General features: G+C 42.8%; 1 protein-coding gene and 1 long non-coding RNA gene across 4 annotated transcripts; one reads left to right on the forward strand and one right to left on the reverse strand.

Moving 5' to 3' along the window:
• Positions 1-48,511: 48,511 nt before the first annotated feature.
• LOC123744185 (uncharacterized) lies at positions 48,512-76,912 on the reverse strand. The gene is made up of 2 exons (XR_006770764.1): positions 76,441-76,912; positions 48,512-51,031 (listed from the first exon to the last, which is right to left on the reverse strand). It is a non-coding gene; the product is annotated as an uncharacterized lncRNA (long non-coding RNA).
• Positions 48,611-120,322, forward strand: LOC106609978 (RING finger protein 24). Of its 3 annotated transcripts, XM_045722648.1 has the most exons (7): positions 48,611-48,729; positions 57,457-57,537; positions 95,340-95,489; positions 102,913-102,955; positions 103,610-103,651; positions 112,516-112,595; positions 114,931-120,322. In XM_045722648.1, the coding sequence occupies exons 3-7, from the start codon at positions 95,347-95,349 to the stop codon at positions 115,073-115,075; spliced, it is 453 nt and encodes a 150-aa protein (XP_045578604.1). In that variant the 5' UTR covers positions 48,611-48,729; positions 57,457-57,537; positions 95,340-95,346; the 3' UTR covers positions 115,076-120,322. The 3 variants fall into 3 exon arrangements, with proteins under 3 accessions (XP_045578604.1, XP_014064536.1, XP_014064537.1); XM_014209061.2 differs by lacking the exons at positions 48,611-48,729; positions 57,457-57,537 and adding an exon at positions 60,666-61,131; XM_014209062.2 differs by lacking the exons at positions 48,611-48,729; positions 57,457-57,537 and adding an exon at positions 77,031-77,195.
• Positions 120,323-124,949: the final 4,627 nt, after the last annotated feature.

Raw genomic sequence — 124,949 nt, forward strand, 5'->3', positions numbered from 1 at the left:
AAATGAAAGCACTTCATGTATCTAGTCCCCCCATTTGAAGAAATTATTATTTCCAGAAGTATTTGGACAAATTCACTTGTATTAAAGTAGTAAAAAAGGTTTTGGGGTCCCATACTCGTGGTACGCAATGATTCCATCAAGTTTATGACTGCAGTGGGGGAAAAAAGTATTTGATCCCCTGCTGATTTTGTACGTTTGCCCACTTACAAAGAAATGATCAGTCTATAATTTTAATAGTAGGTTTATTTGAACTGTGAGAGACAGAATAACAACAAAAAAATCCAGAAAAATGCATGTCAAAAATGTTATAAAATGATTTGCATTTTAATGAGGGAAATAAGTATTTGACCCCTCTGCAAAACATGACTTAGTACTTGGTGGCAACACCCTTGTTGGCAATCACAGAGGTCAGAAGTTTCTTGTAGTTGGCCACCAGGTTTGCACACATCTCAGGAGGGATTTTGTCCCACTCCGCTTTGCAGATCTTCTCCAAGTCATTAAGGTTTCGAGGCTGACGTTTGGCAACTCAAACCTTCAGCTCCCTCCACAGATTTTTTATGGGATTAAGGTCTAGAGACTGGCTAGGCCACTCCAGGACCTTAATGTGCTTCTTCTTGAGCCACTCCTTTGTTTCCTTGGCCATGTGTTTTGGGTCATTGTCATGCTGGAATACCCATCCACGACCCATTTTCAATGCCCTGGCTGCGGGAAGGAGGTTCTCACCCAAGATTTGACGGTACATGGCCCCGTCCATCGTCCCTTTGATGCGGTGAAGTTGTCCTGTCCCCTTAGCAGAAAAACACCCCCAAAGCATAATGTTTCCACCTCCATGTTTGACGGTGGAGATGGTGTTCTTGGGGTCAAAGGCAGCATTCCTCCTCCTCCAAATCAAATCAAATCAAATGTATTTATATAGCCCTTCTAACATCAGCTGATATCTCAAAGTGCTGTACAGAAACCCAGCCTAAAACCCCAAACAGCAAGCAATGCAGGTGTAGAAGATTTGAGTTGATGTCAAAGAGCTCCATTTTGGTCTCATCTGACCACAACACTTTCATCAGTTGTCCTCTGAGTCATTCAGATGTTCATTGGCAAACTTCAGACGGGCATGTATATGTATTCTTGAGCAGGGGGACCTTGCGGGCGCTGTAGGATTTCAGTCCTTCACGGCGTAGTGTTACCAATTGTTTTCTTGGTGACTATGGTCCCAGCTGCCTTGAGATCATTGACAAGATCCTCCCGTGTAGTTCTGGGCTGATTCCTCACTGTTCTCATGATCATTGCAACTCCATGAGGTGAAATCTTGCATGGAGCCCCAGGCCGAGGGATATTGACAGTTCTTTTGTGTTTCTTCTATTTGCGAATAATCACACCAAATGTCGTCACCTTCTCACCAAGCTGCTTGGCGATGGTCTTGTAGCCCATTCCAGCCTTGTGTAGGTCTACAATCTTGTCCCTGACATCCTTGGAGAGCTCTTTGGTCTTGGCCATGGTGGAGAGTTTGGAATCTGATTGATTGATTGCTTCTGTGGGCGGGTATCTTTTTTACAGGTAACAAGCTGCGGTTAGGAGCACTCCCTTTAAGAGTGTGCTCCTAATCTCAGCTCGTTACCTGTATAAAAGACACCTGGGAGCCAGAAATCTTTCTGATTGAGAGGGGGTCAAATACTTATTTCCCTCATTAAAATGCAAATCAATTTATAACATTTTTGACATGCGTTTTTCTGGATTTTTGTTGTTGTTATTCTTTCAAATAAACCTACCATTTCAAATAAACCTACCATTAAAATTATAGACTGATCCTTTCTTTATCAGTGGGCCAACGTATAAAATCAGCAGGGGATCAAATACTTTTTTCCCCCACTGTATATGATGCATTTGCAGTTTGTTTTGGTTGTGATTATGGTTCAGATTATGTTTTGCCCAGTAGTAACTGAACGGTGAATGATGTATTGTGTCATTTTGGAGTCACTTTTATTGTAAATAAGAATAGATTATGTTTCTGAACACTTCTACATTAATGTGGATGCTACCATGATTATGGATAATCATGAATTAATCCTGAATAAGGATGAGTGAGAAAGCTACAGAGGAACAAAGATCATACCACCCAAAAAATCCTAAACTCCCCTGTTATTGGTAATGTTGAGAGGTTAGCATGTCCTGCGGCTATGATCTTTGACCCTCTGTAACTTTCTCACTCATCATTATTCACGATTCATTCATGAATATACTGTATGTAATCATGGTAGCATCCACGTTAACGTAAAAGTGTTCAGAAACATATTCTATTCTTATTTACAATAAAAGTGACTCCAAAATACTTATGACACCTTATGACACCTTCTACTGACTAGATACAGTACATACAGTGCTTTCATTTCTAAACGGTAAAACAGATATGTATGAAAATACTCTCAAATAAAGGGTACCCTCAAATACCCTCAAAAAGAGGTGACATTCTGTATTGTCGCCTCATATAAATAATTTTCTCTCAAATCCAAAATGCTTGAGTATAGGCTAGGGACAAATTAAGTTTTAGCTTCACTGTCCAAATAAATACAGTACATAGGGGAGGGTACATCTCTGTTAGTTTTTTTAGCGCTCCAACACCTGTTTAAAATGAGGGGCCTTTGTGTTACAGGGTCTTCTACATGAGCATCACTGGAAACCAGTCCTTTTGTGTTCACAACTTTCCACGGAAACCCCTCAGGCAGTAGGGGAGTTGTTTGTTTTGCTGTGCCCTGTGCATACTGACCCTTTAACAACTTGTTTCCTCTGTAGGTTCCTGGAAACAGCCCTTAGCTGTGGTATATTGGCCGTATACCACAAACCCTCAAGGTGCCTTATTGCTATATAAAATGGATTACCAACATATTAAACCAATGAATTACATATTTTGATTTCAATATAGTCAATTCAGGCGGAAACCTGACATTCCTATTCCACTGTTTTCTTATAGAGAAGCATTGTAGAAAATGTGGAATTAGATTTTCTGATTACTTCTTGAATTTACTTAATTAAAAAGGAATTGTCCTCAACCCTGATCCCTGATAATAATAACCCAATGAAGAAGAAGATTTCCTAAAATGACAACTATTGTAGCAGTGTACTGTTGAAATACTGTATGTGTTCTCAATTTGTTCAGCATTCATCATGGCCAAAAAAGAGTTGATTTGTGGTAAATAGGTGTATGTGTGTGTGTGTGTGTGTGTGTGTGTGTGTGTGTGTGTGTGTGTGTGTGTGTGTGTGTGTGTGTGTGTGTGTGTGTGTGTGTGTGTGTGGACATGTTTAGCTATACTTTTACCAACTAAGGGGACCTTTTGTTAGTCCCAACAAGGTCAAATGCTATTTCTAGGTTGTGTAGGGTTAAGGTAGAATTAGGGTTAGGTTTGGGGTTAAGGTTAGGGTTATGTTTAGGGTTAGGGTGTGTGTGTGCGTGCGTGCGTGCGTACATGTGTCTGAGAATGAGAAGAAAACTCCCCTTTGGGGCCTTCAGGCAGTAGGGGATGTGCCCTGTGCTAATAGACCCTTAAATATTTCTAAAGGCCCCTTCTTCCAATTGTTTGGTCTGCAGGTCTTAGCGCATAAATCAACAGGGAGACTTGGGGGGAAACTCAAATCAGAGGGTGAACTTCCATGGAGACGTCATCAGCATTTGTCTGAGAATTAGCCAATAATCAGTGGGTTTCATCCAACAGGTCCCTCAGGTCGACTCCCATCCTGCCCTGGTTTTGTCCCTTTGTTCAGAGTTTATCATAGAATGGAGACATTTTTATTTAAAGGGGTAGTATTCAGCACAGGTATGACAATTGAGTTCCTTTGTGTTCGTATTGAAAAGAAGCACATGCAGATAGGCTGACTGTGAGCAGAGAATGTTTTTTATTTTATTTTGGAAAGCAGATTTTGAACATTGAAAACTATAACGGGACTTGGGAAGTGTCAGTCATTCACGTGCTATATCACTCTCTTTTCCTGTTTCTTCCTTTCTTTTCGTCTTTCTTCCTCTTCTTCAATCTGTTTCCCTCTCTGTTGATTTCTCTCTCATCATGGCCTCTGATTATGGAGAAGGTTCAGCCTCAGAGCAGAAGCTAACTACACTTCTCCTACAGATTTTTGTCTTGTTACTTGTGATCTATTGTCAAACTGGGCAAACTGCAGAGATCAGAACGTAGGCGTTGAAACAGTCCACCATCACCCACAGAAATAGCTCATAGGAGCCAAAAAAGCAGATCTAGGAGCTGCATATGCAATTATGTTCAATAAAGTGAATTTGTGCAGCTTGTAACAAACAACGATCACTATTAGACAAGAAAATTGAAATGTCTGGGATGAAAATGAATGACTTGAACCTGTTTTGTTCTTCTCGGATGACATTCGTCAGAACACTGGATGCATTCAGAGGGACAATTTAATTTCAAAAGGGTACAATCTGTGAGAATTGAATACTTCTTCAAATGTAATGTGACAGCCAAGTGTGCTATTATCAAACGAGACGATTGGTTTCTTAAGAAAATCATTTATGCCATTTTTTAACAAAGGCTTCAATAAAAAATCATATTATTGAAAATTGTCTCGGTACAGGTTGGCAGATGACATTTTTATTTCTATGGATTTTTTTCGCAAGGGGCTGAAGGTGGACTGTACTATCCCCTTGTCCGTGTACCAATAAACCAAAAGAAACTAACCAGAAATAACATTCACACAATGTGGTCCGAAATGACAGATGCCGTTTCTTGAACAAAATCTGCACAAACGCCCTGTGTCGGAACACTTATCCCCATGTATGGCTCCATTTGAGTGGTTGGCCACGGAGTTTTCTTAAAAGAGTGTGTACATGCACTGGGTTTTGTAAAGGTCAAGTGTGTTTCATGGGGTAGTATAGGAGGAAAGGGAACAACATGATGACCACATGACAAGTCTCCTGAAGATCTGGAAGAAGAAAGGGGTAGTGGGCAGTGGTGACAGGGGGCACAGATTGTCAAACAAGGCTGACAGAGGAGAGTCCAAAAAGGTGTGGTTTTTAACACACACACACACACACACACACACACACACACACACACACACACACACACACACACACACACACACACACACACACACACACACACACACACACACACACACACACACACACACACACACACACCAGCAAAATCTAAACTCTAAATGAATCCTTTGGTTTATTCAGAGTCATGTGATGAAAGCAGACTCTCTGGTCAGGCTTTAGAAGGAAAAAAAAGATTTGCTTGTACATTCCAGACATTCAGACTTTCACACAGCTTTCATTTTCATGCCTGTACTTATGCCACAAACATAGCCGAGTATAATCATAGCTCAAGTGTCCTATTTATAGCCATAAACCATGCCAGATTTAAAATACCCTTGTTTCACATCAGCAAAACTTGAATGATTTCTATATCATTACCCACCCTTGTGCTATAATGCTGCTAAAATGTGTTGTTAGGAACTTAACCACACTTAAGTTGTCATTCCTTTAACCAGTATAATTGACTTCAATGCCATTTTTGGAGACAAAGATATGCTGAAATTAGTGTTTCCCCCATTCCACTGAAATTATCAAAATTATCACAGCATCTAAATAAAAATATAATACATGCCATTTATCAGAAGCTTTTATCCAACGCAAACTACAGTCATGTGTGCATACATTTTACGTATGGGCAAAACACTACCCTGGTGTTACAAGAGCCATGCTCTACCAACTGACCTACAAAGGACCGTTGAAACTCTTCCATTTTCTGTGGTAAAACTTTCTGTTAAAGAGACAGTATGCGATTGCAAGTACATTTTGGACTTTTTATATTAATGTTACAGTATATAACCAGTGACACCAAGTCCAGGAAAAAACATATGGAGCTGTTGCTAATCTCTTGAAGATACAGTACTTGTAGATTATGGCAGAATAGGAAGATAGGAGGATAACGACATGCGAGTAACTAGGACATCATGTTCCTGCATTCAAATAGTGAAGCTACAGGGAAGGAAAATGTAGCTGCTCCATCCCGCCACATCAGCAGGATGTGAGCACATTATCATATCTACATTTTTCCATGGTCTGTTTAAAGGAAAACGTCATCACTTTTTAACCTCATTACCTCTAGCACCAAACCAGTGGCTACCTATTTATATACAGTCTATAGTTAAAGTTTTATGTGTCACATGCACAAAGACAGTGAAATGCTTAACTTGCAAGTCCTACCCAACAGTGCAGTATTCAACATCAAAAAAGTATAATTAATAAGAATAAATAAATTGTAAGCTACAGTATATACAGGGTCAGTGCCAGTACCAAATGTACAATGTGCAGGGATACTGGAGTATGTATATATGTACATGTAGGCATAGATTAGGAGAAAGTGACTGGTAGCAGGATAAACAATAATAATAACAACAATAACAATAATAGTAAATAGTATGGCAGCAGCATAAGTGGTGGGTGGGTGGGTGTGTGTGTGTGTGCGTAGTGGTGAGTGGGTATATGTAAGTGTATGTGTGTGTGTGTGTGTGTGTGTGTATGTGTGTGTTAAATCAAAACAAAAGTTATTTGTCACATACACGTGTTTAGCAGATGTCATTGCGGGTGTAGCGAAATGCATGCTTCTAGCTCCAACAGTGCAGTAATATCTAACAAGCAATATCTAACAATTTCACAACAATACACACCACACAATACACACAAATCTAAAGTAAAGGAATGGCATTAAGTAAATATAAATTTTGGACGAGCAATGTCAGAGCAGCATAGACTAAGATACAGTAGAATAGGATATAATACAGTATATACATATGAGATGAGTAATGCAAAATATGTAAACATTAAAAAAGCGACTTGCGTTCCATTATTAAAGTGGACAGTGATTTCAAGTCTATGTATATAGGACAGAAGCCTCTAATGTGCTAGTGATGGCTATTTAACAGTCTGATGGGCCTTGAGATAGAAGCTAGTGTGAGTGTGAGTGTGTGTGCAAGAGTGTCAGTGTAGGTGTGATAGGCAGATATGCATGTAAACAGGCCTGAAATGTGACTGGAGGCAGGAATATATATATACTTGGAGGTCATTAGTGTTGAACTCTGAGCTGTAGTCGATGAACAGCAACCTTACATAGGTATTCCTCTTTTCTAGGTGGGAGAGGGCAGTGTTGTCGTCTGTGGATCTAATGGGGCGGTATGCAAATCGGAGTGGGTCCAGGGTGTCTGGGATTATGGAGTTGATGTGTGCCATGACCTGCCTCTCAAAGCACTTCATTAATGCAGATGTGAGTCCTACAGAGAGGTAGTCATTGTATCAGGATGACTTAGAGATTTGGGGAACAGGAGTCATGGTAGTCAGACTGAAACGTGGGGATTACAGACTGGGACAAGAAGAGGTTGAAATGTCTGTGAAGAAGCCTGCCAGCTCATCTGCATGTGCCCTGAGGACACGCCCTGGAATATCATCTGGCCCTGCGGCCTTAAGAGTGTTGACCCATTTAAAAACGTACTCACATAAGCCCCGGAGAGAGAGCTGAACCGGTCTTACCTGGCAAAATAAGGGTTAAATAAATTAATATCGGAGGTCATCCATTTTACTACAAGTGACCAATAGAATGGAGGGAAGTGGTAGCCGGTTCTTCACCCAAAACCACTAATTCCTATAATTAACAGTGTTAAATAACACTAATATATGAGAACAATATTTTTTTGTGAAGACATTTTTCATTTTGTAATTATAATAAGGTTACTAGCAACATGTGAAAATCGTTGGGGAAATCTGTTGCAGCTCAAGTAGACTACAAAACTCACAATGCAATGTTCTCTCTATGGGCTGGCTAACTAGCTAGCTAGGTAGCTAGCTAGCTAGCAAACGTAGCTCCACACAATAATACCAAAGTGAATATCAGCATGTGTGTTGGCTGTAAAATCACCAAAACAAACTGCACTATCAATTTAGGAGACTACAATATTACCATGTTCAACCTGTAGATCAATGTGGAGTCTGACATTCGTAACGGCCATGCAATGACACCATGCAATGCACCCTGGACTGAAGAGGCAGACAATAAGAGAAATGTGGTGGACCCTCTGTTAAATTACACATTTCTTGAGGTAGGAATATTACAAAAATATGATCAATAGCTCATTCGAGAGAAGAAAACTAGTATTGAAATCTGACATGTATGATAGACATTTTCACGATCTAAAAGTTGTATTCCTATTAACCTCAAGTCTAGTGAGAGCTTTATCGAAATGCTACGTCATACCGGCCACATTTCTGCCTGCTTGAAGGGCAATAGCTCAGATACACATGAAAACAATATAACATAAAAAATTGTTAATCTTTCCTTTAAGGTCTGCACAGACTGTACGATTTTAGCCGTCTTATGCCATGATTTTTCCGTCCCAGACAAAATTTCGACGTCGTGGGCAAATTCTTAGCTCGTAAATGATTGTTGGTCGTCTTGGTTCGTTCAGTGTGACAAGGTCTGCTGATTAAGTTCCACCACGTGCAGTTGTAGGGTCCAACAAAGTTCTGTCAGTTTCAGAAATCTGGAGCCTTTATAGTGTGGTGTGGCTGGTGTTACAAGACGATTGTGGTGAGTGACCAATATGCACATGCACAAAATGAAGTCAGATTAATATAATAGTTTGATTTAAACGTTTACATGCTTTGCAAGAACCTTGATTTCCCAAACAATCTTGTTTACATGACATCTGAAATCCGGATACCTGATGGGATTTTGATAAATGCACAAAATGGGCAATCAAAATAAACGTTCTCCCACAACGACAGATTTGATTTATGAGTTCAGACATATTATCAGACCTCAGGATAAGACCCAGATGCAGACAGTTCGAAATAACAAATGTTTATTTACTAAACAGGGGCAGGTAAACGACAGGTCAAGGGTAGGCAGAGGCCAGTAATCCAGGGCAGAGTCAAGAGGTATAGAATGGCAGGCAGGCAGAATGGTCAAAACCGGGAGAACTAGAAAGCAAGAACTAACAAGAAACAGGAGTACGGGGAAAAAACGGTGGTAGCCTTGACGAGACAAGACAAATTTGCAACAGACAAACAGAGAACATGTATAAATGTACTGGGGATAATGAGGAAAATGGGAGACACCTGGAGGGGGGTGGAGACAAGCACAAAGACAGGTGAAACAGATCAGGGTGTGACACATATAAAGTTTGTATGTGAAAACTATTTCTATAGCAAAATTTCAGTTTTTCCTAAGTCACTTGGGAGGCTTGCGCTGCTGGTGAATGCACATGCAAAGATCAAATACAAAGCTGCAGTTGGCGTAGGCTACGTCGGCTTATGTAGCCTTGCAAGCCAATCACAGAATGTGTTGGCAGAACTGAAGCAAATTGTACAATCTGGCCAGGTTGATATCCAGATGTTAATTTGGTAGCGTTGCACAGTGTGGGAAGGACTTCAGTCTCACTAGGACACCTGCTCTCCGGCCTTTTTTCGCCAGCATTTCCTCTTGGGTATCCTGAAGATTTGGTTGGAGGTAGACAAAGAACCCACGGTAGATCAAATTAAATCAAATGTTATTTGTCAGATGCGCCAAATACAAACTTACCGTGAAATGCTTACTTACAAGCCCTTAACCATCAAGGCAGTTTTAAGAAAATAGAGTTAAGAGGTGAGGGGGGTTCAATGCAAATAGTCCGGGTGGCTATTTGATTAATTGTTCAGCAGTCTTACGGCATGGGAGTAGAAGCTGTTTCTTCGGCATCCAGGGCAGTGTTCGGAAGTTCGGATGACTGACGTGCCCAAAGTAAACGGCCTGTTACTCAGGCCCAGAAGCTAGGATATGCATATAATTGGTAGCATTGGATAAACAACACTCTGACGTTTCTGAAACTGTTAAAATAATGTATGTGAGTATAACAGAACTGATATGGCAGGCAAAAACCAGAGGAAAATCCATCCGGAATTATTTTTTTTTTAGGTCACAGGCCATTTCAATGCTAGCCTATGGGATATACAAATAGATAGGACCCAGAATGCAGTTCCTATGGCTTCCACTAGATGTCAACAGTCTTTAGACAGGGTTTTGGGCTAGTTTCTTGAAAAATGAACAAGTAGTTGTAGTTTTTCCAAGGTGTTGCTCATTAGAAAAGTAGTATTGTGGCGCGCGTGAATGAGGTGCGCGCTCTTCATTTTTTATCTTCCCTAATGAACATACTATTCTCCGTCTTAAATATTATTGTTTATTTAGATATTAGAGTACCTGAGGATTAATTAGAAACATTGTTTGACTTGTTTGGACGAACTTTAGCGTTAACTTTTAGGATTCGTTTGTATGCTATGTTGAACGAGTGGATTACTGAGATCATTGGCGCCAACTAAACTGACTTTTTTGGATATAAAGAAGGACTTTATCGAACAAAACGACGATTCATTGTGTAGCTGGGACCCTTGGGATTGCAAACAGAGGAAGATCTTCAAAGGTAAGTGATTTATTTAATCGTTATTTGTGATTTTGTGACACCTGTGCTGGTTGAAAAGTATTTTAATGTGGGGCGCTGTCCTCAGATAATTGCATGGTAGGCTTTCGCCATTAAACCTTTTTGAAATCCGACAACGCAGTTGGATTAACGAGAAGTTAAGCTTTTAAGTGATGTAAGACACTTGTATTTCCCTGAATGTTTAATATTACGATTTTTGTATTTTGAATTTCGCGCTCTGCAATTTCACCGGATGTTGTCGTAGGTGTCCCGCTAGCGGTTCATGCGCCCTAAGATAAGGAGCCTTTTGGAACTAGACTTGACGCTCCAGTACCACTTGCCGTGTGGTAGCAGAGACAACAGTCTATGACTTGGGTGACTGGAGTCTTTGACCATTTTTTGGGCCTTCCTCTGACACCGCCTAGTATATAGGTCCTGGATGGCAAGGAGCTTGGCTCCAGTGATGTTCTGGGCCGTACGCATTATCATCTGTAGCAACTTATGGTTGGATGCTGAGCAGTTGCCATACCAGGCGGTGATGCAACAGGTCAGGATGCTCTCAATGGTGCAGCTGTAGAACTTTTTGAGAATCTGGGGACCCATGCCAAATCTTTTCAGTCTCCTGAGGGGGAAAATGTGTTGTCGTGCCCTCTTCATGACTTTCTTGACGTGTTTGGACCATGATAGTTTGTTGGAGATCTGGACGCCAAGGAACTTGAAACTCCACTACATTCGATGTGAATGGGGGCGTGTTCGGCCCTCCTTTTCCTGTAGTCCACAATTGTCTACGTTGTTTTATTCACATTGAGGGAAAGGTTGTTGTCCTGGCACCACACTGCCAGGTCTCTGACCTCCCCCCTATAGGATGTCTCATCATTGTCTGTGATCAGGCCTACCACCGTTGTGTTGTCGGCAAACTTAATGATGGTGTTGGAGTCGTGCTTGGCCACACAGTCGTGGGTGAACATAGAGTATAGGAGGGAACTAAGCACAGGCCTCTGAGGGGACCCATGTTAAGGATCAGCATGGCAGAGGTGTTGTTGCCTACCCTTACCTTCTGGGGGCGGCCCGTCAGGAAGTCCAGGATCCAGTTGCAGAGGGAGGTGTTCAGTCCCAGGGTCCTTAGCTTAGTGATGAGCTTTGTGGGCACTATGGTGTTGAACGCTGAGCTGTAGTAAATTAACAGCATTCTCACATAGGTGTTCTTTTTGTCCAGGTAGGAAAGGCAGTGTGGAGTGCGATTGAGTTTGCGTCATCTGTGGATCTGTTTGGGAGGTAAAAGAATGGGAGTGGGTCTAGGGTTTGTGGGATGATGGTGTTGATGTGAGCCATGATCAGCCTTTCAAAGCACTTCATGGCTACCGACATGAGTGGTAGCGGTGGTAGTCATTTTGGCAGGTTACCGTCACTTTCTTTGGCATAGGGACTATGGTGTTCTACTTGAAACATGTAGGTATTACAGACTCGGTCAAGGAGAGGGTGAAAATGTTAGTGAAGACACTTGCCAGTTGGTCAGCGCATGCTCCGAGTACATGTGTCCCGGTAATCCGTGTGAATGTTGACCTGTTTAAAGGTCTTGCTCACATCGGCTAAGGAGAGCGTGGTCACACAGTCGTTCGGAACAGCTGGATCTCTTATGCATGCTTCAGTGTTTCTTGTCTCGAAGCGAGTATAAAAGCCATTTGCCCGTCTGGTAGGCTCGCATCACTGGGCAGCTCGCGGCTGGGATTCCCTTTGTAGTCCGTAATAGTTTCCAAACCCTGCCACATCCTATGAGCGTCAGAGTCTGTGTAGTAGGATTCAATCTTAGTCCTGTAATGACGCTTTGCGTATTAGATAACCCGCTATGTCCTCATACGATCTTTCTTATAAGAGTTGGGATTATTGTCCCGCTCGTTGAAAGCGGCAGCTCTAGCCTTAGCTCAGTGTGGAAGTTGCCTGTAATCCATGGCTTCTGGTTGGGATATGTACGTACGGTCACTGTGGGGAAGACGTCGTTGATGCACTTATTGATGGAGCCAGTGACTGATGTGGTATACTCCTCAATGACATTGGATGAATTCCGGAGTATATTCCAGCCTGTGCTAGGACAACATCTGATCATCTGACCACTTCCGTATTGAACGAGTCACTGGTACTTCCTGCTTTAGTTTTAGCTTGTAAGCAGGAATCAGGAGGATATAATTATAGTCAGATTTTCCAAACGGAGGCAAGGGAAAGCTTTGTACGCGTCTCTGTGTGTGGAGTAAAGGTGGTCTTGAGTTTCTTTCCCTCTGGTTGCACATGTGACATGTTGTTAGACATTAGGTAAAACAGATTTAAGTTTGCCTGCATTATAGTCCCCGGCCACTAGGAGCGCTGCTTCTGGATGAGCATTTTCTTGTTTGCTTATGGCTTTATACAGCTCCACAGATGAGTCGAAGTCAAAGTTGAAGCCTGAATTGAGGTTAGTAAGTGCTGATCTGATGTTAAAAAGATTTTGTTGATCATAGGAAATGATAGAGGATACATTTCGTGCACTTAAGACGGCGGCCATACAGTATGGCGACAACTTATTAAAATAACCTATATACACTCTATGGGTTCTACATATGGGAAAACAGCATTCTACATTCAGCTTTCTACATTACCCCCAAAGAGTATTTAAGTTTAAGATGGTTGGAAAAATATGTTAATTACTTACTCAGGCTGAATCTAAATAATTTTACCTCATGGCTTAGTCTGAAATTGCATTGGAATTCCAAGGAGATAATTATAGTGAAACATCATGCCTACAACAGTATACTGTAGAATGATTGAAAGATAAGGTTTTTATGAAGGCTCTATCACGTTATAATACTGTGCTCTGTAGTACACTGTCGTAATGAGTGTTACAACTATTCGATTGATGAGGTGGACTGACTGTCCTACACTTGATCCATCATATAATGACATGGTGTGTGGATGATCTTTGTTAGATATGTAAGCTTGAAGCCTGTCTTCTAACTGTTTGGACAACCATTTGCGTGACTGACACAACCTTTGAGTTAATCAAAGGGGCCTAAGGGCAGGATGTAATACACAGTAATACAGTGGTAGAGAATCACTGTTAATGTAATCAGCAGTTTGAGATGGAGCCTGGGTATCCTAGTCTCATTTAAGATCAGCTAAAATAGTAAGGGACCCAGTGCAGAGCCTTGGGGGATTCCCAGCTAAAATAGTAAAGGACTACGTATAGAGCTTTGGAGTATTCCCACAGCAATATTCAAACCATTAGAAACAACCTGTGCCCATTATTTTATTGAAGCAGTTACGCAATTAACTGGCGACACATCTCCTTCGTCTTTTCTCTTTCCTATTTCCTTCCTCTTGCACCAAATGCTTCCTTGCTGTCTTCATTATTGTACACAGGATGCATGTCCGGTCCGTGGAAGTGGGGCTAGCCGGTGTTACGTGATTGGCACGTGAATTTGCATGCGTTCACTGAATAAATAGGAACAGAGAGAGAGGATTGCTGGCTTGGGATTGGTCGAGCCGTTGATTCAGTATAATGGCCTCTCAGTTTGTGTCTCCAGTGGGGTATATAGACGACGCATTGTGAGTCGAGCCCGGTTTGGATACACACTGTATTCTCTCCATCCCTCCCTCCCTCCCCCCCTTTTCAAATGCTCACGCAACACACAAAAGAGTGAAAGAAAGTGCCTTTTCATGGGTGGGGTGGAGGGAGGGGGGGTTGGTTGGACCACGCACAGGAACTTGGTGGAAGACGAGTTAGTCAGCCAGCTACAACTGGATTTTACACGTCCCATCGAGCGATTCTCCAGCACCAACCGATGTGAATCCTGGGCATTTTTCCAACTCCATCAGGGCATGGGCGCATGGAAGGATGGAAATGGACCAGACGGAGAGCCAGTGTTTGATGGCTGTTTGTTATTGTGTAATCAGCATTGGTTGACAGGCAGGAAGGGCCTTTTTAGAGTGTGATCCCCGTACCAGGGAACCTCAGTGTACGTCCCAAATGGCACTCTATTCACTCTATGGTGCACTACTTTTGACCAATGGCCATATAGGGTCCTTTATACTGCAGAATTACGTTTTGCAGTATAAAGGACTTGCATTATGGTTTATCATTGATGAACAGATTAATATCAACAAGACCATGTATGATGTGTAACTATTTGTCATTATAAAGTGTTTTTCATGGTTGCAAAGGTGAGGGACACAAGAGTCATCACAATTCAAAAATGATTCCGACACTTGTGAGGGCAGAGTTATCATTGACTATTCTGTAGGCTTTGATGACAAGCCGTCAAAAGGCAGTACAATACAGTAAGAACAACAAAAGTAGGTCAAAAATAATGACAGATAATAACAGAGGAACAAAGACTTACTTTAGATCTGCTTGTGTAATACAATTTGTTGCGCAAATCTCCCATTGACGATGAACAGGCTGGCATATATCAAAATTCGCACTGGAGTAGAAAAGCACAAACCAAAGCTATTCTATTTCAGTCTAAAATTCAATTGTCTCTTATATGCAGTGAGCAACGCTGGTTGAAATGACATTACAACCAGTTGTATAACCAGTTGTAATCTGGTTATAATAATGTAATTTCAACCTGTTCTGCCCACTGGAATTGTTCTAACAAACATGAGGAGGTTTGAACATTCTAATATTTCCCTTTTAGGAAGAAAAATGTCTTATTAAGTTTGTGTTACGTTATGTTATGAGGAAGAGGATACAGTTAGTATTCTCCATTCTCTCTTACAACAACTTGGATATAAGATTTTATTCACTAGAACTCTAAGCCATCATTTGTTGAAGTTGGCTGAGTTCCTGTCAGGTTCGTCGTAAGAATGGGACCAAAACGCAGCGGGGATATGAATACTCATCTTCTTTATTTCGAAGGAAACCAAACAAACCACTTAAACAAAAACAACTACGAAAAACAGTCCTGTAAGGTGCTCTGTCTATAAATGGAACAACTACCCACAAAACCCATGGAAAAAACACCCCCTTCAATTAGAGGCAACGAGGAACAGCTGCCTCCAATTGAAGGTCAACCCAATAAACTAAACATAGAAATAGAAGACCTAGAAAGAACATAGAACATAACTTAAAAAAAAACGAAACACACAAAACAAACACACCCCTGCCACGTCCTGACCAACTACAATAACAAATTGACCCCTTTACTGGTCAGGACGTGACAGTTCCGAAATGCAACGGCCACAAATTGACACTGCCAATAGTGCACTTCTTTTTCTTTTGACCAGGACTATTCCCCATGTAGTGCACTGTGTGTGTGTGACTCATAACATAGGACAAAACTGAACAAAATGTGTTCCTCACAATGAAATGACAGATCTTAATAAATATTGTTTTTCAAATAATTTTTTTAAATGATTGTTTTATTATTATGAATTTTCAAATGTTAAATTAATTACAAAAATGTCATCATATAACAGAGGACAAAACAGAAAAAACCCAGCCAAGTTTACATTTCTATTGTGGTAAGATGTGGTAAATTCCCACCTCCCACTTGGTTATGAACAAACCATAACATCGCTAACCATCTACTGTACAGCCCTAACCATCCACTGTATGTGTGTGTGTGTGTGTGTGTGTTTGCGTGCGTGCGGGTGGGCGGGCATACGTGTGTGTGGATGGCTTTAACTTGGATTAAAACGAGAACAAATAAAGGAAGCCCAGCCAATTCAGGCACAGCTGTAACACACACAGCTGTGCCAAGCTGCTACAGATTGGCGAGGCAAGAGACAATCACTTCAAACAGCCCTACAGTAGCTCAGCAGTAAGGGACTGTACATTATTGATAATGAGGGATACCTGGAGAAAATCAGACCTCTCTGAAATGAAAATGCATGGGCCTCCCTTCAGTAAAACATACAGGACCAGTCAAAAGTTTGGACACACCTACTAATTCAAGGGTTTTTCTTTATTTTTTACTATTTTCTACATTGTAGAATAACTATTTTCTATATAGTGAAGACATCAAAACTATGAAATAACACATATGGAATCATCCGGTAACCAAGAAAGTGTTAAACAAATCTAAATATATTCTATATTTGAGATTCTTCAAAGTAGCCATCCTTTACCTTGAGTGCTTTGCACACTCTTGGCATTCTCTCAACCAGAAGGAGAGAATGCGGTAGTCACCTGGAATGCATTTCCTTGTTAAAAGTTAATTTTGTGGAATGTACTTCCTTCCTAATGCATTTGAGCCAATTAATTGTGTTGTGACAAGGTAGGGGTGGTATACAGAAGATAGCCCTATTTGGTAAAAGACCAAGTCCATATTATGGCAAGAACAGCTCAAATGAGCAAAGAGAAACAACAGTCCATCATTACTTTAAGACATGAAGGTCGGTCAATCTGAAAAATTTCAAGAACTTTGAAAGTTTCTTCAAGTGCAGTAGCAAAAACCATCAAGCGCTAGGATGAGACTGGCTCTCATGAGGACCGCCAAAAGAAAAGGAAGACCCAGAGTTACCTTTGCTGCAGAGGATAAGTTCATTAGAGTTAACGGCACCTCAGATTGCAGCCCAAATAAATGCTTCCCCGAGTTCAAGTAAAAGACACATCTCAACATCAATGGTTCAGATGAGACTGCGTGAATCAGGCCTTCATGGTCGAATTTCTGCTAAGAAATCACTACTAAAGGACACCAATAGTAAGAAGAGACTTGCTCGAGCCAAGAAACACGAGCAATGGACATTAGACTGGTGGAAATATGTCCTTTGGTCTGATGAGTCCAAATTTGAGATTTTTGGTTCCAACCGCCGTGTCTTTGTGAGACGCAGAGTAGGTGAATGGATAATCTCTTTATGTCTGGTTCCCACAGTGAAGCATGGAGGAGGAGGTGTGTTGGTGTGGGGGTGCTTTGCTGGTGACACTTTCAGTGATGTATTTCGAATTCAAGGCACACTTAACCAGCATGGCTACCACAGCATTCTGCAGCGATATGCCATCCCATCTGGTATGTGCTTAGTGGGACTATCATTTGTTTTTCAAAATTACAATTACCCAAAACACGCCTTCAGGCTGTGTAAGGGCTAGTGGACCAAGGAGAATGATGGAGTGGTACATCAGATGACCTGGCCTCCACAACCCCCCGACCTCAACCTAATTGAGATGGTTTGGGATGAGTTGGACCACAGAGTGAAGGAAAGCAGCCAACAAGTGCTCAGCATATGTGGGAACTCCTTCAAGACTGTTGGAAAAGCATTCCTTATGAAGCTGGTTGGAAGAATGCAAAGTTGTCATCAAGGTAAAGGGTGGCTGCTCTAAAGAATCTTTATTTAAAACCTCTTACATCTAGACGTTCCGCTAGCGGAACACCTGCTCCAATATCCAATGATGGGCGTGGCGCGAAATACAAAGTCCTCGAAAATCCGAAAACTTCCATTTTTCAAACATATTACTATTTTACACCATTTTAAAGACAAGACTCTCCTTTATCTAACCACACTGTCCGATTTCAAAAAGGCTTTACAGCGAAAGCAAAACATTAGATTATGTCAGCAGAGTACCCAGCCAGAAATAATCAGACACCCATTTTTCAAGCTAGCATATAATGTCACAAAAAACAAAACCACAGCTAAATGCAGCACTAACCTTTGATGATCTTCATCAGATGACACTCCTAGGACATTATGTTATACAATACATGCATGTTTTGTTCAATCAAGTTCATATTTATATCAAAAAACAGCATTTTACATTAGCATGTGACGTTCAGAACTAGCATTCCCACCGAACACTTCCGGTGAATTGACTAAATTACTCACGATAAACGTTCACAAAAAACATAACAATTATTTTAAGAATTATAGATACAGAACTCCTCTATGCAATCGCTATGTCCGATTTTAAAATAGCTTTTCGGTGAAAGCACATTTTGCAATATTCTGAGTAGATAGCTCGCCATCACGGGCTAGCTATTTTGACACCCACCAAGTTTGGCCCTCACCAAACTCAGATTTACTATAAGAAAAATTGGATTACCTTTGCTGTTCTTCGTCAGAATGCACTCCCAGGACTTCTACTTCAATAACAAATGTTGGTTTGGTTCCAAATAATCCATAGTTATATCCAAATAGCGGCGTTTTGTTCGTGCGTTCAAGACACTATCCGAAGGGTAAAGAAGGGTGACGCGCCCGGCGCGTTTCGTGACATAAAATTTCAAAATATTCCATTACCGTACTTCGAAGCATGTCAAACGCTGTTTAAAATAAATTTTTATGCGATTTTTCTCGTAAAAAAGCGATAATATTCCGACCGGGAAACCCTGTTTTCGTTCAAAGATGAAAAAATAAAAACATGGAGTCGTCTCGTGCACGCGCCCCAGTCTCATTGTTCTCAGATCGACCACTATCCAAATGCGCTACTGTTTTTCAGCCATGGCCTGCAAAGTCATCATTCAACGTTCTGGCGCCTTCTGAGAGCCTATGGGAGCGTTAGAAAATGTCACGTTACAGCGAAGATCCCCTGTTTTGGATAGAGATGATCAAGAAGGCCAAGAAATAGTCAGAGAGGGCGCTTCCTGTTTGGAATCTTCTCAGGTTTTGGCCTGCCAAATGAGTTCTGAAAATACTGCCCCCGATCCATAAAAAGTGAACACTTTTTTGGTTACTACATTATTCCATGTGTGTTATTTTATAGTGTTGATGTCTTCACTATTATTGTACAATATAGAAAATAGTTAAAAGAAAGAAAAACCCTTGAATGAGTAGGTGTGTATAAACTTTTGACTGGTACTGTATATATATATATATATATATTTTTTTTTTTTTATTTTTTTTTTAAATTTTCACCTCCTTTTTGTGATTATGATCTTGTCTCATCGCTGCAAGTCCCCAATGGCCTCAGGAGAGGCGAAGGTAGTGTCATGCGTCCTCCGCTCGCTTAACCCGGATGCCAGCAACACGCATGTGTCAGAGAAAACACCGTTCAACTGATGACCGAAGTCAGTCTGTAGGCACCCGGCCCACCACAAGAAGTCGCGATGAGCCAAGTAAAGCCCCCCCCGGCCAAACCCTCCCCTAACCCAGACGACGCTGGGCCAATTGTGCACCGTCCTATGAGACTCCCGGTCATGGCCAGTAATGACACATCGAACTCCAGGCTGTAGTGATGCCGCAACACTGCAATGCAGTGCCTTAGACCGCGGCGCCACTCGGGAGGCAATAAACTATATTTTTAACCGAACCTCCATGAACACTTGGGAAAAAAACAAGTGACCCTCTCCTATACCCCAAATAATAGTTAAAACATAAAAGTGGATGTAGTGGTCTGGGTGTAGCTGGTGCAGAGGAGTCAGGCGCAGGACAGCAGAGATGAGTAACACAAGTAACTTTACTCAAATATTCCAATAACATGTAATACCGAGCCCACAATAACGGACCGAACATACAAAAATAATCACGCACAAAAACCATGGGGTAAACAGAGGGTTAAATAATGAACATGTAATTGGGGAATTGAAACCAGGTGTATAAAACAAAGACAAAACAAATGGAAAATGAAAAGTGGATTGCGATGGCTAGAAAGCTGGTGAGGTCGACCGCCGAACGCCGCCCGAACAAGGAGAGGGACCGACTTCGGCGGAAGTCGTGACAGTGGATAGCAGAGAACATGCCTATGTTTACCCTCACTCTTAGAACAGACGAGAGCTTTAGATATGCCGTTTTAGAAACTGTTCTTCATTTTATAAGCATTTTGTAATGAAGGTAGCCAGAAAGATGTGGATTCGCAGACCACCGCAGACAATGGTAGGGGTGAATGATGGCAGGCCTGTGTGGAAAATGGCATGTTTGTATAAAGGTATAAAGGTCTACTGTAGCTCTGATTGGCTATAGCACACCGGTCTGTGTAGACTTCGGTCCTGGACAAGACAGATGTTATTATTCAGTTTTATTTACTGCAGTGTCTATTAATTGTCCAAGTGCACGTCCACTTTCCAACTCTATATCGCTATAGAATTTTCACAAATGCCTTAGTATAGGTATTTCCCAAACATTCTAAGAATTTATGAAAACGTGAAAATAACCATGTCCAAGTGGTTAACACGTTTAAGGTAAGACCCAGATGCAGACAGCGTTGAAGAAACAAAAGTGTATTCCTAACAACAGGGGCAGGCAAACAACAGATCAAGGCATGCAGGGGTCAATAATCCGGAGAACTGCCTGCAGAACGGCAGGTAGTCTCGGGGTCAGGGCAAGCAGAGGTCAATAATCCAGAACGGTGGGGTAAGGTAGAAAACGGCAGGCAATCTCAGGGTCAGGGCAGGCAGAACGGTCAAAACCGGGAAGGACTAGAAAACAGGAGCAGGGAGGAGCAGGGAAAAACGCTGCAAGGTATGAATAAACAAAACAAACTGGCAACAGACAAACAGAGAACACAGGTATAAATACATTGGGGATAATGGGGAAGATGGACGACACCTGGAGGGGGGTGAAGACAAGCACAAAGACAGGTGAAACAGATCAGGGCGTGACAGAGGTCGCTGTCAGAATTTTCTTTTTTAAGCATCATATTCTTCCTGGGGGTGTATATAAACAGATTTAATAAGATTTCATGTTGCTAAAATGCTGTCAGTTCCACTTTAAATGCAACAATGTTTCATACACAAGTTATTTTCACAGAGATGGCTAACAACAGCAAGTGCACTGCAATAAAAAAAACACAGTTCCACTCACCAGATTTCCTGTTGAAAGTTATTCTTGAAAAAGGAAAAGCTAACAAATTAGCAACATTCCTTTCATGCAATTCTACATCATTTTACATGACTGGAAACAAGCAGAATCTCTTTAATACCACAACCGAGCTTGACAACGAATGAGCACATGCTGCAGCACCGGAGACATTTTGATTTCTACACAGGCTAAATGTTAAAAAAGGGGATAGTCTAAGTTTTGAACAGTGCTATAGTTGTCTATCAACTGTAAAAATTAAGCGCAACAGAACCAATTACAACTGAAGTATCTGATCAGCCGCATATCATCAGTTAGGCCTATAACCAAAGACTGGCTGTCAAGTCCTGGCCATAGTAAGCTGTTATTTTCTATGGTAGAGTAGGTCAGGGCGTGTCGGGGGTTTTCTAGTTTAGTTTTTCTATGTTGTTATGTTCTAGTTTTGTATTTCTATGTTGGGTTCTAGTTTTGTATTTCTATGTTGGGCTTTGTTTGGGATGATCTCCAATTAGAGGCAGCTGGTCATCGTTGTCTCTAATTGGAGGTCATATTTAAGCTGGTGTTTGTCCCACCTGGGTTTGTGGGAGATTAATTTTGAGTAGTGTATGTTTCACCGCTGCGTCGCGGTTTGTTGTTTTGTCATTCAGTTTATTTATGTATTGCATAGTTTCACAAAATAAATCATATGTGGAACGACACATACGCTGCACTTTGGTTCGCTCCTCCTTTCGACAACTGTGACACTGGCCAAACTCGTGTTTTCTAACAGTGAATTCAAAGGCAGTGTACAGCCTAATAAGGCATTTTTCGTTTCATTATTATTTAATTCAAAGTCTTAATTTTCTACAGCCTAAATGCAAAATGTATAGGCATGTTGTTGAAGTGCCGTTGTTGATGAATTGTTGAAATACTGAGCACTCCTGCCAGCCTTTTTAAATAATTAATTTTTGTTCCTTCTTAGGCCATCTGGCTTGCTCTTGACTGATTTAGAGTTAGCATGTTGTTTAATAGCCTGTTGAAATGCCTCACATTTTTTGTTTCCCCGGCTATAGAAGGTTGTAGCGCAGCCTCTGAATGTCATAGACAAACCAAAGATATCACATATGCATCGGAGTCATGTCTTTCGCTGGCTTGTTTCCAGCGTAAAGCATTGCAGACTAAAACGTTGTTATAGATTGCTTGATCTAATCAAGTCCATTTAACCTATCCATTGCGATGTGTAGTACAGTGTAGCTTAGTTTTACATACACTATCCCAGCAGCTGCAAAAATTTTGGAAGGAAGTACATTTTCTTAGAAAATGCATGCTCTTCATATGGCTTAGGCCTATAGTATAGGCTATGAATAATTTTATTGAAATCACACTAGGCGCACTTGATATTGCGCGCCCTGCAGAGAATCCGGGCAGCATCGGGCACACATCAAGATACTATAATAAGTAACTACATCTGAAACCCAGAGCAATATGACATTTCATACAAATTACATGACCCTCCCCTGGACTAAATTGAAAAATACTAAACCCTCCCCCTAACTTAAGTGAAAAAGCATGACCCTCCCTCATTTTCCCTTGGGTAACAATTGTGTACATTTCGACCGCTCCCGAAGTGGTGCCAACCAGATTGCCCTTGAAGTGCTGCCATAAACTCTTATTACAGGTTAGACGGGACAAGTTCGATGGGACAGGTTAGATGTGAGGACACTTCAGCCCGTACAAACGGGCATAGATTTGTCATAGCCATTAAGTTGTCTGAAGTACAGTTGGCAACCTAACCCTAGAATATTGTTTTCATGCTCTCCGTCTCCCCCCTCCCCCACTCCTTGTCTACACTCAGTCACACCACCAGTTGCGCAATTCTCTTGGCCAGAAGTCACTCTCTCCGTTATTGTGGTGGGTTACACAGAATGGCGTGACGCCCGTATAATGCCTAACCCTGTTCCCACAATCCAGACTGCGCCCCAAATCGCACTCTATTCCCTATACAGGGCACTTAGGGTTGCAAAAATTCCAGTAACTTTCCTAAATTTGCCATGTTTTTCCAGAAAGGTTAGAGGTGTCCTGGATTTCCGATGGACTCCCTCCTGATTCCACCATTCTTCCAACCAGGATTTTTTGCAATTGAATTTTGCAACTCTAAGTGTACTAATGTTGCACTATAGGGAAATAGGGCCCATATGGCTCAGATCAAATGTAGTGCACTATGTAGGGAATATTTGGAGCACAAACACAATGTGACGTCTCCCAACTGCCCTGAAAAGAGCATACGGTGCAGACTAGTAAACTGCCTTGCTTGCAGATGGGAACCTAACGGCATAAACATATGTCGTTGAGGCTGGGGAAAAAATGAAGGGTACTTTTTATATGCCCCCCCTCTCCTCTCCCCATTGTATATCAACAATTCCTCATGTACTCCAAAATAACTCACAGTTGGGAGTTTTTCCAGTTTAATTGAATTACTGCATGTATAGGTAATACATTTGAATAATGTTATTTCTTAAGTGCGCATCGAGGTCAAGGGCACTACTTGTGATCAGAGCCCTATGGGCCCTGGTTGAAAGTCATGCACTGTATAAGGAATAGGGTGCCATTTGGAACGTATCCTATAGTCACTGAATGTATTATGGTAGGGTTCCAACTGGCGGCCCCAAGTCTTCTGAGCAAACAAATACAAAAATCTCTTTATATTTCTGTTGTTGTTTAACATAAGACTGTAAACACCAGCTCCAAATGATTTTCATTTTGGAAATCTGTTCCAAAGTATTCCCACGCATAATATGAGATCGCATGCAAGTGTAGGCAAGGTTTGAAGTTATGTTTTAGTCAAATATTATCTGTTTGGGCTTCTTGCGGTCAAGTTGTAATTATGTTCCGGCCCCCAAACAATCCGCTCAAGAAAAAATATCGTCCCGCGACTGAATCTAGTTGATGATCTCTGTATTATGGTAATGCCAGTTGTAACGATGTACGCTGAGAGTCGGGAAGCAAGTTCAAGGAGTGAACACATTTAATAAATGAACAAAAGAAACAAACAGCGCACGACATGAAACAAGAACAATGACGACTGGGAAGAAACCAAAAGGAGTGACATAAAGGGCAGGTAATCAAGGAGGTGATGGAGTCCAGGTGTGTCATTATGCGCGTAATGCTGGTGACAGATGTGCGCCATAATGATCAGCCTGGTGACCTAGAGGCCAGAGGGGGAACACACGAGACAGTACCCCCCTCCCCGATGCGCGGTTCCGGCTGCAGGACGCCGACCAAGATGACGATCCCGGGGATCAGGAGCGTACCGGTCACCTCTGCTAAAGCGAGGGAACCTGTTGATCCGGCTGGGGCATGGGAGCATGACGACCTAGAGTGCCGGAGACAGAGCATACGTGACAGTACCCCCTCCCCAGCGCGTTCGGCTCCGGCTGCCAACCAAAGGGACGATCCAGGGGATCCGGAGCGGACCGGTCACCTCCCCTGAGGCGCAGAAACCTGACAAATCGGTTGCCTTGGTCGAGGCATGGGAGCCTGTCAAGCCCGCTGAGGCACGGCAGCCTGTCGAGCCTGCTGAGGCAGGGGAACCCGACAAACCGGCTGAGGCCTCCCAGTTAGCTCCAGTTCGGACACCCGGACCCGACATCACAGCCAACACCATCTAACTTCTTTCTGTAACGATGTACGCTGAGAGTCGGGAAGCAAGTTCAGGGAGTGAATACATTAAATAAATGAATGAACAAAACAAGAAACACAAACAGCGCACCGACATGAAACAGCAACAATGACGACTGGGGAAGAAACCAAAGGGAGTGACATATAAAGGGCAGGTAATCAAGGAGGTGATGGAATTCAGGTGAGTGTCATTATGCACGTAACGCTGGTGACAGGTGTGCGCCATAACTAGCAGCCTGGTGACCTAGAGGCCGGAGAGGGAGTACACGTGACACCAGTACACTAAAATCCCACAACACTGTATTATACCGCAGTTTCACCATGTCTAAGGGGATTAATTTGGATCTGGTCTACATTGAAAAATTGTTTGGTGGATTACAACGGATTTATATCAAAGTATGCTGTCATTAAGGTGTTCCTGCTGTGTTCTACTGAGTTCTAGTATGTTCTACTGAGCTTATTAAACTTGTCAAACTTGTTTCACAGGAAGTTGACTGTGTGAATCTTGAGGGGTCAAATGAGAACGCATGAGAGAGAGAGAGAGCAAGAGAAAATTAAGTTGTGTGTGTGCATGGCTTCAAGTGTGATAAAGAAATCCATATATTCAGAGCAAGACTATATAAAATAATGAGAGAAAGAAAGCGCAGCACTTGAACAAGAGATCCCAGTAATAGGGTTGAATTCTAATAGCTGTGGCTTCCTCAATGAAAGATGGTTGTCTTTCTCATCATATCAGAAGGGCCAATTACCAGACTTTGTATGTTTCCCTTTTCCTTATATAATACACTACATTTGAACAGAGCCCTATGGAATAGTGTGCCAATTGGGACTTAACCTTTCTCTCCATCTACACACAGATCACGTTTCCCAAACTCTAGTCCTAAAGAACATTCTCAATCTCAAATACACTGAACAAAAATATCAAAGTGTTGGTCCCATGTTTCATCAGCTGAAATAAAAAATCCCAGACATTTTACATATGCACAAAAAGCTTATTTCTCTCAAATGTTGTGCACACATTTGTTTACATCCCTGTTAATGAGCATTTTCCTTTGCCAAAATAATCCATCAAGTGTGGCATATCAAGAAGCTGATTAAACAGCATGATCATTACACAGGTGCACTTTTTGCTGGGGACAATAATATGTCAATTTAAAATGTGCAGTCAAAACACAATGCCACAGCTGTATCAAGTTTTGAATCAGCATGTAATTGGCATGCTAACTGCAGGAATGTCCACCAGAGCTGTTACCAGAGAATTTAATGTTAATTTCTCTATCATAAGCTGCCTTCAATGTCATTTTAGAGAATTTGGCAGTACTTCCAAATGGCCTCACAATCGCAGACCACGTGTAACCTCGCCAGCCCAAGCTCTCCACATCCGACTTCTTCACCTGCGGGATCGTCTTGGCGGGGGAGGGGTGGTTCTGAGGAGTATTTATGTGTCCCCCCTCTTCAAAGACCTATATCTATCCTACCCTGCCTCTCTAAAGTCTTCGAAAGCCAAGTCAACAAACAGATTACCGACCATTTCGAATCCCACCGCACCTTCTCCGCTATGCAATCTGGTTTGAGAGCTGGTCATGGGTGCACCTCAGCCATGCTCAAGGTCCTAAACGATATCTTAACCCCCATCTATAAGAAACAATACTGTGCAGCCGTATTCATTGACCTGGCCAAGGCTTTCGACTCTGTCAATCACCACATCCTCATCGGCAGACTCAACAGCCTTGGTTTCTCAAATGATTGCCTCGCCTGGTTCACCAACTACTTCTCTGATAGAGTTCAGTGTGTCAAATCGGAGGGCCTGTTGTCCGGGCCTCTGGCAGTCTCTATGGGGGTGCCACAGGGTTCAATTCTTGGGCCGACTCTTTTCTCTGTATACATCAATGTTGTCGCTCTTGCTGCTGGTGAGTTTCTGATCCACCTCTACGCAGACTACTTCTGGCCCTTCTTTGGACACTGTGTTAACCTCTTACATCTAGACGTTCCGCTAGCGGAACACCTGCTCCAATATCCAATGATGGGCGTGGCGCGAAATACAAAGTCCTCGAAAATCCGAAAACTTCCATTTTTCAAACATATGACTATTTTACACCATTTTAAAGACAAGACTCTCCTTTATCTAACCACACTGTCCGATTTCAAAAAGGCTTTACAGCGAAAGCAAAACATTAGATTATGTCAGCAGAGTACCCAGCCAGAAATAATCAGACACCCATTTTTCAAGCAAGCATATAATGTCACAAAAAACAAAACCACAGCTAAATGCAGCACTAACCTTTGATGATCTTCATCAGATGACACTCCTAGGACATTATGTTATACAATACATGCATGTTTTGTTCAATCAAGTTCATATTTATATCAAAAAAACAGCTTTTTACATTAGCATGTGACGTTCAGAACTAGCATACCCACCAAAACTTCCGGTGAATTTACTAAATTACTCACGATAAACGTTCACAAAAAACATAACAATTGTTTTAAGAATTATAGATACAGAACTCCTTTATGCAATCGCTATGTCCGATTTTAAAATAGCTTTTCGGTGAAAGCACATTTTGCAATATTCTGAGTAGATAGCTCGCCAACAAAGGCCTGCTATTTTGACACCCACCAAGTTTGGCCCTCACCAAACTCAGATTTACTATGAGAAAAATTGGATTACCTTTGCTGTTCTTCGTCAGAATGCACTCCCAGGACTTCTACTTCAATAACAAATGTTGGTTTGGTTCCAAATAATCCATAGTTATATCCAAATAGCGGCGTTTTGTTGAGCGTTCAAGACACTATCCGAAGGGTGACGAAGGGTGACGCGCCCGGCGCGTTTCGTGACAAAAATTTTTAAAAATATTCCATTACCGTACTTCGAAGCATGTCAAACGCTGTTCAAAATCCATTTTTATGCGATTTTTCTCGTAAAAAAGCGATAATATTCCGACCGGGAGTCGTTGTTTTCGTTCAAAGACTGAAAATAAAAACATGGAGTCTTCTCGTGCACGCGCCCCCAGTCTCATTGTTCTCTGATCGACCACTATCCAAATGCGCTACTGTTTTTCAGCCATGGCCTGAAAAGTCATCATTCAACATTCTGCCGCCTTCTGAGAGCCTATGGGAGCCGTAGGAAGTGTCACGTTACAGCAGAGATCCTCAGTTTTTAATAAAGAGAGTGTAGAAGGCCAAGAAATGGTCAGAGAGGGCACTTCCTGTAAGGAATCTTCTCAGGTTTTGGCCTGCCAAAGGAGTTCTGTTATACTCACAGACACCATTCAAACAGTTTTAGAAACTTTGGAGTGTTTTCTATCCAAAGCTAATAATTATATGCATATTCTATTTTCTGGGCAGGAGTAATAATCAGATTAAATCAGGTATGTTTTTTATCCGGCCGTGAAAATACTGCCCCCTATCCATAACAAGTTAACTACACTCCAGACGAGCTTCAATGCCATACAACTCTCCTTCCGTGGCCTCCAACTGCTCTTAAATACAAGTAAAACTAAATGCATGCTCTTCAACCGATTGCTGCCTGCACCTACCAGGCCGTCCAGCATTACTACTCTGGACGGTTCTGACTTAGAATATGTGGACAACTACAAATACCTAGGTGTCTGGTTAGACTGTAAACTCTCCTTCCAGACTCACATCAAACATCTCCAATCCAAAGTTAAATCTAGAATTGGCTTCCTATTTTGCAACAAAGTGTCACGTCCTGACCAGTAAAGGGGTTATTTGTTATTGTAAGTTTGGTCAGGATGTGGCAGGGGGTGTTTGTTTAATGTGTTTCGGGGTTTGTTGGGCAATGTTCTATGTTAGTCTATTTCTATGTCTGTCTAGTTTATCTATTTCTATGTTTAGTTTATTGAGTTGACCTTCAATTGGAGGCAGCTGCTCCTCGTTGCCTCTAATTGAAGGTCCTATTTAGTAGGGGTGTTTTTTCATGGGTTTTTGTGGGTAGTTGTTCCAAGTGTAGCTGTTTGTGTCACAAGACTGTTTTCTCGTTGTTTTTGTTTAAGTGTTTGTTTGGTTTTCTGCGTAAATAAAGAAGATGAGTTCACACATTCCCGCTGCGCCTTGGTCCCATCTTTACGACGAACGTGACAGAACTACCCACCACCAACGGACCAAGCAGCGGGGTAAGGAGCACGGTGAAGAAGAATGGACATGGGCAGAGATGAGGGTGAGCATATCCAGGGCTATGAAGGATTTAAGGAAGACCGAGAGGCATCCCCAATAAAAAAAATTTGGGGGGGGCACACGAGGAGTTGGGCAGAGTCAGGATGGAGACCTGAGCCAACTCCCCGTGCTTATTATGGGGAGCAACGAATGAAGAAGGCATCGAGCTATGTGGAAATGCGCACTGTATTACGAAGAAGCATTCGGAGGCCGGTGCAATCGATAGAAGCTCCTCAGCGTGTATATAGACTTATTTTTCTACTATATTATTGACTGTATGTTTGTTTTACTCCATGTGTAACTCTGTTGTTGTATGTGTCAAACTGCTTTGCTTTATCTTGGCCAGGTCGCAATTGTAAATGAGAACTTGTTCTCAACTTGCCTACCTGGTTAAATAAAGGTTAAATAAATAAATAAAATGTCTTTAATAAAGCCCTTTTGTGTGGAAACTTATTCTGATTGGCTGGGCCTGGCTCCCCAGTGGCTGCACCCCTGCCCAGTCATGTGAAATCCATAGATTAGGGCCTAAAGAATTTATTTCAACGGACTGATTTCCTTATATGAACTGTAACTCAGCATGTTCATTCATATTTTTGTTCATTATAGATACAAGGGCGAGTAACTCGCACAGACCCAAAATATTGATTTGACTGATTCATTGTGACTTTGTACAATACAAACATACCTCATTACTGCACGACTTCAGCTCGCACGCGCACATACACACACACACACACACACACACACACACACACACACACACACACACACACACACACACACACACACACACAAACCCAGTATACAGTACTAGAGAAAAGGCACAGTTACATCCTTACACCTTATCGTAGAGTATATGATGGCCTAGTTCCACTGATGCTGTAACCATTTGTAATTAAGCATTCCGAACGACATGCATTATGCATCTCAACCAATGGATAGTGAACGGCTGTCTCTGGGATGGATTGTACAGAGGAAAGATAGCTGTGGGAGGCTTTGTGTGTGCCCCAAATGTCCCCCTATTCCCTATATAGTGGACTACATTTGACCAGGGTCCATAGGGCTCTGGTCAAAAGCAGTGCACTATATAGGGAATAGGGTGCAATTTGGGACACATTCCCGTGGGAGGCACTGATCATTAGATAATTATGTAGTGGCAGGTTATAACTGTGGTCATAAAAAAGTCTTTAATCTTAAGTGCTTTACAAGCATATTAATTGTTAGATTTGGATGTTCCTTCAGTTCCATAAGACTTCAATTACATGTAGCAGCCATATTGAAAAGGAATATATAAAAACATACTGATTACATTAAGACCAAAAGGCTTTTTAGCTAACTCTGGGACTCTCGGCCTCTGAGACACGTGATCTTATGCAACACAAGTGTGAGGAGAATGTGTTTTGTTTGCTCAGTATCCAGCTGACGTTACAGTACACCATGAAGCAATGAAACTCTCTCACCCTTCACCCTGAGGTATATCCAAAATCCAACTTGATCTGCCTGTAAAATCACGTATGTCTCGCTGTGTTTGTCTCTTTGTCCACTCAGCACTTTCAGTCTGCTTTGCCCTACTAGACTACACTTCTCCTTTCAATATCCTACAATGAAATTAGTTGTATTTTTAGCCTAATTTTGTTTATTTTCTTCCTAAATTATATATTTTTTTCTTCTAGGTTTCCGTTTTCCCCTTCCCTATAAATCACACTTTTTTATAGAAAAACAACTCAATTGGATGTTCTAATTCAACAACATTGCTTAAACCACATCAGGAGACCACTTTCGAGGTCTTGGAAAAATCTGAGACATTTTTATTTTTGCAGACTCCAGTCTGCACCTAGCAAGAGACTGCTGATTAGCAATGTTTTTGTAGCGCACATGTGATGGAAAGAGTTTGCAAAACAAATACCCATTGGATTGATTAATATAATCATGATGTCATTCTACCAGGTGAGCATAGGCTACTTTGTAATTAACATTTCATTGAGAAGGTATTTGGGAAGGCCTTTCCATCTACCAGAAGATTTGTCATTAGCATCATGGCTAACTGCTACACAAAGTGGTAGCTGTGCGCACCAAACGTACACAAAGCGGTAATTCTCATTACCTCTTCAGAAAGTTGCAGGAAATATGAATCACTGATGCATTCTGTTCATGTCTTATGATAACCTTTCAATACATTGAGTTGATTCTCTACTAAGTTCAATACATTCTTGAATATTGTAGAATTCTGTTTTATTGTCTGAATTCCGTGATTCTGTTTGGCGTTCTCCATATCACAGATTTTATAGGGCCCTACATGACCCTCTCATGCTCTGAATCATCTGTTTATGTCCTTATGTCAAGGTTTTGTTTTGGTCATTTCAATGGAGAGAACACACTAGTTGATGATGGTGGGATTAATACATTGAGACTGGACAAATAGAGAGAGAACATTGCCTTCTACAGAAAAGCGAGGTAGCTTTTTAGCTCCATTGGAAAGGTTAGCCCATCTATTAGTTTGGACAGGAAATTGGACAAAACCGGCAAACCGGTTCAATGTCACTAATGTCAGTAAGGCACAAAAATGGTACAGTGATAATTTAGGCCATATTAGTAATGTAAAAATAAAGACACTGGATCTAGTGGGATTCTCCCTATTCTCATGTTGTTCTCTATCCAAAAGTGAGCTCTTGTAGTTCCTGATCTTGATTTCCCACAGGGGTAAAGGTTATCTGCTGCTGTCAGAGCCCTATAAATTACAGCAGTCTCAGTCCCTGTTGTGTCTCTGGGGTGTCTATAGTCTGCGTCTGGCTGCTACCCTGGGTGTGTCCTTCTGTCCCCGCCCGGGTCAGTGAGTTATGCAGCACGGATGGCCCACCGCCCCTCTCCCTGTTCCCTTACCCCTGCCCGCTATTCTTAGCCTCTGTCCAATGGACAATGAAACGAAAGGCCTCTGCCCTGCTGGACTCCAATGCGAGGGAGTTGGGGAGGGGGGAGAGAGGCAGGGTGAAAGGCAGGGACTGTAATAACAAACCCGGGTTCGTGTCCTGTCAGTGGCCCTGGAATGGGAAGAAAAAATTAAAACGTCAGAGGGACCTTCCCATTCCAAACAATCCCTCCTGTCGTTCATCCGGTGATCCGATGGTGAAGAAGTGACTGAGGGTGAAGGGGGGATGGGAGGAGGTGGAGATGACCCGCTGACCTGTCGCAGGGGTTAATTTTTGTTTGTCATCCAGGAAATGGATGCGCAAGCGACGCCCTGATAGCATGATGGTCCACTCCCCAGCTGTCCAGGATCCCTGCTTCCCTGCTTCCCTGCTTCCCTGCACCCCTGCTTCCCTGCCTCCCTGCTTCCCTGTCCCTGAGCACGTTCACACACACACACACACACACACACACCACTTTTTTTACCCCATTATTCCATTATCTCAACCATCAGGGATCTATTTGGGGTTTCTGGGGATTGGTGTTTAGCAGATAGAAATATTATGCAGACCAAACATCTCTTTCTGACATGCAGATTCAAGGAATCATGTCAGCTCTATTCATGCATTTCTGTAACGTTTCACAACATCTGCCTACTGAACATGCTTTCAGTGGGTTGGCTTTCCACGTTCATTTTCAAGTCACTTTTTTTGTAGAGCTCTATATTCAATCAAAGCTGGTATCTAGGTCTCCAAGGTGAGTGAAATAATAAGCTACTGCATGGCTTTGATCCAAAGGGTTTCGAAACTGATGTTGTAAATTCGATTTTCAATGGAAAGGCGGGGAAACCCCATTCCACTGCAAATTAACAGACCTGATCATCAGTCAGAATACGTCATCACTGAGAACATGAAAGTCGGCTTGAAACAGTTTGTACACGCACAACAAAGCAAGCAAGGCAATATTCCAATAAGAAAGGAGGAAGGATTTTTCCTCAAGTTTCCAGAAGCCAAGAAAGGATTCTGGGAGTGTGATTCATAAAAGAGGGAATTCTTAATGACATCCTAAATCATCAAGGATGGTTTTGAATTTCAACTGAGAGCAGTTGGAGAAAACAACCATTCCGCTTTACATTGCATGTACAGTAAATCCAAGACTCCATCTGGTATGTGTATAGCCTAGGCTCTCTCCTGTCTGGCTGTCTGGCTCCACATATCCTGCAGTACCAGCATCTATGTGTTTGTCATCTGAGACCCACCCTTGCCACCAGACCTGCGTTCAAATACTATTTGAAATCATTTACTTTATCTGTGCTTGATTAAGCTTACCTGACTTAACAGACCAATAGAATAGCGTTGCTGTTTGATGAAAATCTTGTAGCATTTTTGCAAATGTTTATTTGTTTACATTTATTAAAAGCAGTAACTCCCCTGAACGTATTCAGTATATTTCATGACTCTAGGACCAAGAAAATGTATTCAAAATAGCTTTTGAAATGTCACAATTGTATGTTAATTCATGGGAAAATATGTAAAGATTTTTCAATTTCATAAAACGTTTCTGATTTGGAGATACCTGTAAGAGGGTATCATCAAACAGTGATGATAATCCCAGAACTGTAAACCCTGCCTACTGGCACTCTAGGAAGGCTAGAGCAAACCCTCACAGTCTTTGAAATATTTTAAAATAGTATTCAAACCCAGGTCTGCTCCATATACAATGTCTGCTTCTGTGTTTGTCATCTGAGACTAAGCCTTGCCACAAGGCCACGTAATGCTGTTCGCAGTCGGACTAGGGGGTCTTGTGACTGTGGACCTATCGCGTGACAAAATAAAGTGTAGACTAGCACAGCACAGCTGATTCAAAATGTCACAGAAGGGACGAGAGGGTACGCCAACTTACTCAGCTGTGCGGACTCAGGCACTGCCACCGAAAAGGACTTAAATGGAGATTTGCGAGACCTTTCACCTAATTGCAGTCTAACATTTGACCTATAGGCATAGTATGACCTGGAGGCAGTGTTTGACCGATTGGTTGTGGTTCGTAGGTCACTGACTACAGTATAACTGAGAATTGAACATATAGAGCAATGGCCCTTGCTGCGACCTCACCTCCGGATCTCAGTGTATGTCATGGAGCACAAGTCAACAGAACATCACGCAGGACTATGGTAGACAGAACACAATCAGATGAATTGTTGCCTCAAGAGCTGGTTTGATGCAAAAACAAGCCTGATGATGTCCGGCTAACGTGATAAAGTGAATCAGGGACTGCACATGTGCAAAATCTGGTGCAAAATTTCACATGCTCCCTGGTAAACAAATAAATAGATGCATCAGCACACACTGTACTGTTTCAGTAGGGTACAGTGTACTGTGTTCTGTTGTTGCTACATATTAAGTCGACTCGGTGTACAAATGATTTTCATATGACCTTCCCAAAGCCTTCACATTTGAGAACAAATGTCACCTTTGAGGGCGGCTGTTCACACACGCACACACACACACACACACACACACACACACACACACACACACACACACACACACTCCAGGTTGTAAATGTGTTAAATGGAAAGGTCAGTATCACAATCCCTCCACGGAGTAAAGGCCTGACCAGATTATTGATGGGTGAGAGTTTGAAGTCCACATTCTGCCATTACTGCGCTTTGGCAAGTTATACCTAGCATGATAATGACTGTATAATTTGACTAATCATAACCTGGAGAAAACCACTAATGCGGTGTCCATATTAGAACAGTCTCAGTCTCACATGACAAGACTGACGCAAGTCCTGCTGAGACTGAGGCTCTCCTAATATGGACACCGTAGCTGTGGCTTCCTTTCCTTAATCAGATTGTGATCAGAACTAAATCTAATACAGATACTGAAGACAACAATGTTATCGATCACGAATCAACATGACGACAGTTTTTCCGTTGACTGGGAATCATAAAAACACTAAACAGTATTCAACTTCACACCAATCAAAGAGAGGAATGTTGTAAAAATACCTGGGTTCAAATACTATTTGAAATATTTATGTTTGCTTTAACCTGCCTGGAGTGCCAGGTGTGCAGGGTTTACATTATCGGATCTTTTCTGTTAGTTCCATTGCAACAGGGAGGCTCAATCAACGACCGATATAGTATTTGAAATGATTTTAAATGGTATTTGAACCCAGGTCTGGTTGGAAACTGATACCATAAAGTAAACACACGGCCGGTCATCTAGGTCAGTCAGTGGAGTATACAGCCAGCCAGACCACCAGCCGGCCCGACACCATTACAATATGAAAATACTGATCAGGTACCGGGAAACACACACACACACACACACACACTCACATTATTTCTCACATACTGTACCAGTCAAGTTTGGACACACCTACTCATTCAAGGGGTTTTTCTTTATTTTTACTATTTTCTACATTGTAGAATAATAGTGATGACATCAAAACTAGGAAATAACACATATGGAATCATGTAGCAACCAAAAAAACTGTTAAACAAATCAAAATATATTTTATATTTGAGATTCTTCAAAGTAGCCACCCTTTGCTTGGATGACAGCTTTGCACACTCTCGGCATTCCGCCCACTCACACACTCATACAGACATACCATCACCACATCCACACACAGAGTGAGAGAGACCCCACACACACACTCATACAGACATACCATCACCACATCCACACACAGTGAGAGAGACCCCACTCACACACTCATACAGACATACCATCACCACATCCACACACAGTGAGAGAGACCCCACTCACACACTCATACAGATATATCATCACCACATCCACACACAGTGAGAGACCCCCCCCCACACACACACACACACTCATACAGACATACCATCACCACATCCACACACAGTGAGAGAGAACCCCTCCCCCACACACACTCATACAGACATACCATCACCAAATCCACACACAGAGTGAGAGACCCCCCCACACACACACACACACACTCATACAGACATACCATCACCAGAGTGAGAGAGAACCCCCCCACACACACACTCATACAGACATACCATCACCACATCCACACACAGTGAGAGAGACCCCCCTCCACACACACTCATACAGACATACCATCACCACATCCACACACAGTGAGAGAGACCCCCCACACACACACACTCATACAGACATACCATCACCACATCCACACACAGAGTGAGAGAGAACCCCCCACACACACACTCATACAGACATACCATCACCACATCCACACACAGTGAGAGAGACCCCCCACACACACACTCATACAGACATACCATCACCACATCCACACACAGTGAGAGAGCGACCCTCCCCCACACACACTCATACAGACATACCATCACCACATCCACACACAGAGTGAGAGAGACCCCCACACACACACTCATACAGATATACCATCACCACATCCACACACAGAGTGAGAGAGACCCCACACCCACACTCATACAGACATACCATCACCACATCCACACACAGTGAGAGAGAACCCCCCCACACACACTCATACAGACATACCATCACCACATCCACACACAGTGAGAGAGACCCCCCCCCCACACACACACACACTCATACAGACATACCATCACCACATCCACACACAGAGTGAGAGACCCCCCCCACACACACACACTCATACAGACATACCATCACCACATCCACACACAGAGTGAGAGACCCCCCCCACACACACACACTCATACAGACATACCATCACCACATCCACACACAGAGTGAGAGAGACCCCTCCACACACACTCATACAGACATACCATCACCACATCCACACACAGTGAGAGAGACCCCCCCACACACACTCATACAGACATACCATCACCACATCCACACACAGTGAGAGAGAGCCCCCCCCACACACACTCATACAGACATACCATCACCACATCCACACACAGAGTGAGAGAGAACCCCCCCACACACACACTCATACAGACATACCATCACCACATCCACACACAGAGTGAGAGAGACCCCACACACACACTCATACAGACATACCATCACCACATCCACACACAGAGTGAGAGACCCCCCCCCCACACACACTCATACAGACATACCATCACCACATCCACACACAGTGAGAGAGAACCCCCCCACACACACTCATACAGACATACCATCACCACATCCACACACAGAGTGAGAGAGACTCCCTCCACACACACTCATACAGACATACCATCACCACATCCACACACAGTGAGAGAGACCCCCACACACACACTCATACAGATATACCATCACCACATCCACACACAGTGAGAGAGCGACCCTCCCCCACACACACACTCATACAGACATACCATCACCACATCCACACACAGTGAGAGAGACCCCCACACACACACTCATACAGATATACCATCACCACATCCACACACAGTGAGAGAGCGACCCTCCCCCACACACACTCATACAGACATACCATCACCACATCCACACACAGAGTGAGAGAGACCCCCCACACACTCATACAGACATACCATCACCACATCCACACACAGTGAGAGAGACCCCCACACACACACTCATACAGATATACCATCACCACATCCACACACAGTGAGAGAGCGACCCCCCACACACACACTCATACAGATATACCATCACCACATCCACACACAGTGAGAGAGACCCCCACACACACACTCATACAGATATACCATCACCACATCCACACACAGTGAGAGAGCGACCCTCCCCACACACACTCATACAGACATACCATCACCACATCCACACACAGACCACACAGAGACACAGCCACAAGCAGCCACACACATGAGCAAAGGTCTGCAGCTGGAGTTGTGGGGAGGAAGCAGGCACAGTAAGCAGCTTATGTAAGTTCCCAACAGCTAGGCATGAGGACTGGGGAACAGAGCTTAATATAGTTCACTTGGGGGGAAAGGCTGTGGCCAAGATCTGTTTCTGTGTGTGTGTGTGTGTGTGTGTGTGTGTGTGTGTGTGTGTGTGTGTGTGTGTGTGTGTGTGTGTGTGTGTGTGTGTGTGTGTGTGTGTGTGTGTGAGTGAGAGATTACATAGAAAGCATTCTGTTTACCATCATTTTCAATGGCACACAATGCGAGCTTGCAGAGATATCTATCATACAGCACTGCCACTATGAAATGCAATGAGGCATATTCAATAGTGATATGGTTTCGTTGATATTTTGGTGATAGTAAAGCAAAGAATGAAGACATAATGTACTCCTGTCTCAGTGTCTTACGGGTGAGAATATTTCCTTCTGATGATATCATTTGACCCCTTTATATTTAAATATGTTGACTCTGTGTGTTTGTCCCCAGCCCCTTGTACCCAGCTGGGGTGCTGACAGTCCTCTTCTTAGTGTGTCTGAGTCCCAAATGGTACCCTGTTACTTATGCAGCGCACTACTTTTTTCAAGTCAAATGTAGTGCTCTATACAGGGAGTAGGGTGCCATTTGGAGCACAGACTCTGTCTCACGTGACCTGAATAGGTAGTGCAGAGAGGGAGGGAGGGAGGGAGGGAGGGAGGGAGGGAGGGAGGGAGGGAGGGAGGGAGGGAGGGAGGAGGGAGGGAGGGGGACTGGATGGGTACAGAAAATCCTTCTTCAAGTACAGTGCATTTGGAAAGTATTCAGACCCCTTGACTTTTTCCACATTTTGTTATGTTCCAGCCTTATTCTAAAATTGATTAAATAAAACATTTTCCACATCAATCTACACACAATACCCCATAATGACAAAGCGAAACCAGGCTTTTAGAGATTTTTGCAAATGTATTATAAATTAAAAACAGAAAAACCTTACTTACATAAGTATTCAGACCCTTTGCTATGAGACTCGAAATTGAGTCAGGTGCATCCTGTTTCCATTGATCATCCTTGAGATGTTTCTACAACTTGGACTCCACCTGTGGTAAATTCAATATGATTGGACGTGATTTGAAAAGGCACACACCTGTCTATATAAGGTTCCACAGTTGACCGTGCATGTCAGAGCAAAAACCAAGCCATGAGGTCAAAGGAATTGTCCGTAGAGCTCCGAGGCAGGATTGAGTCGAGCCACAGATCTGGGGAAGGGTACCAAAACATGTCTGCAGCATTGACGGTCCCCAAGAACACAGTGGCCTCCATCATTCTTAAATGGAAGAAGTTTGGAACCAACAAGATTCCTCCTAGAGGTGGTCAGGGAGGTGACCAAGAACCCGATGGTCACTCTGACAGAGTTCCTCTGTGATCGGAGAGCCTTCCAGAAGGACAACCATCTCTGCAGCACTCCACCAATCAGGCCTTTATGGTAGAGTGGCCAGATGGAAGCCACTCCTCAGTAAAAGGCACATGACAGCCCGCTTGGAGTTTGCCAAAAGGCACCTAAAGACTCTCAGACCATGAGAAACAAGATTCTCTGGTCTGATGCAACCAATATTGAACTGTTTGGCTGGAATGCCTAGCGTCACATCTGGAGGAAACCTGGCACCATCCCTACGGTGAAGCATGGTGGTGGCAGCAGCCAGAGCCCGGACTTGAACCCGATAGAACATCTCTGGAGAGATCTGAAAATAGCTGTGCAGCGACGCTCCCAATCCAATCTGAAAGAGCTTGAGAGGATCTGTAAAGAAAAATGGGAGAAACTCCCCAAATATATATGTGTGCCAAGCTTGTAGCGTCATACCCAAGAAGACTTGAGACTGTAATCACTGCCAAATATGTTTCAACAAAGTATAGAGTAAAGGGTCTGAATACTTATGTAAATATGATATTTACGTTTTTTAGTTTCAAACATTTGCAAAAATATATATTTTTTTTAATATTTTTGCTTTGTAAATATGGGGTATTGTGTGTAGATTGATGAGAGAAAAAATGATTTGATACATTTTAGAATAAGGCTGTCATGTAACAAAAATTTGGAAAAAGTCAAGGGGTCTGAATTCTTTCCGATTGCACTCTATGTTTGTACACTACATGACCAAAAGAATGCTCGTCGAACATCTCATTCCAAAGTCATGGGGATTAATATGGAGTTTGTCCCCCCTTTGCTACTATAACAGCCTCCACTCTCCTGGGAAGACTTGCTACTAGACGTTGGAACATTGCTGCGGTGACTTGCTTCCATTCAGCCACAAGAGCATTAGTGAGGTCAGTAAATTAGATATTTTCAGTTTTTCATTTTTAATACATTTCCAAACATTTCTAAAAACCTGTTTTTGTTTTGTCATTATGGGGTATTGTGTGTAGATTGAGGGGGGAAAAAAACAATTTAATCAATTTTAGAGTAAGGGTGTAACGTAAACCTTTTTGAAAAAAGTCAAGGGGTCTGAAATGCTTTCCGATGCACTGTACACCAGTCACATCTGGTGTCACTGGCAACTGGTGTAAAAACATGACTGAGGATGCACGTGTGCCAAAGCAATACAACATGACACACGTAATACACTTGCTATAATTGGTACACTCACAACAAGTGTAACAATGCTGTGGAAATCAATCAACCTGGACTCAGGGGTCGACGTAACATAGTAAAAGGCGTGTATGTGTTTGAGGGTGTGAGAAAGTCATGTGAATGTGCATAGAGGCAGTGCAGACGGTCAGAGGGTGCAGATAGACATCGACATTTTTCTACCTCCATTTAGTAAGATATGTTATGTTTCTTATGGTATGTATTCATTTGTATGTCCATCATCCATTTTATATGATATGTTGCGTTCTCAATTTTCTGGGATATGTTACGAATTCCAATTTGTACAATATGTTATGAATTTGTAATACGGATTATGTTACGAGTTCGAATATGTTATGGCTAACATTGGCTAGGTATCTAACGTTAGCTAGGCTAGTGGTTAGGGTTATGTTTAGGGTTAAGATTAGGGTTTGCATTATGGGAAGAGTTAGCTAACATTCTTAAGTAGTTGCAAATCAGCTAAAATAATAAAGTAGTCCATGAGGTGATTTGAACACGCAACCTTTGGGATGCTAGATGTTCATGTTACATGCCCACCCATGTCCCCTAAGCTTTCTTTTGACTGGGCTTGACGATTATATCAAATTCGTGAAAACATGGTCATTTAAGATATATATGAAATTACAGTGGCAAGAAAAAGTATGTGAACCCTTTGGAAATACCTGGATTTCTGCATAAATTGGTCATAAAATTTGATCTGATCTTCATCTAGGACACAACAATAGACAAACACAGTCTGCTTAAACTAATAACACAAACAATTATACGTTTTCATGTCTTTATTGGGCACACCGTGTAAACATTCACAGTGCTGGGTGGGAAAAGTATGTGAACTCTTGGGTTTAATAACTGGTTGACCCTCCTTTGGAAGCAATAACCTCAACCGAACGTTTTCTGTAGTTGCGGATCAGACCTGCGCAACAGTCAGAAGGAATTTTGGACCATTTCTCTTTACAAAACTGTTTCAGTTCAGCAATATTCTTGGGATGTCTGGTGTGAACTCCTCTTGAGGTCATGCCACAGCATCTCAAATCGGGTTGAGGTCAGGACTCTGACTGGGCTACTCCAGAAAACGTATTTTCTTCTGTTGTTGATTTACTTCAGTCATCTTTGCAGGACGGCCACTCCTAGGGAGAGTAGCAACAGCGCTGAACGTGGTTCACATCAGGCAATGCGTGGTTCACATCAGGCAATGCTTCTTGTGAATAGCAAACTCAAATTTTGTGAGTGTTTTTTATAGGGCAAGGCAGCTCTAACCAACATCTCCAATCTCATCTCATTGATTGGACTCCAGGTTAGCTGACTTCTAACTCTAATTAGCTTTTGGAGAAGTCATTAGACTAGGGGTTCACATACTTTCCCCAACCTACACTGTGAATGTTTAAATGATGTTTTCAATATAAACAAGTAAAATACAATAATTTGTGTGTTATTAGTTTAAGCACACTATGTCTGTCTATTGTTGTGACTTAGATGAAGATCAGATCAAATTTGATGACCAATTTATGCAGAAATCCAGGTAATTCCAAAGGGTTCACATACTTTTTCTTGCCACCGTACATTTGTGTTCGTGGATGAATTTACTTCTGCCAGATGCCTTTTAAGAAGTTTTTGCATTGAACCCCATTGCACTACGTTTTTGCCCATTGAATACCATTCAAAAAGACTACAGAAGTTCAAAAACTACAAGGCTACTTCCTGAAAAACAAGGCTACTTCCAAGAACTCGTACTTTTCCCCATAAATTGCATCCTTTCATGAATTATAAACGGAATTGTAAGGGATAACTTGGTATTTACTTGCAGCTTTGTGGGGGGAGTTTTGATGTATGGTTGTGTTTGCTGCCAGCTTGAGGTAGTATGCTGACATTACAGTTGTTATATGACGTTACAGTTCATAGCTTGGCAAAATTGATAACTGGATTATTTTGGATTTGAGACCAAATGTTTCATATGAGGCGACAATACAGTGTCAACTTTCATTTGAGGATATTTACATGCATACATGTTTTACTTTTAGAAATGAAAGCACTTTATGTATCTGGTCCTCCCTTTTGAATACATTTTTTTTCTCCATAAGTATTTGGACAAATTCACTTTCAGTGTATTAAAATAGTCAAAAGTTTGATGTTTGGTCCCATATTTCATATCAAGCTTGTGGCTCTACAGACTTGTTGGATGCATTTGCAGTTTGTTTTGGTTATATTTTGGATTATGTTTTGCCCATAATGTTTTATGTCATTTTGGAGTAACTTTTATTTTAAATAAGAATTTAAAAAAAATCTGAACACTTCTACATTAATGTGAATGCTACCATGATTATGGATAATCATGACTGAATCATGAATAATGATGAGTAAGAAAATTACAGAGGAACAAAGATCATACCCCCCCAAAAATGCTCAACTCCCCTAGGTTGTTCTACAAAATGATTGCTTTTTGCGTCCCTTTGATATTTTAAGTAGAAATTGTGGACGAATATGGAATTTTCAAAGCCTGGTATAATAAATGAAATGCCCTTTAATATAGACCACATGGAAAATTCAACAAATCAGATTTTTAATATGAATAAAGACTTGCTGAAGTGCCAGAATTCAGCATTTTGACATGTCGCTCTGTGCATCCTCTGTGACTTCTAGGAAGATTTTAACACACTTAACCCCAACATTTATTCAAGTTTTCATCATCATTGTAAAGCCCTAGTTATTTTGTTGCTCTTACAATGTCATTTCGAGAGGATTATTATTTATTTAATGTGATTAGTGATTCACTTCAAGGTCAACCCTGTTAAGTGAGCTGAACTCTCGTTTTAATATGGTGAAACTATTCCTTTTTAAATATGTTTTTTCAAAGAAACATTGAACATCTAATAGTCAAATCACAGTGTAAAATCGGGTGAGTTGGTTGCACTCTTTTTAGCCATTTTCGGGTGTTTTGTGGCTGTTACCCATAGACAGGCTAGAAATGTTTTAACAATTAAATGTTTTTGTTAAGCTTGTTTTAAATTGTCACCCTGTGTTGCACACAACAAGCTTGTCACAGGTGGATTTATGGATGATTTATTAAGATGAATTCGTCAACCTTGTTACACAGGTTGACGTTTATTGTCATGAATCTTCCCCTGGAGGCAGAACTGAGCGATTTCCACTAGCTGGGCCAGCTGCAAAGTCAAAATTGGTTTAACATTTTTTTTATATCATTATTGTACAAATTAATGAAAACAAAAATATGCTTTTTGGTATTAATTTAAGGTTAGGATTAGGCTTTTGGGTTAGCAGAGTGGTTAAGGTTAGGGTTAAGGTTAGGGTAAGGTTTAAAATCAGATTTTATCATTTTGGGGCTGTGCCAGCTAGTGACAACTCTGCAGAGATGCCTTCAGGGCAAGATTAATAACAACAAATTCCAACCTGCCACTGTTAAGGTCAACCCTGTTACTTTATTTGGCGAACCTGTTGGGGCTCGGGGGCAGTATTGAGACATTTTGAAAAAAAGATGTGCCCATTTTTAACTGCCTCCTACACCAACTCAGAAGCTAGGATATGCATATTATTAACACATTCGGATAGAAAACACTCTGAATTTTCTAAAACAGTTTGAATGGTGTCTGTAAGTATAACAAAACTCATATTGCAGGCAAAAACCTGTGAAAAATAGATCCAAAAAAATGTGAATTTTGTGACTGTACTATTTAGTGTCATTGTTTTATAGATACCATAGTGAGAAAGGATTCATTTCGCAACACCTACGGCTTCCACTAGATGTCAACGATCTTTATAAAGTTGTTTGAAGCGTCTATGATAAACAGAGAGCAAATTAGAATCCAAGGAAGTTGACATGTCATCACTTCATTTTTTTGCGCCTGCGCATAAATCTGAGAGACGTGAGTTTGTCATCATTTTTTATCTAGACATAGGATAGGTTGTGTGAAAATATTACTGATGTTTAACGTTAAAAATGGACCAAAAGATTAATGCTAAACAACATTTGACATGTTTGAACGAACATAAATAGATTATTTACTAGGTTTTTTTTGCTTTTCGGGCGTGATTTTACCAGCACCCCACCACGTTTTGTGGGAGCATAATGAACGCTAAGTACTTGGTGTTATTTGGACATAAATTATGAACTTTGTCAAAAGAAACCACATTTGTTCCGGACCTGGAATGCCTTCCGGACCTGGGATCCTGCCTTCTGATGGAGATAATCAAAGGTAAGGGGGTATTTACAATGTTATTATCGATTTTAGATGATGCTAACTGTATAGCATAGCCTGTTGTTCTTAGCATAGCACCCCGTTTATTGCAAAATGTGATTTCCCAGTAAAGTTATTTTGAGATCTGGCCATTCGGTAGCAATTACGAGATGATAATATATTATTCTTTGAATGACAATATTATAATTTACCAATGTTTTCGAATAGTAATTTTGTTATGTTCACCGGAAGCATTTCAGAGAAGAAAAAATCTGAATTTCACGCTACTGTAAAATGCTGTTTTTGGATATAAATATGAACTTGATGGAACAAAAAAATGCATGTATTGTATAACATAATGTCCTAGGAGTGTCATCTGATGGAGATTGACAAAAGTTAGTGCATAATTCAAGCTGGTTTCTGCTTTTGGTGACACCTGACCTTGAATTGAAAATGGATGTTTGTACTTTTGTGGCTATGTACTGTCCTAACATAATCTAACTTTATGCTTTTGCCGTAAAGCCTCTTTGAAAATCGAACAATGTGGTTAGATTAAGGAGATGTTTATCATTTAAATTGTGTAAAATAGTTGATTGTTTGAGAAATTGAAATTATTAGATTTTTGATGTTTTGAATTTCCAGCCTTGTTAGCAATCCCGGCTCGGGGTTCATTGCTAACCTGTAGCCCCAACAGGTTTTAATAGGCACTTACTATAGTCATTTTTTTACTTTACCTCTTGAGATGGTCAAACTTTTTTTTTATTAAGTTGAACATGTGCCCTTTATGACCAAGTTGCGCTACTCAAAAGGCACCTAATTGGGAATCTGTAACTTTCTCAATCATCGTTATTGACGATTCTTTCATGATCCATAATCATGGTAGCATCCACATTAATGTAGAAGTGTTCAGAAACATAATCTATTCTTATTTACAGTAAATGTGACTCCAAAATGACACAATACATTATTTACCATTCATTTCTATTGGGATCAACATAATCCGAAACATCCAACAAGTTTGAAGAGTCACAAACTTGTGCTAGGAGTATGGGGCCTACTAAACATTTGACTAAATGTAATACACTATAAATGTTTTTCTAGAGTTTGGGACTCTAATGTTCTATCTCTCAGAAATGTTAATCTTGTATTCTTTTGAACTTAGCAACATGAATTTGGGAATTTAGAGTACTATATAGGTAGAGAGCATTGAACAGAACAAGACTATGTCAATAACAACATTTGGACAAAAATGCAGATAGAACCTTACTCTAGATTTGTCCAAATACTTATGGCACCTTCAAATGGGAGCTATAGTAGATACATAAAGTGTCTTCATTTCTAAATAGTAAAACAGATACTATGTATGAAAATGGCCTTGAATAAAAAGGTGATATTCTGTACTTTCGCCTCGTACAAAACAAAATGCTGGAGTATAGAGACAATTTCAAAGTTTAAGCTTCACTGTCTGAATAAATACGTAGCCGGTTGTATGTATTGTGATCATTGATGCATTACAAAAAAAAAGTATAATAATAGAACTAGAGTCAAGGTTGGTCATCTCGCTTTTGTAGTGTGTGGTTTTTACACTTGTTTTTCAGTACTAGAATAGTATTTATTTATGAGTCCATCGATATGAATTCTTTATACTATATTCCAATTAGCTGACGCCATGAGACAGCATTCAATTGTACTTCAAAGCCCATATGCATTTAAAGGTATTTAATACAGAATACAGATATTACAATGAAAACATTCAAATAATTGCATGCCTTTACCAATTTTTTTTTTTTACCAGATAAGTTGACTGACAACATGTTCTAATTTACAGCAATGACCTGGGGAATTTATCCTTTGAAAAGATAAACCATCCACCTGACAGGTGTGGCATATCAAGAAGCTGATTAAACAGCATGATCATTACACCGGTGCACCTTGTGCTGGGGGCAATAAAAGGACACTCTAAAATGTGCAGTTTTGTCACACAATACAATGCCACAGTGTCTCAAGTTTTGAGGGAGCATGCAATTGGCATGCTGACTGCAGGAATGTCCACCAGAAGTGTGCTCTTCACGGATGAATCCCGGTTTCAACTGTGCCAGGCAGATGGCAGACAGCATGGTGTTGTGTGGGCGGGCGGTTTGCTGATGTCAACATTGTGAACAGTGCCCCATGGTGGTGGTGGGGTTATGGTATGGGCAGGCATAAGCTACGGACAACGAACACAATTGAGGCCCATTGTCATGCCATTCATTCGCCGCCATCACCCATGTTTCAGCATGATAATGCACAGCCCCATGACGTAAGGATGTGTACACAATTCCTGGAAGCTGAAAATATCCCAGTTCTTCCATGGCCTGCATACTCACCAGACATGTCACCCATTGAGCATGTTTGGGAGGCTCTGGATCGACGTGTACGACAGCCTGTTCCAGTTCCCACCAATATCCAGCAACTTTGCACAACCATTGAAGAGGAGTGGGACAACATTCCACGGGCCACAATCAACAGCCTTTATATCTGTATCATGTGAAATCCATAGATTAGGGCCTAATAAATGGATTTCAGTTGAATGATTTCCTTATATGAACTGTAACTCAATAAAATCTTTGAAATTGTTGCATGTTGAGTTTATATTTACGCCTGCTACATTAGGTTAGTGTCCTGGCCTGCTCTCTAAATGAATCCACAATTGCATCATATTCCCTATGTAGTGCACTACTTTTGAACAGGACCAAAAATAGTGCACTATATAGGGAATAGGGTACCGGTGGGATCAAACCATTTGGCTTTCTTATCTTTTGCACTACTCTGTAAACCTGCCTCTCTCGCACAGGACATTTCTGATCCCCAGCCCCATGAGCACCCCTACAATTAACACATACCACTACTTTCCCCAATGCTACACATTCCTTTGTCTCATGTCCTTCTGCGCACTTCTCACACCTAGGAACCTCCCTCCTACACACTGCTGCCACATGCCCATAAGCTTGACACCTGTAACAATGTAATGTATTTGACACAAAATCTCGTACAGGATAACTTATATATCCTAACATCACTTTGTTGGGCAAAGACTCAACATAAAACATCAATATATTATATTATACTGTTTTCGTCGTTGTTGTTCTGAACCCCCTGCTCGCAAGTCATTGTGACTTCGTCAAGTTCGCCACCCCCCACCCACATTGGTTGCGCATGCTGGTCTGCCCTGTCTAACCACCAAATACTAAATATCCTCACAAGCCATTATCCAGCCAGACATATACAGTATCATAAGTTAGAAGATTATGAATATTATATTATAAGAGCATTGAAGATAAATCATCAATATCAATGATCAGCTGATAGCCCACCCTCTTTTCCCGATGTCAGTCATGTCTTGAGGAGGCACTGTAAACTAGCTTGCTTGCAATTTGTGATGATGAGTGAGTGTGTTGTTGCAGAAATAACAGGCCTATGCTATGTTAAAAAAAACTACAAAAAAAACATTTTTAGCTCCTGCCCCTTGAAAGGTCTGTACACCGCACTGGTGTGAAAGCTGCACAGTGGGGGGCACAAGTTACGTAACACTGCGGCACTGTCACTTTCAGAGCGAAGGACAATGAGGAGTCGGTATGCACATGACAGGCCGACAGGCTGACTACTGCCTCTTAGAAAACACAACCCTTACATCTTTTACAATTTACAGGAAGCAGAACGAGAGATGCATTCATATTTGAATCGTGCATACAGAAATGGGCTGTATAATACTATTTATTCTAATCTGTGCTTTGCTATATCATCTTTCTGTTGTGAGTGTGTTGTTGTGAGTCTGTTTTTGTTTTCCCCAATTATTTTAGAAGATGCTGAGTATACTGTAACTTATGACACATTACCAGAATTACAATTGCATTAAAACCTGACCTGTGAGGTACGGTTTTCAACAGTAGAGGGCAATAGAGATTCATATATGGTGGAAACCACTCACTCGTCAATTATTTTGCTGTCTCTCAAGACAAGGGACAGACTGTGGAAACATAACTCAACACTAAATATCCAGGCGTATTTGACGGAATGCATTGTAAAGGTTGGCAGTAAGTTCCCTAAACGAGACAAGAAATGCTTCTCTAGAAGGCAACGATTGAGCACACATTCCAAAAGAGCACCAAGGTTACAGCAAAGTAAGTAAACAGAGAGAAAAAACACAGATAGAATGATTGATATTTGAGTCGACCTCTGGCCTTAATAAAAAAAAAAGATTAATTAATATGAAATACATTTTATGGCTTAGGGGCATACACTTGTGGTGGTTTCTTAATAAGTGCTATGAATCCTTGTCAGTAATCAGCTCCATAGCAGAAGTTGGGTCTTCCGTGACCTTTTGACTCTCTGGAGGGCTGATGTGTATGCATGTTTAGTTAGATCAGATGAGATTGTGCTGAGCTGGAACAAAAAATGTACATACACCAAGGTTATTAAGCTTAAACTAAAACTGAAACTGAAACTAATCATGAAAAAACAATTGAGTAAACTAAAATTATTAATAATAATTTGCTTGTGCATCACTATCCCTAGCTAACAAGGAAAAAAACGGCTAAGTAGCTAACTTGATTCTTCTTACATGTACTACTAAAGTTCTGACGTTCATTGTGAAATGCGCTAGTTATGTGTGTTCTGTTCTCTAGACTGCGTTCTGTTATGTAGCCTGGCTGTGAACGTGATGCAGAGCAATGTCGACTGGACTTTGTTATCTAATTGATCGTCCGAGCCAAGAGGGAGTTACACTGAGTATACAAAACATGAAGAACTTACTCCATGACATAGATTGACCAGGTGAATCCAGGTGAAAGGTATGATCCCTTATTGATGTCACTTGTTAAATATACTTCACTCAGTGTAGATCAAGGGGAGGAGACAGGTTAAAGAAGGATTTTTAAGCCTTGAGACGATATAGACATGGATTGTGTATGTGTGCCATTCAGAGGGTGAATGGGCATGACAAAAGGTAGTATGGTAGTAGGTGCCAGGCGCACCGGTCTGTGTCAAGAACAGCAACATTGCTGGGTTTTCACGCTCAACAGTTTCCTGTGTATCAAGAATGGTCCACCATCCAAAGGACATCCAGCCAACTTGACACAACCGTGGGAAGCATTGGAGTCAACATGAGCCAGCATCCCTGTGGAACGCTTTCGACGCCTTGTAGAGTCCATGCCCCGACGAATTGAGGCTGTTCAATATTAAGGTGTTCCTAATGTTTGATAAGTGAAATAGTTTTGCTACCAAATCATTTAATTTAATATATTAAAAAGCAGCTTGTCTGCGGTTGAAATGGTAGAATGATGTGGGCGTGTTCCAATCATAAAAAATATTAATGCTCGTAGGCCACTGATTTGCCAGCTCATCCTTCTCAGGAGGAAATAGCAAGCATTTTTTAGGTGGGGTTTTTGAAGTGTTTTTTTTTCCTCCAATTTATCCTTTGGACACAAACCATATTTTTTCCAACCCTATGGAGATCACTGCTTACTCAAAACAGGCCTGTATAGAATTCCTTACTTACTTTGAATCTAGTATACATTGCTAGTACACTTCCATCAGCCCAGTGAGTGATGTCACGTTCTTTCTTAAAGTAAGTGTAAAGTGAAAATCTCCTTTTTAAAAGTTAATGTTCTGTTGACTCATACCCAGATAATGTAGTTGACTCATCCTATACTAGTCTTTGTGTCCAAAGGGTCCAAATATGGTTTGTTAACTAAATGTACTTCATGGCCAAGTAGTCCTAGGGATGAGTATCATGTGAACATCACCCTTACCAGATATGCGTGTTTATCTAGAACAAACCTATTTTGGGCTAAGTGTGTGTGTACGTGTCCCTCCTCTGTGTGTGTATGTGCGTGTGTACATGTGCATGCGTGTGTCATGCATCATAAATTTGCCAAATGTCTTTTTCACCTCTCTGCACAAGATGCACATTTTGGGGAGTAAAACACTGATATAGTCTGTCCTATTGTTTTATTAACATTTTATAATATTTGGGCCGTGTATGAGCAATCTTCTCGAATAAAGGCCATATGGGAAAAACACTGAGTAGATGTCAACAATACACTTCTGTGTACAAAACGGGACATAATAGCTAACATTAGCCTGGAATGATGAAGTGCAAAATGCTCTCCTATTCTAGCTGGAAGAATCCTTCTATTCAGCCTGTACCAGGTAGCAGGCTTCCTCTTCGCCCGCCCCACTCATGCCCGGTTATGTCAGGGGGGCCGGTGCCAGTCTAGCACCCAGTGTGCCACACTCAATGGGCCTTTGTGGACACTGCCATCCTTCCCTCCTGACCAACCCCCGCTGTCCATTCAGGACGGTCACATCGCACGCCCATTCCGTGCCTGCCGTGCTTCGTCTCACAATGTGTCCCTGTCACGGGCGCCTCGTTGGCATGCACAGGCCGTGGTGTTCGTCTGGAACGGGTGCGCTCCTTGACGCCTGTCACAGGATGAGGGAAACAAGGGATACAGGCTTGTGATAGGGTGGTGATGACTGCTTCCTGAATCCGTTGGGAACTCATTCAAATCCTCTTATCAGAGTCTGGGAAGATTCCTCACTACGGAAGCTAGCGGGAAATTCAATGACATCATCCCCTTAACGATGAGATGAGATGGTAAACAAAAATAAGACCCTCAAGAAATTCCACAAATTCACAATTGAGAGCATCCTGTCGGGCTGTATCACCGTCTGGTACGGCAACTGCACTGTCCGCAACCAGCCGCAGGGCTCTCGAGAGGGTGGTGCCGCTGCCGTCAGCGCAGTACATCACCCGGGGAACACTACCTGCCCTCCAGGACATCTACATCACCTGGTGTCACAGGAAAGCCAAGAAGATCATCAACGACCTCAGCCACCCGAGCCACGACCTGTTCACCCTGCTACCATCTAGATGGCGGAGACAGTACAGGTGCATCAAAGCTGGGACCGAGAGACTGAAAAACAGCTTTTATCTCCAGGCCATCAGTCTGTTAAATAGTCACCACATGCCAGCCTCCGCCCTGTACCCTGCCTTGACACTTAGTCTTTTATTTGTAATATTTTTATATTTAACCTTTATTTAAATAGGCAAGTCAGTTAAGAACAAATTCTTATTTACATTGACAGCCGACCAAAAGGCAAAAGGCATCCTGCGGGGATGGGACAAAACACACATCACGACAAGAGAGACACCACAACACTACATAAAGAGAGACCTAAGACAACAACATAGCATGGCAGCAACAGATGACAACACAGCATGGTAGCAACATGACAACAACATGGTATCAACACAACATGGCAGCAACACATGACAACACAGCATGTTAGCAACACAACATGACAACAACATGGTATCAACACAACATGGCAGCAGCCCAACATGGTAGCAGCACAAAACATGGTACAAACATTACAGGGCACATACAACAGCACAAAGGGAAAGAAGGTAGAGACAACAACACATCACACGAAGCAGCCACAACTGTCAGTAAGAGTGTCCTTGATTGAGTCTTTGAATGAAGAGATAAAACTGTCCTGTTTGAGTGTTTGTTGCAGCTCGTTCCAGTCGCTAGCTGCAGCGAACTGAAAAGAGGAGCGACCCAGGGATATGTGTGCTTTGGGGACCTTTAACAGAATGTGACTGGCAGAACGAGTGTTGTATGTGGAGGATGAGGGCTGCAGTAGGTATCTCAGATGGGGGGTGTGAGGCCTAAGAGTGTTTTATAAATCAGCATCAACCAGTGGGTCTTGTGACGGGTATACAGAGATGACCAGTTTACAGAGGAGTATAGACAGGCAGTGGCTGCTGTCTCAGCCACTGCCTGTCACCAAGGGTGTACCCAAAGGCTCAATCCTAGGCCCCACGCTCTTCTCAATTTACATCAACAGCATAGCTCCTATAACATCAACAACATGTGACCTATAAGGAGCATTGGTGGCAAATCTGATGGCCGAATGGTAAAGAACATCTAGCCGCTTGAGAGCACCCTTACCTACCAATCTGTAAATTACGTCTCCGTAATCTAGCATGGGTAAGATGGTCATCTGAATCAGGGTTAGTTTGGCAGCTGGGGTGAAAGAGGAGCGATTACAGTAGAGGAAACAGGCAGAAGGTAGCCTAGGGGTTAGAGAATTGGGCCAGTAACCGAAAGGTTGCTAGATTGAATCCCCGAGCTGACAAGGTAAAAATCTGTCGTTCTGCCCTGAACAAGGCAGTTAACCCACTGTTCCTAGACCGTCATTGTAAATAAGAATTTGTTCTTAACTGACTTGCCTGGTTAACTTAAATAAATACATTAAAAAACAAGTCTAGATTTAACCTTAGCCTGCAGCTTTGATGTGTACTGAGAGAAGGACAGTGTACCGTCTAGCCATACACCCAAGTACTTGTACGAGGTAACAACCTCAAGCTCTAAACCCTCAGAGGTAGTAATCACATCTGTGGAGAGAGGGGCATTATTCTTACCAAACCACATGACCTTTGTTTTGAGGGGTTCAGAACACGGTTAAGGGCTAAGGGCAGATAAAGCTTGTTGGACACAAAGTAATCTTTGTTGTAGAGCGTTTAACACAAAATCCGGGGAGGGGCCAGCTGAGTATAAGACTGTAACATCTGCATATAAATAGATGTGAGAGCTTCTTACCGCCTGAGCTATGTTGTTGATGTAAATTGAGAAGAGCATGGGGCCTAGGATCGAACCTTGGGGTACTACCTTGGTAACAGGCAGTGGCTGAGACAGCAGATGTTCTGACTTTATACACTGCACTCTTTGAGAGAGGTAGTTAGCAAACCAGGCCAAAGATCCCTCAGAGACACCAATACTCCTTAGCGTCCCACAAGAATGGAATGGTTTACCGTATCAAAGGCTTTGGCCAAGTCAATAAAAACAGCAGCACAACATTGCTTAGAATCAAGGGCAATTGTGGCATCATTGATGACCTTTAAGGAAATCAGATTGAATACCGGAGAGAATACTATAGACATCAAGAAAGCCAGTCAGTTGATTATTGACAATTTTTCCCCAACACTTTTGATAAAAAGGGCAAAATAGAAATTGGCCTATAACAGTTAGGATCAGCTTGATCTCCCCCTTTAAATAAAGGACGCACCATGGCTGCCTTCCAAGCAATGGGAACCTCCCCAGAGAGGAGAGACAGGTTATAAAGTTCATAGATAGGCTTGGCGATGATAGGGGCAACAACCTCGAAGAAGAAAGGGTCTAAACCATCTGACACAGATGTTTTTTTGGGGGGGTCAAGTTTAAGGAGCTCTTTTAGCACCTCGGACTCAGTGACCGCCTGCAGGGAGAAACTTTGTAGCAGGGCAGGGGAAAAAGAGGGAGGGGCATCAGGCTAGTCGCATTAGAAGGGGTGGGAGATGAGGAAATGTTGGATGGGCAAGGAGGCATGGCTGAGTCAAATAGGAATCCTGACTTAATGAAGTGGTGATTTAAAGAGCTCAGCCATGTTTTCCTTGTCAGTAACAATCACATCATCAACATTAAGGGACATGGGAAGCTGTGAGGAGGAGGGTTTATTCTCCAGGTCTTTAACTGTTTTCAAGGACTTCTTGGGGTTAGACCCATAGAGAGACAACTGCTCCTTAAAGTAACTAACTTTTGCCTTATTTTTCATTGGCTGAACGAGAGCCAGTCAGCCTGAGTAAGCGTGTGCCGAGCCTTTCGCCAAATGGAATTCTTGAGGTGGAGTAATTCTGCAAGATCACGGTCAAACCAGGGTCTGAACCTGTTTTTAATTTTCTTTATGGGGGCGTGTTTGTTAACAATACCACTGAAAATATAAAAAAAGAAGGTCCAAGCGTCTTCGACAGAGGGGATCAAACTGATTCTATACCAATTTAGAGGCCAGTTCATGAAGGAAGGCTTGCTCATTAAAGTTTTTAGCAAGCATCTATGACAAATCAGGAGAGGCCATTTCACAGAGCAGCCATTACGAACACAGGCTGTAAAAACAGTGATCACTAAGGTCATTACAGAAAACACCAGACTGATACCTATCAATTTTTTTTTTGAGGATATCATCAAGGGGAGTAGCCTTTTCTAGGTGTTTGGAGTCATACCTTGTCACTGTTACTAGCTGGCTATCATCCTGTACTCTACCCTGCCCTATGTACATAGTCATTGAATACTGGTCACTTTAATAATGTTTACATACTGTTTTACCCACTTCATATGTATATATTGTATTCTAGTCAAGGATCATCCTATATATCTACTGCTGTACAAACCTTTCTTTTCTATTCATATACTGTCCTTACACACCATTATATACACATACACATACACATACACATACATACATACACATACACACACCCACACATACACATACAGTGCATTTGTAAAGTATTCAGATCACTTGACTTTTTCCACATTTTGTTACATTACAGCCTTATTCTAAAATTGATTAAAAATATATATTTCCTCTTTAATCTACATACAATACACCAAAATGACAAAGCAAAAACTGTTTTTTAGACATTTTTGCAAATGTATTTAAAAAAAAAAATTCAACTTTACTCAGTAGTTTGTTGAAGCACCTTTGGCATCGATTACAGCCTCAAGTCTTCTTGGGTTTGACGCTACAAGCTTGGCACACCTGTATTTGGGAAGTTTCTCCCATTCTTCTCTGCAGATCCTCTCAAGCTCTGTCAGGTTGGAGGGGAGTGTCACTGCACAGCTATTTTCAGGTTTCTCGAGAGAAGTTCGATTGGGTTCAAGTCCCGGCTCTGGCTGGGCCACTCAAGGACATTTCAGAAACTTGATGACGAAGCCACTCCTGCGTTGTCTTGGCTGTGTGCTTAGGGTCATTGTCCTGTTGGAAGGTGAAACTAGCCCAAGGCTGAGGTTCTGAGCGCTCTGGAGCAGGTTTCCATCAAGGATCTCTCTATACTTTGCTCCGTTCATCTTTCCCTCAATCCTGACCAGTCCCTGCCGCTGAAAAACATCCACACAGCATGATTCTGCCACCACCATGCTTCACCGTAGGGGTGGTGCAAGTTTTACTCCAGATGTGACGCTCGGCATTCAGGCCAAAGAGTTTCATCACACCAGAGAATCTTGCTTCTCATGGTCTGAGAGTCCTTTCGGTGGCTTTTGGCAAACTCCAAGCGGGTTGTCATGTGCCTTTTACCGAGGAGTGGCTTCCGTCTGGCAACTCTACCATAAAGGCCTGATTGGTGGAGTGCTGTAGAGATGGTTGTCCTTCTGTAAGGTTCTCCCATCTCCACAGAGGAACTCTGGAGTTCTGTCAGAGTGACCATCGGGTTTTTGGTCATCTCCCTGACCAAGCCTCTTCTCCCCCAAATGCTCAGTTTGGCCAGGCGACCAGCTCTAGGAAAAGTCTTGGTGGTTTCAAACTTCTTCCCTTTAAGAATGATGGAGGCCACTGTGTTCTTGGGAATCTTCAATGCTGCAGACATTTTTTGGTACCCTTCCCCAGATCTGTGCCTCAACACAATCCTGTCTCGGAGCTCAATGGACAATTCCTTTGACCACGTGGCTTCGTTTTTGCTCTGACATGCACTGTCAACAGTGGGACCTTATACAGACAGGTGTGCGCCTTTCCACATAATGTCCTATTCATTGAATTTACCACAGGTGGATTCCAATCAAGTTGTAGAAACATCCCAAGGATGAACAGTGGAATCAGGATGCACCTGAGCTCAATTTTGAGACTCATAACAAAGGGTCTGAATACTTATGTAAATAAGGTATTTCTGTTTTTTATTTTTAATACATTTGCAAAAATATCTAAACTTGTTTTTGCTTTGTCCTTTTGAGGTATTGTGTGGAGAATGATGAGGAAAATAATATAATTTAATCAATTTTAGAATAAGGCTGTAATGTAACAAAATGTGGAAAAAGTCAAGGGGTCTGAATACTTTCCGAATGCACCGGACTCTAACATTGCTCATTCTGGTATTTCTTAATTTCATTATTAAATATTTTGGGGTTTGTGTGTATTGTTTTCTATTGTTAGGTATTACTGCACTGTTGGAGCTAAAAACAAAAGCAATATTTCGCTGCACCTGCGATAACATCTGCAAAACATGTGTACGAGACCAATACCATCTGATTTGATTTGAAAAATAGTTGTGTTTCCTTTTGGTCCAGTTTTGCTTTTTATTGTTCTAGAATCTAGACTAGTCATCATCACCAGACAGTGTTTGACTGTAGATAAATATCAGGTTGTGATATCTTAACCACTATCTCAGCTCATTCACTGAGACTGAGATCCCAATGATGACATTGTTAATGTGCAGTCAATAAGTGGGTGACTAAATAAATAATGCTCAATAGAATCTCAATAGAATTATTTCTAAACAAGTATGTTGCATCAACTTCTATAGGCATATAAATGTAAATAACAAACATACTATGATCGATTAATCTCTATAATAAAATAGTCTGCATGTGAATGCATGCATTTTTTTTTTTTAAATGGTGCCGGAGGGGAGGGCTGCTGTTTTATAGGCTCAGAACCAACTATGCTATTTTGTTTGTTTTTTCGCATTGTTCGTAACTTGTTTTGTACATAATTTTATGACCGAAAAGAGCTTCTGGACATCAGAACTGGGATTGCTCACCTCAAATTGGACGAAGAGTTCTTCTTCAATGAGTCGGACGGGAGGGATATAATACTACAGACCCAGATCCCCGTGATTCGCTCGAAAAAGAAATGGCAGTTTCGCGGAAAGAGATCAGGGTGCCTTGTGAGGATCAGGAGATGAGTGGCTAATCTTCCCTTTCCTTCCATCCTGCTAGCTAACATTCAATGGCTGGAAAATAAATGGGATTAACTGAAAACACATATATCCTACCAACAGGACATTAAAAACTGTAATATCTTATGTTTCACAGAGTCGTGGCTGAACGACGACATCAAGAACATACAACGGGCGGGTTATACACACTATCGGCAGGACAGAACAGCAGCCTCTGGTAAGACACGGACGGGGGCCTATGCATATATGTAAACAATAGCTGGTGCACAAAATCTAAGGAAGTCTCAAGGTTTTGCTCGTCTGAGGTAGAGTATCTCATGATAAGCTGTAGACCACACAATCTACCAAGAGCGTTTTAATCTGTATTTTTCGTAGCTGTCGACATACCACCACAGACCGAGGCTGGCACAAAAACCACACTCAATGAGCTGTACACCGCCATAAGCAAACAGGAAAACGCTCATCCAGAGGCGTCCTAGTGGCTGGGGACTTTAATGCAGGGGAACTTAAATCAGTTTTACCTAATTTCTATCAGCATGTTAAATGGGAAGAAAGGGAAGAAAATTGTAGACCACCTTTACTCCACACACAGAAACGCGTACAGCTTTCAAGGAGCGGCACTCTAACCCGGAAGCTTATAGGAAATCCTGCTATGCCCTCCGACGAACCATCAAACAGGCAAAATGTCAATACAGGACTAAGATAGAATCATACTACACCGGCTCTGATGCTCGTCGGATGTGACAGGACTTGCAAACTATTACAGACTACAAAGGGAAGCACAGCCGAGGGCTGCCCAGTGACACGAGCCTACCAGACGAGCTAAATAACTTCTATGCTCGCTTCGAGGCAAGTAACACTGAAACACGCATAAGAGCATCAGCTGTTCCAGACGACTGTGTGATCACGCTCTCTGCAGCCGATGTGAGTAAGACCTTTAAACAGGTCAACATTCACAACGTCGCCAGGCGGATTACCAGGACGTGTACTCCGACCATGCTCTGACCAACTGGCAAGTGTCTTCACAGACATTTTCAACTTCTCCCTGTCTGAGTCTGTAATACCTACATGTTTCAAGCAGACCACCATAGTCCCTGTGCCCAAGAACACTAAGGTAGCCTGCCTAAATGACTACCGACCCGTAGCACTCATGTATGTAGCCATGAAATGCTTTGAAAGGCTGGTCATAGCTCACATCAACACCATTATCCCAGAAACCCTAGACCCACTCCAATTTGCATACTGCACCAACAGATCCATAGATGATGCAATCTCTATTGCACTCCACACTGCCCTTTCCCACCTGGACAAAAGGAACACCTATGTGAGAATGCTATTCATTGACTACAGCTCAGCGTTCAACACCATAGTGCCCTCAAAGCTCATCACTAAGCTAAGGACCCTGGGACTAAACACCTCCCTCTGTAACTGGATCCTGGACTTTCTGACGGACCGGCGCCAAGGTGGTAAGGGTAGGTAACAACATATCTGCCACGCTAATCCTCAACAGGTGGGCCCCTCAGGGGTGCGTGCTCAGTCCACTTCTGTACTCCCTGTTCACTCATGACTGCACGGCCTGGCACAACTTCAACACCATCATTAAGTTTGCTGATGACACAACAGTGGCAGGCCTGATCACCGACAACGACGAGACAGCCTGTAGGGAGGAGATCAGAGACCTGACCGTGTGGTGCATGGATAACAACCTCTCCCTCAACGTGATGAAGACAAAGGAGATGATTGTGGACTAGAGGAAAGGGAAGACCGAGCACACCCCCATTCTCATCGACAGGGTTGTAGTGGAGCAGGTTGAGAGCTTTAAGTTCCTTGGCGTCCACATCACCAACAAACTAACATGGTCCAAGCACACCAAGACAGTCGTGAAGAGGGCATGACAAAACCTATTCCCCCTCAGGAGACTGAAAAGATTTGGCATGGGTCCTCAGATCCTCAAAAGGTTCAACAGCTGCACCATCTAGAGCATCCTGACGGGTTGCATCACTGCCTGGTATGGCAACTGCTCGGCCTCCGACCGCAAGGCACTACAGAGTGTATTGCATACGGCCCAGTACATCACCGGGGCCAAGCTTCCTGCCATCCAGGACCTCTATACCAGGCGGTGTCAGAGAAAGGCCCTAAAAATTGTCAAAGACTCCAGCACCCCTAGTCATTGACTGTTCTCTCTGCTCCCGCATAGCAAGCGTTACCGGAGTGCCAAGTCTAGGTCCAAGAGACTTCTAAACAGCTTCTACCCCCAAGCTATAAGACTCCTGAACAGCTAATCAAATGGCTACCCAGACTATTGGATTAGTTGCATACCGGTACCCCCTGTATATAGCCCCGCTATTGTTATTTACTGCTGCTCTTGAATTATTTGTTATTCTTATCTCTTACTTTTTGGAAGGTATTTTCTTAAAACTGTATTGTTGGTTAAGGGCTTGTAAGTAAGCATTTCACTGTAAGGTCTACATCTGTTGTATTTGGCGCATGTGACAAATACAATTTGATTTCCACCCAGGTGGTAATACCATTATTATCATCATCATCATAAATGTCAAAAATGTTCAATCCCGACGCCAGCCAGGCAGACTCTATACTCATCTGTAAACTGGTCATCTCTGTATACCCGTCGCAAGACCCACTGGTTGATGTTTATTTAAAACACCCTCTTAGGCCTCACTCAATCTGAGATATCTACTGCAGCCCTCATCCTCTACATACAAAACCCGTTCTGCCAGTCACATTCTGTTAAAGGTCCCCAAAGCACACACATCCCTGGGTCGCTCCTCTTTTCAGTTCGCTGTAGCTAGTGACTGGAATGAGCTACAACAAACACTCAAACAGGACAGTTTTATCTCCATCTCTTCATTCAAAGACTCAATCATGGACACTCTTACTGACAGTTGTGGCTGCTTTGTGTAATGTATTGTTGTCTCTACCTTCTTGCCCTTTGTGCTGTGCCCAATAATGTTTGTACAATGTTTTGTGCCGCTACCATGTTGTTGTTATGTTGTGTTGACATGTATTGCTGCCTTGCTATGTTGTTGTCTTAGGTCTCTCTTTGTGTAGTGTTGTCTCTCTTATTGTGATGTGTGTTTTGTCCTTTATTTATATTGTATTTATTTTTAATCCCAGGCCCCGTCCCCGCCCCCGCATGAGGCCTTTAGCCTTTTGGTAAGCCTTATTTTGGTAAATAAGAATTTGTTCATAACTGACTTGCCTAGTTAAATAAAGGTTTAATAACAAAAAGGGGGGGAGAGTTCTCCTATCTCTGATGCCAGCCAGGAAAAACACAGCAAACTACGTGAGCAATGCATCAATTCCTCCTTCCAACCAGAACACAGCAACCCCCCGTATCCACTGTACACGACTCTGTCTCCGTTAAACGGGCTAAGAGGAGGGACTACGAGCACTACGTGCTTGAAGAACCGTTCAAAATTGACCACGAGAATATTGTACACCTGGAAATCAACACATATAGTCGTCTGAGGAGCAGCTGTTGCCTTTTTAAAAAAAATCGGTTTCATTTATCGTGATGTCCGCTTCGCAGTTTTTTGTCTGTTACAGTGTTGATAAATATTGCTACATAGCTAGCCAGCAAGCCAATACCGAGCAAACCGGAGTCAACCACCAACATTTCGAGTTGAATGAAGACGCTTTGCACGGGCTGTAGCCTATCCCGTGTAGATAACACAGTTGTTGTAGCTAGTTATCTGAAGGGCAGCGTCTTTGTTTGTTTTATTGGCCTGCTATTTCTCTCATTGGTATTGGTGAAGAAGAGACGAGCAGATATCGAGGACGGTATTGATTGGTAAGTGTCCTAATATTTGTGTTGCTTTGCAGCGTCAAACGTGACTGTTTACGGGCTTATATTTTAATAGGCGTGGTTGCAGTTGGGATATCGTTGTAAAAATCGAGCTAGTTTATTTGTCTGATGTGTGTGTGTGTATATATAAATATGATGGGGATTATTAAACCTTGACCATTTCATCTGTTTCTGAAAATACGCCCCCCCCTTCCATTGACGATGGACGAGCAAAAATGCATTTAGGCCCTTTATTATCAGCTGTGCTTTGGCGTACGTCTCGTTGGCAAAAAGATGTGATCATATTTTCATAACAACAGTAAAATGTGAAACTCAAGTCAATATTGTATAAGTCGATACAGTCAACGTTGTTGATAAGCAGGTGTAGTACTCGTTGGGCCTAGCTCGTGATAAACTGCTTATTCAATTATTTTGTACATCAGACAGACTGATTTAGCGAATTGTGCATATTCTATGTAGTTTCACTTTTAAAACGCATTGGCTCTTGGTTCAGCAAACCTGAAAGTGAAGTTACACATTTTTCACACGCAATAGAATGTTCTAGACCTGCTCCTATTCGAAGTGCTGTTGGCTGGCGTTTTCTCGACCATGCATCTGCTTAGTAAAGTGCTAACGTTATATAAAGAAAATAGTATATAAAGAAAATAGACAACACCCTAATCAAAAGCGAAACAAATCTCTACCCTGTTGACGTAGACTAAGTTGTTAAACAGAATTGCATATTATTACAGGGTTGGTGTCATCAGTGGATGGGAAGAAAGGGTTTAGGTAATGCATTAACCCTTACCTGCCGGCACAGACTGCTGTTTTAGTTTTTATTTTATGTAACCTTTATTTAACTAGGGGAGTCAGTTAAGAACACGTTCTTATTTACAATGATGGCCTACCCCGGCCAAACCTGGACGATGCTGGCCCAATTGTGCGCCTCACAATGGGACTCCCAATCACGGCCGGATGTGATACAGCCTGGAATCGAACCAGGGACTGTATAGACGCCTCTTGCACTGAGATGCAGTAACTTAGACCGCTGCGCCTCTCGGGAGCCCACTCGGGAGTTTGAGGATCGCCTTTAGCTATTGCACATTCAGCATCTACTCGTCCTGGGGTCCACATAAAACTGTTATGGCTATAAACCTGCTATAGACCTCACTGGCTTCTGACTCAAGATGCTCTGCATGTGTCATGCCATGTGCACACAGATTGTTGAATAGCTAAAGGCTTAACTCTGTATTCTCTGTGCCTCAGATTCAGTCCCTTGTGAAAATTTCGTTTTTTACAGTTCCACTGTAAACCAAGTGTTTCACAGTGCCCCACCCCCTTCCCCTTATGGGAAAGGCTATTAAGAAGTAATCAGAGACTTTTTTTATTGTGCGCAATGTTCAAAGATGTCAGTTAGCCTTTTCTACATCTTGGCTGCTGAGGGACGAATGAACAATAGAAAGAACACCCACCCTTAGAGTCAGAGTGGAGGGTCAACTGCATCATTTCTCTCAAGGACCTCAAGAACAGAACGGGAAAAGGTTTGAAAACGTTTTGGGACGAAAAATGAATGCGTTTGTCATTGGACAACTCCTGTCTCATTCTGTTTCCTTCCGTTTGGTGCCTAATGAACATGACCAAGGACTCTAAAGCCATAGGAAGGTGACGCCCCCCAAATGCATACCCCGTTTTCCAAACCTGTCAGTCACTGGAGCGGTACAGTAGTTCATGCTGCGCTCGCTAATCCCAAATTACGTAATTCTGCTGTTAGGAGCAGGGGTGAAAGTAAGGCAGTTTAAATAAATAGTGGGGGTATGCCATACCGGTAAAATATGAGCCTATCAAAATTAATACAACATGTCTAAAAAAAACTATAGGCTATTACACCATTATTTAACATGACTGCATGTCAGCCGCATGAAAAATGTGCGAATTGACCTGAAACGTATACGCTGACCGAGGCGCGCATGGACAACGGTGGATGGATGATGCGTCAATTCAGGCTACAAGTGTAGGCCTATTGACAATCGCAGAATTTCATTACACTTAGGTGTTTTGTGACTCTCTTTCCATTCATTAAATAGCGGGTGCGCCGCGCATTATTGGCGTTTAGATGCTGAAATTATTTTGTGAGTGAACGAATGATCGATTGTTTGACAATCGGATGAAAACATCATGACTGGTTGTGTTTATGCCACATTAAAAGGCATAGGCGGCGTGCCCATAAGGCTAGGGAAAGCTACGTTTTCACTAAAGTAAATGTAATTAAATTGCCAAAATGTATATAATTACCATACTCCTGTCTATACAGAAATAAATAAAAATCATTCAAAATAGGCTACCACACCAGAAAGCATGATTTGTCCACAGAGGATCACTAGCTTCTTAAAAAACAACCTGTGGATTGTTTTACATCACATATCCTACAGTCGGAAGGGCCCGCAATTTGGGCAGCGTACGCTGCAAATACCAAATAGGTGATTGTTACGTTGCAACTGTCAGTGAAAAGCAGAGAGAAACAGCCAGGCATATTACAATATTTTAAAAATACAATCGCAGGAAGAATGTTTGGAAAGCAAATGGCTATTGCTGTAAAGAGATGACAATGAAAAGACTATCTTTTAGTTCTAAAAATGATGAATTGAGCGAACAGTAGCCTATTTTATTGGCACCAGCGGAGAACATCGGCCATATCCCCACTTGGTAAGTGCGCATATTCACTGTCTTTGTCATTGGGTCAGTGCCACTTTTGGACAATAGTTTCCTCCAGGTTAGCTGGACGTCATATGGTATTTGTTTCCCCTTTTCGTAGGCTTATTTATATGGATCCGACATCGTTTTTATTGATCTGTTTGTCAGTGTCAGCAGAGAAGGCCACCCTGTCATTTTTGTAGTATTAAAAAGAAATACTACAAAAATGCCCCGTCGGTAAGAAATTAAATCTATTTTCACCCCTGGTTAGGCTTAACAACACGGCATCTGACGGTAATTGAACATTACATGAGACTTTCTTGAGGTCTGTCACTGTAAGGGTAAATGCTCCTGCAACCTATTACATAACTGATTGTGAGTGTAGTGAAGTTTAATGATGGTCCGTTGGACCATGTACATGCTAAAATAATTATACACTAGCCATAATAAGCTACTTAGCTATTGCTCTCAAAATCAAGGTAGCCAAAGCCTGTTTGTTTTAAATAAAAGTAATTGCAGTAGGCTTGGGCGATACCCCGGTATATGATATATTTTGAAATACTGGTATGATTTTTAAATACCGTTTTAAAAACATTTGGGTTGGGGGCACCTGGGGGCTGCAGGGGTGCGTGCTACGCCACTGCTTATAACATATATTAAGTATAACTATAAGAAATCTAAGATATGTCAACTAAATTAGATCCAGCTCAGGGCTCCAGCTTTGCATTTAGTTTGCGAAGTGCCCTAATGTCATGATCAAGCTTCTTGCTTACAGCAGAGACATTCTAGCCTGAGTACCAGTCTCTTTAACTAACGTTCCACTCCTTGACTATCCTTGCCATTGCCAAAGAGACTGGCCTTTCTGTCATCTTCATATATGAACATTATATCATTAATGAGCTCGAGGAGAACAGAGTTATTGATACTGATTTGATAAACCACAGCTATCCTCCAAACACAACGATTATCCAAATATTGGAACTCTGTCGCTTTTTTCCCCCCCACAGAACACTTTCGTATCCAGTTGATAAGCAACTGTTTTTTTTTGTTTTTGTTTGTCCAGACAAAACAAGTCTGTCAAAAGTCGCTAGCTCATGTAAAATTCTCAAAGTAAATATATACTGCAATTCCAATCACACAACCTCTTTGCTTTGATTTTAAGACTCAAAGTGCAACAACTTGCCTAGCTAGGAGCTAAATGTTTATTTTTGACTTTGTTATGATTCAAATTCTATTTGAGGCGCCACATGTTGTCATGGAAAATATTAATGTTATTTCTAACAACCAATGATCAACTATGCCATAAATCCAGCTGCATATTCAATGTTGAGATTGCCAAAAGGCCTGTATCTTTGGCAATGACATGGACTGGTTGCGGCCGGCTGCGACACAGCCTTGGATCGAACCCGGGTCTGTAGTGACACCTCAAGCACTGTAATACAGTGCCTTATACGGCCGCGCCACTCGGGAGGCCCTTTATTTTTTTAAATGGCGCCCCTTGTGTGCACTTCCGGTAATACCACATACCAAAGTATAGTACAGAAACAGTAGGACGAGGGCTGTACCCGACCAAAAAGCATCTTGGTCGACCGAGAGTCGTCCTGTTTAAACTTTTATTTTTCCATATATAGACATGTGTTTGAATAATATCAACTACATATGCACTGAGCTTGTCTGATACTTTAAGCACACTGTTTGATTAAATCATTAAGACACACAAATGACTCAAAGAGCCCGATGGTCACACAGTGTCAACAAAAATGACAGCGAGTGCCTGTGTGACTGGCACACGTTTTCTCGCTCTCCTCCCTACTGCAGCGAAAGCAGAACAGCAATAGCTGTCCCTGCTGAAGCTGCAACATCACGTCAGCCGTTTAGTTTCTTACTTAGTTCTGACTAAAAAGTTCTGTTACCGAAATCCCTAATTTCTTTACGACAAACATCTCCTATTCCCTCAACCCTTGCTCTCTTCACTTGAAACATGTATGCATCACATGCATGTGACCAATAAGGCCTGACTTATAGCCTGTCATAATCGCATCAATAAATTGGTTATAACAAACTCTGAACACAATAATGTCGACAGCAAAATGGAAGTGGAAGACGTGAAAAATAAACTCTAAAGGGCTTATGTTTACTGGTTGCTCAGGGGGCAAAGGGGAAGTAAAGGAGTGTACCAGAGAGTCTGTTAGTGTACCAAAGTCTGTTCTAACGGGGAAAAATATATATAAAGCATTTTATTACAGTGGACTAAAAACAGTTGCATGCATTCGTGAATTGCGGTTTAATTATTGTTTAGGCTAATAATTCAATTTTAAAACTAAAATGCTTGAATGATTGATTTGATACTGTAGCCTATATATTGAAATACAGGCCTAAGTAAGTTACGGTATTAGGACTAAACAGGACACCCTCTTAGGCCTACAGCTCGATGGTGGTTATACAAGCCTACTAATGATGACAACATGACTTGTTATTATAATGATGATAATAATAATTGTAATAATAACAATAAGAAAGAGATCAAGAAAAAGGAGGGTATAGGAGCAAGAGCTGTGTGCATATTATGTGTGACGACACAGGTGCTGTTAGATTACAATATACATTTTCTGCCTGTTTGGAGTAAGTGTAAACCACACTAAATAAATTATAAGTAACACCAGTCTGTTTTTTTGTAAAGCCTTTATTACAGCATAGCAAATATTAATAACAGTGACATTTGCCATTGCATGAGGCTTGGTGCTCACGGAATATACAGGCAGGCTCAAACAGGCAACAGAAGCAAGATCTTTCTAATTTCTGTAGATATATATGGATAATTTATAAAGCCAGGCACATTTAACTGTTAGGCTATTGATTATTTATTTAACCTTTTATTTAATAACTAGGTAGGCCAGTTGAGAACAAGTTCTTATTTACAACTGCGACCTAGCCAAGAAAAAGCTAAGCAGTGCGACAAAAACAACACAGTTACATATAAGCAAACGTACAGTCAATAACACAAAAGAAAAGAAAAATAGACAAATCTATGTACAGTGTGTGCAAATGTAGGAAGGTAGGCAATAAATAGTCCCTAGAGGTGAAAACACTTACAATTTAGCATTAATACTGGAGTGATAGATGTGCAGATGATGATGTGCAAGTAGCGATACTGGAGTGCAAGAGGGTAAGTAATACTATGGGGATGAGGTAGTCGGGTGTGCTGTTTACAGATTGGCTGTGTTCAGGTACAGTGATCGGTAAGCTGCTCAGACAGCTGATGCTTAAAGTTAGAGAGGGAGATATAAGACTCCAGCTTCAGAGACTTTTGCAATTGGCAGCAGAGAACTGGATTATAGACCTAATTAAATTGGGGTTACTTCTCTCCTCAATTTTCTTAGACAATTAAGCTAAGGCAAAGGCTGTATCCTCGTCTCTGCTGCTGCTGCCTCTGCTGCATTGTTCTCACTCCCAAAATGCTGGTTAACTTTGCTATTATGCTCATAGCAACATAGGGAAAGGTGGCAATTCTACGGTGCACTGAAGATTGTTTCAGAACCGAGGACAGCGACCGTATTCAACGTGGGAGAAATAATATTAGATTTATTGGAATATCTACATAGAATATCTACATAGGTGTAAAGAGGGCCATTATCTGTCCAGTGTCTGTTCTTTTGCCCATCTTAATCTTTTCTTTTTATTGGCCAGTCTGAAATATGGCTTTTTCTTTGCAACTCTGCCTAGAAGGCCAGCATCACGGAGTCACCTCTTCACTGTTGATGTTGAGACTGGTGTTTTGCGGGTACTATTTATTGAAGCTGCCAATTGAGGACTTGTGAGGAGTCTGTTTCTCAAACTAGACACTCTAATGTACTTGTCTTCTTGCTCAGAGTTGCACCGGGGCCTCCCACTCCTCTTTCTGTTCTGGTTAGAGCCAGTTTGCCCTGTTCTGTGAAGGGAGTAGTACACAGCGTTGTACGAGATCTTCAGTTTCTTGGCAATTTCTCGCATGTAATAGCCTTAATTTCTCAGAACAAGAATAGACTGACGAGTTTCAGAAGAAAGTGTTTTGTTCCTAGCCATTTTGAGCCTGTAATCAAACCCACAAATGCTGATGCTCCAGATACTCAACTAGTCTAAAGAAGGCCTGTTTTATTGCTTCTTTAACCTCTATGGGCCCCTACTCAACAGCCAGTGTAATCCCGTGTCGCGATATTCAAATACCTCAAAAATGCAAAAACTTCAATTTTTCAAACATATGGCTATTTTACACCATTTTAAAGACAAGACTCTCGTTAATCTAACCACACTGTCCGATTTCAAAAAGGATTTACAACGAAAGCAAAACATTAGATTATGTCAGCAGAGTACCCAGCCAGAAATAATCAGACACCCATTTTTCAAGCTAGCATATAATGTCACATAAACCCAAACCACAGCTAAATGCAGCACTAACCTTTGATCTTCATCAGATGACAACCCTAGGACATTATGTTATACAATACATGCATGTTTTGTTCAATCAAGTTCATATTTATATAAAAAAACAGCTTTTTACATTAGCATGTGACTAGCATGTGACTAGCATTCCGACCGAACACTGCCGGTGAATTTACTAAATTACTCACGATAAACGTTCACAAAAAACATAATTATTTTAAGAATTATAGATACAGAACTCCTCTATGCACTCGATATGTCCGATTTTAAAATAGCTTTTCGGTGAAAGCACATTTTGCAATATTCTAAGTAGATAGCCTGGCATCACAGGGCTAGCTATTTAGACACCCAGCAAGTTTAGCACTCACCAAAGTCAGATTTACTATAAGAAAAATGTTATTACCTTTGCTGTTCTTCGTCAGAATGCACTCCCAGGACTTCTACTTCAATAACAAATGTTGGTTTGGTCCCAAATAATCCATTGTTATATCCAAATAGCGGCGTTTTGTTCTTGCGTTCAAGACACTATCCGAAAGGGTAAATAAGGGTGACGAGCATGGCGCATTTCGTGACAAAAAATGTCTAAATATTCCAATACCGTTCTTCGAAGCATGTCAACCACTGTTTAAAATCAATTTTTATGCCATTTTTCTCTTAAAAAAAGCGATAATATTCCGACCGGGAAAGCGTGTATACATACAAAGAGAGAGAAAATAAAAACATCTCGAGTCTCAGAGTACTCTGACCAGCCACTATCCAAACGCGATAATGTGTTTCAGCCTGGGGCTGCCTCGATATCATTCAGCTTTTTCCCGGGCTCTGAGAGCCTATGGGAGCCGTAGGAAGTGTCACATTACAGCAAAGATCCTCAGTCTTCAATAAAAAGAGCCAAGATGAACAACAACTTGTCAGACAGGCCACTTCCTGTTCAGAATCTTCTCAGGTTTTTTCCTGCCATATGAGTTCTGTTATACTCACAGACACCATTCAAACAGTTTTAGAAACTTTAGGGTGTTTTCTATCCAAAGCCAATAATTATATGTATATTCTAGTTACTGGGCAGGAGTAGTAACCAGATTAAATCGGGTACGTTTTTTAATCCGGCCACGTTTTTTTATCCGGCCGTGTCAATACTGCCCCCTAGCCCTAACAGGTTAAATGAGAACAACAGTTTTCAGCTGTGCTAACATAATTGCAAAAGGGTTTTCTAATGCTCAATTAGCCTTTTAAAATGATAAACTTGGATTAGCTAACACAACGTGCCATTGGAACACAGGCCAATTATCAGCAACCATCACACCGATGTCGAAATCTGCCATTTCCAGCTACAATAGTCATTTACAACATTAACAATGTCTACACTATCTTTGATCAATTTGATGTTATTTTAATGGACAAAAAATGTGATTTTTCTTTCAAAAACATGTACCTTTCTAAGTGACCCCAAACTTTTGAACGGTAGTGTGTGTGTGTGTGTGTGTATATATATATATATATATTTTTTTATCTCTGGAAAAAATTATAGCTTTGACGTTTGTTCTAGTACGCGATTACTCATGCCCATCCCTAATCTTGACTGTTCCCAATTCAACGGGGTGGAGAAACAATAGACACAACATCCTTCAGTTGGGTAATCCCATTCTCCAGTCGTAAACAAGGAAGTTGGGCAGCAGCTTAATAACAGTGTTACCATTTAGCATCCTATCGTACACACGATGCACCGCTGTCATCACAGCGATTTTACAATTCCCTTTTTTGATGCAACCAAGCTTACTTAACGGTTAAGCAGCCACAGATGTGAGACAGTCATCTCATAGGCCTTTTATAGCAGTTGGACGATGAAATCAGCCCCAAGGAATGAATGGTCTTTCTCTCTCACACACACACACACACATCCCCTGGCTTGGCTTAGTGCTGGGTAGTATTGCCCAATGAACGTGCAATAGTATTATGCCACGTGCCTCAGATGCGATTTCTATTCTGAGACACAGTTTTGTCTAATGTCGTCAGTCTCTTGTCATTCGTCTGTCTTGTCAGGGCGGCAGGTAGCCTAGTGGTTAAGAGCGTTGGGCCAGTAACCGAAAGCCGACTAGGTGAAAAATGTGTTGCTGTGCCCCTGAGCCAGGCACTTAACCTTAATTGCTCCTGTAAGTCGCTCTGGATAAGAGCGTCTGCTAAATTATTAAAATGTCAAATGTATTTCAGGAAGTACTAGCCTTAACTTATTTGACATGTTGGAATGTCTTTGTGATGGAATTGTAGCGAGGAGGTCCCGTAATGGGCAAGCACAAACACAATTAGGGCATTGGTCAAAAGGCCTATATCAAAACATTAATTTCCTCAGTGTTGACTTGTAGTCTAATCCTGATTAAGCCTGGTTTGAAAATGTGAACATTTTAATTAATTTCCATTTTAGCTTTCTTAGGGCTCGTTTTTGAGGTCATTTGTGCCAGCCAGTGGCTTGCTGTGTATGCCAACATCTGGACGATGCTCAAGGACAAGGTGGTCGTGCCTTTGAGAGTGCTGCTGAGCCAGGGCTTTGCTTCATTAGACATTGTGTCATGTTCAGTCCCATCTGTCCACCACGGGTAATCAATTAGGCATCTTTATCCCACGAGTTCGGTGGAGTGTGTGCGCTTGCACATGTGCAACTATTCTTAGGTGTAGAGATGTTGATGCCATGTTTATATACGTTCTTGTCTCGCTCTTTGTATTTGTATAGTAGGCGCTTGACTCGTCCGATCACGTTAATGCTATACTATATATTCAGAAGTTCAGCCAACAAAAGCATTGATATTGAGTCATTGTGTTGGATTTGTGTTTGTGTTTTGGCTTTGCCAAGCATTGACAAGTTGTTGTCGGGCCTTGGTCTGCCCACTCACTCGTCACATGACCACAGGTTATATATAGCGACACAGACTCTGTTTTCAGCAGGGCAGGGCTCTTGTTTCTATCATCTGATTGAAATGAAAAGCAAGTAGACCATTAGCAGAACATCTACATAAGCCTAGTATTGTGTTTACTGAATCTGACCCACATGATTTGGTCAATTATATCCTCAAACGAAAAGCCTATGTCTAAGAACTAACATAGTAGGCTAATTGGGATGAAAAGTAGCCCACGTTTAGCCTAAAGTTAGAAAATGTTCAATTATAGCCAAAAGGTGGCTGGGTTGCGGCCTGAGTGACCGTTTAAACTCCCATTTAGAAACATAGGAGAGTTTGATCCCCTGGCTTTGAAGAAGTCACCCAATAGTCAGTCAATAATTATGTGTGTGTATGCAAGTGGGCAGATTCCCAAACAGGACGTGTAAACCATGTGTATGGGTGTAAGGTGCAAAACTAGGGGCCACCACCAAAAAGTAGGGCTGTTTTAAAAATGGCCCATGTTTATGAGACGACACAGAGAGAGAGGCGTAAGAAGAGAGCAATTCCTCCCTGAAAATGTAGGCCTAGTGCTGGATTGCAGGAGGGAGGAGGAAGGGAAGGGGGGGCTACATGTGACAGCTGCGCGTGTCAGTTCCCCGCTTGTTTGTACCAGCTTGTGTTACTGTCTGAGCCCACCGAAGAAGAACGAGCAAAGCTAAGAGGAAGAGGGAGAGGTGGAGAGAAGTGTTTGACTGCTGGCCATAGACAGGAGGGAGAGTGTGTGAAAAATAAATGCCGAAAGGTATGAAAAACACCTTATTTTCGTTTTTGAAGTTGACAAATATGGGCCTTATGGCTCTATATACCTTGTCATTATCGGTGTCTCACAAAACTACAGATATGAAAGCCAATGTCAGTCATGAAGGTGGGTTCTATGCCATTTTTTTGCGTCTCAACTGCCTCTAATAAAAGTCACTGCCATTGTCGGTCATGCATCCAGGTCACCTTAAGACGGGCCTCAGTCTTCTGCCCATCTGGCTCTAAAGCCATTGAATCCGAGTTGGTGTCAGTGAGGCTGATCCCACTGCACAGCCCCAGATCAGTCCTCTGGGTAAAGTGGATTAATTAGCCGCAGGAGCAACACTGTTGCCCTGGGTCAGGGGTTAGAAGATTAATCTTGCTGCCCGGCTCACACGCAGGGAATTTAGACTGTTTGCCATGCAGTTCTGGTCTCGTATTCATAAAGCATCTCAGAGTAGGAGTGCTGATCTAGGATCAGTTTTGCCTTCCATTCTAATGAATAGGATCTGATCCATGATCATGGGTCCTAGTGATGGGGGGGGAAAAAATTGATTGTTTCGTATCGGGATATTATTTTTGATGTAACATTTTGACAATAGTGCAATATTATGTTTTCGGTAGTTGGCTGTACCTGCACCAGAACGCAATATATTTCGTTTTCAGCACTGATCAAAACTTGTTTTCTCATGGCTCTCTCTTGTCCCCTCTGCAGCAGACATATGGTGAGCAATATGTTTGGGACATCGAGTCGCAATAAGATCACAGTATTGAATCACAATACATATAGAATTGTGAGAATTGGAATATTTATCGGATCGGCACCAAAGTATCATGATAATATTGTATCTTTAGGTCCCTGGCAATTCCCAACCATAAAGGGTCCTGATCCTAGATCAGCACTCCTAATCTGAGATGCTCAAGAAGGCCCCTGAAGAACACAGTACAGTGGTCTATGGTTTCAACAGCCTCGGTTCTGTTGTTGCAAGGTTTCTACTAAAAGTCACTCTAGCAATGTTTTCCCAAAACCAACTGACCTTTGCGATCTCTAAGAATGCATTGGTCTGTTGATGTGACCCACTTGGCATGTCCCCTGGTTTCATTCTGGGAATTGAGGCATCTGCCCTCCGTATCCTGACATTTGATACCAGATACCAAAGGACATGGCATACGAGGGTGCAGTGAGATACCCGATGGGTTGGACGATACTTTTCTTGTCAATCATCTTGGAACGGGGTCATGGCAATGGGCACAGTCGACATGGCTGAATTTTAGAGAACATTTTAGAGGCCCCTATCTTGGCGGTGTAGAGACACTCTCCCCCCCCCCCACGCCAATTTCCTGTCATTCTAATACTTTCTCCATGGAGCTGAGAACTTTTTGCAGTTTTAAAGCACATTTTCAGTAATTCTGGACATTTTGCCATTGATATGACAGAAAATGTTGCCATTTTAAAGGAAATTTCCTGCAATTCTATACACTTTGCCATGGCTAATTGTGTGTTATTTTGCTCAAACATAATAACAAAATCAATACTGCTAAATTCATTGTTTTCCTCATTTTCAATTCTCCCTGACTGTCTAGTTTTTATTTATGTGATTTGTTAGTTCTCAAAGATTATAGTATTAAAAAAATATGTATACAGTCGTATGAAAAAGTTTGGGCACCCCTGACAATTTCCATGATTTCCATTTATAAATAATTGGGTGTTTGGATCAGCAATTTCATTTTGATCTATCAAATAACTGATGGACACAGTAATATTTCAGTAGTGAAATGAGGTTTATTGGATTAACAGAAAATCTGCAATATGCATCAAAACAAAATTAGACAGGTGCATAAATTAGGGCACCCCAATAGAAAAATCACATCAATATTTAGTAGAGCCTCCTTTTGCTAAAATAACAGCCTCTAGACGCTTCCTATAGCCTCTAATGAGTGTCTGGATTCTGGATGAAGGTATTTTGGACCATTCCTCCTTACAAAGCCTCTCCAGTTCAGTTAGGTTTGATGGTTGCCGAGCATGGACAGCCCGCTTCAAATCATCCCACAGATTCTCAATGATATTCAGGTCTGGGGACTGGGATGGCCATTCCAGAACATTGTACTTGTTCCTCTGCATAAATGCCCGGGTAGATTTTGAGCAGTGTTTTGGGTCGTTGTCTTGTTGAAATATCCAGCCCCGGCGTAACTTCAACTTTGACTGATTCTTCAACATTATTCCCAAGAATCTGCTGATATTGAGTGGAATCCATGCGACCCTCAACTTTAACAAGATTCCCAGTACCGGCACTGGCCACACAGCTCCACAGCATGATGGAACCCCCACCAAATTTTACTGTGGGTAGCAAGTGTTTTTCTTGGAACGCTGTGTTCTGTTGCCGCCATGCATAACGTCCCTTGTTATGACCAAATAACTCAATCTTTGTTTCATCAGTCCACAGCACCTTATTCCAAAATGAAGCTGGCTTGTCCAAATGTGCGTTTGCATACCTCAAGCGACTGTTTGTGGCGTGTGTGCAGAAAAGGCTTCTTCCGCATCATTCTCCCATACAGCTTCTCCTTGTGCAAAGTGTGCTGAATTGTTGAATGATGCACAGTGACACCATCTGCAGCAAGAGGATGTTGTAGGTCTTTGGAGGTGGTCTGTGGGCTGTTTTTGACCGTTCTCACCATCCTTTGCCTCTCTGATATTTTACTTGGCCTGCCACTTCTGGCCTTAACAAGAACTGTGCCTGTGGTCTTCCATTTCCTCACTATGTTCCTCACAGTGGACACTGACAGCTTAAATCTCTGCGATAGCTTTTTGTAGCCTTCCTCTAAACCATAATGTTGAACAATCTTTGTTTTCAGGTCATTTGAGAGTTGTTTTGAGGCCCCCATGTTGCCACTCTTCAGAGGAGAGTCAAAGAGAACAACAACTTGCAATTGGCCACCTTAAATACCTTTTCTCATGATTGGATGCACTTGTCTATGAAGTTCAAGGCTTAATGAGCTCACCAAACCAATTGTGTGTTCCAATTAATCAGTGCTAAGTAGTTACAGGTATTCAAATCAACAGAATGACAAGGGTGCCCAAATTTTGCATAGCCTATTTTTCACATCCGATTTAATTTCATACAACTTAATATTGCTACACTAAAAATCATTGTCTGGACAATACCCCAGTACTCAGCTTTTATTAGAAAATGAATGGCATGCCACTGTGATCATTTTCTGTGATGACAGAGTAAATTATTATGCAGCCTCAGAGGGGTGCCCAAACTTTTTCATACGACTGTATATAGATCCATCATTGTTTCTACATACTTTATCTAGTTTGTCATTTAAGTTTACACTGAAACATTTTTTTATTTTATTTTTTTAATACAGCGGCCCGAAAAAAACGCTGGCAGAAAAAAAATTATAATAATTGCCAGGAACATCCCTGAGGTTGACCTTGTTCGCTCCTATCGAAGAGCATTCTCTACCCTCCGCCACCACATCTACATCTCTGGAACTAAAGTTACTGTCTGACCTAGTTTATTGCAGAACTTGGCATCAACTGTGCAGAAAAACAAGCATTCTTTTTTTCGCAACACCCATTTCAGCACCTGAGGGAACAGCACTGTTCTGCTTCCTCCCCGGATCACTGGGACGCCTATTTATCTCTATTGCGCTGTCTCTCCCCCTCGGTGAACAAAACCAACCACTCATATTGTCCCGCTGGCTAAAAGAGAACAAAGTGGAGTTTTTCTAAGGTTTCCACTTTAGAAAGGGCCTAAATGACAGATGTATAGGATGTGTCCCCAGGTAAGCTTTGTGAGTCTTCTGCATTAGGGCTGACTTGACTGGGTCGGTTCGCAGATTAGCTCACCACTGTTGTCACAATGACTAGGAACAATTACATATACTTTTAGCCTAAGCTGTGATGATTCCAACTACTTCTAAAGCCCTGATAATGCTACTGCCCCCATGTTGGGATTTTGTGCTACAAGCTCAATTAAACAATAGCTGACGTGTGTGTGTGTGTGTGTGTGTGTGTGTGTGTGTGGGTGTGGTGAGTCATGACGGGCAGTGTTTTGAACAGCCCCAAGCCTGACTGCTGCCGCGTATGGAGCTCTGCCTTCTGCCCGAGGCCTCTGGTTCGGTGTTGCCTTTTGGCATATTATGTTTCAAAATGTGCAAATCATGGCTGGCTGTAGCTGCCAGTGGAAATTTCCACTTCAGAATCAGATAGCGGCCTTTGTTTCGGGTGCAGGGGGCTTGCCACACGCCCTCTGTAAATTGGCTGGTGGTGTTGCGAAACACTGCAAACAGTCAGCTATTTTAATACAAAAGGGGGGGGTCATACAAAAGCATGTGTTCTGAACCAAAACTATAAAACTGGAGTTTGTATAACTGCTTTTTAAACTTGATTTCTCAAGGAAGATGTTATCCTCAACAAAGAGGGTGAAAGCCTGATTTAGTGTGAACATGTTACACTACTGTCTATGACAGTTAGTGAACTACTGTAGTGACTTTTTGATTGCTGATGTTCCTTCATAATGTTTCAACTTACCATGTTTGGTGAATCTCTTCCTCCATTGAGCGTAATCTAACCACCACGAAGACCTTTTACAATAGGATACCTTAACAAATACAAATGAAAACATTTTGTGATCTTGTGCTTCCTAGTCAAGCAGTAGTGACTGTCAGTTTCCCTTAAATCCCGGATAATGGTGTTGCGACGGAGAAGAATTCCTCAAATGAATCTGTGGGTGGAGGTTCAAAGGTTAAGTTGATCATTAGGACATGTGATTTGTCCGCTAGCAACACTAGTATTGATCAAACATTCTGTAAGAGATCTTCAGGGAAAAACCCCAGCTCAATGTGTTTTGTCTGAATGTCACATTCAGGTTATTGACCATGGGGTTTGGAAAATGGATGTTGTGTCTAGATAAGCCACTGACTTACCCCGCTTTGGACCATTCCTGTCTCTTAGTATTAGACCCTGTCCAATGCAATGGAAAATTACTGGAATGATGCAAAGAGGATTCTTCTTTCACTTTCTGACTATCTACTTGGCTGCTATCTGGTGGGAGGGACTTCCAGGCAACACTAATTTTAGGTCCAGTGTAAGGCAATGTGCTCTGCTCTGGGGTTCCTTAGTTTGCTGGAACAGCACGGCTCAGAGTGGATATGGTATTACGGCCCCATGCCGGCTTGTAATGTGATTTGAGAAAGCCACAGGCTATGCAAGGGAGAAAAGGAGGGTAATTTTGTTAGAGCCTTTCAAAGGGTATCTCGGGTTGTGGAGTATTCGGACAGATTGAGGTATGAAAGCAATGATTTTTCAACAATTGTCAAATTTAGCCATTACATTTATTGCTGGGGTGGAGACAGGCAACCAGGAATGCGCACTGAAGATAGCTCCTTCATGGCTGTATGAATTGAATACCTGTAATGTGGAGATAACCAACAGTTTAAATGGTACAGCTTGCCAGTAAACCCCACGTATACCACCACTACCCTCCAAAAATAAGGACATTAACTTGCACAATAATCCCCAGACTACCCACATGGTACCTAACATCCTACCATTTGGGCGGTTACTCTGGTGCAATCCAGGAACTAGCGGGCAGATCCATGTGACAGACGCATGGAGGCAATGAGGGGAAAACTACTGAGGCCTCACCCTGAGGTCACCCAGTCCCAGCCAGGGTAATCAGATCCCTTATCACTGGGCAGACTCTAGTCAAGTGTTTTTCATACTAGTCCTTGTCCTGGGAGCCTCAGGCGATCCACATATGCAATCTATTCCAGTACGAACACACCTGATTCAGCTGGTCAACAAGCCATCATCATCAAGCCCTTCACTAGTTGGATCATGTGTGCAAGCGGTGGAATCGATCAAATGTGGGAAACTGTCAAAGCGCCCAAGGACATGTTTAAGAAACACTACTTTAACTAGAGAAACTGCCTTCCCTCAGTGGTGGTATTATTAAGATTCCTGTTTCCCCACACCCAAAACATGTCTGACTGGGACTTCACTGTTCAGTCTGTGATATAAGAAACGCACCGTCTTTGCATGTGTATTTGTGTAGGCAAACCACTGTGAATATTGGAACTTTTGCTCAGGTCAAGGCTTTGGGATTGGTCATATCCTTCAGTGTTGTCTGACTAGACTAAATTGTGATCAATAGAGCAGGCTAGTTTTATTGAAAAACAATTTGATATTAACTAGGCTTTGGCTACTGTATGTGTTGGCATTAGCTAGGCTAGGCATTGTTTAGGTTAACCTCTCTGGGATATGTGGGACGGTAGCGTCCCACTCGACAACAGCCAGTGAAATTACAGGGCGCCAAATTCAAAACAACAGAAATCTCATAATTAAAATTCCTCAAACACACAAGTATTATACACCATTTTAAAGATAAACTTCTCGTTAATCCAACCACAGTGTCTGATTTCAAAAAGGCTTTACAGCGAAAGCACACCAAACGACTGTTAGGTCAGCGCCTAGTCACAAAAAAACATACAGCCATTTTCCAGCCAAAGAGAGGAGTCACAAAAAGCAGAAATAGAGAAAATGAATCACTAACCTTTGATCTTCATCAGATGGCACTCATAGGACTTCATGTTACACAGTACATGTATGTTTTGTTCGATAAAGTTCATATTTATATCCAAAAATCTCAGTTTACATTGGCGCATTATGTTCAGTAATGTTTTGCCTCTAAAAAACATCTGGTGATTTTGCAGAGAGCCACATCAATTTACAGAAATACTCATCATAAACTTTGACTAAAGATACAAGTGTTATGCATAGGATTATAGATACACTTCTCCTTAATACAACCGCTGTGTCAGATTTCAAAAAAGCTTTACGGCAAAAATACACCATGCCATAATCTGAGTACAGCGCTCAGACACCAAAACAAGCCATACAGATACCCGCCATGTTGTGGAGTCAACAAAAGTCAGAAATAGCATTATAAATATTCACTTACCTTTTGCTCTTCATCGGAATGCACTCCCATGAATCCCAGTTCCACAATAAATGTTTGTTTTGTTCAATAAAGTTCATCTTTATGTCCAAATACCTCCTTTTTGTTCGCGCGTTCAGTTCACTATTCCAAATGCAGAAGGCGTGCGCACTAAGTCCAAACGAAAAGTCAACGTTATATTACAGTTTGTAGAAACATGTCAAACGATGTATATAATCAATCTTTAGGATGTTTTATCAAAAATCTTCAGTAATATTCCAACCGGACAATTCCTTTGTCTTCAGAAAGGAAAGACTACAGAGCTCGTGCTCACTGCTGTGCCAGACACCTGATACAATCAGCTCTCATTCTCTCCCCATTCACAGTAGAAGCCTGAAACAACATTCTAAAGACTGTTGACATCTAGTGGAAGCCTTAGGAAGTGCAATACGATCCCATAGACACTGTATATTGGATAGGCAATCACTTGAAAAATGACAAACCTCAGATTTCCCACTTCCTGGTTGGATTTTTTTCTCAGGTTTTTGCCTGCCATATGAGTTCTGTTATACTCACAGACATCATTCAAACAGTTTTAGAAACTTCAGAGTGTTTTCTATCCAAATCTACTAATTATATGCATATTCCAGCTTTTGGGCCTGAGTAGCAGGCAGTTTACTCTGGGCTCGCTTTTCATCCGGACGTGAAAATACTGCCCCTTACCCCAGAGAAGTGAAATGTTTTGGCCCATCTGTTTTCTCTTTAGATGATTTGTGAGGGTCCTGTGGATTGGCTGCTGGTTGGTGGCTGCTGGGCAATGGCTGAGAGGCACTCCAGAGTGCTTTGAGTGTGTGTGCAAACAAGGCATGTTTCACTTCCTATGGTGCTTAGCCAAATACATTTGAATCGTTTGAGCATTCGTTTAGACTATATCCTTGAAACAAATCGGTTCAGTAACCCCATACTGACTAGATGCTCCCCATACTTTGCGGCGGCAGGTAGCCTAGTGGTTAGAGCGTTGGGCCAGTAACCGAAAGGTTGCTAGATCGAATCCCCGAGCTGACAGGGTAAGGATCTGTTGTTCTGCCCTTGAACAAGGCAGTTCAGCGATGAGAAGAAGTAGGAGCTAGGGAATTTTCAGGCCCTTTGTGTAGGATATTTTAGGTACTTTTCTGTGATGGGATCTGATGACTTTTAGGTGCTTCCTTTGAGGGCAGTGGTGTGCGAGCGGTAGATTCTTTAATTTATATGGTCAATAGTCCTGTCTCTCTGACTGTCAGTTCAATTGGCTTTGTTCTGGCACTGTGTGAGGCAAGAGAAGTGTACATTGGATTTTTCCCCTCAAAGTGGCCTGATTCAGTACAAACAAGGGAAATGTGAATAAAGGTTCACGTGAGGTCGCATGATCCCTGGAGTGAGTTTGTGAGTGTGTGTTTTATTTGTAGGCATTTGGGTGTTCCAGCCCCACAGAGTAGCTGGCTGTAGATCGTAGACTCCCTACCTGTCTGCCCCCGTTTCAGAGTTTCTGTCTGTCTGCCCCCGTTTCAGAGTTTCTGTCTGTCTGCCCCCGTTTCAGAGTTTCTGTCTGTCTGCCCCCGTTTCAGAGTTTCTGTCTGTCTGCCCCCGTTTCAGAGTTTCTGTCTGTCTGCCCCCGTTTCAGAGTTTCTGTCTGGCTGCCCCCGTTTCAGAGTTTCTGGCTGGCTGCCCCCATTTCAGAGTGTCTGTCCTGTCTGTCCCCATTTCAGAGTGTCTGTCCTGTCTGTCCTGTCTGTCTGTCTGTCTAGTGAATTACCTACCTGTCAGTGCTGAGAGGCACAGGCTCTGGACCAGTTACTCCACTTCCTCTGCTTCTTCGACCTCCTGCAAGGATGTGCTTAGAGACATGGAGACATCCTGCTGTATAGACCTAAATAGAAACCCCAGTGACGAAAGAAGAAAAAGTCTTTCAGAAAGCAGTCGGTGTCAGAATTGAAGAGATAGTCAGTGTCAGAATTTAAAAGGGATGTATTAGGACTCCCAATAGTGTATTTTCTTCTAATTTTTCTTGATCCATTCTATAGTGGGACAACATACAGCCCTGAGTGACACCTGAATCACGCCTTTGTGGATGTCGGTTGTTTACCGTGACAGGGTAGGGTTACCGGGATGACGGGGTGTACCCGGGACCATCTAGCTAAGCGTATCCTGATACTTTCCATTAGCAGGGGGTCGATGGTCGACAGCGGCCTGCAACACAACGAGGGGAGGAAGGGGTTCTGGGAGGGATTCTATAATTCACCTTGGACGTGATCCCAAGAGAGACGTTTTAAAATCCTCTTTTCCCTGCCCGTTCCCCAACCCCCCCCCCTTACCCCACTCTACTTCAACAGCAGCTAGGCTACTTTGCTGCTACGTTGACATTTAGGCCTAGACCTGCACTCCCAGATCTTACATCAATTGGATCAAAGCCGTGTCCTGTACGTCCTCTGTGTGTCAACACACGTGCTGTGAAAACGTAACTATTTAATCAACTTAACATCAAACATAAATCGTGCCTTACTGTAATAGGCTCGATGTTGGAGAATGTAGTGGTAAGTTGTCCACCATTTTGAGATGATAGCCAGGGGCAGAGGACAGTTTGTCAGGGACTGAAATGGTCTATGTGATTCAAGTCCTCTTGTAGCTAATCAAATCACATTTTATGTGTCACGTGCCGAATACAACAGGTGTAGACCTTACCGTGAAATGCTTACTTACAAGCCCTTAACCAACAATGCAGTTTTAAGAAAAAACCTTAAAAAAGAAAAAAAGAGGTCAAAGTAACAAATAATTAAAGAGCAGCAGTAAAATAACAATAGCGAGGCTATATTGCAGGGGCTTTGGTTAGTCGAGTTAATTTAGGTAATATGTACATGTAGGTTGAGTTATTAAAGTGACTATGCATAAATAATAACGGAGTAGCAGCAGTGTAGAAGGGGGAGGGGGGGGATGCAAATAGTCTTGGTAGCCATTTGATTAGATGTTCAGGAGTCTCGTGGCTTGGGGGTAGAAGCTGTTTAGAAGCCTCTTGGACCTAGACTTGGCGCTCCGGTACCGCTTGCTGTGCGGTAGCAGAGACAAACAGTCTATGACTTGGGTGACTGGAGTCGCTGACAATTTTATGGGCTTTCCTCTGACACCGCCTATTATATAGGTCCTGAATTTCAGGAAGCTTGGCCCCAGTGATCTACTGGGCCGTACACACTACCCTCTGTAGCACCTTACGGTCAGATGCCGAGCAGTTTCAATACCAGGCGCTGATGCAACCGGTCATGATGCTCTCGATGGTGCAGCTGTAGACATTTTTGAGAATCTGAGGACCCATGCCAAATGTCTTGGTGTGTTTGGACCATGATAGATTGTTGATGTGGACACCAAGGAGCTTGAAACTCTCGACCCGCTCCACTACAGCCCCATTGATGTTAATGGGGGCCTGTCCAGCCCGCCTTTTCCTGTAATCCACAATCAGCTCCTTTGTCTTGCTCACATTGAGGGAGAGGTTGTTGTCCTGGCACCACACTGCCAGTTCTGACCTCCTCCCTATAGGCTGTCTCATTGTTGTCGGTGATCAGGCCTACCACTGTTGTCGTCAGCAAACTTAATGATGGTGTTTGGCCACGCAGTCGTGGGTGAACAGGGAGTACAGGAGGGGACTAAGTACACACCCCTGAGGGGCCCCAGTGTTGAGGATCAGCGTGGCAGACGTGTTGTTGCCTACCCTTACCACCTGGGGGTGGCCCGTTAGGAAGTCCAGGATCCAGTTGCAGAGGGAGGTGATTAGTCCCAGGCTCCTTAGCTTAGTGATGAGCTTCGTGGGTGCTATGGTGTTGAACACTGAGATGTAGTCAATGAATAGCATTCTCACATAAGTGTTCCTTTTGTCCAGGTGGGAAAGGGCAGTGTAGAGTGCAATAGAGATTGCATCATCTGTGGATCTGTTGGGGCGGTATGCGAATTGGAGTGGGTCTAGGGTATCCGGTAGGATGCTGTTGATGTGATCCATGACCAGCCTTTCAAAGCACTTCATGACTAACAATGTGAGTTCTACGGGGTGGTAATCATTTAGGCAGGTTACATTCGCTTCCTTGGGTACAGGAATGATTGTGGTCTGCTTGAAACATGTATGTATTACAGACTCAGTCAGAGAGATGTTGAGAATGTTGAGATGTCAGTGAAGACACTTGCCAGTTGGTCAGACCCTGCTTTGAGTACACGTCCTGGTAATCCATCTGGCCCTGCGACTTTGTGAATGTTGACCTGTTTAAAGGTCTTACTCACATCAGCTACCGAGAGCGTGATCACACAGTCATCCAGAACAGCTGGTGCTCTCGTGCATGTTTCAGTGTTGCTTGCCTCGACGCGAGCATAAAAGGTATTTAGCTCATCTGGTAGGCTCACATCACTGGGCAGCTCGCGTCTGGGTTTCCCTTTGTAGTCTGTAATAGTTTTCAAACCCTGCCACATCCGACGAGTGTCAGGGCCGGTGTAGTAGGATTCAATCTTAATCCTGTATTGACGCTTTGCATGTTTGATGGTTCGTCTGAGGGCATAGCGGGATTTCTTATAGGCGTCCGGATTAGTGTCCCGCTCCTTGAAAGCGGCTGCTGTAGCCTTTAGCTCGATGCGGATGTTGCCTGTAATCCATGGCGTCTGATTGGGAAATGTATGTACGGTCACTGTGGAGACGACTTCGTCAATGCACTTATTGATGAAGCCGATGACTGAGGTGGTATACTGCTCAATGCCATTGAATGAATCCCGGAACATATTCCAGTCTGTGCTAGCAAAAGTCCTGTAGCGTAGCATCTGCGTCATCTGACCACTTCCGTATTGAGCGAGTCACTGGTACTTCCTGCTTTAGTTTTTGGTCAGATTTGCCAAATGGAGGGCGGGGGAGAGCTTTGTATGCATCTCTGTGTGTGGAGTAAAGGAGGTCTACAGTTGTTTTTTTTCCCTCTGGTTGCACATGTGACATACTGGTAAAAATTTGGTTAAACTGATTAAAGTTTGCCTGCAATAAAGTCCCCGGCCACTAGGAGCGCCGCTTCTGGGTGAGCATTTTCTTGTTTGCTTATGGCCTTTATAGAGTTGGTTGAGTGTGGTCTTAGTGCCAGCATCGGTCTGTGGTGGTAAATAGACGGCTACGAGTAATATAGATAGTGCAGTCTACAGCTTCGCATAAGGTACTCTACCTCAGGCGAGCAATACCTCGAGACTTCTTTTAATATTGGACATCGCGCACCAGCTGTTATTGACAAAAAGACACACACCCACCCCTCGTCTTACCAGACGTAGCTTCTCTGTTCTGCCGGTGCATTGAAAATCCCTCCTGCTCTATATTATCCGTGTCGTCGTTTATTCACGACTCAGTGAAACATAAGATATTACTGTTCTTAATGTCCCGTTGGTAGGATAACCGTAGGTCATCAATTTTATTTTCCAATGATTGCATGTTAGCAAGTAGAATTGGATGGCAGTGGGAGTTTACTCGATCACCTAAGGATTCTCAAAAGGCAGCCCGATCTGCGTCCTCCTCTTTTTCTCTGTCTTCACACAAATGACGGGGATCTGGGCCTGTTCCCGGGAGAGCAGTATATCTTTCTCGTCGGACTCATTAAAGGAAAAAGCTTCTTCCAGTTCGTGGTGAGTCATCCCAGTTCTGATGTCCAGAAGTTATTTTAAGAGACTAGCAGTAACATTATGTACAAAATAAGTTACAAACAACGCAAAATAACTAACAAAATAGCATAATTGGTTACGGGCATGTAAAACGTCAGCCATCCTCTTCGGGCCGTCTTAACATTGTTTGGAGGGAGAGATTTCCACTGCCAGATCCAGCTAGAGCCACCACAGAACTAGTCACTGCAGGAAAAAAGGCAGTTAGGCTTTTTGTTTGTTTCTGTATCAAGTCAGAGTGACTTGTCCTCATACTGTGGCATATTTTGGAGGTTAAGATAGTATCTATGAAACTGAAATTAAATATGCCCTGTTACAGAAATAGAATGTCTTCTCTGTCCAAAGAATTTGGTATTTTATTAGGATCCCCGTTAGCTGTTGCGAAAGCAGCAGCTACTCTTCCTGTGGTCCACACAAAATATGACATAGTAAAGAACCATTTAATAGACAATAACATCAAGGACAGAACTCCATACTTTTTTTAAACGGCACACACTGCCTACATATCAATAAATATACACAATATCTACACAATATGTAGGTCAAATAGGGGAGAGGCGTTGTGCCAAGAGGTGTTCCTTTTTATCATTTTTTTGTTTGGGCCATTCATTGCACCCAGACCAAGAACTACACTACTAAAGCAAGTTTGGGGGGTTGGAGGAGATGGTAGAAGATTGTGAAAAAAAGACAGTGTTGTTTAGGTTCCTCCCTTTACGGAGTAGATCCTCCCAGCTCCTTCTGAGGAATTCTGAGAATTTCCGCAATGCACAGATCTTAGACCTGCCAGCCAGCCTCCCTGACCCCTTTAGGCATCCTACATTAAGTAGTGAAAAGGTTAGCCCCCCCCCCTTAACTATGGAGCAACAGGCACAGGTCTCAGACCTGTCTGTTAGGCTGCCCTGTGGAAGTACTGCTGTAATAAGCCTGCTCACAGATCTCAGAACTGTCAACCTGCCTCCTTAGGCATCCTTCATTAGTAGTACAATAGTAATGTCTCCCTCAGCTGTGGATCAAGAAGCTGTTTAGATAAACCAGAATAGGGAGTCGTCTAATGAGGTCATATTGAGGTAAAATTTGCCTGTAGATGTAGATCTATAATCAGCTTACCAATTATACTAACCTAACCTCTGAGGGTTATATGTAAAAAAATACCTTGGATCCGCACTTGAGGGCAGATGCATGGAAAGCTGTCAGAAGAGACTGGAAAAAACACCAGAGTGAGAGGACGGCAGGTTAGGTGAAACACTGCACTTAGCCTACTGTAGAATACCACAGACAGCTGGTGGGTCCTTAGAGCCTTCTGGGAGGGAAGGGTTAATCCTATACACCCCCCCCCCACACATGCACTACATACATACATACTTTTGTATATATAGTGTATACGTACAGTATGTGGACACCCCTTCAAATTAGTGGATTCGGCTATTTCAGCCACACATGTTAACAGGTGTATAAAAACGAGCACACAGCCATGCAATCTCCATAGACAAACATTGGCAGTAGAATTGCCTTACTGAAGAGCTCAGTGACTTTCAACGTGGCAGCATAATAGGATACCCCCTTTCCAACAAATCAGTTCAAATTTCTGCTCTGCCCCAGTCAACTGTAAGTGCTGTTATTGTGAAATGGAAACGTCTAGGAGCAACAACGGCTCAGTCGCAAAGTGGCAGGCCACCCATGCTCACAGAACGGGACCGCCGAGTGCTGAAGCGCGTAGCACGTAAAAATCGTCTGTCTTCGGTTACAACACTCACCACCGAGTTTCAAACTGCCTCTGGAAGCAACGTCAGCACAATAACTGTTCATCGGGAGCTTCATGAAATTGTTTTCCATGGCCGTGCAGCTACACACAAGCCTAATATCACCATGCGCAATGCCAATGGCGCAAATCTCGCCGCCATTGGAGCAGTGGAAACGCGTTCTGTGGAATGATGAATCAAGCTTCACCATCTGGCAGTCCAACAGATGAGTCTGGTTTGGCGGATGCTAGGAGAACGCCACCTGCCCAAATACATCGTCCAACTGTAAAGTTTAGTGGAGGAGGAATAATGGTCTAGGGCTGTTTTTCATGGTTCGGGCAAGGCCCCTTTAGTTCCATTGAAGGAATATTTTAACGCTACAGCATTCTAGATGATTCTGTGCTTCCAACTTTGTTGCAACAGTTTGGGAAAGGCCCTTTTCTGTTTCAGCATGTAACGAAGCGAGGTCCATACAGAAATGGTTTGTCAAGATTGGTGTGGAAGAACTTGACTGGCCTGCACAGAGCCCTGACCTCAACCCCATAAATTTGAACGCCGACTGCGGGCCTAATCGCCCAGCATCAGTGCTGACTTCACTAATGCTATTGTGGCTGAATGGAAGCAAGTCCCCAACGTATAGTGGAAAGCCTTCCCAGAAGAGTGGAGGCTGTTATAGTAGCAAAGGGGGGACAAACTCCATATTAATCCCCGTGATTTTGGAATGAGATGTTCGACGAGCATTCTTTTGGTCATGTAGTGTACAAACATACAGTGCAATCGGAAAATAATTCAGACCCCTTGACTTTTCCCACATGTTTGTTACGTGCAAATGTATAAAATATAAAAAAAAACATATCATATTTACATAAGTATTCAGACCCTTTACTCAATACTTTGTTGAAGCACTTTTGGCAGAGATTACAGCCTCAAGTCTTCTTGGGTATGACGCTACAAGCTTGGTAAACCTGTATTTGGGGAGTTTCTCCCATTCTTCTCTGCAGATCCTCTCAAGCTCTGTCAGGTTGCATGGGGAGCACAGCTATTTTCACGTCTCTCCAGAGATGTTCGGTCGGGTTCAAGTCCAGGCTCTGGCTGGGCCACTCAAGAATATTCAGAGACTTGTCTCGAAGCCACTCCTGCGTTGTCCTGGCTGTGTGCTTATGGTTGTCCTGTTGGAAGGTGAACCTTCGCCCCAGTCTGAGATCCTGAGCGCTCTGGAGAAGGTTTTCATCAAGGATCTCTCTATTTTGCTCCGTTCAGCTTTCTCTCGATCCTGACTAGTCTCCCAGTCCCTGCCACTGAAAAACATCCCCACAGCATGATGCTGCCACCACCATGCTTCACAGTAGAGATGGTGTCAGGTTTCCTCCAGATGTGACGCTTGGCATTCAGGCCAAGGAGTTCAATCTTGGTCTCATCAGACCAAATAATCGTGTTTCTCATGGTCTGAGAGTCCTTTAGTTGCCTTCTGGAAAATTCCAAGTGGTCTGTCATGTGCCTTTTACTGAGTTTCTTCCATCTGGCCACTCTACCATAAAGGCCTGATTGGTGGAGTGTTGCAGAGATGGTTGTCCTTCTGGACAGTTCTCCCATCTCCACAGAGGAACTCTGGAGCTCTGTCAGTGTGACCATCGGGTTCTTGGTCACCTCCCTGACCAAGGTTCTTCTCCCCCGAATGCTCAGTTTGGCCTGGAGGCCAGCTTTAGGAAGAGTCTTGGTGGTTCCAAACTTCTTCCCTTAAGTAATGGTGGAGGCCACTGTGTTCTTGGGGATCTTCAATGCTGCAGAGATATTTTAGTACCCTTCCCTAGATCTGTCCCTCAACACAATCCTGTCTCGGAGCTCTACGGACAATTCCTTCGACCTCATGGCTTGGTTTTTGCTCTGACATGCACTGTCAACTGTGGGACCTTGTATAGACAGGTGTGTGCCTTTCCAAATCATGTTCAATCAATTGAATTTACCACAGGTGGAGTCCAAGTTGTAGAAACATCTCAAGGATGATCAATGGAAACAGGATGCATCTGCCTCAATTTCGAGTGTCATAGCAAAGGGTCTGAATACTTTGGATCTTTTTTAAATATATATTTTTTAAACATTTGCAGAAATGTGTAAACCTCTTTTCATTTTGTCATTATGGGCTATTGTGTGAAGATCTGTGAGGGGAAAAATGTAATTTAATACATTTTTTGAATAAGGCTGTAACATAAAGATATGGATTAAAAGTCCATGGGTCTGCTTTCCGAAAGCACTGTATTTGCGCACACACACACACACGTAACCGCACACTACGTACATATACACACACATACTATAGGTCTTCTACATGCCCTTGAACTGTAAGGCCCCTCCCCTTAACACTTACATTGGACTGTATACACGGAATGGAATGTCTTAACCAGGGCCTAAAACAATCACCCGCCAGGTCAGGGCTCCACAGTGCGAGCATTTCACTTGCATTTGTGTATATAAATAGTGTAGCTGCAGTAGCTGTTTTAAAAGTATTTCTGCCGTTTTTGTTTCATAGCTGGTAAATTAATTTCACAAAGTCAAAGAACTACGAATCCTATCCCACCTTGCGCTGTTGAGTGAATGATATACATTTTTAAATGGGTCTAATTTACTTGAAACGAAAGTCTACTGAAGTGATACTTTGTCCATCTTTTCTTGGCTTTGGCTTTTCTTTACATTGTTTTGTTCACAAGCTAGGTTGTTTTTCAATGTTTGAGTTTCAACTGTTAGGGAAAAGAAGACAATGCGGTTACTAGCCAGACTCAATCTCTAGGCACAAACATGTTCTTGAGTCGCATTACCACGTTAACCTCCTGGCTCATGAACATTTTTGTCTCATCTGTGATCTTTTGGTAAAAAATGAAATTGGACAATATACCACATTACTTCTTACTAGTAATATGTTTGTTTTAGAAACATTACTAAGCATGTTCATCTTTTATTTGTGTTTTGTTGGTGTAATTTTAGGGAGATTTCTTTTTTTCTTTGCTGGTAAGAAATGAGTGGCTGGTAGATTTTATTTATTTATTTTTATCTACATGCCACAGTGGATGCTGGACCAAAAAGTACAGTTTAGGCCCTGGTCTGAACATATGGGTTTCATGTTACCCCAGAGTTTGTGTGTGCTTGTGTGTGTTTTGCCTCTGGAATGTGTAAGTCAAAGGGCCATGTGGACCCAGTGTGTTTGGGAGCCCCGCTAAGTGGCGATAACCGGGCTTTTTCCAGTCGTGGCCTTGTTTTGATAGAGAGGTTGGCGTGGAGCCACTGCATACTGGCAGAGCAGGGGGCAGATTCCAGCCTAACCGAGAGGGCAGCAGTGTTTATGACCACATACCAGCCTAGCAGCTAAGCTAGGGAGACTGAGGGTGTTAAATTGTGATGGTGTTATTACTACCGTTCGTGGTGTGTGGCAAGGGAAAAAGGAAAATGAACAAAGGCTGAGCTTTCTCATCTTCCCAGCGCTGCTGTTCTCAGAGTTCTAGATTTAAAGATTGGGTTCCGCTCAACAGTGGAAGACTTCACACTGTTTACTTCCAGAAGACACGCACTCATTAACCCACACGCACTCACCCGCGCGGTGCCTTCATAGTGTTGAGCGGAACCCAATCTTTAAATCTAGAACTCTGAGAACGGCAGCGCTGGGAAGATGAGAAAGCTCAGCCTTTGTTCATTTTCCTTTTTCCCTTGCCACACACACACCACGAATGGTAGTAATAACACCATCACAATTTAACACCCTCAGTGTTTAACCCCCTATGGTTTATTTTGTCTGTTGGCTTGGCTGTATAGGGAGGAGTAACTGTAAAGTGTGTGTGTGTGTGTGTGTGTGTGTGTGTTAGGGTTGGGCGGTATCCAGATTTCCTACATTCTTATCGTTCCTGTGACATCCCGGGATATACGGTATTACCGGTAGTGCTCACAAGGGACACTGTTTTTTCACACGTAAAAAAAAAGATGTCCCAAAAACATTATTTACCAGAATGCTAACAAATACTAAGGAATCCCCATAGTGGATGCTAGGTAAACGCTAACAAGCGCCTGCAAACATTTTCTACTAAGACCACTCATAAAGTCATGCAAGCATCTCAAAACACAGTTTGCAGCACGCACAAAACAAATATTTGACCGGAGGGATCTTAATCTAGGAGGGGATTGTCTCTGCTGCTGTCACCAAGAAGCTTGATCTTGCTAGCTAACATTAGCCATTTGGCAATAGCCAGCTGGAGTGAGTTGATTTGGTACATCTTAGATAGTTAACTTAATAGTTATATAATATATTGCTGGCAATCAGTTTTGAATTTCATACAAATGTAACTTGTTCATCTCACTAAAGTTGCGCTGCAGGAGTGACTCACCTCAAGAAGCTCCCGTTTTGATTGTTGTGCATCTTGGTAAACACACACACTTGACTGGCTCAAACAGCTGTTTTGGGAAACTAGTGCCAGTAAGCTTCATAATGAAAAATGATCTAACAGGCGAACTGATGAACACGATCTGCTTTGTCCATTTCCTAGTGCACCACTTGACTGTAGGTATTTATTTAAAATGTACAAATATTTAAATGTAAAAAAAAAAATATATATATATATATATAAAACGTATTGGAATATCCATACCGAGGATTTTTCTAAATTCACGGGATACGGTATAAATGGTATACCACCCAACTTTTCATTCTTAGGCATGTCCAGTCATGTCCCTCTGTGGAGAATGGGAATTTTCAGTTGTAAACCACACAAACACGTACTCACTCAGGAATTGTATTCTCTTCATTTTCTTCAGTAGTAGTAGGGTGTGTGTGTGGACACATTTCAATATACTTGTTAGTACCAAAATTCCACACAAGAATAGTAAACCAACTAAAACTGTGAGGACATTTTGCCGGTCCTCACTATTTTATGGTTGGTCATTAAGTTTAGGGTTAGGGAAAATAGGATTTTAAATGGGAATCAATTGTTGGACCCCAAAAAGTGTGTGTAAAAATGTTTATGGTGTATGTAAGCACCTGAGCTGAGACTGGGCTTCTACCACCACACTATCAGATTAGAGCAGCAATGTATGTTAAAAAAACAATATGAATTTACTAATTAACCCACTAATTAACTTGTCATTCTTGCAAGTTAAAAGTGTTTGAGCTAGTAATGCATTTATTTAAATGAGCTATGATATAAGATGTGCGTGCGTGCACAACATTGGAATTCACCCCAACTTTTTGGGCTACCTGACCAAATTGAATACTTGACCAAAAGTATGTGCTTTGTGCACGGGGGAATTGTCATGCAGAAACAGGAAAGGGCCTTACCCAAACTGTTGCCACAAAGTTGGAAGCACAGAATTGTCTAAAATGTAATTGTGTGCTGTAGCATTGTAGGCCTAGCCCAAACCATGAAAAACAGCCACAGACCATTAATCCTCCTCCACCAAAGTTTACAGTTGGCACTATGCGTTCAGGCAGATAGCGTTCTCCTGGCAGCTGCCAAACCCAGATTTGTGTGTTGGACTGCCAGATGGTGAAGCGTGATTCATCATTCCAAAGAACGCGTTTCCATTGCTCCAATGGCGAGCTTTACACCACTCCAGCCGACTATTGGCATTGCGCGTGGTGACCTTTTGGCTTGTGTGTGGCTGCTCGGCCATGGAAACCTATTTCAGGAAGCTCCTGACGAAGAGTTCTTACATTGCTTCCAGAGGCAGTTTGGAACTCAGTAGTGAGTGTTGCAACCGAGGACAGGCGATTTTTTTTTTTTTTTACACTCTTCGCGCTTCAGCACTCAGCGGTCTCGTTCTGTGAGCTTGTGTGCCCTACCACTTCGCGGCTGAGCCGTTGTTGCTCCACTTCCCAATAACAGTACTTTGAGTTGACCAGGGCAGTTCTAGCAGGGCAGAAATTTGACTAACTGACATGTTGGAAAGGTGACGGTGTCACATTGAAAGTCACTGAGCTCTTCAGTAAGGCCATTCTACTGACAATGTTTGTCTATGGAGATTGCATGGATGTGTGCTAGATTTTATACACTTGTCAGCAACGGGTGTGGCTAAAATAGGAGTCCACTAATTTGAAGGGGTGTCCACATAATTTTGTGTGTGTGTGTATAAATGTGAGTTGCAGCTCTGTCATTTGCATGGAAAGCAAGTCTAAGAATCGGTATGTGCGCTATTTCTATGCTTCCCATTATTTTTGTTTGCGTCTTTTTGATTTTGTACGTTAGCTTCAAACAACTGAAAATACAATATTTTTGTTTACTGAAAAGATATTTCACAGCGATTTTAGATGGTACAATGATTCTCTACACCCCTCAAACTCTTAGGGACCAAGTGGCGCAGCGGTCTAAGGCACTGCATCGAAGTGCTAGAGGCGTCACTCTGTCCCTAACACGGAACCCAAACTGGCTGCGTGCTTGCCCCATCGTGCATAAATTTATTTTGTCCCCCCACACCAAACGCAATCACGACACGCAGGTTAAAATATCAAAACAAACTCTGAACCAATTATATTAATTTGGGGACAGGTTAAAAAGCATTAAACATTTATGGCAATTTAGCTAGCTAGCTAGCTTGCACTCGCTAGCTAATTTGTCCTATTTAGCTAGCTTGCTGTTGCTAGCTCATTTGTCCTGGGATATAAACATTGAGTTTTTATTTTACCTGAAATGCCCACGGTCCTCTACTCCGCCAATTAATCCACACACAAAACGGTCAACTGAATCGTTTCTAGTCATCTCTCTTCCTTCCAGGCTTTTTCTTCTCTTGACTCTATTTTGCGATTGGCAACTTTCATAAATTAGGTGCATTACCGCCACTGACCTCGTTCGTCTTTCAGTCACCCACATGGGTATAACCAATGAGGAGATGACACGTGGGTACCTGCTTCTATAAACCAATGAGGAGATGGGAGAGGCAGGTCTTGCAGCACGATCTGCGTCAGAAATGGAACTGATTTCTCTTTTAGCCCTTTGCTACCCAGATGCTAATTGGCACGCGTGAGCAGTGTGGGTGCAATAATTGAATAACATAGATTTCAAAATGTATTTTGCAACGCTCGCGCACACGACGCGAGTGGTGTGGTCAACCTGTAAGAGTTTGAGGGGTGTAGAGAATCATTGGACCATCTAAATTGCTGTGAAATCTCTTTTGTCTGGTGCAGCGGTCTAAGGCACTGCATCACCTTGCTAGAGGCGTCACTACAGACCCGGGTTCGATCCCGGGCTGGATCACAACCGGCCGTGATCGGGAGCCCCATAGGGCGGCACACAATTGGCCCAGCGTCGTCCGGGTTAGGGGAGGGTTTGACCGGTGTAGGCCTTCACTGTAAATAAGAATTTGTTCTTAACTAACTTTCCTAGTTAAATACAAAGGGGGGGGGGGAAAACTCTGGACCTCCATAGCCAGTTCCACTGCATTTTTTTTCCATTGTTCCCCTCTAATCAGGACCTAATTTAGACCTGGGACACCAGATGGGTGCAATTATTTATCAGGTAGAACATAAAACCAGCAGGCTCCGGACCTTGTAGGATAAGAGTCAAAATACCCCTGCTCTACGCTTTTTGTTTTGTCACATAAATTAGGTGAACTATTAGAATTTTAGCAACCAGGAAATTGCGGCGCGATTTCTACGTATTGCACCTTTTATTTTGTATTTTTTTGTATTTTTTTTTTTTTAATCGAGTAGTTTTGACAAGTTTTACAGCGTGAGCTTATCTTCATTGTCCCGCTTCGACATGCAGTGCTGTTATGAAATTAACAACTTTAACCCTACCCTTTATAACAATCACCATATTTACTGATTGTTTAAAGCAAAACTATTGCTGATGATGATCATGAACAATAATATCTAATGTAAGCCCCGATCAGCGGGTATAGCCAGATGAGTTGTCTCCGGTAGCTTACTTTTATTCAGGTAAAATACAATTTTCAACAGCGCATTTGTCAACAATAACCAAGCAAATTACATTGGTTGTCATTTTACTAATAAAGCCGACTATTGCGCTAGCCATTTTACAAGCATTCGAATGCTGAACATGCCGCACAGATGTGCAAGATCAGGAATAGGCCTACCTAACAGTGCACAGTTTGACTAAAGCTACTGATATTGCCTTGGGTTGTTTGGCCGGCAAAAGGACTTTTAGATCAATGACCGTCAAAGGAGTTACAGGCTAGTTCAACACTGAAGGAGAGGAAACGGACACACGTTCTCACAAAATATGCTACTGTCGGTATTTTCGGGAGGTAGAAAGAAATGAATATGAGCAACAACAACAAAATGTGAACCGGCAATTCGTAACATTTGAATCGTTTTTTTCTAACCAATGCATGCTACGTTTGGATCGATCTGGGCTCTCGTGGATCGATGCACGTGTATCTTAATCATTTGAACCGGGGACCAATGCGTAATTGTTACATCCCTTATAGGCCTACATGTTTTTTTTTTGGTGTCTAGTTTTCTGAGCGTTCTGTCAAGGACGTTATTTAGATGGGTAATGTAGGCTATATGTATGTCAAATCTATGTAAACAAATAAGTACATAAACAAAGGGAAACCTGCTGCTTAATCCCAGTGGTAGCCTAAAGCTACAATAACAATCTAGGCATATATTCCATAGTCTAGAGCCGTAGGAACAGACACAAGAAGTAGGCACAGATTTTCATGGGGACCAATGTTCCCAGGCCACTGTGTGGGTAGCTTGCAATACAAGGCTCACAAGGCTCAAACTATATTATTGGACAGATTTGCTCACTGATTTAACAACCCCAATTTAGGCTAATATATGTTGCCACTGGCTGTTATGCAGACACCCGTAAGAGTCAGACTGAATCAAATGTTTTGCATGTGACATTACGCAACTAACAAATTGATATGATCGTGGTGGCCTATTGTCGTCATTTCTCACTATACCTATTGTCATTATGTTGCAGGCTGGAAGCCATATCAAAGCTTTCTGCTGGCTATGAGAAATTGTCCAGCACTCTCTCAGCCCTGTAGTCACATACAGTCCTGCGGTCAATCTATCACTTCATCACACCCCCTAATCCATCTCTCTCTCGTTGCAGGATATCCATGAGCTCCGATTTCCAGCACTACAGTTTCAGGATGCCTAATATCGGGTTCCAGAACCTTCCCCTCAACATCTACATTGTGGTGTTTGGGACCGCCATCTTTGTCTTCATCCTCAGCCTTCTCTTCTGCTGCTACTTGATAAGGTATGATCGCCACTGCTACGTCCTAGTTGATGTAGACTAGTTCCTAATTTCTATAGTCTCCTTTGGAAATCTTGATTTGTGTTTAGGTTTCCTTGCCACCGGAGCCAGACAGTGTAGATTCTTACAGTGTAGAGTTATTACATTTGTTTGTGACCCCATATTTGACCCCATTCATTTAAGATTTAAAAAAAAAATTGAAATCAGCAATACTTTTTTGTTGTTGACATCAACAAAGCCTCACTTCAACGTTTACGGTGGCCATTTTCTTTATGCTAGCACACTGAAGTGTTCGTCCAATAAACCACAGATTCTTCAAAGCTGATTGACGTAGGCTAAATCCATTGCCTTGAGAATGACTTGGCATGCAATTATGAGACGGCAGTGTTTTTGATCTCAACCCCAGTGGTCAAGTAAATTACTTTGTTTATCCCATTTGAGATGCAGCATTTTCACTGTAACCACACTGGTTATTGATAAATTCATACCACTGAGTTAGATGTTAAATCCATCCAGACTGCAAGTGAATTCAGTCATACACTAAAAAGGCATTGCTCGGGTGTCATTACTCTGCCAATACTTTGGCACCGGTCTTATGTTGGATTCCATTCGAGTGTCGTACTCAAGCCCCCCCCCCCGTTTCGCCTCCCAGGATGGTATGTCCCACCATGTGATGGTCTGCTCTGTTTACAGCAACACCGTGCGTCCCAAATGGCACCCTATTCCCTACATAGTGCAATACTTTTGTCCAGAGCCCCATAGAGGCTGCCTATGAACGTGGTTCAGGCTTTCTCCAAAACACGAGTAGCCTAGCCGTGCTGTTTTACAAGAACTCAGTGTACTAGAGGGACTGTTTGTGTCCTTCAGTCCAAGCAGTGCACATTTCTCTCTCTGCTGTAGTTTGTGGAACTAGGGGGGACCACATAATTCCCCTATAAAAGCGGGTGATGCTTTTAATACAGCTTTAAGCCAGTATAACGTGAGAACAGAAGGATAAACAGCATGAGAGAGGAGAGGAACACAGACAGATGGTACAGCTCGGGAGAGAAGGAAACTTTTTTTCATCCTTCTCTCCACCATGTCAGTGACAATATGACCCAAATGGCACCCTATTCCCAATATAGGACACTACTTTTGACCAAAGCCCTATTGGCACTGGTCAAAAATAGTGCACTATATATGGGATTGGGAGTAATTTAGGAAGCAGCCGCAGGCTTTTCACCATTCACACTAGTTTACTTTGAAGACCTGCTTTGAGCACGGGTAGAAACAGAGAGTTAGCCGAAACGAAGAACATTTAGGATACTTTAAAACGAGCGAAGGTGCTCATGGTGTAGGATTTGCTAAACTGTGTTGCCAGCCTGCTATCATCAGATGTGATGATGAGACTAGAAAGTGTGCATTTTCAGGCTCCCAGCATGCAACACTCAGCGGGGGTACCAGGCAATCCGGTAGTTCATCAGCTGCATATACAAAAAATGTTTTGCTTGTATCGTGTCCGCAGCAAATAAGGCTGGATTTGAATCTGAAGTGTAAGCGCTGTTACCTAATGTGTTCAGGCAACAGGGTTTTGAACTCAAACTATGACCTAGCCTAAACTTTGCGGCTCCGAACAAAGCTTCCAAGGCTTTACAACCAACCAACGATATGTAATGCACTAACGAACTGCAGCAGTGTTTTTAAAGTAGTTGAGTGCATAGATGGACAGAAAAGCGTCAGGTCTGTCTTACGCTTAATGAATGCCTTAAGTAACTGAAGCGAGGCTCGTGTTAGTCCAATTATTAGCCAAACGGTCAAATTATTACAGTCTGCTTCGGTCTTTTAACAAACCAAAATCCACTTTAGTTTGTCAACAGCTCAGTAAATGCATGTTATCCAAGACAGGTCAATCTTATTTGCTGTCATTAGGCCTAAACAACTCCTTTCTTGGTGGTCTGGATTTAATGAAACTGTATGGCACATTGGGTCTAAATTCAATTTGGGTTGTTTTAATTTATTTTGGTGTGTGTTATCATGTTCTTTTCAAATTAACCGTTTTTCATAAAGGCTTATAAAAAAAAAAAAGATTCAACAGCACAGTTTCGGAGAAGGTATCGCTGACTTGATCATCTGAACTGGAAAAAATCCCACCAAAAAAATGATATCCAGGCTTGTTCTCCCCTGCTGAAACATTTATTCAAAGCTGCATAATCACGACCACCTTGAAGATGCTTGTGTCGTGCTTCTCATGTTGAGTCCTTAGGCATCCTCTCTTCTCTTAGATGGAAATCCAAGGGCATCTGTATAGATGTTGGTATAAATCCAGCACCGTTTATGCATGCTTCCAATTGGCATCTTATTCACTATATAATGCATTACTTTTGACCAGGGCCCATAGGGCTCTTAGCTCTGAGTGGTTAACCAGCGCTCGACATGGCTGAACCTTGGACAACTAAATTAGTATTATCTTCTTAAAGAATGGCCCCTTCCCTTCAGCACATTTGAAGTCCCAGACCTGGCTGTATTATATTGCTTAGCAATAAGATTTTTTTTACTGGAGATCTTATTGGCCCTCCACTTTAGCCCCTCTGGTCTAATCATGGTGGTCATTGGCCAATAACGTTGGAACTCTGTAGCATTTCTTACCTAAAGCAGCGAGAAGCAGCGTGTCTCAACCCAAATTCACCCTGCCCTGTAGCTAACCCAGCGGGGGGGAGATGGTAAGTGTGTTTCTGCTTTTGTTTCAATGTTTTGCCCCCTTCAAGACAAACTATGAAATTGATGCAGTGTCATGATCAAATTCAGGGAGGAAAAAGAAAAGGGAAAAAAAAGGTGGACTGATTTACCAATTAATTTATATAAAAATGAAAGATGGTGGCTTTGTCCCAAATGGCACCCTATTCCCTATATAGTGCACTACTTTTGAGCAGGGCCCTGGTCAAAAGTAATGCACTGTGTAGGGAATAGGATGCCATTTGGGACGTTAACAGTTTTTACTCTGAAAGGCTTCTAAAGATGCAGTCTCCCTTTCTAACACATGGTTCCCTAAATCACAATAACCACCCAGCCAACCACACCCACACACACCACAAAACGACAAGGCCTCACTGGATAGGCTACATTTCCCATTTATATTAACACAGAAACAGTTTGATTAGCCTTGACCAAGTTTCATTTCCTTTAGAGACAGATGGATGAAACACTGAGCCCGGTCTTAACTTTAGCCCCCTTCACATCATACCAAGGCTCCAGTGTGAAGTTTCCCCTAGATGCAGATCTAGGATCAGCTTCCCCCCAATCCTAACCTTAACCATTAGTGGGGGAAAATGCAAAACTGACCCATAGACGCTCATCTTGCGTCAACTTCACCCTACTCCTCACACCCAGTCCACAGATGACCCTCTAAAAGCTGGACAAATACGGGACAAGGAGAGGGGAACGAGGCCAGTCGGGCTCTGGAGCGGACGTGCGAGCGCTCGCTCTCGCGGTGTGGCCCAAGCAAACACAGCTCGGACAGCTTGACGTGAGGCTGAACGTCACAGCTAGACTCTACTCCCTCCTCTTGGTCAGTCCCGAAGTCCACACACATACGTGAAATAAGCCTGTGGGCTGGCGACATACACATACATACATGCATACATACATACACACACAGCAGTGTTTATCTTGCCCATTTCTGTTTTAGAAGTCAGTTACATTATTTTTGTATAGGAGTCCATGGAAAGATCACATTCTTAAGCACCACGTGGCCCTTCTGTGGGCCCTTGTACTAAATGCTAGCGAAACTTTAACCTCGCCCCCCCTCACTACCATGCTAACAGGGCCACTCATCAAATCACCCCCTGCCCCTCACCTTTGACAACCCCTCACCTCTGACCTCTGCCCCTTGCCCAATGGGAGTCTCTGCACCTTTACCCGCTGCTCTCTTTCAGAAGGTGTCAGTCTCTCTCCTAGAACTGTGCTGCTGTGTGTTACAGATCCCTCAGCCTCTCGCTCTGCTCCGAGAGGTTAAGGTTACTAGTAACGGAGGTAAATCTTCAACACCTATGTATCTCTTTCTCTTTTTCTCCCTCTTTTTTTAATACACTGAGTGTACAAAACATTAGGAACACCTCCCTAATATTGAGTTGCACCCCCTTTTGCCCTCAGAACAGCCTCAATTCGTTGGGGCATGGACTACATGGTGTCAAGCGTTCCACAGGGATGCTGGCCCATGTTGACTCCAATGCTTCCTTAAGTTGTGTCAAGTTGGCTGGATGTCCTTTGGGCGGTGGACCATTCTTGATAGACACGGGAAACTGTTGAGTGTGAAAAACCCAGCAGTGTTGCAGTTCTTGACACCCTCAAACTGGTGCGCCTGGCACCTACTACCAAACCCTGTTCAAAGGCACTTAAATCTTTTGTCTTGCCCAGTCACCTTTTTGATTGGACACACACACACACACACACACACACACAATCCATGTGTGGGATCACAGCTTTTACTTGGATTCACCTGATCAGTCTGTCATGGAAAGAGCAGGTGTTCCTAATGTTTTGTACACTCTGTGTATATCCCTCCTACTACTGTCTTTCGATTCTGTTTTTCATTGAACATGTTTTATTTTTGTCCATTGATTTGTGTTAAAGTGAATGGCTGGTGTCTGATAATACAAACCTACCACTGGTGTTATCTATGATGTTCCTTTTTACTTCAGGTGATGGGAAAATGTGTAAACGGGAGTTACCAAAATAGCTTATAAATGTCTGTTAATATCCAAGCTAGTGTCATGTTAATGTACTACATATATTGACTGTTCATAGTAAAAATGTTCACAGGGGTGTGTGTGTGTGTGTACTCACTGTTTTCATAATATTTGTGGATCTATTTAGATTGTTTTGTGCTTGTCAGCTAGGCCTATCTAATGGCTGACTTCAAGTTAGGTGTCATTTTCCATTCACGACACACATGCGCACACACACACTTTTTTCAAAGGGTTATTTATCTTAAGAATGTGGACTTGAACTTCCTTCCCTATGCTTGGCTGCCTCTCTCTTGAGTTGACCTAAATCCTCCTCTCCCATTTTGTTAACATTATCAAGCCCTCTTAAAGGGCTTTAGCTGCCCCACTAAAGATAAAGGTTAATGTGCCCAGTCGTTTCCTTTCCTTGTAAACTATCCCCTTGATCACTGATCTAAGAGGACTTTAAAGGTGAAAACAAAATGTCCGAGCCCTATCCAGTCCTATCACCCATCGTCGCTTGTTGAAGGTCCAGGCTGCGTCACATCCGGCCGTGATTGGGAGTCCCATAGGGTGGCGCACAATTGGCTAAGCGGCATCCAGGTTTGGCCGGTGTAGGCCATCATTGTAAATAAGAATTTGATCTTAACGGACTTGCCTAGTTAAATACATTTTTTTTTTTAAAAGGTCAAGGGACGAAGATCAAGAAAGGAAGCTGTTTAGTTTTAAGTAAAGCTCCCATTTCTCCCCTACAAATGACCCATCAGTCTCTCCTATCTAGCCTAGTCAGCAGTAACGAAGGCCAGTACGATAAAGTCAGGAGCTCTGGTTAGCTAGGCGCTCTCACGTGGAAAGCATCCCTGCTGCATTCAAACGAATGATGGTGATAAAACCATGTGTTCTGCTGGCAGAAACTGTCCGTGGGGGTGTTGAAGAGTTACTAATGTAACAGAGATGAATGGTTTAAAGAAGATGTATCCTAGGCTATAACCACCTCAACCACCTTTTTAACGCTTTAGAGATAAAGTATTAGTCTCTTGACCTGGCGGACATTTTGTCTAAGCAGTCCAGTCCGGACCAGACCATTCATCATTCAGTACTGGGGTAGGCCCACATTAAATTTTGTTGTGTCAAGGCGTGGAATTCCCACCTAGTTGTGGCAGAGGAGCTGTAACACAGTGCGACTGCTGACCAGTGCTGCGTCAAAGTCGTCACAAGGTCGTCCGGGTGAGGTTGGAGTGGGATTGCGTTTGGTACTGATGGGTGGGAAGTAGGTTATGTTTTGGTTTGGTGGGGGAGGTGTATAACCGTGTCATCAGGGTCAGAAGCAGCCAAAGCAATTGGGGTTCAATGTCACAGGTGCACAGCTGTGAGATGGGTGTTATATCACATGGTATGTGTCCCAAATGACACCCTATTTCCTATATAGTGCACTACTTTGGACAAGAGCACGTAGGGAATAGGGTGCCATTTGGGATACAGACATTACGAAATAAAATGGGTCTGTGGGCAGAACGGGTGCCCTGCCCAACCTCGGGGTCATTCCATTATTGACCATAAGATAGCAGATCCAATCCTTTTTCGAAAGCCATTTTGAAATGCCAAGTGGAACCACTTACGATGACAGACAGAATTTACTGTGTGTGTGTGTATAAAGGCTTCATAGGGAAAGGCCTGGATTCAATTCAGTGGTTATTACAATGACCGTAGCTTTTATCTTCCATCAACTCATCTGGATTGATTTATGACTTCATAACTAAAGATTAAAAAAAACAAAAACGGAAGGTTAAGATTGAATCCAGGCTGCCATAGTCAAGATATTGTACAGGGGTGAGTTTCCTGAACGTTTCGTAGCACTAAAATCATTTTTAATCCAATGTAGGCTAGTTCAAAACTGCAGCACTGTCATCAATGTCTGTTTCTACCAGGGGTGGAAAAAGTACCCAATTGTCATACTTGAGTAAAAGTAAAGATACCTTAAAAGAAAAGGACTCAAGTGAAAGTCACCCTACTTGAGTAAAAGTCTAAAAGTATTTGTTTTTAAATATACTTGATACTTAAGTATCAAAAGTAAACGTGTAAATCATTTCAAATTCCTTATATTAAGCAAACTAGGCGGCACAATTTTCTTTTCTTTTTTATTTACGGATAGCCGGGGCACACTTCAGTCAGACATAATTTACAAACAAAGTATTTGTGTTTAGTGAGTCTGACAGATCAGAGGCAGTAAGGATGACCAGGGATGTTCTCTTGATAAGTGCGTGAATTAGACCATTTTCCTGTTCTGCTAAGCATTTGAATTGTAACGAGTACTTTTGGGTGTCAGGGAAAATGTAAGGAGTAAAAAGTACACTATTTTTTTTAGGAATGTAGTGGAGTAAAAGTAAGTTGTCAAAAATATAAATAGTAAAGGTACAGATACCCCCAAAAAACGACTTAAGTAGTACTTTAAAGTATTTTTACTTAAGGACTTTACACCACTGGTTTCTACAGCGTCTAAACAGTTGAATTTGGCTTGCTTTTATTTCAGTGCTGGAGATTTGAATGGAAATTGTTAAATCAGCCATGCTTTTCTGCCCTGAATGCTCTCTATCTATGCAGTTGCTCACTTTCTGTTCCAGGGTCTATTGACTTGTCACTGAATGTACAGTGAGTGCAACTGGCGAGTTGTAGCGGCTCCTTTACTAATTGAAGAGATGCTGTGTTTCTCTGCGTTGTCCCTGCAGGTTAAGGCACCAGGCGCACAAGGAGCTGTATGCATACAAACAAGTAAGAGACCCGTCGTCTACACACACACACACGTGCGCACACACAAAATACTATGAACATGGTTTATGTTTCTCAGTATGTCACTGTAGTCTATAAATCCTCTGTTGCTGAAGATGCACATTATATAATACACACCCATAATATACATACTATAGAAGGCAACAGCGTTGGATGGTGGTTTATTTTGGGCTACATTCAGTGTAAGTGAGGGACTCGCCCTTTATCAAATGTACGGCCAGTTTTAGCCAGCCAGGCCTGGTCAGCAGGGCGGTTGTGACTAGCTAACCCGTACCCTTTTCCTAACCTTAACCTAAGTCTCCTAACATGCCACGTCAATGATCCTAACCTGCTGCGTAAATTCTCCTAACCTGCTACGAAAAAGTAACTTCCGGTCGTAGCTGTACTCCGTCCTGTCAGAACACATTTCCAGATGCTCTGCGTGAAATTGCAGCAGAACGCATTGATTTTTGTTGATGCGCCTTTGATCCCTTGAAGTGAGTGGTGAGGGCTTGAGCCTGAGCCACACAGGACTGTAACTGAACTGAACTCTACTGTCCATTCATAAGTTACCATTCTTCTGGATGTTTCCTTTGAGGAAAAAGTGTGTTTATGTTGTCAGTTCTAATTGTATGCCTTTGTTTTATTTCCACTCAGGTTATACAGAAGGAAAAGGTCAAAGAGCTAAACTTGCATGAGGTAAGAGCTTACGTTTTTTTCTTGTTCTTTTTGTTTTGATACTGTATCTCATGGTTACATGGGCTTTGAGTTGATATTGTTTAGCATTGCACCAAGTGTTGAAACTTTTATTGGACCGGACAGGGACATTCTGTAATACAACTGACAAGCTTAGCTGATGTACTTCCCTAATGTAACCTATCAGTAACTGTGTTTGGTCGTTGTACTGAACTTTAGTTCTCTCGAACGCAACATTTCAGACAGGAAACGCCATGTATAAGTTTAACCATTATTTATAAAAATGTTGCAATAAGTTAGGCTCTGCTCCTTCGAGGTAACACAAACCCTATCTCACTGCCAGAGAGTGCATCATGTTAAAGCTGTAATATGTAACTTTTTGGGCAACTCTGACCAAATTCACATAGAAATAGGAGTTATAGATCTGTCACTCATTGAAAGCAAGTCTAAGAAGCCGTAGATATGTTCTATGTGAGCTATTTATGCTTCCCGTTCTTAAGTTTAGTTTTTGCGTCTTTTACTTTCGGTTTTGTACACCAGCTGAAAATAAATGTTTTTGGTTATGGGAAATCTATTTCACAGTGATTCAGATGGTACAATGATTCTCTACACTATACTTGCTTGTTTTGTCACACAAACTGAAATTAGGCAAACTATTCAAATTTTTGCAACCAGGATATGGCGGAGCGATTTTTGCATAGTGCACCTTTTTTTAAGATCCTAATAATTATAGGCAGTGAACAACAAAAATGCAACCGCAAACGATCGAGTAACCAACAGCAGTAGAATCAGAAGAGAATGTGAGTAAAACTGATCAGCTTAAATATACCACCATATTCAGGTAGGAAGTGTTTGTGGAATATGATTGGTGCGACGTCAGCTGATGCATATACTCTGGTTTCCTGTCTGAACCGGCTGTGCTTGATAAACTGTAAAGTCGCCATTGGTCTGGTATTTACATTGATTGTTTTGTTGTTTACTGCTGTGTTACTGTAGATGGGTCCCATGACATACATTTAGGCTACTTATTGATTTAGAAACGTGTGATATTGATGAACCAGATTTATCAATGTCGTCTGAAGCGAACTGGTTGTTCAGTAGCCACAACCTCCCTTAGGTTTCTCTTGAAAAAATTGATTTGTATCTCAACTAGACTAACCTGGTTAAATCCCAAAAGTATATTAAATAACATTTTGTTTAAATAGCGAGGGAACCCAGTTATGCAAAGTGGACCTGTCGAGAGCGATTTAGTTCAGCAGACTGTCGTTGTCTCTATCATGTTTAGGGTATCCATGTCAGAAGAGGCACATTGTGTGTGTGTGTGTGTGTGTGCGTGTGCATCCTGTCCTCTCTCATTATGCATGTCTGTACTGTCTCCGGAGCTTGTTACAGTCCATCTGTTGCGTCGGACAATGTGTTTAGAGGTCCTGTCAGCCCAGCTGTACAGCTAGCAGCGTTAGCCCCTTTTCCACAGATCCCATCCATAGCCTCAGCCCTGGCCCCTGTTAAACTGGGTCTAAGTGGCCCTACTAACCTCTCGCTAGCCCCTGCTACTCCCTTTAGCACGTTCATGCTAATGAAAAGGCTAGCGCTGGCACCCGTGTGTAAGGAGCGAAAGCGCTACGTCGCTAACCGACCGGCTCACCGGCAGGGCAGGAATTTCCCACAGTGCAGAGCTCTAGTTATGTAGCCATTATTGAGTCATTCTATGTCATTAAGTGAGAGTGTGTGTGTGTGTGTGTGATTGTTGGACAGCCAAGTTGTTATGTATTGCTGAAAAACAATAACGCTCACCAACGCTGGCCGGGGGAATGACCCATTTTATTGAGAGGGCCCTGTCCAAATGAAAATTTTTGGAAAAAGTGTATAGGTTGCGCCTCTTGCAGCTGTATACATCTAATCTCCATTTGACACAGAGCATGGCTACAACAGCTGTGAATAATACATTCATTGTATCCAGATGTAAATACACATAGGTCTACACACTTGCGCACACACAGCGGCACATCACGTCGTGTCCTTGGCTGTGTATGATGGACGGGGGGGTTGGATTGTGTGAGGATGCGCAGCAGCTCAATATTGTGGCAGTTCAGTTTTACAGTGTCCTTGATAGTACTCAGCCAACGGGCATAACACCCTGTCAGATAGTGTTGCTGTGACGTTGCACTGTATAGCCGCAGCAATGTACCATTCAAAGAATATTGGGGGAACATTATAAGCCAGTCTCTAACATTCAAAGAACATTTAAGGAACATTGTATGCCTAAACCTTGTGACAAAGAAGGATGATCAAAATGTAGGACTATTATATGTGGCTGTTGCGCTGACGAGTGTTGACATTATCAAGCTTCGGCTTTGACTTTGGCTTCAATAAGCTCTCAGCTCAGTTTGACTTGCCGTATTTTCACATGCGATCCTTCCCATAGCAAACAGAGGCCTACTTTTTTGAATTAATCAGCCGTTATCGTTTTGATAAGATTAGCCTAACTCTGGCTCTGCGTCACAAATGGCACCCTATTTCCTACATAGTGCACTACTTTTGTTCAGAGCCCTATGGGGACACAGACGAGGTTTATGTTCACAGCACTACTGATAATATCAGGAGCATGAATTACATACCATTACAAGGGCATGGTTTGGTAGGAGCAGCAATGCTCCCCGTTTGCCAATAATTGCATATAGATTGATTGTAGGTTTTTCAGTTTGAACACACACACACTGCTTTTTATGAGCGTCGTAATGGACATCTGTGGTGACCAAGGGACTGTGGCCCTCAACAGTAGTTTTGAATGGGCCACTGGGGGTGATCCACTGTCCCCATTCAGGTCCCCATTACGCCCCCTCATCTCCCCACATTGTCTCCATCAACTCAAAAGCTCTTTGTCCCCGGTTGTGTTTCATTCCAGAAATATCTCCGCTTCACAGTTCATATCGACCCTTGGTCGCTAAGGCTATTGGACAGATATAACCTAACCTATAGCTTCACTTTTGCCTAGTTTCCTTGCCATGCTGCTCTCTCTTCAGGATAGAGAAGAGGCAACTGGTCATCTGGAATGAAACACAGCCCCTCACCTCTAGTTCAGTGCAGTTGTAGAGGGGAGGAGGGCAACTTGTCAGGAATGAGATGCAGCCCATCTCTCCTCTAGCTCAGTGCAGTTGTACTCAGAATGGAAAACACCCACTAGCCTCAGCCTGGGTCTCTGGTGACCCCATTTCCTGCCCAAGGTAGAGCTGCTTACCCTAACCCATACACATTCTGACCAGTACACATTCTGATATACACACATGCACCTCACGTACAATACCCACTTAACAAACTGCTCATTAAACCAAAGGGTTTTAACAGGGTTTCTTAAGTGCCTACGTGGGATTAGAACTACGCAGAACGGTACAAGGAGAACTTGATTGTTTGGTTAATAGGAATTTTATCTCACAAACTGGCCTAGCCTGAACCAGCGCAAGAGAGATGTTTTTGCTGTTCTTGGGTCAGTTTAGCTTTTTCTCGACTAATGGTTAAGTATAGGATTGGGGAGGGGGAACTAGGTCTGTAGCCAGGGGAAACTTCAGACGGAACACAAGCCAAGCAACCTTTAGGTTGAACAGTAATAGTAGAGCCAGACTGAATAAATGAATTTGCTGTCGTTAATTTTCATGAGGCCGTTGGCATTTGGAGCAGAGCGGTTGCTTTTCAATCAGACGCAGGCCGTCTGGCTTTGTGTAAATGCTAGCTTTGTGGACTGTGGTCTGTGTTGCGGGTTATTGCTCAGTTTTACGAGAGCAACAAGGAAAGTCTTATGTAAGCTGGGATGCGGACCAAGATGAGCAATGGGTGGCCAGTTGACAGGGCCAGTATTCATAAAGCGTTCTGAGCTAGGATCAGGTCCCCTCTAATCTCGTGGACAGATCTACATAAACATAACTGGTACTGTAGAATCTGTCTGGACTGAACGGGATGCGTAGGATAACGAGCAGCGGTTATTTGGGAAAAAAATCATGTTTTTTCAGGTTTTAGCGTCTTTTGAATTTCGGAATGGGAGGGGACTTTCGTCCATAACTTACAAAGAGAGAAGGTGGAGCTCCTCGTTCTAGCATTTGTTGATCCCTTCTCTTAACATGTATGGACCCAGAACTTTATCGAGCAGCTGACCAATTAAGCAATACTTTAGTTCAGGGTTAACCAATTAGGTCCCCTCTGTCCATATATTTGTATTCATTATCATCTAAAAGGCAAACCTGATACTAGATCAGCACTCCTACTGAGACGTTTTATCAATATGGGCTGAGCTGGAAGCAAAAGTTAAAGAGACACGAAATAGCCTAGTACTTATTATTATTGTATAACTGCTGTACATCTTGTATCAAAAGCGACAACTTCTTTACAATGCGATGATTGAGATTGAGTTTATTTATTTTAGCATCTCTCGTGAGTGCTCTCTCTCCCTTTCCCCCTCAATCTCGCCCACCCCCCCTCCTCGAGTGGAGCGACAATTTTTTTTCATAAAGATGTATTCCAGGGTTTGCGGTGGTTGGAGTGGTCGGGATTTTTTCCCCGTGGCGACAGAGATAAAGAGAGCGAGAGATCAGTGGTCTCATAAATAGTCATGTGATTACCGCTATCTCCAGTGTCCCTATGTCCTGACTCTTGAATCAATCAAATGTATTTATAAAGCCCTTTTTACATCAGCAGATGTTGTACAGAAACCCAGCCTAAAACCCCAAACAGCAAGCAATGCAGATGTAAAAGCACAGTGGCTAGGAAAAATTCCTTGGAAAGGCTGGAACCTAGAAAGAAACCTAGAGAGGAACCAGGCTCTGAGGGGGGACCAGTCCTCTTTTGGCTGTGCTGGGTGGAGATAGTACATGGCCATTAAGGCCAGGTTATTCCTAAAGATGTTCAGACGTCCATGACCAGCAGGGTCATTCAGAGGTTGAGACAGCAGGTTCAGGAGAGAGAGAGAGAAAAAACCAGCAGGTCCCGGGACAAGGTAGCACATCCGGTGAATAGGTCAGAGTTCCATAGCCGCAGGCAGAACAGTTGAAACTGAAGCAGGACCAGGTGGACTGTGGACAGCCAGGAGTCATCAGGCCAGGGAGTCCTGAGGCATGGTCCTAGGGCTCAGATCCTCTGGGAGGGGGGGAATAACACTATGCTAACTTTAACTGTATGTAGGCAGGCTCCTTAGACTATTTTCAGTGCAGGTTGATCTTGTAACCCTGGCTACACCCAAAGAGACTGCTTTCCAGTTGAGCACCGCAGCCCACCAATTTATTCTAGTGATAGTAATACATCTACATGCCCTCGTACACTCACACACGCTGTGAGACCTGGGTGTGTGCTGTACTGAGCCCAGCAGGAGGTGGTGCTGAGATGTGCTGTTTGGTCCATATCGCGCACACAACTGTCAGATCATGTAGATGAGCAATGCATTAAATCTAACGCTGACTTGCATAGATACCACACACACAGGAGGAGGTGGTGCTGAGACGTGCAGTTTTGGGCCGTATGGAACATCACGCCTCTCCTCCCATTAGTGTACCAACATAGTTAAAGAGCGGGCACTGAAAAGAACAGACACCTTCGATCTAGTGAATGAGAAGGATCCAGGGTTTAGTGTTCAATGGAGCTCAACAGAGAGGATGGCGTCTTGTCTCGAACTACACCCTAGACTAGAGAAAAACCTTAGAGGGCTAAGCCGGCAGTACCTCTTTTCAACCCCAGCCCCAAGCTAGTCTGTTTTTAAAAGGGGGAGGTGGGGGAGAAGTATGCCTTTTGTCCTTGAAATGTAGCACTCCAAAGTAGGTCCTGCCCCGACGTAATAATGTAGCCAAATGGCCGCAGGTAAAAAGATAGGCACATAGAGTTGGATAGAGGACACGCTTGCCACAAATCCTATTTGCAAAGATGTGCCCTCTATCCAACTCTAGCAGTTCTTCTGTATTGCGGGAATGTTACACGAATTCTTGAATTTGACCTAGTAATTTGCGTCACTGTGTAGTGAGCCTCCTGGGCCGTTGTCCCAAGACAAGATGTCATGCGTTGTACTGATATGGATTGAAAGTACCCTTGGATATAGTGACGCACTTAATGATGCAGTGGTAATGTTCCGATTTCAATGTCTGGGGTACAACATTACTAGCTTCGTCTGGTTAGAGCTGGAGTTACAAGGATGATTCACCATGAACGTTGTGGAACCACCACTGGCAGTGATGTATACACACACACAATAGTGCCGATAGGTCAGTGAATGGGGTGTGTGTGTACAGCAGCACTGACAAGCTAGTGAGTAGATGAGCTCTATCCAGTCTGCCGGTCTCCATCCTGCCTCTGTCAGCAGCGTTGTCTTGTACCTTCTCCATTGTGTCCACACACACACACACACACACACACACACTCCGATCTCCCAGTCCACACAGTCCTATTGTGACAGTGGGTTAAATGCTTCATCACAGAACGCGACACACACGCAAACCACACACTTCTTCTCGCAGCCCACACAGAAAACAATTGTGACAGTAGGGCTAGTGCTTCATCAGTCAGCCATAAACACACTACCTCAGCCGCTCTAGCTCCCAGTCATTGTCAACACATTGTCACACACACACACACCAACCACTGCCTCTCAGCACGCTGTTCAATCGAACGTGCACTGCAGTACAAACAGGCTGCGTCCCAAATGGCACCCTATTCCCTACTTTGTGCACTACTTTTGACCAGGGTCCATGAGGCTCTAGTCAAATGTAGTGCCCTATAACATTGCCGATTTGGCTAAGGTGTGAATGCTTACAGGTTTTCAGAATAAGGCCTGTGTACGCGCACTGCGCATACAGTAGTTGTTGTAAACAACGATCCCTGCATCAATATTGCTAAAGCAGGATTGATTGAATCCAGCCCTCCACAAAAAGTGACTTTAAATACACAGTCAAGTGTCCCTCTCTCTCCATGAGTGGTGTTCTCTTGTCTTACTACACAGCTAGTGTTTGCTTCAGCTTGGCCAAACTTGGCTATAAACTAGCTTTACTGGTCTTAGTTAGGCCTATTTGCCTAGCTGCCTGGGCTGGCACCCTAACGCAGGGAGGTACACACACGGTGCACCACACCCAGCTGGGCCAGACTGGTTTGGGCTGAGGAGACCCTTACCGGATCTAGTTTCAACTGTTTTTTAATGGCTTGTGTGGCGTTGAGGGCGCAATCAACATCATCGTTGGTGTGTGTGTGTGACGCTGGCTATCAGTAGCTGTGCGTGCGACTGTGTGTGTTTGTGTCTCAGTGGTGTGTACAGTGTGTAATTTCTGGATTTAGTCAGGAGGCTATGATGACTCGATCATGCCCCTGTGTGTATGTGTTACCTAAGTTTAATTTCTACAACCCTCCAGGTGCAGAGGCCTTTTCAGTTTTTTTCCACTGTCCAGAATGCTTCCTCTGTACCATCAGTTTAATTAAAGCATTCTACTGTTTGAGGGAGAGGCTTCTTTCTCCAGCCCGAGGAGTCTAATCTCGAGGTGTGTCGCCACACTTTCTAGGCCTGAGAAATCACATATTGGGTCTGGCATGAGAAGTGGTATAACATCGAGGTGATTGCTTATATCGTCGACATTCCTCTGGGCTCCAGGGCCCATAATTCATAAAGCATCTACTAGGAGTGCTGATCTAGGATCAGGTCCCGATGTCCATGTAGTCTTATTCATTATGATTTAAAAGGCAAAACTAACTGATCCTAGATCAGCACTCTCTGAGACGATTCATGAATATAGGCCCAGAAGTGTACAAATTATATATCAAGGCGTGTTGACGCTCCCTCCTCTGGCTATGCCCAGACATGTTTTAGTTTGAGATACTGACGTCTGTCATCCTTGATGCGTTGTCATAACGGTACATACAAAACCCGCTATCTCGAAGCTACATTCCAGGAAAAGACTGGGTGTGCTTCCTCTATCTGTCATTTGTGAAGTCTTTGTAGATTTGGGAAAAAAATAAAACACACGAGTCTTAAAATAGGCCCATGAGCGCTTCCCTTCAGTGGGTCAAGTCTATTCGGTCGTTTTTTTGGAGGTCAGTTTTGAGTCCATGTTTGATTTTTCCATCAAGAGTTCAACCAATGAGTGATTATCTACCCACAGAGCATGCTTGTTTTTAGTTGCTCAGTTGAGCTGACCGTGGTGGCACCAACGACCGGAGTATAGCAGTTGGCCTTTTGTGTTTGAACCAATTCATCTCAACTTGAGGGTCTGCCGTACTGTTTCTGAGTCAGCGAGAGGAGAACAGCCCAACTCACTATGAAATAAGATGCCCAACTCAAACGAATTGTGTGCGAAAGAATGTCGCTAAACCACAATATATAAACTCCTCTGTCTCTGTTCATGTAGTCTTTTGGAAACGCTGAACAACAAGGTACAACCTCTTAGTGTGTTTCTGTTTGTATATTTGTACTGCTGAATGACAAATGTCCTCGACAAGGATAATGAGGCCTTGCCTGCATCCCAAATAGCACCATATTCCCAACATAGTGCACTGCTTTTGGCCAGAGCCCTATGGGTAGTACACTATATAGGGAATAAGGGTAGTGCACTATATAGGGAATAAGGGTAGTGCACTATATAGGGAATAAGGGTAGTGCACTATATAGGGAATAAGCTGCCGTTTTGGTTGCACCCCTTTTCTACAGGACAGTAGCAGTGGTTGGCAGTTTACGTTATTCTGTTTTTCTGCCCTCCTAGTGCTAACAGCCCTGTTTTTCCCTCTCTGTCTTAGTCTCTCTTCTTGTCTCAATCTCGCTCTCTCAGTAGACCTCAACTACTGTAGCTGTGGTTGTTTTGCTGCCTTGCTAACCCCCCCGCCCCTTCTCTCTCTCTCTCTGTCTGTGTCAACAGATATGTGCGGTGTGCTTGGAGGAGTTCAAACAGAAAGACGAGCTGGGGATTTGCCCGTGCAAACACGCCTTTCACAGGAAGTAAGTACGCCAGAGGACTGGCTGATGCCCACACACTGTACACAGAGCCTGTGGATGGGGCCTGGCCCAGCTAAGCCTAGGCTGTCTTCCAGACTCACTCAGCCCCAGTCTCTCAATAACATTAAACAGTGCTGTTGAGCACCATCTACATAACCCAATGTAATCGCCACACCCTGTACACAGAGCCCCTTTCCCACCCAAACTGCGATTCCAAAGGATCACCCAGTTGCACAATAGGTTCTGTTGATGATGAGCATGTGGGGCTAAGTGGACCCAAAATGGTGCATCCCGCCTCCTCACACAGTCACATCCACACAGTGACTCCAGCTCACTCAGCCCAGTCCAATACACACACACACACACACACACACACACACACACACACACACACACACACACACACACACACTGTATGCAGCCCCATTTGCACAACAACAAGTTCTATTAATGATGAGCATGTGGGTCAAACTGGACCCAAAATGGTACACAGAGCCCTTCCCATCCAAACTGTGATTCCAACTCACTCATCCTAGTGTAATTCTCACACACACACACACACACACACACACACACACACACACACACTGTACTCAGCCCAGTCGCACAATAACAATAATATCGGTCTGTTGTTGATGAGCTTGAGGGGCAAAGTGGGTCCAAAATGGTGGACCTCCACTTCACACAAAGCGCTTATCATCAACACAGTTAGTCCAGTGATTCCAGCGCACTCAGCCCCAGTTGCACAATAACAGTAACTTCTGTTGAGGGGCAAAGTGGACCCAATATTGTGAACCGGACCCCTCCTCACACCAAGTCAAACATGCTACGATTCAGCTGCAAAAGTGATGGTCCCCTTACTACTATTTCTTCACCGCTATCTACAGTACCCAACCCCTCCAAGTAGAGTAACCCGACACATGGCAACACAGAGAGAGAGAGAGATTACAGGGAAAGGAAACGACCGGCCGACCGAGAGCAAAGTGTAAAGGAACACAATGCAGCGCTTGATGGAATGGAAGTCTGATGGCCTGGGGCCAAATTAGTTTCCCCCCCAGCATGACAATTTAAATTAGTCTGTTTATATCGAGCCTTGGCCGAGTTTTTACCACACGTCAGGAGCAGGGGCGGGGCCCACGCCATCACAACACACTGACATGCATGTCAACACACCACTGATCGTGGGTGTGTGTGTGTGTGTGTGGCCCTCTGGGACAGTGCAGAGAACTAGATGGCGCCAGAGAGCAGAAGATTTATGAACTACCCCCACCTCCCTCTGTCCCCCTCATATGCACCCCTCTAGTAGGTGACCGTGAGAAGGAAGCACAGTGGCACAGTCCCTCTCCCCCTTCACTCCTATGTGTGAATCCCTTCCCAGCCCTGTGGGACCAGAGTGTACCAAAATAGAACTGCCAGCCCCACTATGAATAATTCAGTAGCAACGAACACGCCACGCCGCCCCCGCTCACTTCTGACTGAGTCATGGGCAGAAGCTCTGGTTTAGCGTCCTAAATGGCACTCTGTTCCCTATTTAGTGCAGACATTTTTGAACCCTGTTCCCTATTTAGTGCACAGTATACAGTGCCATTTGGGACGCGCCCCTAGTCTAGGCCCCATCAACCTACTGTACTGTCTCACGCTGTAGTCTCACTCTCTGTTCAGTTAACCATGCATAGCACAAAGCATCCTTATTCAGTAGGGCTGAACATGGTAGATGGCTGCAGATAGAAATGGAACACACAGAACAGGTAGACATAGAACACACACATTGGAGAATGATGAGTCTATTTACAGTTACTGAGCTATTTCTAGCTGCTATGCGGAACAGTCTGTCCTGTGGAATAAGCCCCCTGGTCTTCTAGTGCTAGCTCTTTGTGAGCAGTCAGAAATAGATCAGCTGGATGCAGCAGTCAAAGAGCTGAACTGAGAGGGCTAGTGTTTAGAGAGACAACACTAGAAACACACGTGTACACGTCTAGTCGATGTTGGTGTCACCCACATTTGCAAGTGATGATTTAAGCCTAGGGGTTAAGGGAGTTGGGTTAGTAACTAAAAGGTTGCTGGTTTGACTCCCTGAGCCGACTAGGTGAAAAATCTGCCGATGTGCCCCTCGAGCAAGGCACTTAACCATAATTGCTCCTGTAATTCGCTCTGGATAAGAGCGCCTGCTATATGACCCTAAAGATTAACCATCTTGTTTCTCCCTATCTCTCACAATCCTCTATCTCCCTTCCCTATCCTTCCTTTCTCTCCCTGTCCTTTTGCCTCCCTCTCCTTACTTCCTCCCTCCTCCACCCACCCCTCTCTCTCTCTCTCTCTCTCTCTCTCTCTCTGGCAGGTGCCTCATTAAGTGGCTGGAGGTGAGGAAGGTGTGCCCGCTGTGCAACATGCCTGTTCTGCAGCTCGCCCAACAGGCGGGCGTCACCATCGACGTCACCGTGCCCATACAGCAGCACCTGCCAGGCGTGGAAAATCTTGTGTAGCGCAAACCGCAGTGCTCTCACCCTCACACACACACACACACACACACACACACACACACACACACACACACACACACACGACTACACACACATGTACAGATACACTTATGCCTCGATCAGACCGACAGCATCATTGCATTTTTGGTACACCAGAAGGACATTAATTTCCAATGGAACGCTGTGTTTACCTTGCAGCATCGAACTGTATGCGCAGACGGCTTGACAGAAACGGTAGCAGAAGGTGAACGCTGAACTTTTGTTGCACACATATCCAGATGACGCCGTGCACCATTTTGCGCAATGTCTCTGTAGGTGCGATGGAGGCGTTTATACATGATTAAAAGACAGGGCAGACAATGGAGAAACAACAGTGTTACGATGCGGACAGAGACTCACGGCGATGAAGAAGTGAATCTGCTGCCTCCTCCTCCTCTCATCTCTCTGCCTTGGTGGATTCACATAAGGATTTTTTTTAATAATAACGGTTCTTTTATTGACAATTTAAAAAATGTTCTTGTGGACACAGCCGTGGTCACTATTCTGACCGTTTCACAACCAAAGCACTTTTCTGGTGACACCAGCGTGTGACGAATAAGAGACATAAAAACCAACAACTACCACACGTTGATATGAAAATGGCTTCATCGTTTCGTTTTCTTTTTAACGACTAAACTTGTATTTTTTTATTTTTTTGCTACAAGCACTTTAAACATTTTACTCAAACTTAAATTGCTTGTGAGGAGGTTGTAGTAGCAACAAGGTTATTTTATTATTACGATGAACTTTTTTTGTGTGTACATACAGAGCCACATGAGTTCATTTTTTAGTTGAGTGGAGATTTTTTTTTGGGGGGGGGGGGCATACTATCTTAAAGGGACAGTAGCCTTCAAATGAATTGACGTCAGGATACTCGTGGGATGCTCAAGGAACCGCAGAATTCTGTGGCCTGATCCTTCCTCTCTCTCACACATGCAAAAAAGGATATTGGAGGTGTGTGTATGAAGGGAGGGTCACCCCAACCTCAGTACTTGGTGTTTAAACAACTTAATGTGAATTAAGAGAGCATGGGTTCGAATGTGGGGTTGTGACTAGGATGTGATTCACCGGTGCATTCGACTCTGCGTCCCCTCTTGCATATGAAGGTTGTACAGTTTGTTACTCACTGCACATCTCGGCGTCTGCATTCCCAAATGGTACCCTATTCTCTAAAAACTGCCCTATTTAGGGAATAGGGTGCCATTTGGGACACACGCTGTGTGTGTTTTTTTACAACAAGGCTTTTCTGTGGCCACTTTCACGGTCTGCATCTGTCATTTCAGAAAAAAACAATAGTTACTATACTGTTTGTGAACTAATTGTCGAAACGCAACAATGCCGAGGTTGTATTTTCATTGAAAGATATTTCAATAAGAGGTTTAAGGGTCGAATCAAATTAAAATAGTAGAATTGCCCAGACACACACTCCCAACTGTGGAGGGGTCCTGGCCTCAGTCACTTCCTGTGGACGAGCGACCAGGAAGTAAGAGTAACCCAACACCCCGAGCTCATGGCACCCCTAGAGCTAACATCCAATCATATGCCTCTGTTCTTGTTACATAAGAACCCCCCCCCAGCCCGCAGCGCTCCCAAAGCATTACTCATTCAGCTTGTGGCAACGGAGTGCTATGAAAACACATAGCTGGAAGATTCCTCTGGTTTTCTACGTTTAAAAATACATCCCTCTCTTGCAGTCCTCTGGTTTGAGTTTGAATGAGGTTTAGCCAGATGGAAGTCTAAAACAACTATCCCAATCTACACACTAAATAGTAAACAAGAGTACTTCATATAATGACAAGATGATTTATATTCCATATTGTCTGTGACGTGATCGTGTCTAGAATCATATATTCTATAGGCTAATCTTTATGAAACCTAGAACATTACTGGTCCACTAAGGCAGGGGGTCTTAAACTTTTCCACTTCCAGACCCAAATTAGAAATTGAAAATCCTCCTCTGACCCAAATGGTCCTCCAACAACCCAAATGAAGAAGAAATAGTGCGTGATTATATTCTCACATGCCCAGAGCCCACTTTGGGTCCCGACCCATAGTTTAAGAAACCCTGCACTAAGGCATTGTTGCATTTTGACTGCTATACATAAACCTATAAAAAACAGACAAGTTTGCTCAGTTAATTGCATTTCCATTTCCAACTTTTGACACAGAATGATGGTAGTGAACGCTACAAGGTGACTGCCTTGGAACGTGAAAGGCTTGGTGACATGTATCAAGTTGTGACACTATGCAAACTAAGCAACAAACCTTGTCTCTTGTTTGCTAGCCGTTACTGACATCGTAACAGGAGCACCGGGGCATTCACTTCTTAATTCAGCCAACGATTCAAAGCTTCTTCTGTGATTTAGTAATTACCAAACGCTATTTAGCTTTAGCTTAGCATTGATCTAATTAGGCTATGAGGGATGTAGGCTAAGCATCTAGCTCAAATTCTGGCAGCACTCAGCATATCGGTCAACACACGTACGTTCCCAGTAGATGTCATTGAGCTGGTATAGGCCCTGGTCAGCAGTCGTAGAGAATAGCAGTGTTTTAGCAGGCTCATTCTAGCGCTTTCCCCAATCGCTCTCTCCACACTGGTGATTTGTTCACCGCTACACACACGCGCGCACACACACCAATCCCTCTACCCTGGTGCTTTGTTCCACCACCTTTTGTGGGATCACTGTAGTAAAAGTGCTGTGTGATAGTTTGGAACAGAGGGGGAAACAGTGTCCCATAGGTCAGGGGTCAGCTGGTGTCAAAGGTCACAGACTAGATCTAGGTGATGGGTCATAATAATGCCGTTCAATACAACTTTATTTATAAGACAGCCTGGTCTGTTCTAACAGGGTCGATTTGGTTCTTCCCTCTTAAGTGTTTGCAACTTTTCAGGACCCCGGCTTTTTCAGTGCTGAGCATCAGGCCCAGCTCCAGAACCACTGCGCTTGTCTCTCCTAAAAATGGAATGGTATTCTTAGAATTCATCCTATGAACCGTCTTCCGTTTTGAAGTGTTAAGACCACTGAGTCAACCACCCAGCGAAATTTACTGTGTCCATTGGCTGTACTTTCGAACAACAACCAAGGGGAATGTTAGCCTACTGTAGCTAGCTGGTGAAAAGAATAGTATAACATTTGTTGCCAATATCAGGAACAATGTCTCTCCCCGCCCCACCCAATAATATCTAGTGTATTGGAGGAGGATGACGATTGTGATTATATTTTTTTAACTTGTGCTTTACTTACTATGTGTGTTTTATTTTGGCCATTTGTTTGAAGAGACACTAGTCTGGTTGAATGTGGAATGAGGAAAAACCATAACCTTTTTATTGAAGGCGCCCGCCGTTGCTAGCATGTGCAGATCGCTTCGGTACCTGTTTGACTCTTCTGGGTTCTTCGGTGTGGCTACACACAAACATTTTGCATCGCAGAAACCAATGGAGGTGTCACCCTTTCTGTATATCACTCAAATATAAGTATATAACGCGCCTCTTTGTACAAAGAGACTTTCGACTCGGATATTCATCTCAAAACTCCCAAGTTTGACTGGTCCAAAGTCATCTTTTGACAACTAGCCCCACCACTTTCTTATTCCCTTAAGACTCCTATATTGTAACCCATAGCCAACATGAAACACAGCCAGACTTGAAGCTTCATCCTCTACTATGTGTGGCTGTCTCTGAATTTACGGTTTAGAGGGAGAAATAACATAGGACTGGGCGAGACCTATAATGTGAAGCATGCGATGAAATGGCGACTGCACCTGCAGCCAATTTTACCATTGTAATTGTACATAGAGTAGTAGTAGTGTTGGTAGGAAGGCATACTGCATACACTTTTTACCGTGAGGGGTTGTGCATTGTGCACCGATTATTCTTCCATCGAAAACACTGCGTCTGCGCACTTATAACTGCCATTTGCCCATCCGAGAATTGTGACAATGCCACCCCATCATTTCTTCCTGTGTAAGTCCCTAATCCTTCCCCCACGCTTCTCGGACCAGACAACATGGTTCTAGGTTCTCTCCGAGTCCTGGAAAGTAGCCACGGTCAAGTGCCAGAACAGCAGGCAGTTTATAGGCCCTTATGCAAGAGGAAGGAATAATGTGTATATTCATAGTGACCTATCGTCTAACTAGTTATTACTGCACAAGGTACCAGGCCAAATCTATTTGAGAAACATTGGGAGTTTGGACTGTTGATGAATTTAGTGATGAGTCACCCCACTGTAATCTCCATGGACGTCAGCACTGTTCCAGAGAACGCCAGGCTATTGGTCTGTAATATTAAAAGACTATGATGTACTTGCTTCAATATCATGAATTACTGAGAGGAGAGGGAGGCTCTTTGTCACGACAGCAACCAAATTACGTAATAACGGACCCCTTATCGTGTATCCTTTCTATAAGGTGCTTTTCTCAGAAAGTATACCCAGAGACAGAAGAGGAAGTGGGACATCCCACTCCCTAATTTTATTTTCTGTTTCAATGGAAGCCAAATGAACTAAGTAGACCAGACCAAACTGCTATCGCATTGGTGTCTATAGTAGAGCCATCCCCTTAAGTAGACATTTTTTTCAATGGTAAACGGCCTGAGTGAACCATCTTTTGTATACCTAGCTGTTGGCAGCCATTTTGTGGGCCAGGCCTCAAGGTCAAAGCTGTGTAATTGGCCGCTTGGGCCTCTAACACGTCACTGCCTCACTGAAAACTCTCAATGTTGTGTATGGTGTGCATTTATTCAGTGTATAGTTCTTGTAGTGCCCCCCCCCCCCTCCCTTTAAGTATATCCCGTCTCGCCCCTACCCCACTTTATCCCAACCTCACACTATGTCCAATAGCCACCACCAACTTCTCTCAACCTACCCCACCCTGTGATAACCTCCCCCACCATCTTACCCCAACCTCCCACTTTATCCACCAGCCCACACTTTCTTCCCTTGATGGGTGAACCCTACCCCACCCTCATTGGGGGGGGGTCTACCCATTCTACCCTGTGATATAACATTGTTTATAAAATTAAGAATTCTGCAGCAGAATATTTTTGAAGAAATTTGCTGTACAGTATTTGTAAGCTCTATTTTTGTATATTTAATTGCCATTTTGGAAAGAAAAAATAATGAATGCATTTCTTTTGCTAATTCTGTTTTATTCATAATGTTTTTTTGCATGTGACTGACTTGAACTGTAAATAAAATTACCACGTTTTGGAAATAATGACTGCTTGTTAAGTTCCTTTACATGGTTGTAGCAGCATCTTTAAAGGGGCAATACGGGATTCAAACAGCAGTGGCTCACCGCCTCATTTTTTTGTAAACGGATGGGGCTGGTGAAATGTAACCACTCCAATCCCAGATTGCGCCTTTAACATTGTACTGCAGCAGAAGGTAATTGTTTACCATGTCAAATAGTTAGCCAGATCTCGTGATCCTGAAGATGTGGTAACACTCCTGAGGGGCATACTACGAAGGAAGCTATACTGAAGAAAAATATAAACAATTTCTAAAGTAGGTGTGTGGATCAGAAAACCAGTCAGTGACCACCATTTGCCTTATGCAGCGTGACCACAATTTGCCTTATGCAGCGTGACATCTCCTTCGCATAGAGTTGTGGCCTGTGGAATGTTGTCCCCCTCTTCAATGGCTGTCCAAAGTTGCTGGATATTGTCGGGAACTGGAACACGCTGTCGTACACATCAATCCAGAGCATCCCAAACATGCTCAATAGTGACATGTCTGGTGAGTATGCAGGCCATGGAAGAACCGAGACATTTTCAGATTCCAGGAATTGTGTACACCTTGCGTACATTATCATGCTGAAACGTGATGGCGGCGGATAAATGGCACGACAACGGGCCTCAGGATCTCGTCACTGTATCTCTGTGCATTCAAATGCAGTTGTGTTTATTGTCCGTAGATATGGTGTGAGAGAGGCTTTTAGAAGTGCCGTCTTTATTTTATTACTTATCGTCATGCCATCTTTGTACACAAGTATCTTCCCCCCCATACAATTAAATAATTGTATTAAGTCATACAAAAATGTTACTGTGCATCAGTGGCGCTAATCTCAAGAACATGGCAGCGCTGTTCTTGGCGAGAGTAGTGCGGGCAGGAGCGAGAATTGCCACTGACCTCACACACCCACTCAACCAGGAATACCAGCTCTTACCATCAAGCTGCCGATACAGAATTAATCTTTACAAAACCACCAGATCCCAGAAATCATTCTTTCCCACCAGTCAGTGGAGGCTGCTGAGGGGAGGACGACGCATAATAATGGCTGGAAAGGAGTCGATGGAATGGTATCGACCACATGGAAACCCCATCGTTGTGTTTGATACCATTCCATTGACTCCATTCAAGCCATTATTATGAGCCATCCTCCCCTCAGCAGCCTCCACTGCCACCAGTATAAGTCAATTGAATAAATAGCTGGTCAACCCCTCACAGAATTTGCAAACTGAATTACGGACTGTATCCACGTGTTCTCTGCTGTAGTTATTGCTTGTGACTTATGTATTTATGCACCTATTGGTGATTCTGTGCTGTTTGTTGAGATGCAATACATTTCCAGAAAGGGACACACAAATACTTATGAATTATTATGACACCATCTATGCGAGAGGGAGGGCATCTGATTTCATTAGCCCTCAACTCGCAGCTCAGACACTTCATTCAGGATAAATGGAGTTAGCCCGCCCCGGAGCAAGATAGTTCTGAAGGATTCGTTTCCATAGAAATTTACCTGGCTAAAAGGTGAGACACTTTGGTGGTACTGGTTACCCTGAGTTGAACTCAGTTTACCAAAGATAGCTCGGTAATGCCTCAAACCTGATTTGTAGTATAGGACCTTGGTATGACGTACATAATACCAAGGGTGGAAATGTATTTCAATGGCTGATCAAGACTCTTGGCTCACACACTGCATCACTAGTTGCGAAACACCAACTTGTACAGCTGCAGACCCACCCCAAACAAACAGCAACACTCCATATTACATAAATTAGCTCGTGGCCAAACTTGGCAGGTAAATGCATGGTGTCAGTGTGAACTTCCAGTGTCAGTACACTGGTATTCAGTCGAAAGGGTGATGGAAGGGTGGTTTGTCTAATAAATGGCAACAAGCCTAACCTCACACCAAAGATTGTTGATAAATAAGAGTTTACGCAGGCCGTTTGCCATCGGACATTTTTTTTCAAGGTTCCCGTCTGTAAGTGGGCGTTTCCTCTTTTGCGTGAGCACGCTTTTCCCGCGTGAACTCACAGCTCCTTCATATTGGTCACGTTCCACTGCTCAGACGTTGCATGCCTCAATGAATGGTTGCGTGCCACGTCATCGACTGACAGATTGCTATAACATGTGGTTAGCTGATAAGTAAAATACCTATCCAGGCATTGTAAGATCTAGCAGGCATCAACAACGCCTCGGCAGAGGAATGCGCCCAATATCTGGCATGTTCATGTGAGAGAGGGGACAGTTGGCTCTGGTCTACTTATTGTCCCCTCCCGCACGCCCAGAATTATCTGGGCAATGAGATGTCTTGCCATGGGGCACCCCCAAAATGAGTGGGGTGTCATGCTTTCTCTACCGTCTCTGCTCACACCTTCCTTACCTGAGCTCCACAGCAACAACAGGCCTCAGAGTGTCTGTACTGTTCTCTCTCAACATGCTTTGGCCAATCAGAACGTCTGTAATGTCCCCTCACAACAAGCTTTAGCCAACCGGAGCATCTGCACTGTTCCCTCTCGACATGCTTCAGCCAATTAGAGCCTCTGTACTGTTCCCTTCTCTGGTGTTGAGTGAAATGAAGGATTGGCTGGTTTAGATCCCTCAAACTCAACTCTGGGCCTCGAAGCCAGTTCCACTGCAATTTTTCATTGTTCCCCTCTAATTAGGGACGGATCTAGACCTGGGAGACCAGGCGTGTGCAATTAATTATCAGGTAGAACAGAAAACCAGCAGGGTAAGAGTTGAGTACCCCTGGTATAGATTGAGTCTCATAATCATGTTGTACAGGATAAACTGTGATTGACTAAGAATATCATGAGAAAATCAGCCAAAATCATTTCTCTTCTGGTTTGGGACAAACACATTCTCAGGTTCAAACCAATTTACAGCAGGTCTCCTTTTCTCTGATCTCCTGGGGCCCCTGAGGTATCGAGCATCTCAGAGCAGGAGTACTGATTTAGGATCAGTTTTGGAAGACATGATTCTAGATCAGCACTGCTACTCTGAGATGCTTTATAAAATACGGACCGATTAGTGCGTAAAGTGGCACCACTAACTTACTACCTGTTGATCTGAACATGAGTTTGGTGCTTGATTGACCATTATAAAGAATCCACAGAAGTTTACTGTAGGTTTTAAGGATATGGGACCCAGAAAGTTAGCCTGTATAAACCAGACTAAACACTGCACTCACCATTGTGCATCCCATCTTTCAGTATGGTGTAACCAGGCTACCACGAAGTGCCCTGCATCTGCGCTCTAAGGCTGCGTTTACACAGGCAGCCCATTCTGATTTATTTTCCCAAATATTAGCAAAAGACCAATAATTTGGCAAAAGAAGTAGAAGTAGCCTAAGAGTAGCCTGTAGAAGTAGCCTAAGAGTAGCCTGTAAAAGTAGCCTAAGAGTAGCCTAAGAGCTGTACCACACTAAAATACTTTTCAATGTAAGACAGATGTGAATCGGCCACAAGAGGAAATGAAAAGTAGTGCCTGGTTGGAAAGCGCCTTCAGTTTGCTAAAATAAAGTAAATTCCCTTGCCACTTTACTCCTGCGTTCTGTTTTCAGACCAATTTGTCGATGCCTGTCGAGTTTCTGTAATCACAGGCAAGTGAAAGCGTCTCACTTCGAATCCCCACTCCAAATATCCACATACACCCCACACGCATCCCAGTGAGCAAAATGACATTGAAAAGTTGAAGACATCTTAAATAACTGAAATAAAATAAAAGGGATCTTGTTCAGCCAGCAACTTACATGAGGCAAACACAAAAATCCAGAGAGAATAAAAATGACAGTTAACTGTCTGAAGCAATGGAGGACGAAATTCACATATTACAAATGTCATATTTTGATTGGCTAATTGCCTGGTAGGAATTCAACCCATGTTTACATGCGGTCATGACATTCTACACAGGAGGGCGGTGGGTGCTCACATTGGGCTCAGTCTACGTTAAATCATAACATCTCCATATTGTGTAATGACAAATCATCTATGTCAACACTTGGCAATGAAACCAATGTGTTTACCTGGGTGGCGAGAGGAAGAAAGGCTCGATTGTCAAAGTATATGAATAGAGACACGGGCTCTGTTGCTCAGTCCACTTTTACAGCAGCGGGAAATGCAAGTAATAGTAGCATCTGGGCTTGGTCTATTCCACACACTGGTCAGCAGTGATGACAATTTAATAGGACATCCTGTTCCAGTGTTGTGTGTCCCAAATGTCACTCTATCCCCTATATAGTGTACTACTTTTGACCGGGGCTCTGGTAAAAAAAAAAGTGCAATATGTAGGGAATAGGTTTCATTTGAGGCATATTTGGTTGGCCTTCACCGGAACCCTCTGGGCCACAAATCAAATAGTACGGCCGTTCCTGACGACTTCTCTGTACAGCTGGAGCAAAGATGGTGTCCATTTTGTCTTGTCGCGTGATGGGGTTGACGTGTGTGTAAGGGGGGGTTTCTAGTTTAGTGTGTCGGTCTGAAAGGTGACGAATATATCAAAAGCAGACCATGGGCCACACATCAAGTGCAACCTCTGAACCATGGGTGGGCGCCTAACTACCTCGACCAGTCTCAGCCAGCATTTGAGGGCCACGGTTAAAAGTTGTACAC

This window comes from Salmo salar, chromosome ssa08 (genome assembly GCF_905237065.1).
Source record: "Salmo salar chromosome ssa08, Ssal_v3.1, whole genome shotgun sequence".
Lineage (NCBI taxonomy): Eukaryota > Metazoa > Chordata > Actinopteri > Salmoniformes > Salmonidae > Salmo > Salmo salar.

What these genes read in the sequence shown, in the direction of transcription:
- LOC106609978 (XM_014209061.2), top strand. Translation starts at nt 60,968, where the DNA reads ATGAAGACGCTTTGCACGGGCTGTAGCCTATCCCGTGTAGATAACACA. An exon ending in TTCTGCTGCTACTTGATAAG is followed by an intron (nt 95,490 to 102,912) that starts GTATGATCGCCA and finishes TTGTCCCTGCAG; the next exon opens with GTTAAGGCACCAGGCGCACA. An exon ending in AAGAGCTAAACTTGCATGAG is followed by an intron (nt 103,652 to 112,515) that starts GTAAGAGCTTAC and finishes CTGTGTCAACAG; the next exon opens with ATATGTGCGGTGTGCTTGGA.